This window comes from Colletotrichum costaricense, assembly GCF_030867565.1.
Source record: "Colletotrichum costaricense strain IMI 309622 chromosome Unknown Scaffold_2.1, whole genome shotgun sequence".
NCBI lineage: Eukaryota > Fungi > Ascomycota > Sordariomycetes > Glomerellales > Glomerellaceae > Colletotrichum > Colletotrichum costaricense.
In genome coordinates, this window is record NW_026848231.1 from 662,259 (window position 1) to 773,753 (window position 111,495).

General features: G+C 54.2%; 41 protein-coding genes across 41 annotated transcripts, besides 1 other annotated feature; 25 read left to right on the plus strand and 16 right to left on the minus strand.

The window, feature by feature from the left end:
* Positions 1-478: 478 nt before the first annotated feature.
* Positions 479-1,261, minus strand: CCOS01_01824 (uncharacterized protein; the record flags this gene model as incomplete). Its single annotated transcript, XM_060450017.1, has 1 exon — positions 479-1,261. The coding sequence occupies one exon, from the start codon at positions 1,259-1,261 to the stop codon at positions 479-481; it is 783 nt and encodes a 260-aa protein (XP_060318667.1).
* Positions 1,262-5,174: 3,913 nt separating this feature from the next.
* On the plus strand, positions 5,175-7,741 carry CCOS01_01825 (microtubule associated protein; the record flags this gene model as incomplete). Its single annotated transcript, XM_060450018.1, has 3 exons — positions 5,175-5,285; positions 5,342-5,600; positions 5,661-7,741. 3 exons carry the CDS (start codon positions 5,175-5,177, stop codon positions 7,739-7,741), a joined length of 2,451 nt encoding a protein of 816 aa, XP_060318668.1.
* A 2,085-nt stretch (positions 7,742-9,826) lies between these two features.
* CCOS01_01826 (increased rDNA silencing protein 4) lies at positions 9,827-12,094 on the plus strand (the record flags this gene model as incomplete). The annotated part of the gene is made up of 1 exon (XM_060450019.1): positions 9,827-12,094. One exon carries the CDS (start codon positions 9,827-9,829, stop codon positions 12,092-12,094), a length of 2,268 nt encoding a protein of 755 aa, XP_060318669.1.
* Positions 12,095-13,399: 1,305 nt separating this feature from the next.
* Positions 13,400-13,981, plus strand: CCOS01_01827 (acetyltransferase; the record flags this gene model as incomplete). Its single annotated transcript, XM_060450020.1, has 1 exon — positions 13,400-13,981. One exon carries the CDS (start codon positions 13,400-13,402, stop codon positions 13,979-13,981), a length of 582 nt encoding a protein of 193 aa, XP_060318670.1.
* A 233-nt stretch (positions 13,982-14,214) lies between these two features.
* On the minus strand, positions 14,215-17,120 carry CCOS01_01828 (uncharacterized protein; the record flags this gene model as incomplete). Its single annotated transcript, XM_060450021.1, has 3 exons — positions 14,215-14,869; positions 14,973-15,095; positions 15,193-17,120. 3 exons carry the CDS (start codon positions 17,118-17,120, stop codon positions 14,215-14,217), a joined length of 2,706 nt encoding a protein of 901 aa, XP_060318671.1.
* Positions 17,121-18,447: 1,327 nt separating this feature from the next.
* Positions 18,448-19,998, plus strand: CCOS01_01829 (glycosyl hydrolase family 43 protein; the record flags this gene model as incomplete). Its single annotated transcript, XM_060450022.1, has 1 exon — positions 18,448-19,998. One exon carries the CDS (start codon positions 18,448-18,450, stop codon positions 19,996-19,998), a length of 1,551 nt encoding a protein of 516 aa, XP_060318672.1.
* A 2,586-nt stretch (positions 19,999-22,584) lies between these two features.
* On the plus strand, positions 22,585-25,151 carry CCOS01_01830 (FAD binding domain-containing protein; the record flags this gene model as incomplete). The annotated part of the gene is made up of 4 exons (XM_060450023.1): positions 22,585-22,886; positions 22,942-23,213; positions 23,266-23,636; positions 23,712-25,151. The coding sequence occupies 4 exons, from the start codon at positions 22,585-22,587 to the stop codon at positions 25,149-25,151; spliced, it is 2,385 nt and encodes a 794-aa protein (XP_060318673.1).
* Positions 25,152-25,663: 512 nt separating this feature from the next.
* CCOS01_01831 (metalloprotease) lies at positions 25,664-26,640 on the plus strand (the record flags this gene model as incomplete). Its single annotated transcript, XM_060450024.1, has 2 exons — positions 25,664-26,514; positions 26,571-26,640. 2 exons carry the CDS (start codon positions 25,664-25,666, stop codon positions 26,638-26,640), a joined length of 921 nt encoding a protein of 306 aa, XP_060318674.1.
* A 947-nt stretch (positions 26,641-27,587) lies between these two features.
* On the minus strand, positions 27,588-29,321 carry CCOS01_01832 (FAD binding domain-containing protein; the record flags this gene model as incomplete). Its single annotated transcript, XM_060450025.1, has 4 exons — positions 27,588-28,086; positions 28,145-28,761; positions 28,816-29,124; positions 29,220-29,321. The coding sequence occupies 4 exons, from the start codon at positions 29,319-29,321 to the stop codon at positions 27,588-27,590; spliced, it is 1,527 nt and encodes a 508-aa protein (XP_060318675.1).
* Positions 29,322-30,645: 1,324 nt separating this feature from the next.
* On the plus strand, positions 30,646-31,949 carry CCOS01_01833 (uncharacterized protein; the record flags this gene model as incomplete). Its single annotated transcript, XM_060450026.1, has 4 exons — positions 30,646-31,201; positions 31,260-31,377; positions 31,453-31,520; positions 31,576-31,949. The coding sequence occupies 4 exons, from the start codon at positions 30,646-30,648 to the stop codon at positions 31,947-31,949; spliced, it is 1,116 nt and encodes a 371-aa protein (XP_060318676.1).
* Positions 31,950-34,040: 2,091 nt separating this feature from the next.
* On the plus strand, positions 34,041-35,868 carry CCOS01_01834 (C-x8-C-x5-C-x3-H type zinc finger protein; the record flags this gene model as incomplete). The annotated part of the gene is made up of 4 exons (XM_060450027.1): positions 34,041-34,127; positions 34,258-34,401; positions 34,522-35,598; positions 35,680-35,868. 4 exons carry the CDS (start codon positions 34,041-34,043, stop codon positions 35,866-35,868), a joined length of 1,497 nt encoding a protein of 498 aa, XP_060318677.1.
* A 2,240-nt stretch (positions 35,869-38,108) lies between these two features.
* Positions 38,109-39,176, plus strand: CCOS01_01835 (2,3-dihydroxybenzoic acid decarboxylase; the record flags this gene model as incomplete). The annotated part of the gene is made up of 1 exon (XM_060450028.1): positions 38,109-39,176. The coding sequence occupies one exon, from the start codon at positions 38,109-38,111 to the stop codon at positions 39,174-39,176; it is 1,068 nt and encodes a 355-aa protein (XP_060318678.1).
* Positions 39,177-39,943: 767 nt separating this feature from the next.
* Positions 39,944-40,645, minus strand: CCOS01_01836 (uncharacterized protein; the record flags this gene model as incomplete). Its single annotated transcript, XM_060450029.1, has 1 exon — positions 39,944-40,645. One exon carries the CDS (start codon positions 40,643-40,645, stop codon positions 39,944-39,946), a length of 702 nt encoding a protein of 233 aa, XP_060318679.1.
* Positions 40,646-40,864: 219 nt separating this feature from the next.
* On the minus strand, positions 40,865-42,552 carry CCOS01_01837 (uncharacterized protein; the record flags this gene model as incomplete). Its single annotated transcript, XM_060450030.1, has 3 exons — positions 40,865-41,836; positions 41,889-41,956; positions 42,108-42,552. The coding sequence occupies 3 exons, from the start codon at positions 42,550-42,552 to the stop codon at positions 40,865-40,867; spliced, it is 1,485 nt and encodes a 494-aa protein (XP_060318680.1).
* A 1,154-nt stretch (positions 42,553-43,706) lies between these two features.
* CCOS01_01838 (uncharacterized protein) lies at positions 43,707-46,348 on the plus strand (the record flags this gene model as incomplete). The annotated part of the gene is made up of 6 exons (XM_060450031.1): positions 43,707-43,717; positions 43,919-44,896; positions 44,999-45,382; positions 45,459-45,685; positions 45,805-46,041; positions 46,161-46,348. The coding sequence occupies 6 exons, from the start codon at positions 43,707-43,709 to the stop codon at positions 46,346-46,348; spliced, it is 2,025 nt and encodes a 674-aa protein (XP_060318681.1).
* A 388-nt stretch (positions 46,349-46,736) lies between these two features.
* Positions 46,737-48,353, minus strand: CCOS01_01839 (NCS1 nucleoside transporter; the record flags this gene model as incomplete). Its single annotated transcript, XM_060450032.1, has 5 exons — positions 46,737-47,056; positions 47,165-47,697; positions 47,758-47,782; positions 47,860-48,113; positions 48,193-48,353. The coding sequence occupies 5 exons, from the start codon at positions 48,351-48,353 to the stop codon at positions 46,737-46,739; spliced, it is 1,293 nt and encodes a 430-aa protein (XP_060318682.1).
* A 914-nt stretch (positions 48,354-49,267) lies between these two features.
* On the plus strand, positions 49,268-52,689 carry CCOS01_01840 (uncharacterized protein; the record flags this gene model as incomplete). The annotated part of the gene is made up of 6 exons (XM_060450033.1): positions 49,268-49,308; positions 49,425-50,958; positions 51,019-51,476; positions 51,550-51,805; positions 51,921-52,361; positions 52,441-52,689. 6 exons carry the CDS (start codon positions 49,268-49,270, stop codon positions 52,687-52,689), a joined length of 2,979 nt encoding a protein of 992 aa, XP_060318683.1.
* A 1,268-nt stretch (positions 52,690-53,957) lies between these two features.
* On the plus strand, positions 53,958-55,265 carry CCOS01_01841 (TfdA family Taurine catabolism dioxygenase TauD; the record flags this gene model as incomplete). Its single annotated transcript, XM_060450034.1, has 2 exons — positions 53,958-54,275; positions 54,375-55,265. 2 exons carry the CDS (start codon positions 53,958-53,960, stop codon positions 55,263-55,265), a joined length of 1,209 nt encoding a protein of 402 aa, XP_060318684.1.
* A 1,137-nt stretch (positions 55,266-56,402) lies between these two features.
* CCOS01_01842 (1-aminocyclopropane-1-carboxylate deaminase) lies at positions 56,403-57,530 on the plus strand (the record flags this gene model as incomplete). Its single annotated transcript, XM_060450035.1, has 2 exons — positions 56,403-56,587; positions 56,678-57,530. 2 exons carry the CDS (start codon positions 56,403-56,405, stop codon positions 57,528-57,530), a joined length of 1,038 nt encoding a protein of 345 aa, XP_060318685.1.
* A 606-nt stretch (positions 57,531-58,136) lies between these two features.
* CCOS01_01843 (uncharacterized protein) lies at positions 58,137-58,808 on the plus strand (the record flags this gene model as incomplete). The annotated part of the gene is made up of 1 exon (XM_060450036.1): positions 58,137-58,808. The coding sequence occupies one exon, from the start codon at positions 58,137-58,139 to the stop codon at positions 58,806-58,808; it is 672 nt and encodes a 223-aa protein (XP_060318686.1).
* Positions 58,809-59,598: 790 nt separating this feature from the next.
* On the plus strand, positions 59,599-60,349 carry CCOS01_01844 (uncharacterized protein; the record flags this gene model as incomplete). The annotated part of the gene is made up of 2 exons (XM_060450037.1): positions 59,599-59,818; positions 59,955-60,349. 2 exons carry the CDS (start codon positions 59,599-59,601, stop codon positions 60,347-60,349), a joined length of 615 nt encoding a protein of 204 aa, XP_060318687.1.
* A 1,416-nt stretch (positions 60,350-61,765) lies between these two features.
* CCOS01_01845 (uncharacterized protein) lies at positions 61,766-62,536 on the plus strand (the record flags this gene model as incomplete). The annotated part of the gene is made up of 1 exon (XM_060450038.1): positions 61,766-62,536. The coding sequence occupies one exon, from the start codon at positions 61,766-61,768 to the stop codon at positions 62,534-62,536; it is 771 nt and encodes a 256-aa protein (XP_060318688.1).
* Positions 62,537-64,376: 1,840 nt separating this feature from the next.
* On the minus strand, positions 64,377-66,943 carry CCOS01_01846 (uncharacterized protein; the record flags this gene model as incomplete). The annotated part of the gene is made up of 3 exons (XM_060450039.1): positions 64,377-66,381; positions 66,637-66,819; positions 66,894-66,943. 3 exons carry the CDS (start codon positions 66,941-66,943, stop codon positions 64,377-64,379), a joined length of 2,238 nt encoding a protein of 745 aa, XP_060318689.1.
* A 980-nt stretch (positions 66,944-67,923) lies between these two features.
* CCOS01_01847 (uncharacterized protein) lies at positions 67,924-68,202 on the plus strand (the record flags this gene model as incomplete). Its single annotated transcript, XM_060450040.1, has 2 exons — positions 67,924-68,023; positions 68,078-68,202. 2 exons carry the CDS (start codon positions 67,924-67,926, stop codon positions 68,200-68,202), a joined length of 225 nt encoding a protein of 74 aa, XP_060318690.1.
* Positions 68,203-71,384: 3,182 nt separating this feature from the next.
* Positions 71,385-71,781, plus strand: CCOS01_01848 (uncharacterized protein; the record flags this gene model as incomplete). The annotated part of the gene is made up of 2 exons (XM_060450041.1): positions 71,385-71,440; positions 71,490-71,781. The coding sequence occupies 2 exons, from the start codon at positions 71,385-71,387 to the stop codon at positions 71,779-71,781; spliced, it is 348 nt and encodes a 115-aa protein (XP_060318691.1).
* Positions 71,782-71,932: 151 nt separating this feature from the next.
* CCOS01_01849 (uncharacterized protein) lies at positions 71,933-73,506 on the minus strand (the record flags this gene model as incomplete). The annotated part of the gene is made up of 5 exons (XM_060450042.1): positions 71,933-72,050; positions 72,254-72,802; positions 72,870-73,051; positions 73,117-73,187; positions 73,269-73,506. The coding sequence occupies 5 exons, from the start codon at positions 73,504-73,506 to the stop codon at positions 71,933-71,935; spliced, it is 1,158 nt and encodes a 385-aa protein (XP_060318692.1).
* A 2,605-nt stretch (positions 73,507-76,111) lies between these two features.
* Positions 76,112-76,839, plus strand: CCOS01_01850 (GDSL-like Lipase/Acylhydrolase; the record flags this gene model as incomplete). Its single annotated transcript, XM_060450043.1, has 2 exons — positions 76,112-76,231; positions 76,294-76,839. 2 exons carry the CDS (start codon positions 76,112-76,114, stop codon positions 76,837-76,839), a joined length of 666 nt encoding a protein of 221 aa, XP_060318693.1.
* Positions 76,840-77,035: 196 nt separating this feature from the next.
* Positions 77,036-78,713, minus strand: CCOS01_01851 (major facilitator superfamily transporter; the record flags this gene model as incomplete). Its single annotated transcript, XM_060450044.1, has 3 exons — positions 77,036-77,059; positions 77,115-77,543; positions 77,595-78,713. The coding sequence occupies 3 exons, from the start codon at positions 78,711-78,713 to the stop codon at positions 77,036-77,038; spliced, it is 1,572 nt and encodes a 523-aa protein (XP_060318694.1).
* A 230-nt stretch (positions 78,714-78,943) lies between these two features.
* CCOS01_01852 (uncharacterized protein) lies at positions 78,944-79,504 on the minus strand (the record flags this gene model as incomplete). Its single annotated transcript, XM_060450045.1, has 1 exon — positions 78,944-79,504. One exon carries the CDS (start codon positions 79,502-79,504, stop codon positions 78,944-78,946), a length of 561 nt encoding a protein of 186 aa, XP_060318695.1.
* Positions 79,505-79,821: 317 nt separating this feature from the next.
* Positions 79,822-80,094, plus strand: CCOS01_01853 (uncharacterized protein; the record flags this gene model as incomplete). Its single annotated transcript, XM_060450046.1, has 1 exon — positions 79,822-80,094. One exon carries the CDS (start codon positions 79,822-79,824, stop codon positions 80,092-80,094), a length of 273 nt encoding a protein of 90 aa, XP_060318696.1.
* Positions 80,095-80,849: 755 nt separating this feature from the next.
* CCOS01_01854 (amidohydrolase) lies at positions 80,850-82,313 on the plus strand (the record flags this gene model as incomplete). The annotated part of the gene is made up of 2 exons (XM_060450047.1): positions 80,850-81,231; positions 81,292-82,313. The coding sequence occupies 2 exons, from the start codon at positions 80,850-80,852 to the stop codon at positions 82,311-82,313; spliced, it is 1,404 nt and encodes a 467-aa protein (XP_060318697.1).
* Positions 82,314-83,082: 769 nt separating this feature from the next.
* On the minus strand, positions 83,083-84,729 carry CCOS01_01855 (uncharacterized protein; the record flags this gene model as incomplete). Its single annotated transcript, XM_060450048.1, has 1 exon — positions 83,083-84,729. The coding sequence occupies one exon, from the start codon at positions 84,727-84,729 to the stop codon at positions 83,083-83,085; it is 1,647 nt and encodes a 548-aa protein (XP_060318698.1).
* A 907-nt stretch (positions 84,730-85,636) lies between these two features.
* On the minus strand, positions 85,637-86,817 carry CCOS01_01856 (universal stress protein family; the record flags this gene model as incomplete). The annotated part of the gene is made up of 2 exons (XM_060450049.1): positions 85,637-86,326; positions 86,401-86,817. The coding sequence occupies 2 exons, from the start codon at positions 86,815-86,817 to the stop codon at positions 85,637-85,639; spliced, it is 1,107 nt and encodes a 368-aa protein (XP_060318699.1).
* Positions 86,818-87,258: 441 nt separating this feature from the next.
* Positions 87,259-88,686, minus strand: CCOS01_01857 (uncharacterized protein; the record flags this gene model as incomplete). The annotated part of the gene is made up of 3 exons (XM_060450050.1): positions 87,259-87,457; positions 87,740-87,805; positions 88,091-88,686. The coding sequence occupies 3 exons, from the start codon at positions 88,684-88,686 to the stop codon at positions 87,259-87,261; spliced, it is 861 nt and encodes a 286-aa protein (XP_060318700.1).
* Positions 88,687-89,839: 1,153 nt separating this feature from the next.
* On the minus strand, positions 89,840-90,451 carry CCOS01_01858 (uncharacterized protein; the record flags this gene model as incomplete). Its single annotated transcript, XM_060450051.1, has 2 exons — positions 89,840-90,306; positions 90,343-90,451. Coding segments are annotated over 2 exons (576 nt in total), but the record flags the coding sequence as incomplete, so codon positions are not given.
* A 2,357-nt stretch (positions 90,452-92,808) lies between these two features.
* Positions 92,809-92,886: a sequence feature (Short protein (CCOS01_01859, KAK1536539.1) was converted to a misc_feature.).
* A 32-nt stretch (positions 92,887-92,918) lies between these two features.
* Positions 92,919-93,547, plus strand: CCOS01_01860 (uncharacterized protein; the record flags this gene model as incomplete). The annotated part of the gene is made up of 2 exons (XM_060450052.1): positions 92,919-93,283; positions 93,331-93,547. Coding segments are annotated over 2 exons (582 nt in total), but the record flags the coding sequence as incomplete, so codon positions are not given.
* A 791-nt stretch (positions 93,548-94,338) lies between these two features.
* Positions 94,339-94,968, plus strand: CCOS01_01861 (uncharacterized protein; the record flags this gene model as incomplete). Its single annotated transcript, XM_060450053.1, has 1 exon — positions 94,339-94,968. One exon carries the CDS (start codon positions 94,339-94,341, stop codon positions 94,966-94,968), a length of 630 nt encoding a protein of 209 aa, XP_060318703.1.
* A 746-nt stretch (positions 94,969-95,714) lies between these two features.
* CCOS01_01862 (eukaryotic translation initiation factor 3 subunit L) lies at positions 95,715-97,333 on the minus strand (the record flags this gene model as incomplete). The annotated part of the gene is made up of 3 exons (XM_060450054.1): positions 95,715-95,798; positions 95,878-96,918; positions 97,022-97,333. The coding sequence occupies 3 exons, from the start codon at positions 97,331-97,333 to the stop codon at positions 95,715-95,717; spliced, it is 1,437 nt and encodes a 478-aa protein (XP_060318704.1).
* Positions 97,334-98,462: 1,129 nt separating this feature from the next.
* On the plus strand, positions 98,463-101,773 carry CCOS01_01863 (elongation factor Tu GTP binding domain-containing protein; the record flags this gene model as incomplete). Its single annotated transcript, XM_060450055.1, has 2 exons — positions 98,463-98,525; positions 98,585-101,773. 2 exons carry the CDS (start codon positions 98,463-98,465, stop codon positions 101,771-101,773), a joined length of 3,252 nt encoding a protein of 1,083 aa, XP_060318705.1.
* A 1,430-nt stretch (positions 101,774-103,203) lies between these two features.
* Positions 103,204-105,299, minus strand: CCOS01_01864 (RNA recognition domain-containing protein; the record flags this gene model as incomplete). Its single annotated transcript, XM_060450056.1, has 6 exons — positions 103,204-104,369; positions 104,423-104,719; positions 104,771-104,869; positions 105,001-105,042; positions 105,162-105,218; positions 105,296-105,299. The coding sequence occupies 6 exons, from the start codon at positions 105,297-105,299 to the stop codon at positions 103,204-103,206; spliced, it is 1,665 nt and encodes a 554-aa protein (XP_060318706.1).
* A 1,101-nt stretch (positions 105,300-106,400) lies between these two features.
* On the plus strand, positions 106,401-109,496 carry CCOS01_01865 (uncharacterized protein; the record flags this gene model as incomplete). Its single annotated transcript, XM_060450057.1, has 5 exons — positions 106,401-106,524; positions 106,629-106,742; positions 106,800-106,916; positions 106,968-107,200; positions 107,574-109,496. 5 exons carry the CDS (start codon positions 106,401-106,403, stop codon positions 109,494-109,496), a joined length of 2,511 nt encoding a protein of 836 aa, XP_060318707.1.
* Positions 109,497-111,495: the final 1,999 nt, after the last annotated feature.

Below are 111,495 nucleotides of genomic sequence, written 5' to 3' on the forward strand. Positions count from 1 at the left end.
CCTTAGGAGAAGACCTTCGTCCACGGCTGCTTCGGGTGTTTCGACAGACTCTTGAACTGGAACAGAATCTACTCTCCACGTAAATCCTGCATCTGATCAGGATTAGCACTGAGACCTGTTTCTCTGGCTCGTTGGCCGGATTGATGTAATATTTGTCGTTGTCCAGCGCGGGCTGTATTGACGAGTAACATGACGCAAACTTCAACAATAGAGAGAAGTCTTTCAGAGCTACAATGTAAATGTTCTGGTCATGCCGAGAATGCGGCTCGTCATACGTTGCGGGCACAGTATGGGATAAGTAGAACTATTGATTTCAATATTGACATCCCATGTTTCTCAATACGAGGTTACTACTTTAGTACCTTACGTGAGCTGCGTAGGTATCTGAGGATAACGGAAAAGATTCCCGAGATTGTCTCGTGCACTAAGTCAAAGGTAAGCGCTTCTTCCCATCGCCCGACTGGCCCTCCAACTCAACTCACTGATCAGGGTCCACCGCCTTGTAAGTCGAATCAACAGCAATCTCGTCAAACCACACCTGGCGGAACCCCTGATCCCCATCCAACTTGCCCTGATCGTACCAACTATTCGCATACAACCCAACACGGAACTGAAAAGTACTATCATCATTCACCGTCGTCGCAACGTTGTACTTTTCCAACACCTTAACTCCATCATACCAAATCTTATAAAACCCAGTCGCATCACTCCGCCAACTAGCCTGAATCACAACCCGATGCCACACCCCGCGCTCAACCGTCGTCAAGTTCCCATACTTTACAATACTCCGCCCGCAATCCGGCTGGCGATACCGTCCGCTCACGATCCTCGACGTGAGCTGGTCGCCCTCGAGCCAGAGCATGCTCGACGGCATCCAATCATCCCCGCCGCAGCCCGCACCGGGGCGGTTGGCGATGAACTGGGCGATATTGTACGACTGCGGCTGAAATTGCCATGACTCCGAAAGGCGGAAGGCGAAGCCGTAGAAGCGGTCCTGACCGCGGGTGTAGCCGTCGTTGACGTCGACTTCGGAGTGGTAGCGCCCCGTGTAGGAAGGGTCGTAGGTCTGTGTCATTTTGAGGGCGGTGGTGCCTTTGTAGACTACGTTGCTGACGGTTTGGACCACGCCGTTGTGTTCTTGGCGGATGTAGTCGAATTTGTCGGCGGCGGCGAGGTCGCCTGGGTTGGAGAAGGGGTAGGTTGCCTGGACGGCTGTTGGGGCTAGGCCGAGGGCTGCGATGATGAGGGATTTGAGATACATCTTGTTGGTCTTCTGTGAGATTATCAAGATTGATTGGAGTCTTGAAGGGTATGACATGATATTCTGAACACTGATTTGGAGATTTCGAGGCTTAAGTATTCACTCAGCGGAGTTTGTGACGTGAAATTAAATTGGTTGCCTAGAAGACTAGACATCACCCTCCAATGCGATTGAACAATGGTAGTCTACTTTCGTGGATGAATGCGACTCTGACAGACATGAGCTGTGCACTCAACAGGCAAATGTCTTATTCACAGCGAATGATCACGCAGCGTGCCTGGAGCCATATAGTTTTGAAGAAGTTGATAGCCTTTCTCTTCGGCTATCCGCGATGCTAAGTGGCCAATCAGCTCTGACAGTACTTCTATATTGCATGATAGTCGGGAGGGATTACTCAGCCTGCCACATTAGTTTCGTCGTTTGTTCGTGTCGTTTGACGGCCACAGCGGGGCTGTCTTCGTATCCAGAGACAATTGAAGCCTTTCACTTGTGCACTTGTGGGAAAGATGTATAACATGGACTGAGTTTCTTGGATTTGATTAAAGCCGAAAGGCTTCCACGTGCGGACTTGGGTGAGTCAGTCGCTGCGGTACCATGAGATTCTGTACTTCGATTGAAATCCAATTCTATGAGTCGCTTTTGGGTAAGGACGGATGGATCCTAAGCGACTCGTCTTCATAGAGGATCGTAGGGCTTGGCGAAAAGAACGTCGCCCATGTCACATGCGGAAGGCAGTCTACGGAGCACTATCCGCCTTCCTTATTAGGCTTGGCGGACGAGACCCACGTCTTTACCCAGTCATCGTTGCACTTTGTCGTAGTGGTTGAACTAAAGGATGACATTCTCGACAGAATGACTACTGATCATTGTTGTACGATTGTAAGGCAATGTGACTTTTGAAATGCCTATGCGATGTTTAGCTATCCGGCAACCTTGGTAAAGTATAATAGTTCCGATGGTCAATCAGCTGTGCTCTATTTTCGCCTTGCCCAAGGTATCGAAAGATACCTCTCATGGTGACTACCTTATTTGGTCAGGGTGTCGCTTCGTACGCCTGAGTTGTTTTTAGGAAGGCGCATTTCCTCAAGAATGGAAGTTCAGACTCAACAACTTGAAGTCACGCTCTTACGTACAGAGAATTACACAACAAAAGTTGATTGTTCTCCGGTGGCTGGAGGCGTACACTTGGAGTGCGGGTCATAAGCTATACCAGAAAGCCATGCACATTATCCCATCTCTCGGCCATGGCGAAGTGCGATAATGCCACGGGTTGGTTTGAGCTGCAGGGTTGTCAAGCGGGATCACGATCGCATCAAGGTCCACCGGGCAACCGCGCCTTGAGTTGGGTTGAGAGAAGACGACGATGACGTCGCCGAGACAGAGGAAAAGACAAGGGCAAGGAACGCTAGCGGCTAGCCATTGGATTTACCAGCCACCAGCCACAGCAGAGCAAGGGTGAGAGGAGGGGCAGAAGGTCGAGAATGCGCGCGTAACAAATGCCCCGAACCAGGTCAGGTCCCAGAAGCTTACTAGTGGACGGCCTGTGCCGTGTGTGTGTGTGTGTATTGGGTTCAACTTGGATTGGGATTGGATCAGAGCAGGTTTGGGCAGTACGGATACTTGGTGCAGTTCCGGGGAGTGCGACGGCGAGAAGCGAACCCAATGGTTGCGGAGATCAAACTTGGCTCTGAACGGGTCGGTCACAAAGATTTTCGTCCGAATCTGGGGAGGCTGGGAAAGGGAGAGGGAGCATGGGCCTGATATTATGGGACTGTCGTCCCAAGACTCATGGTTTCCCGGGCAGTCGATTACGACTTTACAACAAGGAGGGGAAAGCTGATGGGAGCTTGGGTACAGTATTTCCCAGCTATCCATGTATTCGTAGTCGACTCCGTAGGAAGTTGGAAGCCATTCGGGCTGAGAGTAGGTCTGGACTTGGCTGGAAGAGAAGATGATCACCTGAATAAGAGGGGAAGATCAAATTAAAGAAGAAAGCATAAAGTCCGTACCGCCGCGATTGCGATTTGATGCGCACTTCGTGCGAATACAACCAGGAAAAGCAAGGTTGGATTGGCCGTCACCATGGTGAAGCGATGGGCGGACCGGGGGTGGGAGAGGATGCGTTTGCATCTCACCGCTGGAGCACGCGCCTGAAGATGCCCACAGCAGAAATGGGGCAAAGCAGCGTGGCAGGGGGGAGGGGCGAGCAAGGGATGGGAAAGAGCCGAGATGAGCCAGATCGATTTTCCTGATTTTCGTTCGGCCTGCTACGGAGTTTTTTGTTGGAGACTTTGGACTTGGATACGTCTATTCGTAGCGAGAGGCCAGTCGGAGTTGAGGTGCATGAAGGAATCGGGTGTGGATAATGTGATGGAGCTGTTGGTGTAAGAGAGTTGTCGTGTGCATGACTTTAGCGTGATGCGAGGCAGACGTACGACGTACGAAAGAGCAGGAGTCTAAGATGTTAGTTTAAAAAGAGGGAAAAAAAAGGTTGTTGTTTTGTTGTGGGCAGCAACCAGCATCCATCTGGATGACTTGCAGAAAGGACGCGGACTTGGAGAATTCGTTGGGGGCGATGCGATGCGATGCGATGCAGCAAAGTAAACAAAGCGGGTTGCCGATGCGCGACTAGAGCTGCGGGTGATTTGTTTGCGCAGAGCGGCGTGTGTTTGATCGTCCGCTGCTTGCAGTTGCAGTAAGATAGACCAACCAACCAACATCATTATCACAACTCAACAGATACGCTTGAGATCTTGGGACATTCTAGTCTTGAGAGCAGGATATATATGTAACATCATCTTGTTCGCATATGAAGTGGCCGTTGAGGTGGCCAACGTTTCAATAGAAGACTTGAGGCAGCTGCCAGGACATCGGGACAAATGTTGGGTTGGCGAGGTGCAAGTGATTAAGCGTGCTTAGCTAAGATTGGCTAATGGGCTGAGCTGACAGCAAGCGAGAGACCCACCCGCGTAGCACTAGAGCAATTGGAACCCCGGCAACAGGTACGTATCTCTGCTCACCTACCCCTGTCTCGAAGCTGCAGGCAGCTGAAGTGCAGACAGAGCAAGAGCGCATCGTGATTCGTGAATGGACCGAAGGTAGCCAATGGCGGGGTAGCTCTTTCCTGAAACCCACCACGAAAAAAGGTACTCACGCACTGTAACCCTTGCCTGCTGAGAGTCGACCCCGTTGCCGTGGATACGTGCCCCACCACGCGAACCCAAACAGGAAAACTGAGGACCCGTTTCTCACGACATTCCCGGCCACCTCCTTCCCATGAGATCCCAGGTCTTTCCTTCCCTCCTGACCGTGAATTCAATTCATCAAGTGGCACCTTCCCGTCGCATCTTTGTCGACTTGCCCCTTCTTGTCTGGTTGTTTCCTCCCATCCTCTTTCTCCCACTTTCCACTTTCCCCAACCTCCGCCCTCCGCCATCCATCCCTCCGGAAAAAAAAGATCCCATCGGCCATCAACAACTTGGGAGAAACACAGATCGGGCAGTCTCAGACAAATCTCTTCGGCTTCACAGATCCAAGGAGACTGCAGATTTCAAACGCAGCTACATTCTATTGCTCCTCTCTCTTGGACGACTTTTTCCTGCTGGACGATGCACTATACGCCGCAATACTCTCGGTGACCATTCGCTTCCTACTTAGCTAGTCCACGTCGCAACCGCATCCCAGGCACCGCAGAGAAAGTAAACAAATCGACTGCCTTGCCGCACCCGCACTGGCCTCCCCGCCACCGTGAATAGCATCAACACTCAGCCTTTGCGCTGCGCCCACTCTTTTACCCCCACGACCTGCACGCCTTACCGCACTTACCTTAATCCCAATCAATTCCCCGAACCATACCGCCTTTTCTCTTATCCTCACCTTCTTTTGGCTTTCAGTTTGGCCTGTTTAATCCACCATGGACACGAGTTACCTGTCCCAACAGGTCAATACCATCATCGGCCAATTGCACGGTTTATTCGATGAGATCGGCGTTCCGAACCATGATCGCGAAAAGCGCGAGGAAGACGTACGCTTCTCTCAGCTCACTCCCCTTCTCCAGTTCGTGCTGACAATCGCCCATAGCTCTTCGAGGCGCTGTCCAAAGCTCTTACCGACCAGGTGAACCTTGTCACAAACGAAAAGGAGGAAATGATTGATGAAGCCGAACGCATAATTACCACGATACAGCAGATGGAGGCATCCCTCGACGACAACCGCGCACGCCGAGACCGCAGCGACGATATTCAAATTACCTACCCCCTGACCCGATGTTTGCAGGGCCTCAAGGAGAAGCATAAGCAAGTCAGTAGACTGCATAAGGAGCGTTTCGAACAAGTCAAGAGTGAGTTGGCCACAAAGCCGGAAGATGCCAAATAAGGTGGTGTACTAACAAGCCATCCAGAGCTTGTCGAAGCACTCGAATCATACTCGTCACATCTTGAACCCACCTTCGTTAAGATTCCCCTACCGCCCACGGGCCCGAACCAATCCGTCCCTCCCAACTTCGACCTATCACCGTCATACGTGGACAAGCTCGATCATGAGTTTACGAGAGTCTATGAAGAGTACACACGCCGCGTCGCGACGGTTAAGGCCCTTTGCGAGCACACGATACAACTTTGGGCCGAGCTGGGCACCCCTCAGGCTCAAACAGACGGTGCTATTGTCAAGTACTACCGCGAGTCACCCGAACAGTTGGGCCTGCACGAGGAAGATATCGAACGCCTCAAGGCGAAGCGCGACAAACTCTCGGACGAGAAGAAGAACCGTGAGAAGCGTCTCAAGGACCTGCGCACGGCAGTCGAGGCCCTCTGGGAAAAGTTGGAGGTTGATATGGCAGAGAGGAAGGCGTTTCTCAATAGCAACCGAGGCTGTGGCGTGCGACAAATCAACGAGTTCGAGGATGAGCTTGTGCGCCTCAACGAGCTGAAGAGGCAGAACTTGCATCTGTTCGTCGAGGATGCGCGGTTCAAGCTACAGGAACTCTGGGACTCGCTCTACCTTTCCGAAGACGAGATGCTTGAGTTCACACCCGCCTTTTCCGATGTATACAGCGATGCTCTCCTCGAGGCTCACGAGCGAGAGATTGCAAGACTGGAAGTTCTCAAAGAACAACGTCTCCCGACGCTTGAGCTCGTTGAAAGACACCGAAGCCTCACCAGTGAGCGCGACGAGCTCGCCGCCTCAAGTCAGGACGCTTCTCGCCTGATGATGCGGGGCCAGAAGGGTGAGAAGCGCGATCCCGGCAAGCTTCTCAGAGAAGAGAAGATGCGCAAGCGCATCGCCAAGGAGCTACCCAAGATTGCCGTCGAGTTGCGTAGAATCCTCGAACAATTCGAGGACGAGTACGGGCGGCCCTTCACGGTACACGGTGAGCGCTACTTGGATGTGCTCGAGGCGGAGGACCGGCCTGCACCTGGCCCGCGATCCAAGACACCGGGCGTAGGAGCCGCTCCTCAATCAGCAGCTAGGCCGAGAGGGCACAGTAGAGCGCAGAGCACCACGTCCATCGCAAGACCGCCCACTCGTAATGGTGTGAGAACACCAGCACCCGCGCCTACGACCAAACGTAGCGCGAACAACATGAACAGCGCGGCTCCATCAACGAGACCTGTATCTGCTCACGCAAAAGCCCAGGAGATTGCCAGACCGGCATCTTCCATGGGCAGCTTGAGAGAGCGAGCGCAAACTCTCAACCGGCCACCTGGTAGTCCCTCAAGGATCCCGGCTCGGCCCCCATTGACCAACCTCAAGTATGGCAACTTTGGCAACACCTCGCCAGTACAACCGGAGCGACCGGCGTCGCGAATTGACGCCTATGCGACGATCCGAGGTGGTAATCACCAAATGCGTGCCCCTCCGCCCAAGATGCGCGACCTCAGCACGATCGAGCTGGAGACTCCCGTCAATCCTTACAAGTCAGTAGGGTTGGGCGCGAGCATCGTCCGCCAGGTTGAACTTGAGGATCCCTACGACGAGGATTGCCAGCAGCCTCGGCTGATGCGAGCCAACTCCACCCTCTCGCACACTTCTCACGCTTCCCACAACTCGCACGCGTCGTACGCTTCCCAGAGCTCTCATCACTCCCAGGGATCCTCCCAACACGACTACCCGTCTTCGCACTCCTCAACCATCCGCCAATATCCCCCTTCTGCCTATCCCCAAGCACCGCCACCCCGCCAGATTTCCAACTCATCTAACGGATCGAGTAACGTGACGGGCTCAGAAAACTGGGAGACGTATGACGACGCCAGCGAACCCGAGCAGGATGCTAGCGACACATACTACGCCAAGGTACGAGCTGCCCGCAACGGCACCAAACGCTTTGAACCCGAAGCTGGATATCGGCCACCGGCCAGCGATCCTAAGAGGCAGCGCCCGTTCCCGATGACGGCACCTGGTGGACATGCTGGACATGCCTACGGTGACGGCGAGGGCCGCATCATCTCAGGCAGCGAGTGGACAGACGAGGATGGATACTGAGCGTGGGAATTCGCTGCCTAATCCATTGCTCGTTCTGTTACTTCATCTTGGTGCGCCGGCTGCGGACTTTTTGCAGCCTGATGATAACGTCGGATGATTATGCCTCATGTCTGAACGATGCACTTGGTACTCGCTCATGACGAACATGCCTTTTTTTCTTCTTTGGCAAAGAAAATAATTGGTTGAGGATCTTGGTGTCCGTGGATGCCCTTCGCTTCTTTCCCCGTGTCGTTTATATCTCGGTCGGTTTTGCTTGGTGGAATGTTGAGGGAAGGAATTGGAAGGGTGGCCATTGTGATTTTCTTCCTTCTCTGTGCATACTGGCAGCCGAGCCGCGAGGCATTTGGGATCCTTGTGGTTCATGTTATGACATGGCCACCTGGACCCATCGACAGCTCTGACGACAACTATTGTTTTGTTTCTCTTTGTCGGAACACGTTCCAGCTACCCTCGAATCTGGGTATACCACGTCTTGTTTTCCTTGGTCATTGCAAGCAAGTGGAAAGAATTGGAGTTTTGGTTTCTCGAGGCGGTCGGTACTTCTGGATGGGGTGATACCCTTTCCCAACGCCAACCCCCTTGCGAGGATTATGAGCGTACATCTTTGTCTTCGTTTGCTTGGTCAAACTTTTTTGCGTCTTGGTCTTTCTTCCACGCGCTTTTCAGCCTCAAGGGATACATAGGAATATTTTCGTAGTGTAGTAAAAACAAAAAGCAGTGATGCGTACATTATCATCATTATCGTGTCCGGTCTAGACGTGAAATGTGCCCCTTGTGAAGTCGAAATTGAAACCGGGTAGGAATATGATGCCACCCTGATCAGCAAAAGCCGCGAGTTCCGGCGTTTGTATCGATTGGTGCTGTGAGTTGTGGGTGAGCTGAGGTGGTGTAAGACTGAGATGGCCGGTGGGCGGCGGCACGCCCGGGACGCGGGAGCTAAGGAAAGTAAAGTGAGCGAGGAGTAAGGTATCAACCAGCAAAAGCAGTGAGAGGCCAGAACTAAATGACTCCCGTCCGCCCCCGTCCATCCGGTGCCAGCGGACTACTTTATTAAATGGTTCACTGGGAAGGATGAGTATCTAGCCAGGGCCATGGTGTGTGTAGATCCGCTATGACGGTGGTGATGTCGAGATCTACGTCCGTTTTCCTTGGTGGTGCTTAGTGGTTGCGTCTTGTTAATTAAGGTACTGAGAGGATGTTCCCCCAGATGCGTCATTTCCCCAATACCTTGTAACAACGTGCTAGTAAGTCTAAATCATTGACTCGCGGATCTAGTCAGGCCACTCAGGTATGGAGTTTCTGTCCATATACTGCGTACAGACAGCAAGTGAAGCTTTCTTGGGGAGGAAACCCCACGGGCGGACGTGAACAGACCCGACGGCCCCGGAGAAGGTGGATACCTACGATGCAAGGTACCTTGCTTGAGAAGTTGAGATGGACGGATTTCCGGGGATGAGAAGCCTGAAGGAGAGGTCGCCGGGCCGCCCGTTCGTTCCATCTTTTTTTCTGCGTCTTGTGTTTTCTGTTTTCTGTTGCTGACTGGACTCCCTGTAACTCCCCCCAAAGAACTGAACCATTGGGCGCAGTGCGCATCTCCGCAGGAAGCTGGAGCTCAGCCGCAACGCCGCGGTACCTACCATGCTGGTGCAGGTGGCAGGTGTCGTTTCCACTTTCTGCGCCGCGCAGCCGAGTAAATTAGTACCTCGTGCCATTGGTATCCGTAATATTACCACCTTGTCTTTATTCGTCTTCATCTCTGTACAGCTTTCCTTTTTCCTCTTTCTTCAACTCGACTCCTATCTGCCTCGCTTCCTAGGGATCTTACTTTACCTCAATCTCAGCCTCACGCCTTTATCCAATCCTGACGACGATCACCCGACCCCTCCTGTACTTTCTTTGCTCGAATCTACCCATCTTCCGTACGCCCATCAACCAACCACCTCGACTATCCGCGACCAAGGCGAAGCTCCCAGGATGACAGAAACATCCTTGCTCTGTTGATCGACCAACACCCCGACGGCATCTCAATAGGCCTCCGATGCTGCCGTCCTCCACTACAACACCATCCCGCGGTCGTCCATCGCCATGATGATGAACACCCACCACAACCACAACCACCACCATCACCCACCCTCGGGCGGTGCCTCCGACGCAGCCGCGGCTCTAAAGGGCGCGAACCTCGCCTTCAACAAGACGAAACCGAAGCCCATCCCGCCCCCGAAACCCACACCAAATGCCAGCAACATCACCCGTCGCCGCGGCGCGAGCCTCATCGCCGCCTCCACCGCGTCAAACTACGATCGAAGCACGAGCACAAGCCCAATACAGCGCCAACACACGGGCGCGAGCCTGGCAACGACCCCAGGCGACAGCCGCTTCGGTCGCGATGGCACGTCTGACATGCGAGACCGTCTCTCCAATTTCCTCGCCTCGAGTCCCGCAGCCTCGTCGACGACATCCCACCTCACGCCGCACACGACGCGGCTCGACCCAAAGAGCCCGAGCTACATCGCCGCCACGCTAGCCGCCTCGCGAAGCGCATCGCCCAGTCCGCAGCCGCACGCGAGTCCCGCCGCATCCGCGTTGACGCCCGCACAGATGAATCAGTTACAGCAGATGCAGCTGGCGAGGAGGAACAGGCGCGGCAGCGGCGGCGGGGAGACGGAGAGCGTGGTGAGCAGCCTGGATTTGCCGGATACGACGTCCATCCCCGCCACGGGTCATTTGATAAGCATGTTTGAGCGAGGGGGCGGGGAGGATGTTGATCCTGTGAAGAAGAGCGGCGGGGATGTTGCGGCCAGGCCCAAGGTTCGGCCGTTGACGCCCGAGAGGGAGTTGAGTCCTGCCCGTGCCAAGGCGGCGAGGATGGGTATCGTTGAGGAGGAGGTCGGTGAAGGAGAGCGGAGGCCGGCAGTGCCGAGGACGAAACCCAAGGTCAAGCCAAGGCCTGTTACGCTGAATATGGTTGTCGAAAAGGAGGAGGCCAGGGGGGATGTCACGCCGCAGGCGAGGAAACCCACGCTCAAGTCGTCACCTGCGAAACCAGTTTTGTCGCCGGCCAAGGCTGTGCACAGGCAGACTGTGTTGGAGCATTTGCCGCGTGGCAGGGAGCCAGAGACCACTGTCAACATGTCATCCAAAGCTTCAGAAGCCCCGGAAGTGCGGTCAAGGTCGGAGCTCACGAGGGTGCCTATTACCCAAACGCTCATGCCGGAGCCCAAGGCCGCGCAGCCCCCTACGACGCCGGAACCAAGGAGGTCGCGGGCCAAGGCCAAGCCGATTGAACCTGTCTCGCCGCCCTTTGTCGGGAGAGACGACGGGATCGCTTCCCCTGAGCTGAAGAGACCGGTGTCAAAGAGCAAGTTGCAGCCGCCCACACCACCTCAGCCGCGTGGTACGAAATCAAAGGAGCGGGAGCCTCCTCCATTGAAGAAGCCTCGGAGTATGGCATCGGTTTATGGACATGGTCACCTCCACGAGCCGTTCCGTCGGCCAGAATCTGGGCCAAGGCCATCGACTGCTGATACAAGCTCTTCTAACGACACGTTTGTTTCGGCAGAGTCAAATCAGACCGCCGTTCCCGAATACGTGCCATCTCGCTCGACGGCTCATCAAACACACTCTACGCACAGCACCCCCGGCCGCTCATCAGCAAACAGCTCACCAAGCCGAACAACTCCGCGTCGCACACCCGCCTCGTCGACTACAAGTCTACCGCTGAATTCTCTGTCCAACGCGATCATGGCCGGATCCCTCGCCGCGGCCCGCTTGACACCCTCAAATACGGGCAACTCTACGCTATCTCCGCCCCAGTTACCTAACCGCACAAAATCACCACGCATGCGACAGACCCTCCGCCAGCCGCCGTCGAAGTCGGACGACGAGGACGAGATCCGCAAGAAGAAGCACCAGCGCGCCAGCAACAAGCACTCCCACAAGGAGGGCGCGCGACGGCGATGGCGAGACGAGATTACGGTCCGCGAACGCAGGCGGTACGAGGCGGTGTGGGCGAGCAACCGCGGCGTGCTGCTCGTTGACTCTGCTTCAACCACGAGCTTGACGATTCAAAGCCTCGGCGGCAGCCCGCTGCCTCATGACGCAGCTGACTGCGTGGTGGACGTGGTGGCGCGCGAGGTCTGGCGGCGTTCGCGGCTGCCGCAGGAGGAGCTGGCTGAGGTGTGGGACGCCGTGGACCGGAGCCATCGGGGGATGCTGGGCAAGGCTGAGTTCGTGGTTGGGTTGTGGTTGATTGATCAGAGGTTGAGGGGGCGCAAGATCCCTGCGAGGGTGAGTGCCAGTGTGTGGGATAGCGCGCAGGGCGTCAAGGTGCTTTCGCCCAAGGTGAAAAAGTGAAGGCAGATTTGGGGGTCTCTGAAAGGCAAAACGGAAAGAAGTCTGAGAGAAGAGTTGGGAATGATGGCGAGGAAGAGAGCGCATTTTACGCGGTATGACGCAGCATGGCATAGCATAGCATTGCATCTTTTTTTTGTTTCCTCTGTTTTTGCTTTCCGCGTGCTTGTATTGATACCCTTGATGTAAGGTAGATGTCTCTGACGATAATATCACGCCTCGAACAGCTGACCCCGCATGGCGCGCATTACCGTTTACTCTCCATTTCTGCCCGGGCACTTTGTGAGTTTCTGAGACGTTTGTCGAGCTTTGATCCTTGTAGTGGTTTTTGCAGGTCTGTGAGTCTGAGTAAGTTCGTCTGATGACTTTGGACTTGCAGATCAGACTACAGCGATGTTCCTGGGTTGCGATACGGTTAGGTGGTGGTTGGAGGATTGAAAGATCACTTGGCTTGTGTGGATGGGTTAACGGCTTTCTTCATTCATGTGAGTTGGGAGCGTTCGGCCTACATGAGACTGTTGACTTTGAAGGCTCCAGTTGGAGTCGATTGAGGAAGGCGATTTAGGCACGTCTGATAGTCCGGATCTCAAGGGCGACGGGAAATGCAATCTTGCCGGCGCGGATTCGTACGTGGCAGCCGGTTCGGTGGGGCCGATCCGAGGACAATGACCATGTCGAACATGTCAAAAATATGTCAAGTTAACGGCGCCCTTGCATGACTCGATGCTCCACCTCTGTTTTACACTTGCCTGGTCTCCAACTTGAACAGGGCTACTGACTGGATGTTGAGTTTGGACCAATCAGCGTCTATATGCTCGTCCATTTTGGAGATTATCTCTGTCCTAAGCCTGTGGATTTGGGGGTGGTCAAAGACAGCGGATGACATGACCCTGTGGGGATTCGGTACATGGAAAGGCGTGGGTCAACGACACTGGACACTGGACTGAGGGAAATTTTCTTGACGATGCCCCGGTGTGGCGGTTCGGTGGGCTCTGGGGTGACAAGCCGGCGAGTGGTTGTTGTATTTAGATTCTGTGATGTTCACGATCTTAGATGACATTTTTTGACAGATTTGACTCATCATATTGGAACCCATTCAATTTTTCAATCTCCCTGTAAGATCAAGACAAATCAACTCTCAGACCTCATCCCCAAGACATCCGAGCATCTCACGATACGGACTCTACTCAGGGGTAAATCACGCATCACCACCCACCACAACTCCCCAATTCTAACAACCAGCCATCGCAACATAAGAACAACGACAATCTTATACACCAATACCGCCCGTCATATCCACCTCCAGCAATGACAGTCTCAACCCCCCAAACACCCCTCTCCTTCCGCCCCGCCACACCCTCCGACGTCCCCACCCTCCTCCCCTTAATCCGCTCCGCCTACCGCGGCGAATTCTCCCGCAAAGGCTGGACGACGGAAGCGGATCTAGTCGCAGACCAACGCATCGACGAGCGCGGCCTGCTCGCCAAGATCACCGAGCCCGAGGGCGCGGTTCTCATCGTCACCGATAACTCCGCCGACGACGCCGTCACCGAGAAGCCGCCCACCCCGCTAGCATGCTGCGAAGTCGTACGCAGTAAACAGGATCCCCGAGTAGCGTATTTCGGCCTTTTCGCCGTCTCGCCTGAGCGGCAGGCTGGCGGGGTGGGGAGGCGGGTGTTGGAGTTTGCGGAGGGGCATGCGAAGCGGGAATGGGGAGTGGCGAGGATGGAGATGTGTGTGCTTTGGATGAGGGGGGAACTGATTGCGTGGTATGAGAGGAGGGGGTATGTGAAGACTGGGGAGAGGAGGGAGTTTCCGTACAAGGAGATGGTTGGGGGTGTTGCGTTGAGGGATGATTTGTGGTTTGAGGTTTTGGAGAAGGGGTTGTGAGGGTTGTGGTGGTACGTGAGATGCGAGAGGGATTATGATGGGAGGGAGGGGGATGAGTCGAATTGTGTCGGAATAGAGGCACCGAGCTTGGTTTAGAAGACTTTATAGATGGTTAGAACGAGATGGGACTATTGTCGAAAGTCGTCAGCTCTCACTGGCGTCCTAGAAAGAAGAGAAAATATAAACAAATCAAACACGTCTCATTCCCAAACACGACAACCTTATAGACAAGCCTACGCAGGCCCAATCTGAACCGCTACGCTGCTCCCCGAGAGAGGAACAGACCACCCGCCCCTCGCCTGCGCGATCCCCGATGTCGTAACCCTGAACGCGCCACTCCCAGTCGTACTCTCCAACCAAACGACCGCGCTCGCAGCCTTCGGGACACCATCCAACTGCGCCAACGTGACAGAAATACTCTTCGAAGAAGCCGTAAACGTGAAGTCCTGGATAATCCCAGCATCAACACTCACAAGCACACCCAAAGGCCCGATAAACACCTTCCTCCTAACCGCGTCCTTGGTCGTAACGCTCACCGCCCCTGAACCACTTCCGCCAGCCGTGACAACACCTCCAAACGCCAACACGCCGAGCTCGGAATCCTGCACCACGTACGTGCCCGATCCCAACGCAAGACCTAAAAAGTTGGGACCGTAATCGCCGCTGATGCCGTCCCATTTCAGCGTGTCGGGCCAGCTGTGGAACGAGGCAGCGGCGAAGCCGTCTTGGTTGATGTTGGAGAGGGGGCCTGTGGTGCCGCCGTAGCCTGTGCGGAGGAGGTAGGTGTCTGTCGGGCTGGAGCGGAAGGCGGAGAGGAGGACGAGGGCGTTCAGACCGGAGCCGTAGTGGTGGATTTGACGTTCGATGCGACGGAGTTTGCCTCCGTAGCTGGTGGGTTGGTTGTCAGATGTCGAAGTCCATTGTTGAGAGAGAGGCTCGTGGTGAATGGAAGGGATGGAGTTGAAGAATTTGGGGATGAATAACGACTTACATGTTGTCCCAGTAGCGGCGAGCGTTGCCGTTCCAGCCCCAGTGAGGGACGGTTGGCATGAAGCCGAGGACGCTGTTGACGGACTTTGTCGCCGTGTTGGTGTAGCCAAAGTACCTTTGATACCTGTAAGTCAATGTCTCCAAGCAAACTTCGTTCCGTCTCCGGCCTCAACGCCTCAGAAGGTCTCGCCGTGGAAAGATTCAAAGGACCAGAAACTCACTTTGCCCAGTAGTAAACACCCTCCTGCCCAGTCGAATCCCACGCCATCTCACTCCCAAACGGCACCTCCTCCGTATCCCACTGCGCCGCCCGCGACTTCATAGCAGCAGACAAAGCACTCGCTTTAGTCGTCTGCCCCTCGCGTCCCAAATCGGCCAGGATCTCGCCAAACACAGTCTCCCCCATAAGCCCGACGCGGTTATACCCGACATCCCCCTTCATCGCCCGCATAACCGTCTCATATGCCTGGTTCAGATACCAGTCCCACGCGTGCGTCTTAAGAAGCGCCGGATAAGCCCGTCCGACGCGGTAGAGCGACCAGTAAGCGCCCGCGACGTGGACGTAGTTATAAGCGCGGTCAATGGAGTAGGCGGCGGCCTTGTTCCAGGACGTCCAGGAGGTCCAGTCGATGGAGGTGGAGTAGGCGTACCCCGGCACGGCGGCGGGCTCGTAGAAGAAGATTGCTTTGCGGACGGCGAAGTCGGCGGTTTGGATCGTCTTCCAGAGGACGCGGTCGACGAAGGCTTCGAGCTTGGTCACCTCGTCCGCGTTTGGTTGGACGGCTTGCTTCATGAAGGCGGAGAGGTACGAGCCTGCGCCGGCTTCGTCGCTGAGGCCGGCGACCCATGCGCGGGAGTCTTGTGTTACGATGGATTTGGTCTCGTAGTCGTATGTCATCACCGACGGCGCGCGGCCAAAGGGGTCTGATGTGTCGGTGAAGTATTGCGCCGTGGTGAGAAACTTGCCAAGGCTGGCGACGGCCTCGGTGGATGGTTTGGTCACGTAGTAGTGGATTGTTTGGAGCTTGCCGTCGGCGTAGGTCACGGTGAGGCGGACGCGGCCCCAGGCTGTCGTTGAGGGGGTGACTGTGTATCTTCCCGCCGAGACAAGGGTGACCGTTAAGGCGCCGGCTGGTTCCGAGGCGATGGATTGGACCGTGGATTGGGCGTATTGGAGGAAGAGCTGCGCTGGCTCGCCACGTGGGATGATGTAGCCCGGCACGCCGACGGCGGTGGGCGTACCTGTACCGCGGACGGTGGCATCAAGCTCCCGGACGCCGCCCTTTGCGACGGAGAAGCGGACTCCAAACTGGAGTGACTGGCCTGGTTGAAGGGTCCTGGACGAGGGAACGTTCCATGGTGTTTGAGAACGCCACTCATTCTCGGCCCAGGCCTTTGTGAGGACCTGCCACTCGTAGAAGCCTTCAAACGTCTGGCTGCCGTAGTAGGTTCCCTCGTAGCTGCGCTCGGCGAGGTTGCGGTAGGCCTCAAGTGGCGTGTCGCCCAGCGGGGTGACAACGAGAGCGGCGCCGGTGCCGCGGGTGGGCGCCACGCGGATCTGGCCGGCGTGCATGCCGACGTAGGGATCCGAGAGGGAGCAGACCCGCTGCATGTCGGCGGCGTAGCGGTTCGTGAAGATGCTGTTGAACTCGGCCGGGAAGCCAAGGCTACCAATCTCGATGGCCGAAGAGCCCGAGTTCTGGAGCGTGAAGCGCAGGCCGAGGTCGCCAGAGACGTCGAGCCATTCTCGGGTGATGTTGAGCGGGCTGCCGGAGGGGAGGGTAGGGCCGAGACGGGAGGAGGCAAGGATGCCGGTGGCCGGGGCGATGGTGGTAACGGGCTGGCGGGCCGCGGCGGAGTCGCCGTTTGTCCAGGCTGTTGTGCCGGATTGACGGTAGCGGTAGGTGATGTCGCCCCAGTGGTACTGGCCGTTGCGGGCGCGGAGGGAGAGGTAGTCCAGCGGGAGGAAGTCAAAGGTGTCGCCGGCGGGTTTGAGGGAGGCTAGGACTTGGGCGTTCTTGACGAGTTGGAGGTTGAAGTTCTTTGTTGCGAGGGTGATGTATCCGCTGCTGAGGCCTAGGTTGTCTTGGGAGAGGACACCCGTGACGAAGAGGCCGGCAGACACGAGTGTGCCGAGAAAGGAGACCATCGTGGCAGAAGTGGCAACTTGGGCGGTTGAGTGAGACCTATCGACTACAGATCTGAAGACCAACTTGCAAGTTCATTCGAACTTGCTCTTATATAATGTGTCCAACATGATGGCTTAAGGCAACTCGGTTACGTTATTGATGATGCTTTCGCCTGCCGTGAACTGAGGGGTTCATTGAGGCGAACGATTCAACTGCAACCCAAGGTGCATACTGTAGGTAGATGGCGATGCCACCTCGTGTCCGGCATCGTGCCCGATCACACCTGTACAGATGCGGAACGGAGCTTCACCAAAAACCTCTTTGTCTTGACAAAATCAGATGGGACAGACTCTCACACGTCGCTTTTGGCTCATGATCTGTGGATAACTCCTCCGGGACAAACGCCCGAGTGCGACACAGGATCGGGCGGCTGATCCGACTCTTCCCAGCGACTCTAAGTATTTAGGAATTGTGATGTGCGCTTACCTTGAAGTCACACACCTTTTCCTCTCTGGATAACCTCAACTTGGAAGGTCAAAGGATGCTAGACGTGATTAAGCATCGAACCAAGCCCGTATCCCTCCTTTTAGCGCAAGAAACTAGCTGGGTTTAACGCGGGGTACCAAGTTACCAACAGCCCATCGACCGTTGAATGCAACCCTCAAAGTCGCCTGGTCTCATCTTGATTGGGCCGCAAATAGAGAGTGACATTTGATGCCACTGAGGCTCCATCCCTCCAACGGGGGAATCAAAATCCACGCATGGTTCACGCCGGCTGCGCGGCACCAACGTAGATTATCAGAGATTGAATTCCAAGACTCTTTAAAGAAGTTGAGCCGGGTGGGATACAGACTGAAATGATGAAATCAAGTGGGATAATAGAGCAGGTAATTAACCCAGTACGTAAAGGATGCGAGAGCGAGGCGACGGTTACCTAATTGACTCTGTTAAAGTTCTTCGAGAAGGAGAATAATGAATTGACTCGGTCGTTCTCATGGACACCCCGGTTGTGCCATGTTAAGGGGGGCAGCAAAAGTACGAGGTCGCTTGGGGGTTTTAGCGGACGATCTGGCGCAAAGCCAATTTATTCGTGTCACTCACGAAATTCCAGGGGAAGCAGAAAGAGTGGATGCGCTCAACTAAGGTTATTCATGACAGAGACTCTCAAACTATGTCTTAATAACTTTTCTTAAGTATAAGCAGACCTACCCGATCCTGGGAACTCCCTCTAGTTTCACTCGAACTGTCAGTCAACTCTTCGAATCACTGTGTGATTCTTCCATTCTTTTGTCTCTCGCTGCTTACTTCCCTTCCATTCGTTACCCATTCGTGTGCCCCATCTCAACCATGTTCAACAACCTCGTGTGGGCGAGTCTCGCGACTTCGCTGCTGGTCCAGCCCCTGAGCGCGGGCCTCATCCCGGTCCGCCGGCAGTCCACCTCCACCACCTTCAAGTCCACCGGCAACCCGATCCTCGCCGATGGCTCCGTCTACTCCGCCGACCCGGCGCCGCTCGTCGTCAATGACACCCTCTACATCCTCTCCGGCCGCGACGAGGCCGGCCCCAACGAGAACGGCTTTGTCATGAACGAATGGCAAATCTTTGAGGCCAAGAATCCGGATCCGGCCGGCGCCGACTGGACCCTCCACCGCGACGTTGCCCAGCCCAACTCAATCTTTTCCTGGGCCGCCCAGGGCACCGCCTACGCCAGTCAGATTGTTCAGGGCCCGGATGGCAAGTTCTACTTGTACAGCCCCGTCACACAAAAGTCAACCTCCGCGTCGGACCCCTTCGCCATCGGCGTCGCCGTCTCTGACAGCCCTCTCGGCCCCTTCAAGGACGCCCACCCGAGCGGTCCCATCATCTCTCAGACGGTCCCCTCCCCCGGCAACAACATCCAGAACATTGACCCGACCGTCCTCGTCGACAATGGCAAGGTCTACATCTACTTCGGCACCTTCGGCTACCTCAAGGGCTACGAGCTGGACACCGACATGGTGACAATCAAGGGCTCCGTCGTCGACGTCGACTCCCTCACCGGCTTCTTCGAGGCCCCCTGGCTCATGAAGCGCAACAGCACCTACTACATGCTCTACGCCGCTAATAACGCCGGCGCGGACTCCCCCTGCACGCCCACGAGCTACCACGCCTGCCTCGCCTACGGCACCGCCGAGTCCCCCCTCGGCCCCTGGACCTTCCGCGGCGTCTTCGTCGACATCGTCTCCTCCACCACCTCCCACCCGGGCGCCTACCAGCTCTCCAACGGCGAATGGGGTCTGGCCTACCACACCCGCGACGCCGAGGGCGGCACGCACTTCCGCCGCTCCGTCGCCATCGACAAGATCACCTGGGATGACTCGGCCTCCCCGCCGGCCATTAACAAGATGGTCCAGACCAAGCGCGCCGCCGCCGCCGCCGAGCCGACGCGCAACATCGCGCCCAAGGCCGTCGCTTCGTCGGCGGGCGAGACCCCCATCCAGTACTGGATAAAGTCCATCAACGACGGCCGCGTCGAGGAGGCGCCCCTGCCGCCCGACTACTGGTCCTCGTACAACGCCGAGCAGTCCCCCGAGACGAGTACCCTTACCTTGACCTGGAACAGCACCGTCGAGCTCAACGGCGTCGCGCTGGCGCTGTTTGCTGATCAAGATGCCGGTGCCAACGTTGGTGTCGCGCCGCCCAAGTCGTGGACGGTCGAGTACCAGGATGGCACCTCATGGAAGGCTGTCTCTGCCACGTCGTTCCCGACAGATGTCTCGGATACGCCCAAGGAGGTCAGCTTCACGACTGTTTCGACCAAGGCTTTGAGGGCTGTTTTGACCGCCTCTGGAAGCGGTGGGCAGTTTGCCGGTGTCGCTGTTAAGGAGTTCTTTGCGTATGCGCCTACCGCTGCGTGAAGATTCTTGTTGTCCATACTTTTAAAGATGTATACAGTCTTGTGTAAGATATGTAAATGAGTCAAATATCAAGTGCCATCTTGGACACATTTTCATCAAAGTGAATCTTCGTTGCTACGTCTTTGTGAGATGGGTCAACATTTATCATCAAGCCATATACGTGCCCCCTGCTTCCAGTGTTAGTATGACTATCCAGAAAGGAGCACTATGCGGATTCTTACATGCTGGTAATCTTTGCAACTGCTTCAGAGATAGCCATGAGCGCGGCTATCAACGGCTAAGATCAGTTTGATGATTAAGGAAATGCGATAGCAGAGTTGAGGGCCAGGTGCGAGCATGACCAGACCGATGAAGGCAGCTTCTCCTCTCAGTCAGATAGGTTAGACTAGCGATTTGTGAACAAACAACACAGCCGCGGCATGTCCAAGCTGCAAGCAAATGAATGTGATCTGAAATGACGAAGGAATTATTCCACGTACAATGGTTGATCGGGGTCCTTGCGAGGTGCGCAAATGTGGAACTAACACAAAAAGTTGCGGGGATGCACATCGCTGGCTGCAATGAGGCTCTATCTCCGCACTGCCGCAAGAGTCTGACCATGGCTACGACTTTTCCACAAAGAAAGAACGCTAATGGCTCATTATTGAAGACTCAGGCGTTTGACACATTGCTTTTGGCTGAAAATTTCTGACACTCTATACAGTCTCAATGACCACCCGCACCGAATGATCAAGGCATGCTAGAATTCTCGACTCACGATAACGAGGTTTAGCATTCAGATTGTCCGACCTCTTCTCCTCATTGCCTTATTTCGAATCTCTCTGGCGTGGCATTGTACAAGCGCACAGTGGGTCGTTGAATACGTAGTTCTAAGTTTACATGTATGCGGGAGAAGCTAGACTATCGATATGAACGCGGGGAAACCCACCGGAGTCTTGGGAGTAGAAGTGCCGGCACCTGTACGCAGGAGCATATCTAGACTATTATTTGATTAGTCACTCCACTCTATAAAAAAGGCTCTACTATTTCAGTTTGCCTTTGCAGGTATGTGTAGTAGTGCCAAGTCTCGCCGCACCCCGACTGTCCGAGACTGGATATGCTCATACGGATACACCCGCAGATCTGCGGCTGGATATCTATTTCGATTTTCGAAGTAACTGACAAATACATCTCTGAGTCAAGTTCTATCCGCTAAAGAGCCACGAACAGTCTTGTCATATCGCCTCAAGTTCTGAGGACTAGAATGAGTTCCTGTAAATAATCATGCTTTCTTGTGGTACTAGGAGCAAATCCATTCTTCCATAGCTAGTATCAAGACGCCTTATCATCAAATGAGAGCATTTGCAGGTAGCTTAACACGTGTGACATACGGCCGGTACAGGCTACTGGCAGTGGTTCTGTAGCAACCTCAACTATTGCGGGGCTTCCCCGAGAATCCGTCAACATACGACCCGGCCCGCAATTACCTACCGGGGGGCGGCCCGGCCACTGGTGATGGGCAGTTCTTCGTGCCCAGGGTGCAAGGGATACCCGCTGCGGCGGACGTATCAGCAGCCATCACACGCGGCCACCGCTCTGCAATGGTACGAACATAATGTTACCATCGCTGACAGCTTGGGTCCCTACTCCTTCTTCCCTCGAATGGCCGGACAATATTCCAGGGTCTTGGTGCGTCTAGAGCGACTCTAGAATCAAGCAACCCTTGCCAATGCGTACGACGTAAGCAGAAAATGGAGGTCAAGACCGTTAGAGTACCCACTCGTTTGAGGCTCACTGGTCCGTTGGTGTAATTCATTTGCCGTTCGATCCATTTTCGGAACAAGGTCGGCGGCCGCCGCGGTGGAAATCCTGCTTGCCAAAGTCCCGATCCGAGAATCCTGGTGGAGATGAGGAGCCTTATCGGACTTCGTTTTTTCTGTCATTGGGACATTGGTAACACCCACTTGTGACACTTGAGGGATCGCTCACAAGGTGGGTTTTGCTTGCATTTCTCTCAGAAGTCGGCTACATAAGGCCCCAAGCACGCCCGACGTTGTCAGCGCTAGCTGACTTGCGAGATGGTGAAGACGCTTGAGTTGCGTTGCTGGTGATAAGTTCAAATCTGTACCCCCAAAACTTCCTCAATTCCAACAACCCGATTGGGGCGCGACATCAGAAACAAATTGTGAGTAAATAACTTTCCCGTTACTAGAAAGGGTGCCATTCCACTATTCCATTCCCACGTGGGGCCGATCTGGATGGGTTTTGTCCGATGGTATTTAAGCTTCACCTCGGTTCCGAGCTGCCTGCCCTGGATCATTGAGGCTGTAATCAAGAATTCCCTCGACTTCTCAACTCCACTATCGTCGTCAAAGTCGTTGAAAAATACGTCAAGAGTCGTTATTGCCAATCCGGGTTGAATGCGCTTTGATGACGTCCGCAATGTAGCTGTTAAAAATTCATTGTATATAACGAGCTGCCGGGAGCCCGCCGATTTCACCAATTTGGAAGAAAGGCTTTACACTCTACTCAGCGAATAACTTGATTCAACACAATTCACTGGTCGAATTTGAAGTTAGAAAAAACTGACACCATTTTCTAGTCGTCATGCCTTCCAAGGACTTTACGGTTCTGATCGCCGGCGGCGGGATAGCTGGCTTGACGCTGGCGAACCTGCTCGAGCGCGTGGGGATCAACTATCTCATTCTCGAGGGGTATCGAGAGATGGCCCCCCAGGTGGGCGCAAGTATCGGCATTTTGCCCAATGGTTCTCGTGTTCTCGACCAGATTGGACTCTACGATGAGATCAGGAAACTCATCGATGAGCCTCTTTACAAGATGTCTCTTCGCGACTCCAAGGGCAACCCGACGAGTGAGTACTGTGGCGTAGGCCAGCAGATCAAGCAGCGGTGAGTAAAAGCATGTTTAAGGAGTCTCAAGAAGCTTTCTCATATCAGAATACAGACACGGCTACGAAGTTGTCTTCGTGGATCGTCAAATGATTCTGGAAGTGTTGTGGAAGAATCTGAAGAACAAGGACAGGATCCTTGTCAGTAAGAAGGTTATGCAAGTCTCCATCGAGCCGTCCAAGGTGAGAGTCGAGACAAGCGACGGCCAGTCCTACTCGGGCGACATCTTGATCGGCGCCGATGGCATCCACAGCAAAGTCAGAAGCGAGATGTGGCGGCTCGCGGATAGCCTGGAGCCCGGGTATATACCTGCTTCCGAAAAGAAGGGTAAGACAGCTAATCGTTTTCTACTCTCTATTGTCGACTGACAGAAGGGTAGAATGCCTGCCGACGGTTTACAAGTGCATCTTTGGCATTTCCATCATCAAGAACTGGGAGAACGGCACGGTGCAAACCAACTTCAACAAGCACTTCTCATACCTCGTAATTGCCGGCCCTTCCAACAGGGTCTACTGGTTCCTTTTCGTCAACATGGGCTACACTCACTACGGCCCCGATCTCCCCCACTACACCAAGGAAGACGAGGCCAAGTTGGTCAAGGAGCACCAAGAGGACAAAATCAATGAGAACTTCACCTTCAGAGATCTGTACGCTGCCAAGATCTCTTCAGTTTTGACCCCACTGCCGGAGTACGTCTTCAAGAAGTGGCACTTCAACCGCATCATGACCATTGGCGACGCCGCACACAAGGTAAGAGAACCTCTACTGCTAAAGAGGCCATACAGACCTCAGTGAGCATAGTATCGAAGATCTGACCTGTCTCAGTTGGAACCAATTGCCGGACAAGGAGGCAACAGCGCCATCGAAACGGCCGCAGTGCTGGTAAACAACCTTACAGAAGCCCTCAAGCAAAACCCATCAGGCGTCACGACGGAGCAAATCCACAATGTCTTCCTAGAGACCCAGAAGAAGCGAGAACCACGCGTCTGGCCCCTTGTTCACAATTCGCACAAGGAACAGCGTTTCGCCGCCATGGAAAGCCCTTTCTTGGAGTTCGCCGGTCGCTACCTCGTCCCAAGCCTGTCTATCGATGAGAAGGAAGGGCCCTGGAGCACAAACTTCGAGCCGGGTCACAAGCTCGACTTCTTGGACGTCCCGAAGAGGCCACGTGCGCTACCGTACCTTGACGAGCTTCCGAGCCAGAGACTCGACTCCTCTTTGCTACCTAAGCTTGTGGTGGGAGCTGTTCTTGCAGGCCTCTTGTTCCTCGCGCAGCAAGTTCTCGTCATCGCTCCCGAGGCGGCGAGTGGTGCCAGCTTTGTGGGCAAGCCTTTGAAGACGGAGTACACCGGTAATACCGCGATCGATTCTGTTCTCTCACTCCTCTCCTGGGCCTTCTCCGAGGCGACCTCGGGCCCTGACCCGAACACGAAGCTTCAATGCCTCTACTTCTTGATCAATCTCGCGCCCGTCATTTACATCTGGACGATCGAAGGTTATCGCAATGGCAACCAGCTCTCTCTCGTGTCTTGGCCATCTCTCTTCACAGTATACCAGCTAGTTGGTATCGGCAATATTGCACCGCTCTACTTCCTCATCAGTCTGCATACGACCAGTAGCGAAGTCTACACTCGTCCCACAGGCCGACCAATCCCATCAACTGTGGCGAAGGCGCTGGTTCCAGCTCTCTGTCTCGGATACATCATTCCTACCGCCCTCATGTTCATCCAGTATGGTGACTCCGTGGCCCAGCAAAACGCTATCGCCTTTTGGCAGCCCTCTCCTGTCTACGTCTCGATTCTGACCTGGCTCTTCTCCGGCATTCTTTCGGTCGCCTCGCCTATCAAGTCACTGGACTGGGAAATCTTTGAAAAGAAGGACCAGAGCGCGCTTCAGACCGGATACACACTTACGTTCGCCGCCACCGCTATCACACATGTCTGCGCTCTCGTGTACGCTGGCTTCAACCCCTCCGTGTCCCTCTTTGAGACCTTTTTCGACCTGCCGAGCATTGCGTCCATGGGCCTGGGGCTCAACATCGGTGGATTCTGGAAGTACGACATGCTCCTCTGTTTCGGTGCGGTTGCGGTCTGGTGCCTGTACACTGTCTTTGAACTCCGTAGGTTAGGATACGTGACGACAAAGGCCGCGATTGGGGCTGCGGCGGCCACTTTGATGGGTCAGGCATTAGTCGGTCCGGGAGCTACCTATGCAGGACTTTGGGCATGGAGAGAAAACGTCATTGCAGGTTTGATGATTGAGTAAGCTCGACTGAGTTGTTCAATGAACAATTAGGTTGACATCTGATTCTTTGAGCATCGCAATCGTCGCGTACTCTGTGTCAAGATCCGAGACCGACCTACTCAGTCTCGATTCGGTATCAACTCGTAATGCCGCTTCTATCAAGGATCAGTTATGCTTATTGTGGAAGGTGGTCTTCTAGTTGTACGGATCAACAACTGATTTGCCGGAAGTGTGGCAGATGATGGGGTAGCCAGCCGTTGAGGACAGGGATCCCAGCATTGGCACTGTAAATAGATGCATGAACCGACCTAATTAGCCAATTGCATTCAGAGCTAAGTGGGCATGAGAGCAATACGAGGAAAGTGGGTACAAGTTGATTTCCTAAATTGCCGTGCCCAGTCAAGAAAATCAACAGGCGGAATTTTGAAGTTAAAAGCCGGAAGCGCCGTATCATGTCGTGCTTATGAGACATTGAGTTGTTCTCGACATCGCAGACAATATCACCGACAAGACTAATTGCTAATTCCGTTACGATGAAGGGACTTGTTCTTGGACTTGCCTCGTTGGGCCTTGCCAGCGCCGTTCCTCGCGTCGAGCAGGCCCCCGTATCGTTCCGCCGGGGCTGTCAGGTCTCGGACGATGGCGCCATTCAGGCCCGGGATGCTGCCGCCGTCCACCTCACTGGCAAGTCGGCAACAGCCCGCCGTCAGACCTATCCCGGCAACTTCACCGTCGACGTGAACTTCCACATCGCCAGCACCGAAGCCCAGGCAGACCTCATCACCGACGCCATCGTCGACGCGCAGTGGAAAATTCTGCACGACAGCTTCGCAAAGTACAGCATCAACCTCGTGTTCAACTCCACCGAGCGCGTTGTCGACAATCTCACTGGTTCGGCGTTTCTCATCAATGAGGGCGGCTCCGCCGGCTGGGTCTACCACGAAGCCGAGTACAACGCCTACCTCAAGGCCTCCCGCAAGGGCGGCTACGACGCCCTCAATCTCTACTTCTTCAGCAGCTACTCTCCCGGCGCTACGGGGTACTGCCAGTTCCCTACCGTTCTTCCCGCAGAGGGTACGGACAGCTTGACCTTCGCCAAGGACTCGTGTCAGCTCAGCGCTATGACGATGCCAGGCTTCACTGTCGAGCAGGGCGGCTTTGAAAACTGGAACCTCGGCCACCTTGCTGTTCACGAGGCTGGCCACTGGTTTGGTCTGAACCATACCTTTGCTGGTGGATGTTCTGACACGGCGGGCGACTTTGTTGCGGATACGCCAGCACAGAGAACTGAGGTGTACGGGTGCCCTACTAACTCAGATACGTGCCCGGATCTACCGGGTCTAGATCCCGTTCACAACTTCATGGGCTACGCTGATGACTCTTGGTAAGTTTGCTTTTTGTGTCCAGCCTTTGGTGCTTTATTGCTGACTGAGTCTTTAGTACCAATGAGTTCACTCCTGGACAGAAAGAGCGCATGTTCTCAACATTTTTTGGATGGCGCAGAAAATAGATAAAGGCTGCGAATATGCTTCGATTCAAATATCTAGGTCGTATCATACTGAAAAACTGTTCAAAAGTATTGTAATACAAGCATTACGCCCAAAACCTGTCGTGCATACCCATCCTGAGCTGTTTGCAGATATTGCAGAACGTGAAATTATATTATAGACTATCTTGATGATAAGCGATAGCCTCCAATGCCGATTTGAAACTGGCACCTATACGGCGAACTTGCCCTTCTGCCTTTCAAAAGTTTCCAATTTTTCCAAGACGTGATTGATTAGGCTTATACCGCCTCTTGGGCTCTTTCTTGCGGTGTCCGAGCGAAACGAAGCACATTTCGTCTGCAGGATGAGTTGTGCGGTGTAAGTTCTGAGTCAAGCTTTGAAGGCAGATGAGCATAGACTTCTGGTAGCTTAGGAGAGCTGTTGTGATTGCATTATGCAGTGTGGCCTTCTCGGAGGGCGTTGAACTTTTGTTCAAGTTTCTATATTCCTCGGCAGCGCGTTCCGATCGTACTTTTATAGGAGCATGACCTCAACATGTAGTGAATCATTGGGCGGTAGCATAGGTGACTAAAGCTGGGAGCTCAGAGTCCAGAATGTGAATAATGTTAGCAATATTATCGCCATCTTTCATAGTTGCTGATTCAGTATCAGGGGCGGTCTTTTGAGATAACACAAGCAGTGAAGGCAACATTTGAGACTCATGTAACATGGACTGACGGAACGCATTAGTCTTCTTGTCTTTCACTATCAATGCACATGTAATCCTCTATCAGGTGCATTGGTCTTATGACACATGCAATGAGCACGCATGCTTTTTCTGCCTTACTCACGGAAATCCCGTGGTAGTCACTGATAAACATTACTTCATCTTGATCAACCTCAGCTATTACTAATTGAGCAGTGGTTTGCGTCTATTGGCACATACAGCCTCCAGACTTCGAGCGGGGTTTCATAGCACCACCTTAGAAATCTTAAAACCTCCTGGGATCCTAGTCTGGAAAACCCCGGTTGGATCGTACTTGGCAGCAACCTCCTTCAGAAACCTGACATTATCCTCACCATACGTGCTGATTGGATCTTGGGCAGGGTTCACGTAGTTGAGGTACCGCCATGCCGTCGCCTTCCCATTGGCTTCGGCGTAAGCCTCGAGCTTCGCGGTCATAGCGGCCAGCTTGGCATGAGCCAGCGCCTCTTGTTCTCCAGTGCGAGTCTGGGCTTGTACGAGCCAAACAATCGAGTTATGTGTCAAAGATGTATCGAGACCCAGGACGTTGTTGCCGCTGCCCTTTGTCGCAAAGTGCCTGGGTAGGGGCTGACTGACGACAGAAAGACCGAGATCAGGCGAGGGGATTAGGGCCTGAAGTTGTATAAGTAGCTCATCATATAGCTCTGACATCTTTGTCATCATGTCAATGTCGTTGTGGAAACAAAGAGAGAACCATACGTTCCTGGGTAATGTCAGCAGGGAAACACGAGATGAATCATAAGTGTGGATTAGTCTCATACCTCTTGCCTCCAGCCGTGGCATAGTCCGTGATGAGGGTGCCGTACGTTTTCCGCTTTCTGTCATCGATAATGGCAGGAATACTTGCAAGAGGAGCGAATGAGGTTGAGTTGGCGATGCCAGCCGTGTTGATGGCATTAATCGCAATCATGGGCGGCCCCTCCCCAGAATACGTAAAGGTGACGACCTCGGTGTCTTCTGGATGATCCTCGTTGATGTCAATGAGCCTCACAAACTGCTCCATCACAGCCTGCTTCTGGTCATAACTCATGAACAACAAGCCCCCATAGAGACCTCCGTGCGCCGCCGGGAACGTCTGCATGTCGAAACGAGTCACGATACCAAAATTGCTGCTGCCACCCTTCAGAGCCTTGAACAGATCTGGGTTCTCTCCCGCGTTGGCGTTCGCGATTGACCCGTTGGCCAAGACCACCTCGTAGTTTTTGACATCGTCGCAGGCAAAGCCTCTGGTACCGGTATGGAACGAGGCGCCGCCGCCGAGAGTCAGACCTCCGACGCCAACATTACCCTCGCGTCCTCCGGTCACTGATTGGCCGTATTTCTCAATCTCCTTGTAGACCGATCCCCACCTGGCACCTGGTTGGATCGATGCCGTGCCCTTTTCAACAGTTAGAAACGATCCATTACGTTGTCACACGATGGAAACACATACACTGCAGTTTTTGTAGATTGTTGCATTCATGCGGCTGAGGTCAATTGTCACGCCTTGAGCCACATTATTGGAAGGGTAGTGAGAGTGACCGCCAGCCCGAACAGCAATATCCCAGTTGCCAGCTGAGCTCGTCTTCACGAGAGCTGAAAGGGCGGACGAGACTTCCTCTGTTGTCTCGGGCTTGACGACGCACCATGGGTGAAGCTGCTGGACGGTTCCGGACCAGTATGATGCGATGCTGGAGTTATACTCCGAATCAGGCGGAAAGAACACCCGATTAACTAGTCCAGCTGCAATAAGAGCATCGCACTGCGTTGAAACAGTGTCAGCATCTTTTGGGTTGAACCCTCCAGGAGGCCAAATTGCAGGGAAAGGAGCGCACTTACACCTGAGTAACCACTTACGTCCGGAACTTGACGGATGCTTGGTTGGAAGCCTGCAATGATTTGAGCAGTCGAAGAATCGAGAAGCAGAAGCGCGGCGGAAAAGATGGAAAGAAGAGCCATGGTTCCGAACGTTGGCTGCGTCGCGGTGGACACAAGAGGTCTTCTTCAGACTTCAACGTCAGGCCTCGTGGGAGATCACATATCAACGAACGACTCAGCTCTGGAAGAAAATGCGTGCAGCTTCATCTTAAGCAAAGCCCGCGTCGCTCGAGGTGAGAGATAGGATACAAAGAAAGGTACACTCTGAAAGCGAATCCGAGATGGAGTCGCAACCGAGCAATTGAGAAAGAGACTATTATGGCAAGCGATGGTGGCAAAGTAAAGGGGCCCCTGGCAAAAAGCAACGATAACATGCTGAATTGAGCAAATAACGCCGTCACAGATTGCGGTTCCAAATTGCGGATATTTAGCTGCATCGCGCGTAATGTAATAATGCAGAACCGATACGCTGTGCCACCAACCTGCAGATGGTTCCAACAGGTGGCGAGGTCCGGAAGGCTCCCGAAGTGGCCTTGGCAATAGAGTATTATTGCAACCAACAGTTTAAGACACTTGGTACACGGTTAGCGAAGAACAAGACAACCCACTTGAGATTAAATAAGTTCCTCAATACGCAAAGTACTCCGGACTTCTCTATCCTAACAATAAGTAGAGTGATTCAACATCCCTTCGTACTGAACGAGCTTTGAAAGTTCGTTTGTCATCTGAAGCGGTAGAATCCAAATGTGAAATCCTCCTTGCAAATTTCGAATCCTTGTCTCTGCACGTTGGTTGCAGATTTCTTACGCTTGCATGCGTCCAACAAACATTGGCGCGCCAACGGGGCACGTATTTCCATACCAGGGAATATCTGTAACTCCGCTTTCAGTCAGCAAGTCACAGGCTCTTTCACAGAGCATGGCTTCGAAATCATGCTAAGATTGATCTCCGGGTTCCATCAGGGATTTACTGCCGGATGGGTCCCCTGCTCGACTGACAGACTTGACCTCATACATTGGAGGCAAGCATGGGTATACCGAAGGACCAACAAGCCGTTATGCACATTGGGAAACCTTGGGAAGATTTCGTTCTGTTACAGCAACAGGAAATTTCGTCCTTAATATCAAAAGTTCTCGGGGGTTATCTCACCCTGGGTATTCTCAAGACGCCACCAGACCGGGAGTTCACAAGTTCCAATCGGTTCGCTGACCCATTCAAACCACCGATTTTCTGAACACGGTTGGTGTCTCCGTGTGGACTTTGTCATGAAGCAGCACTTGTCTGTAGGCTTTTCTTCTACTTTCTGCTGAATTCCACAACCTAGGTTCTCTTAAGTCTGCGGCTGCAGAAATAAACGGTGATTTCAAACTTCAGTTCAAACCGTCAATGTCAACAACCCTTCTCGATGATCCCATTGGAAATTACCCCACGGTTTGAGAGTCTGCCTACCCCAGTCAATCCAGGTGATCCAGCAGCGCTGATCAATGGCTCAATATGGCCCATGGTAGCAATCTCGACAGTCTTTCTAGCCCTCCGGATCTACTGCAAAGGCTTCAGAGTCAGGTGGATGATGTGGCTGGACGACTGGCTTTTGATCGCCGGATGGGTCTTTCTGATCGCCTCGCAGTCCTTCTTGAGCGAGATGATGAGGCTGGGGTTCGCGAGAACCTACGGCGTCACGCCGGCCATGAGCACGATGTTGTATTGCGCCGACAACTGCCACAAGATCTCCTTGGCTCTGACCAAAACTTCGTTTGCCGTTACGTTGCTTCGAATTGCCTCTGGGTGGCAGAGATACATTATCTGGTTCTTGGTCATTACCATGAACATCCAGTTCATCGTCCACATCATTCTCACCTGGAGAGCTGTTTGTCCTAGAAGACCTGGAGATACAACTCCTCACCTTCCAGGCTCATGCTGGTCAGCACAAGACGCAATCACCTTGGGAATATTTGGAGGATGTATGTCCTCTTTCCCGCGAAGTTATTCTATGCACTCCGGCTTTCTTACTATTGATAGTGTACTCCGCCGTCTCAGATTTTGTTCTCGCGTTATTACCTTGGAAGATCGTTTTGAGCCTACAAATGAAGAAGCACGAAAAAATCGGCGTTGGAATGGCCATGAGCATGGGGATCTTGTAAGCATGGCGCCACTTTCCACCTTCTTTCTCCTTTTCTGGAGAGTTTCAGCTAACCCGAAGCTGCCTGGCCAGAGCGGGTGTGATGGGTATAATGAAAGCTGTCCAGAGTATCGCGATCATGGACTTCCTTGGCCCTGATTGTGAGTAACTGGCCCCATAAGTTCTCCTCACGTTCACTGATGACCATTGTTCAAGACTTTTGGAAGGTCTGCATCTTTTGGGTCTGGGCGATGGCAGAACCCAACGCGACCATCATTGCAGCCTCTATTCCCGTTCTTCGAGTGCTCTTCCGAAACGCTCTGAGTAGCCGACCTTCAGAATACCCCTCTGGCGCATACATTCGATCGGATAACCTCAGCAAGTTTCAGAATCGCGGCATGTCTGCTATTTGCTCCTCAAGAAATATGGACCGCGACAAGAGAGACAATGACAGTGATCAGGAAATTTTAGGTGGGATTATGAAAACAACGGAGGTATCTGTGGACTCCATCAACTATGATGGCCAAGGCCGTCGGTTCGGGAAGAAGGCACCACGGGAGGAGCACGGCATCGAGCTTGCCAATCGATGATCACTGGTGTCCAAAGTTACGGCCGATTATGAGGCGTCCACGTAAGAGAGACATCAAATGTTATTTCGTGGATTTGAGGAGTCGGTTATGGTGAACTGAGATGATTTACTGCGGTGCCCAATGGGTCTATGACATGACCCTGGCAAAATATTGAGAGCCCTTGTTGAATGAGAACGGAATTAGGCCCAGCAGTGACGCTTTGTTGAAGGTCAGAGCTCATCGGTACTATACTATCCATTCCTCAACCTCCTCGCCTCATTCATTATCCATGCTCTTGCTAGCCATGAATTTCTAATGCTTTGTATCTTCGGAGCAGTTCCTCCCCTAAAACCAGGTTTGAATGTCTATCGTGGCTCCCGGTGTCGTCGAGTCGCCCGCCTAGAGTTGCCACGGGATCCACCGCCGCCAGAGAATCCGAAACACATCTTAATTGGCTATGTCTGCTTTCTTGGTCTTTGTGATTTTGTATCTTGTAGTCGGGTGTCCTGCTGTGGAGTACCTTAGGTAATGTGGTTTGAGGAGGAGTCGATTGTCGGTTACTTCGGTGTTGTTTACACTTAGGTAGGTAAGCTAGTATGAGGTGCCTTGTCTTTGGGCGTACTTAGCGTTCAATTTATTGCTAAGTGGTTCTCTCTCTCCAGAACAGTGAATTCCTCCAGGCGTAGTGAATTTAACACACCTGCTGAGATGACGATGATGACAAACTCGGCCATTCGCCCTAACAATAGTCCACATGCTGCGTTGCGATCTGCCTAAATTGCATTCCTGATTCATAGTTTTCGCTTGTTTCAATCTGGATTGCGCCCTTGAACCGCTTCTGAATTTCCATCCACCCAAAGAAGCCTAAAGCTCCATGGAAGTAGGCACGGTTCATGGAGTCATTTGTGGTGGTATATATGCGTTCTCAATGCGTGCAGTTGAAGTGCCGGCATAGCTTGTTAGAACAGGCTTGTTTGACAAGACATCAAGTCATGCGCACGGGAGACTAGCTTAAAACATACATAGGAAAACTCGTATTAAACCCTCAATCTACCTGTTCTAACTGCTTAGAACCTACTGATATCGTGCGCTAGGGAATGTCAGTAATTCATCTGCAATTGATAAGGAAACCTGAGGAAGCTTTAGCCCGCAGTGTCGTCAACTCCTCAATTATTGTCACCTTTGAACGGCCATTCTCATTTGCCGCTCCGATTCGTTGGTTCGTCCAATCTAGGCCTAGTCAAGCAGTTGATGAGTTGGATTGAGATCCGATCAGTGTCTACTGGTTGGTGGTTGAGTCTCAATTACTCAAGTACGTAGCTGTCATGCTAGCAGACGGCTTGATTAGTTTCAGAAAAAGCCCGAAACATGATTTGGAAAATCCTAGAATCTTAGTCCTGCGCAAAGTTAAGCGCCAAATGTCAGAAGCCAACTCGTTCTTTACATGTGAGTTTGCCCAGACTTTGGGGATACTTGTCACAAAGCTCGGACGACTCGACAAAGTGAGAGACGCAAGATAGCAGGGACAAAACAGGGCATGCCACGTTTAGACAACAAACACAAGCAGCCGCCTCCATACCAAGCGCTCCGCTTACGCACAAACAAATTCTCGGTCAACAGTTCGCACACTTGATCTTTTTACCTTGATTTTTTTTCCGCCACCATTTCAGCAGATTTTATGAAGGTTGGCGTTGTTGGACTCTTATTCTCTTATTCAATCATGACGAGAACATGCTCAACATATGATCTGAATATGTTCAGGGCAGTACAAGAGGGGACCCCTAGCGCGGGATCCTTTTACAGGGGGCTTTTCTTAGCCCCAAAACAATCGCCGCCCGGCAATCTGAATGGCCTGGAGGGAAGGAACCTGGAAGCAACCTAGAACGCTCCAACGACAACCCTGGATTGACCCCACCTGAGACGCTTAAGTAAGGGCATGTTTCCCCGGGTCTGGTCACAAAAACTTCATCAACTTCACCTCACCCCCTCCAATCTCACCACCAACTCATAGACGTCGCCGCATCACTCTTTCATCAATACAACAGTCAATAATAGGTATTACGGAGAGCGGGGTCGTTTGAGAAAATTTTGTCGCTACCGCTTTAGCACACCATGGACGAAATGGAGGATTTATCGGCATACGTGCAACAACTGGAGCTTTTCCGCCGCAATGATTACACTCGTGATCAGATGATCCAGGTGAGATTTTGAGATTTCTGGAGCCCCGACGATGGTAACGCCCGCGACTGCCTGATTATGGCATACGCCATGGCTATTGCCATCTTGCTTCGTTCATTTCACGAGCGGTTTACTGACAGGCATTGTCTAGGATCTACTTGCTCGCCACGGCCAGCTTCAGCAAGCTTACCGGGAAAAGTGCGATGACTACAATAATGAGCGCGAATCGCGCCGGATGTGGCAGACCAAGGCCAATAATCTGGGAAAGGACGTAGTGGCTCTTAACAAGGCAAATGTACGTCTGGTTCTCCCCTCGTTCGTGGCCCATTCAACCAACTCATCGACCAGCCCTCGGCGCTGAGCTCAAGCTGTCACGCCCGAGCCAAGCATGGGAAGGTGCTGACTTGTGAGACAGGAATCTAATCCATTCGTCTTTGTTATAATTGATGGCGATGGCGCCATCTTTCAGGAATCTTTATTGAAGAGGGGCGCAGAAGGAGGTGCCGAAGCCGGGTATCTTTTGTCGACAGAGATAAAGAATTACGTTACCGAGGCCTACCCCGAGGCTGCCAGCGAAGACTGGAACATAATCGTACAGGTGGTACTTAACATGGATGGCCTTGCAAAGAAGCTGCACGCATCCGGTATCATTCCCTTCACCACCTCAGAACGAACTCTCATCGATTTCGGACGCGGCTTTGGCCGCGCTCAGCCTCTATTCAGCTTCATCGACGTCGGCTCAGGCAAGGAGTCGGCCGACCACAAGATCCGCGAGATGCTCCGCGTCATGGTCCGCATCGGCCAGTGCAAGCATATCTTCTTCGGCCCCTGCCACGATAACGGATACCTCCCGGTCTTGGAGCCGTATAAGCTAGACGATAAGGTGGCTTCAAAGTTCACCCTCATCGAGACGACCCCCGCCGAGGAGGGCTTTAAACAGCTCAAGTTCCACAGAATTATCTTTAACTCTGTCTTTATGTCGGAAAAGCTTCCCGAAAGAGTCCAGCGACAGACTATGGGCATGCCGAGTATGCTTCCTCCTCCCGTCTCCTCCGCACCGACCGCCACCATCTCCGCCGCCGCTAAACCGCCCACCGGCCCGTACCACTCCAACTCCAACTCCGCAAACAACGGCGCCGCCGTCGAGCCGCCTCGCGTTACCAGTCCGCTGTCCAGCGGCTCCCAGACGCCCGCGTCTAGTTGGTCTACACTGACGCGGGTCTCGACGGCGCCCAAGCCCATTGACATCTTTTCTACAAAAAAGGCGCCGCAGCCGAAATACTACCTCATGAACGCCGACAGCCAGCGCATCGACGAGCCGCTGCCGAAGGTCGACCCTATGGTAGAGAAGAGATTCAACGCGCGCATGACGGAGACGGGCAAGAAGTTCTGCAACAATTACCACCTACACGGCGAGTGTAAGAATCCAGTCTGTTCCTACATCCACGGCGATAAGCTTAGCGCCAGCGAAATGGTACTATTGAAGCAAAAGGTGAGTTTCATTCGTTGGCTTCGTGATTTCATGGGGTAGTCTTTCTTCATTTTCGGGCATTAGGCTAATTTGTGACAAAAGTCTCGCGGTATCCCCTGTAGCTTGGGTTCCGAATGCGACGACGTAAACTGCACACTCGGCCATCACTGCAGATGGCTCAAGGACTGCAACCACAGCTACTGCCGCTTCCAGGGCTACCACGACATCAGCCCCAAACCGAGAGTCAAGTGCTTCGAGGATGGCAGTATGAAGATTATCGATAAGCTCTAAGATTATTTACCGCTCATCCATCATTCAACTAAAGAAGAAAAGAGAAAAGAAAAATGGCCAAGACTGGCATAATAACCACTGCGGGTTGAAGCTCAAGAACCGGGAGGTCGGATCTTGGTGCTTTGGGGCATAAAAGATTGATGTCAGACGCAGGGAAGATTGTGCCCGTCAATTGAGGATATCACGATCTGGCACGATGAAAATCATATAAAGGCAGTGGGGATGTGAGGATGGCCTCGCTCTTTGTTCACGTCAAGCAGCACCCACCGGTGTAGAAAACCATTAAAGGTTCAGAGAACTAACATTTGAAGACGCAGGACTGTGGACAAGCATCGTCCTCGTGGCCTTTTACTTCTTCACTGCAGTGCCCCATAATCATTTCTCTCCCACGCGCAATAGAAAACCAGGAAAGGGAAGGAGAAACTGGATGGGTAACAACTGACCCTGCAACCAACGCCCCTGTGCGCCGACTAAAAGCGCGTCGACCTCTGATTTCAATGAGGTCCGAAGCCCACTGCAGAGAACCATTACACACACACACACACACGGCGCCCGATCTTGAAAGAAACTGCAGGCAGCAAGAGACTCGTCCGAATTGTTGCCTAATATGCAACGCCCGTGTTTAAATCGAATGCTCATGCCCAATGTGCGGCCTTGTACCACAAAAAGCCCCTCTTTCCAAGTTCGAGGCTGATTCGTTGAGAGCGGTGTCTTGGAGGAGAACATTGCGTATACATGGTAGGTGGGCTTCTGCAGCTTACACCTTAGCCCTTGACGCGCGCGCGTCAGCAAACATCATGCATGACAAGTACCTGCGCTACCCTAGAGGGGTACTTTGTTAATGGATGTAACCGTATCCCATTGTTCTTCGATTGTTGTCGCCTACGAAGCACAAGAGCGCGGTTTAATGACTGCTGGCAGAAATCATCCAAGAAGCCAAATCTTTGCGTAAATCCACGCATCAATAGTGATTATATCGGAAATTCAAAAGTGAGTAGCAAGCGTCAGTTGTCAATTTGGATTTGATCCCCTTGAAACACTTCAATGGCAAAGCCATACTTTCCCACATCGAGCCGAATTCTTTTGTTGATTGGGATGATGGCTTTCGCTCAGCCCATTTTCTGTTAGATAAATTGATTCTCTCAAAAATGTCGCCATCGGCGTTTCAAGGCCATCTCCGGGCGCCTGCTGATGCTTCACGTTGGCATGGACTTTTGCACAATTTTCCCGGCGTTTTTGGAAACTCGAAGACAATCAGACGACTAAATAAGGCTTCGAAATAGTTGATACATTTTTATACCGAGTCTGTGTGATGATTGAATCACTTGGTTGTGATGCGCTATGAAGACGCGTGCTAGATTCTGTTCCAACAGCTTCAGCCTTTGTGCTTCCTGCGCGACTATTTGGAAGGGACAAAATCGGATCAGGTTCATGTTTGGCTCAGAAATAGAAACCCGTTCCATGTGAGATTTAGTCTAGCAACTGACAGATTCTGCTCTCATTTTCAAGCATTTGATTAGTGAGATTAGTCTGACGTAGCAAGCTAGAGTCATGCACAGAAGCTCGGTGTAGGCTCATTATTTTCGCCCGGGCAAGGTGACTAAGTCCATATTGTGGAGCGAGCACACTTGCCGTCACCCGATGAATGGGACAGACTTAGTCTCTCCCGTGTCCTGAGACCTAGGTAGACATTCAAATTCTTCCGGGCCGGTAAGAACCCATATCGGAGCCTCCGCTATGACGCTAGACGTCGGAAGCGCACCATCTATCCGGTGGGGTCATCGCGGAGATAACGCGCACTTCCCATTGGATATCGGAACAGCACCTGGGGAACGGCAGTAGATCTCTTGGCGGACATTGGATGCCGCTGCAAAACTGGAGATGCTGCCATCAGACCATGAACATGATTCAGCGACTCCATTATCTCCTCCAGAGTCTAGAAGTTGCAATCAGAATGTGAGATGGGGTGTCTCAGACGTCATGTTGGCCGGAGTTCTCGGGATGAGCGGGTGTCGCCTCGCAGTGAGTTACCATTGTGATTAGTGAGTCTTCGAGAGGTGAGGAATGAGAGACTCGATTCCGTATAAGAACCGGTCGACGATGCTCCTATCCAAGAGCTTCTGTTCCTGGCTCATCAGAACACAAGAATCAACTCCAGACATCTCTTACAGGAGCTCGATTACCCTCACCCTCTAAATCTCACCACACTTCATCCAAAACCACCACCACCAACCATCAAAATGCTCGGCAAGATCGCCCTCGAAGAAGCCTACGAAATGACAGGCATGGAAGCCAAGTCAGAGTACGAAGCTTCCCTCTACATCAACCCCTCCGACCGCGCCCGCTATATGCGCCAAATCAGCGACCTCAACTCGGAGCGCGTCAAGCTCGCCGACGCCCACGGCATCGGCTACACCATCGTCTCCCTCACCGTCCCCGGCATCCAAGGCATCGCCGATCAAGCCACCGCCGAACGCCGCGCCACCGAAGTAAACAACTGGGCCCACGGCCAAATCAAGCATAACCCCTCCAAGCTCGGCGCCTTCGCCTGCCTCTCGATGCACGACCCCATACAAGCAGGCCGCGAACTCCGCCGCTGCGTGACGGACCTCGGCTTCCACGGCGCCCTGCTCTGCGACTTCCAGCACGCCGGCCCCAACGGCGAGACGTACAAGTTTTACGACCAGCCCGAGTACGACGCCTTCTGGGAGGTCGTCTGCGCGCTGGACGTGCCCGTGTACATCCACCCGGCCGCCCCCGCCGACGTCGTCCTCGAGAAGCTCTACGCGCAGCGAAAGTACCTCATCGGCCCGCCCCTGTCCTTCGCCAACGGCGTGAACCTCCACCTCATGGGACTCATCTCCAACGGCGTCTTTGACCGCTTCCCGAAGCTGCAGATTATCGTCGGCCACCTGGGCGAGCACCTCCCCATCGACCTGTGGCGCATCAACCACTGGTTCGAGGACGTGAAGAAGCCGATCGCCGCGGCGGAGGGCAACGCGGACCGCATGTGCAAGAGGACCGTGTACGACTACTTTAGGGAGAATATCTACGTCACCACGTCGGGCAACTTTTCCACGCGCGCGCTGAAGTATGTGGTGGACGAGGTTGGGGCCGACCGCGTGCTGTTCTCGGTGGATTACCCGTACGAGACAATTGAGATGTGCTCTGCTTGGTGGGACGGCCAGGCCGAGGAGGTGAAGGAGGCGGTGGGCGGCGTTGAGAATTATCGCAAGATTGGGCGTGATAATGCGAAGAAGCTGCTCAAGCTGGGCGAGTTCCATGACTCTGAGGCGCCTGTGTCTTGAGAGGGGATTCTGTTTGTATCATATTAGTAGCTTGAATAGCCCACACTGAATATTTGGTTTATTCCACTCTGAGAACTCAGCTTTCCCGTTGGCTTCCATGTCTGCCCTACCAAGATGAGCGCTGAGGCGAGGAATCTCAATCGCTCTCCAGCGGTTTCCGGTCGAATATGTCCATCAATTTGGAACTGGAACTCTTCCATGCTTGGTAGGGACACATGACCTGAGTGGACTCGTCTTGGGGAGTACGATGAGGTCGATGTGTATAGCACGTTTACGGCGAGTGAGGTGGCTAAGTTGGGGGTTACCCCTTGCGAAGAGGAGGCTGCTCTGTTAGGATTCGGTAAGGAAGAGGGTATCGTGACTTTGGCGGGAGAGACTTCGGAGGATGCTCGTGGCGAAAAAAGACGATGGTGGAATCTGAGACGCCACTGAGCAGACAATGGATCTGTAATTCATCGACGCGGTCTCTCGACTTTGTACGCGGAGGCATCATCTCAAAGTTAGCTACTTGATGGCTGAATAAATATTTCCTGGCAATTTGCAATCTTCAAGGCCACGAAGCAAGACTATTGTCGAAAGAGGTCCGGATTGGCCGTTAGCAATAGCCAGAGAGTCACGAAGGTCAGAGGAGAGGGTGATGAAGTAATGACAACAATTAACTCGAAAATCCCCTCCGTCCCTCCAAGCAGCATATAAATACATCAATTAGTCTACCCCTCAATCATCGCACTTCGTTCAGTTCCGTTGACCAATCCCAAGCGTCCCTTTCAGACCTTTCGAGGACGCAGAGCCACCGAGAATCGGTTTCCTAAATCGATTGGTGCGTTCTCGGGACCTTCAGACAGGAGCTCAGCGAGATTGCCCACGGACCGGCGCTTCTCAATCTGATCGGCAGAAGAGCGCTTCGTAAATTCGGCCTCAGACCGACGCTTGATGAGATGGCTCGCGGAAAAACGCTTTTTGGTCTTGTCCAAGGCCTGACCTGAACCGCCACTCTTGGAACGTTCATGACCTTGCGACTTCTGGGCTGTAGCACTTGGTACACGCTCCTGCACTTCGGACAGAGGGTTGTGTGTTCTCTGGTAAGATTGCTGGCGCGAGCGCTCGTCGATGCCCGTGGCGACGTTCTCTTTGTCGCTGAAAGGGGTTTCACGGCCCGTCGCCGGTTCGTTGGGATAGACTCTGGTGGGATTTCGGGTGCCCGACGTTGGCTCGGGAGTCTGGCGCTGCCGCTTTCCTTCCTTTTTGCCGCGCAAAGCCAAACTTGGATTGCGTACAAGGTTCTTGGTCTGGTTCTTGGCATTGCTCAATGAACGAGTAACATTCCGGCCCGCGGTCTTCACACCGGACATGATCGACGCACTCCTCTGAAGACTCGGAGGCGACGCAACGTTGGATTCTTCTTCGGCGTCGGGGGTCTGTTGTTCAGATACCAATGAAAGACCAAAGGCGCGGCCCACGGTTTTCATACCTGAGATGATCGAGTGTCTTCTCAGAGGAGGCGCCTTAACGTCGGGTCCTCCTACGATGCTGGGGAGCTGTTGACGAGATGCCGCTGTAGATGAATAGGAGCCTTGAAATTGAGGTGAAGAAACAACGGCAGATGACTCGAAGTCTTGAGGACGAGATGAAGAAGCGACGGTAGGGAGATCGAAGCCTTGAGGGTCAGAAGAAGGAATGCTGACTTTCTAAGCCTGCATAGCCTCCCGAGCCTCCTGAATTTCCCGCGCCTCCCTCGCCTCATGTTCCCGGACAGCCTCTTCTTTTCCTGGCACGGGATCTGAAACAAGTTCCCCATCGTCATCGTAGTACCAATCGGGGGCGTAGATAATGGGGTCAGCTCTGCCCGATAACGCTTGAATACGAAAAACGTCAAACTGCAATTGCAGGATATCGAAATCGGGGGCTTTGGCGTCTGCTGTGTCAAAAATGTCGATGATCTGGCCGTCGTCGACTGGCCGGGCATCCTTGTCGTGAACAACGTAGTCGTCGTCCCACGGGCTCAAAGTCCGCCATAGCTCAGCCAGGTTCGTTGGAAGATTGTCCGGCGTCAAGCCCATCGTTCTTCGTAGCCAGTGGAGTCGAATTCGAATACCGATCGCCTTCCTTGCGCGCTCGCCGTCTTCCTTGGTAGGCTTGGTTTCCTGCGGCAGCTCCACATCCCTCTCCTTGCCCTTGCCCTTGGTCTTGCCCTCGCTGGTTGTCTTGGACTTCTTGGAAGGCGTGATCTGGGAACTATCGCCGCCTCTTTTGGTACCAGATCTCGCAGACCTCGAGGAACCCGGCGCTCCGCTCTCCTCGTCGGGTCTCTCGCTAGCGACCTTTGAGGGAGTTGAGGGGCCCGCAATGGCGAGTTCTTCCCTTTTGTCCTCTTCGTACAAGAGAGTGACGGGCTCTAAACCAAAAAGTCCATGGTCCCAAAACTTGTGCAGCATAGGGTGTAACGTGATCATGTTCCGGGACGTATCCACAATGTTGGTCTGAGGATTGACGAGCTTCTTGCGAAGTATTTTGCTACGTTCCTGACCGAACACTGCGCGCGCAGCGTTGAGTGCCTTTGAGCAGCGAGGCCGATTTAGGGTCCAGAACGGCAGGATATGACACTTTTCACCGCGTAGGTGGCCCGTAAATGCGCAAACACCGAGATCTCTCCGGGCCGTCTAGCACAAATGAGTTAGTCGAGTGCAGGTTCATTACAAACGGGTGACATACCGCAATTCGCTCAGCATTGCTTCGCGAGATCGTACCTGTCTTGACCCATTCTTCCGCCGGGCCCCGGACTAATGATGAAGATGTTAGCCTGTAAGTATAGATTGGAAAAAAAGAAGGTTGTTGGTATCCGCATTAAAGGAGCGTCTGCCAACTTGGACAATCAAGATGACAGAAATCTGACAATAGAAGAGAAAGACAATATAGAAGGATAATACTCACACAGCAAGACGAGGGAATTCATTTCGGGGAATGCATGATCGAGAGTGTCGATCAGGTCGTCGTTGGTCTGTACCTCCGCCAAGAAGGTTCGGAGACGCGGCAAGCTCAGGACCATGAGGTGCGCCCACACCTCTTTTGTCTGAAGTATCTCGATCATATCGTCCTCCTCTTTGATGTCCTCATGGTTGAGTATCGTGTCTCGAATTTTCTGCACAAGCTCGAATCGCTCGGTGAGGTCCCCTTCCCCATTGTCGCCGAGCCAGCCGTTGTTGTCGCGCGAGGCCATGTTACGTCTGACGTTCGATGTGAAAGATTTTGCCCAGCTTCTACAATCCCGGTAGGTGGGCTTGAGTTCTGGGTCCTCTCGGTCAAAGCATGCTCTCATGAGGGTCACGAGCTTCTGAAATTCCGCCTCGAAGTCCAGGTTGGGATCGCGGCCCGCCATGCTGGGATCTGGGTGGTGGCAGGTGGGATGATTATACCTGCTGGGATTAGTTTCGGAGAAAGATCAGGTGACAAGAGATGGACTCACCAGATGGAAATTGCCGATGCAAAAAGCAGGGTGACGACTCGGAAGTGAAGTTGAAAGTGAGAAGTGTTGGCGAGGGGAGAATAGGGAGGGCAATAAATACCTTGATAGTTGTGTTGATACAGTAAAACTTATCAGTCTCACTGTATATCCGGCACTGTGCAACAACATCGAGAATCGCCCGGAATCAGCAAAGGCAGCAAATAGAACAAATGAATACCTTAGCTGCCTCTTGCTCTCTTCCTTGTGGGGAGTTCCCTTTCTTTTCTTCTTTTCCACCGGGCTGTAATTGAAACTCAAACACATTCACATGCACAATTTACCTTGGTAACCTTGGGGGCGTTTGCTACTTTGCAAGCGCACTGTAACTCGTAGTGAAAGAAGTACTGTGCGAAAGTGCTATGCTTTTACCCGAAGGATTCATGCCAGGCAAGGCACCTTAATCTGGACCTTTGACGGACGATTGTCTAAGGTACTGACTTACCTTAAGTTTACTATGAGGTAGTGTCTAATCTCTTCTCTTTGTAAATCATCCAAGATCTTACCTGATCTGGAAAGACCTTCGGCAGATGAATTAGACTTCGTCGGATTTGTTCTTCAAAGACTACACAGAGAGTAGGTCATATCAACCACAGAAATAGCACCAAGAGAACCAACACCGAGAGTGGTGACACCAAGAGTGACAATGATAGTGAAAGCAGTAAGAGAACCTTCCATGGAATACCTTAGGTAAGTTGAATGTCGCCCGTTTGCCTAGGTAGGTACCTTAGATAGGTAGATACATAGGTACCTATGTACACATCAAACCTGCAGAGGCCCCGTCCTTCTCCCGCCTTCCATCTCCTCCAGCACAACAGGGTACCTACCTTAGGTACCTTGCGTAGGTACGTTCCCGACGTCCCAGCGCTACCCTACCCACTTTACCTCTAGGCACTAGTCTTTCTAGACTCACCTCGGTTTGACGCGCATTAAGCATCCTGCCATCGACTCAACCACAACCTTACCATGCCCCCGACGTCGGTGCCGTTGCCGCCACGTAAACGGCGCAAAACGCAGCTTGCCTGCAACCCATGCCGCGCTCGTAAGTCTGGATGCGATGGAGCGCGTCCGGTGTGTTCTTCTTGTACATCCAAAGGTTGGCCGCAACGGTGCACATATCAAGAGTCCGTCTTGCATGCGTCATCAACACCGTACGTGCCGTGAATTTTCCGATCCTTCACCTCTAGCCAGAGAACAGAGATGGTCTTGCTATCAATTGAAATTGGCTGATCAATCTTGGCAGATCAATTTCCCAACTGTCCAAGAGGCTGGAGCGTCTGGAAGAGCTACCCGCGGCTCAATCTCGTAACGGACTGCCGCATCCGCCGCATCCCGATTCCGACCCAGAAAGAGACGTTTCTGGAGGAGCTCATAATGTCTTTCCCCTGACTGCCAACGGATCAACCACTCCTATTGCCACCATCACTCCCCGGCTGTCCGCTCAACTCTCAGCGACAAACGCCGTCCAATCTGCTTCACCATTGTCTCGCGACGAAGCCGATGGCGATGGCGATGCCATGTACGGTCCTTCATCCAACAGCTCATTTCTACGACTGGTGACCGAAGCTGCGGGCCCCAGAAGCTCAAACACAAAGAGTCCAGAGGAGCTGGCTGGCCAGGATGCAGGAGAAGTTACCCCTACAGTACTTGGGTTCGCGATAACAACGCAGCCAAAGAGTCCTGATATCCCACCGGACCCTGTAATGCTTCCCGAGAGGTGGCTCGCCGATAATCTCTTCCGCTGCTTTTGGGATTTTGTCCACCCAGTGTTTCCTATACTCCACAGGCCGTCGTTCACCGCGTCGTACGAAGCGGTTTGGCAGCCATCTCAAGACCGACCTCCCAATCGAGACTACAAGGACACTGTTTTCCATGCCACCTTGAGCATCGTGCTGGCTCTTGGGTGTCAGCGGACAGATCAGGTCTCGGTAACGGAGCAAGTTCGCCTAGCCAATAGGTTCTATAAGCAGTCTTTTAAGCTCGTGTCAGTCGATACGCTCGATCACTCCTCTCTGCAACTCGTCCAGCTATTGCTACTGAGGGGCGTTTACCTACACTACACGCAATACGCAGACCGATGTTGGAACACAACCGGAGTCGCACTGCGAGTTGCGCAGGGTCTCGGATTACACTCCCGCGGTGATGGACCAACGTCCTCAAAGAGTCAGCTCAAGAGGGAGATGAGGCGACGTGTCTGGCACTGTTGCTTAACTTTAGACAGGTAGGCAGAAGATTCTCCACCAGCACCCGTGGCACCCGTGTCGCTGCCTTCGCTTGCTCGGATCCAGATGATTGCCACCCAGCTAACGTCAAGGCTTCCAAGACTCACGGCAACCACCTTTGGGAGACCTGTCCTTGTGTCTCGGCAGTACTTCGTCCCTCCACCGGAACCTATCGACGATGAGTATTTGTCTGAGAGTTCCGAAGGCCTACAACCGTCGGATCGCCCTTCGTACCTGGCCTTCTTTGTACACTCCGTTGCGCTGTTTGATGTGCTGAATGAGATACTAGCCAAATTCTACACCGAAGGCGAATCTGTCTCGGACAAGACACCCGATTCACTCAGTCATGTCCTGCAGCTCTCGTCAAAGCTCGACGAATTGGGCCATTCAATCCCGCCCTACCTCAGAGAAGGCGCGGATTTGACACGGCTAGACGAAGAGTTGCGAGGGTGTCTGCAGATGCAGGCGAACATCCTCAAGTCGAGGTAAGGCGGCTTTCTCCCAAGCCTCTTCCTTCATTCTTCTCTTAGAGAAAGTCTGACTTATCGCTCTGTCACCCAGAGTCTTATGGATTCGGCTTCTCCTCCTTCGTCCGCTCCTCTTGGCCGAAGCTAAGCACGGTAGTCGGCCCCAGAAATCATTCGCAACGGCCGCCGCGCATACACTTCGAGACAGTCTAGGACACTCGGCGAACTTGCTCTGCGTTTCAACGGCTCACAGCGTACTACAGGAGCTTTACGAAAAGCTGGGCAGCGTTAGGCAGAACTCGGCCTGGCATGTTCTACTCTGTACGCAAACTTTTCCTTTTCCTCCCCTTCTGCCTGCTTGCCTCTTGCGTCTTGCCCTTCCAGTCTTCAGTTCAGGTTTGGCGATTCAAGCTAAATCTTTGTTTACTCTCTCATCACAGTTACCTTTGCCGCAGCTTCCACTCTGGTAGTCGCGACCCTGTGCCCCGATCTCCACGTCAGCTTCGAAACAGAGCCGACAAAATCCTCGTGGGACAGAGCTTTGCGCATCTTTGATTTTCACAAGCAGCATGTCGCGTCTGCCAGCCGAGGCATCGAAGTCTTGGAAAGATTTCGCGCATCTGTCATGGCTGCCGCTTCGCAGCGAGACGCTCCCAGCGGGGCCCCCGCCACCAATGGTAAGAGAAAAATACACGTGAAGAGCAAGAAAGGGGGTTTACTTTTCCTATTGATGAATGGAAATAGTAGACTCAACAGAAGAGAAGCTAACCATTCTTTTGGCGCTCTTACATAGCAGAAACATACGATGCGCGACTTGAGCAACCAAGCGAGCAGGACGTCTTGATCCCGTTTGGCTCTGTGCCTGGTTTGAACCAGACGACCCTGGCGCAGGACTTTGGGGATTTCACAGGCTCTGATTTGCTCAATGAAAGCTGGTTCAATATTCAGGGGATAGATCTGACCAACTGGGGGATCTTTCAATAAACGCAGCGATCATGAATGACAAGGGCACTAATCTATTCCAATAAGCCAACCCCGTCATCCACCTCCTGTATCTTATAGTGTACGACATTACTACATAAGATGACGGTCCTCTTTTGGCTGAAAAAATATAGATCCAAGATAACTGAGCTACCTTCAACAGAAAACAAGCCATTCACTCCCCAAAACAGAACAAACGAAATCACAAACCCAATGAAAAACGCAATATAGTACAGCTCGTACACCGCGTCCGGCGCACCGCCCACGCCCCCCGCACTCACAATCAATCCGCCCACCGTCGGCGCCCAACCCGCAACCCAGCACGGGATCACCCTCCAGTTGATGCCGTGCTGGTACCAATAATCGGACCCCTCCGGGTTGAACAGGTGCGTCAGCCGGACACGCCGATGGCGCAGGACGAAATAGTCGCAGACCATGACGCCCATGATGGGCGCGAGGAAGACGGCAAACGAGTTGAGGACGGCGACGAAGGTGGCGGCCTGGTTGATGAGCTGCCAGGTTGGATGATCCAGGCGGCGGCGAAAGTGAGGAGGGCACCGCGGCGGATGTCGAGGTAGCGCGGGAAGAGGCCGGCGAGGTCGATGCCGCCCGCCACGGCGTTGGAGCAGACGTTTTCGAACATGGAGGTGAAGGCGAAGGCGAGGGCGAGGAAGAAGACTGCGGCGCGGGAGCCGGGGGAGCCTTGGCCGTCTGTGGGCAATCATGTCATTGGATATTCTTCAAGGTGGTTCACGAGATACAAGAAGAGGAAGAAAAAGGAAAGGGGCGACAAGTAATTGGTAAGAGAGAAACACTCACGGTCCATCATAACCATCAACAAATCAGGCGGGTTCCAATAAATCTGCCCGTAGATCTTCTGACACGCCGCGGTAGTTACCAGCCCGCCCAGGCACACAAGCACACCAGTAACCCAGTACACCGACACCGTACCAACGATATAATCCCTCTTATTCTTCGCGTACCGCGAAAAGTCACTACTATTCCTCATGCCTGCCGCTTTCCCACCGATAGCCTGGTTAATCCCCGCCATCATCAGCCATGAAGCGTTCCACCGGGACGAGGTGAGTACTTTCTCGCCCTGGTAGAAGACGGGGCCAACGCCGCGAGCGACAACTACGGACCAGGCGAGTAAGGCGACCATGGCGGCGCCGCAGGCGACGGAGGAGATGAAGAACGGCTTTTTGAAGCGCTCGGGGCGGATGAAGAGGAAGGGAAGGGAAACTATCCAGAAGACTGTGAAGCCTAGGAGTTCGTAGGTTGTTGTTGGGGTGGTTTTGCTGAGGGTGTTGGGAATCTTTGCAAAGGAGGGCCAGATTGCGGTTATGCAGACGCTGCGAGAGGTGTACTGTCAGTGTTTGAGACTTCGTTCGAGGAGGGGATGCTTCTCATACGTTACTAGTTTACCTCCATTCCAACCTGTTCAAACCCGGATCAGTCATCTTGTCGTATGTAGAAGGGGGATGGCGTCTTGGAAAGACTAGAGACACGCTTACACTGGAGAGCGGTCCAGATAAAGTTGAGGAAAATGCGCTGCAGCAGCGGTATGAAACTCGCTCGGAAGCCCCATGTATATCTATTCTGGACGGTGAAGCCGATGTGCCAGGTCAGACCGCACCAAGCCACGAGAATGGCGAAGAAGCAGCAGAGGGCGCGCGAGACGACGATGACGGCCATAGCCTGGCCGACTGAGAGCCCCTGAGTAAGGAAGGTGTTGGGAGTCTGCCATGTTGCGACATTGAGAGACGATCTGTTGGAATGGGCAGAGGTTCAGTATTTGGACATAGGATGATTTTTTTTTCTCAGAGTACAAGAGGAGTCAAGCTTACAACGACCAGGAGCCGAAAAAGTTGAACCAGCCCCAGGTACGGCGGGAGGGCGGCAAGGGGATAAGGTCGCGGTTCGACCAGGCGCTGACTTCTTCGTGGCGGGACTTGTCCGACTTGAGGGCCAGGGCTTCTTTAAATCTGCGCGCCGTCTTGTTTGCCATTGTTGCCGTGACAGATTAGGCGCTGCAAACTCTTACGTTTGTATTTCCGTCTGCACCGTTCGAGAACGCTTCGTTTCGAGCCCGTGGAAGGGCGTGTACTAACGGATATATAGGACCATCTTATCTCGAGATCCTTGCATCACTCACGTTCTCTCTCATGGTTCTGGATTTTTGTAGGAGAGCGAAGCATAGGTTGTCGGGAGATATGCGCTGCTAATCGCGACCTTGTATGACCTGCATGCCGGGCAATGTTCGGAGGCAGTTTTCCGGGGCAAGTCTGCATTTGCCCCCATTTCCGTGCCCTCTTTATTTCTGAAAAGAGGACATACGTCGGCAACTTTCCGAGCGTCGGACGACGTGCCCGCGAGCTTGTCAGCTGTCAAAGCGGCCTTGATGTAACCCCCCCCCCCCCCTCCCGGCCGACCTGGTCCTCGATGCCGATGATAAGGATGCGGAGCAGTGGGGTGTTGCCCGCTGGTGACATGCTGGGTGATAAGAAATGGTGGTCGATCGTCTCGGACTCACTCGTCTGCCAGTATTCCAATCCAATGACAGTGTTGAACTCAAGGGTGGAAATATTCAATTGTGTAAGTAGCTTCCCTTACCTAGTAGTCCTTCACATTGGTACCTGATAGGATTGACGCCGTAAGGTGAGGTTGGTGAAGTGGGGTCCACTATCTCGGAATCCGGGGTTGAAACATCGGCCTCTACCCCGATGCCGGCACCGCGTCGGAGAAGGTGCGATACTTCAGTTGTATGTCTTGCACCTCACCTGCTATCATTATCGCAAATGCCCTCACTGCAGGACCTCGTACCACCATCCCTATAGAGAGTTCTCTTTGCATGCAATGCAAATTATCTGAACCTCCAAGCATTAGGGAAGCAAGTGCAACATCACCAGCTCATCCGCAAAAATGACAGTCCCTACCTTGAGGATAGGCGTCGACGTCGGCGGGTGAGTAATGCCCCTCTCACTTCGCCTCACCTCACCTCTGCGTTGACAAACTTCACATCACCAACCCCAAACTCCCACCTCCAAACCATCAACTCACTTCTGACAAAAACAAACAGAACAAACACAGATGGCGTCATCCTCGATCCATCCTCCTCCTCCCCTTGCCTCGGCATCCTCGCCACCCAAAAGACCCCAACAACACCCAACCCAAGCACCGGCATCACAACCGCAATCTCGCACATGTTCTCAACCTCCAATATCCCCCCCTCCCGCATCGCAAGCGTCACAATCGGCACAACGCACTTTATCAACGCCGTAGTAGAACAAGACGCCTCCCGCCTCGCCCCCGTCGCCGTCATCCGCCTCTGCGGTCCCTTCTCCGCATCCATCCCCGCCGGCGTCGACTGGCCTCCTGCCTTGCGCAACATCATCTGTGCCCACCGCTCTCTGGTGGACGGCGGGCTGGAGATTGACGGTGACTTGATTGCGGAGCTCGATGAAGATGCCGTGCGGCGCGAGGTGAAGGTTATCCGCGCCAAGGGAATTAGGAGTGTTGTCGTTGTGGGGGTTTTCAGTCTCATTGACGTCGTGTACAGACAAGAAGAGAGGGCGGCGGAGATTATTCGTGATGTTTATCCCGGAGCTGATGTGGTGATGTCAAAGGATGTGGCGAATATCGGGTTCCTTGAGCGTGAGAACGCGGCTATTCTCAATGCTTCCATCCTTCCATTTGCTAGACGAACCATCCGCTCCTTCCAGGATGCCGTTACGCAGCTAGGCCTCACCTGCCCCGTCTTCGTGACGCAGAACGACGGGACCATCCTGCCGGCGGCGGCGGCGGCGCGGTTGCCCATCAGGACATTCTCCAGCGGACCGACGAATAGCATGCGAGGTGCGGCGTTCCTCACTAGGAATTTGGAGGGAGAAAAGGAGGGTGCGGGCCCGATGATGGTTGTCGATATCGGAGGGACAACGACGGACGTGGGTTTGTTACTGGCCAACGGGTTCCCCAGGCAAGCGGCAGCCTACAGCGAGATCGCGGGGGTGCGGACGAACTTCTCGTACCCGGACGTCAAGAGCATCGGTCTCGGCGGCGGATCTATCGTCAAGAAAGACGAGCGCACCGGCGAGATGATGATCGGGCCACAGAGTGTGGGATATGAGATCCAAACAAAGGCTCTCGTTTTCGGCGGCGATGTTGCGACGGCTACGGATTATACTGTACTCGCAGATCCAGACACCGTTGATATCGGAGACCGGTCTCTCGTTGAAGGTGTGAACGGCCTCGCTGATGACTTATCGGCGTTCGAGGCCAAGGTGAAGACGATGCTGGAGCGGATCGTGGACACGATGAAGACCTCGCCCGAGGACATTCCCGTCGTTCTCGTCGGCGGGGGTGCGGTTATTGCGCCGGATGAGTTGAAGGGAGCGAGTAGGGTTATAAAACCTGCATGGTCTGAGGTTGCGAATGCAATTGGGGCTGCGACGGCAAGGGTTAGTGGTGTCGTGGACGCAATTGAGAGTACTAATCTGAAGACTGTGTCTGAAGTTGTGGAGGCGTTGTCGCGGAGGGCTGTTGATCGGGCTGTTGAGAATGGTGCTTTGAGGGAGAGTGTGACTATTGCTGAGGTGGAAAGTTTTCCGTTGCAGGTATGTTTCTGTGACATGACGAGTATGACCATGAAAGCTGACAGGATGTTCGATTGGCAGTATATTGCAAACAAGTCGCGAATCAACATCAAAGCCGTAGGAGATTTCGACTTTTCCAGAACAGCGTCACTGGACACAACCACGATCCCAGACGACACCGAGAACTACGACGAAGAAATACCTAGACCACCGGCACCGCCTCGAAGCGAGGGAATCCCATCACCGCAACCCTTGGTCTACACAAAAGACTACATTGAGGGCTACAAGCCAAAGGTCCTCGACCGCCAATGGCATCTCTCCGAAACAGACCTCGACTGGATCACGACAGGCTGCTACATCCTCGGCACTGGAGGCGGCGGCTCCCCCTACCAGCACATGCTCCGCCTCCGCGAAATGATGCGCGCAGGCGCCACCGTCAAGATCATCTCCCCCTATGACCTCAAGGACGACGATATTGTGGCCTGTGGCGGCGGAAAGGGGTCGCCGCAGGTATCCATTGAGAAGCCGTATGGGGATGAGTGGGTCTCCCTCATCTGCACGATTTTCCTTTGAAGATGGAATACTTCGAATTCTAATGCTCATGTTTTGTAGAATCATGGAGTCGCAGAGAGAACTCTACTCATACCTCAAAACGAAGCCTACGGCCGTGATATCCCTCGAGATTGGAGGTGGCAACGGCCTGCAGGGCCGCATCCTCGGCGCCAGTACAAACCTCGATATCCCGACAGTGGACGGCGACTGGATGGGTCGCGCGTATCCCATCTCCCACCAAACTACGCCAGTAGTCTTCGAAAAGAAAGCGACGATGATTCCGTCGTGTATATCAGACGGGAACGGCAGAATCATGGTACAGTCTCTTCTTCTCTCGTCCCCCATTCTGCCGACCATCCTTCGCGATTTCTCACAAGTCCACGTGTGATGAAGATAACACCCTTTACTGACCTGTGGATGACAAACAATAGCTCATGACAAAAGCCCGCACAGAACTCGACGCAGAACGCGCCTTCCGCGCCGCCCTCTCGCAAATGGGCTCTCACGTAGGCTGCGCAAAGGGCCCTGTCAGCGGCCGCGATACCAAGTCCTGGGTCGTCGAGAACACCGTCTCGCTCTCCTGGCGGATTGGTCGCGCCGTAGCGATGGCGCGGTGTACCAATGCCATCGACACAGTCGCCGAGGCCGTTGTGGACGTGGTTGGCGGGCAGGAGTCAGCGAGGGTGCTGTTTAGGGGCAAGATTGTAGGCGTCGAGAGGATTACAAGGATGGGGCACGCCTATGGGGAGGTTATCATTGAGGGGCATACTGACGGCAGGAACGATGGTGATGGGGCGGTTGAGAGGTTTGTTATACCGTTTAAGAATGAGAATGTTCTTGCGAAGAAAGTCGATGCCAGTGGGAAGGAAGATGTGAGTCCCGACAACTCCCCATTCCTATCACGAGAGGAAAGTGAAGAGTACGAGACTGACACATCTCGCACTCAAACAGATCCTCGCAATCGTCCCAGATCTAGTCTGCGTCCTCGACGCGCAGAACGGCGAGGCCCTCGGCACGCAAGAGTACCGCTACGGTCTCCTTGTGGTGGTGCTCGGCATCACGGCGTCGGACAAGTGGACTTCCACGGCGCGGGGCATCGAGATTGGCGGACCCAAGGGGTTCGGAATGGACGGGCTGGAATATGTGCCTCTTGGGACGTTTACGAAGCCTCGGAGCGTCATTGATGAGTTTGAGGGCTAGTCATGATTGGTCAAGAACTCAGGGGGTCTTGATGTTGCGAGTGATCGAGTATCCTGCTTGTACGATGCGGCTTGTGAAGATGGGTTCATTATGGGTCGAGCTATGTCCTCCTCATCTCCGGTTTCGGGTGGATGTGAGGTTGATTCTTGGATAAACGTAAATCGAGAGGTTGTGGCATGTACACTGCCGGAAGCTATGTTTATAATAGTGCTCCTTGGCATTTAGATATAACCGCTTAGCAGTAGGATGAATAGACTTCTAGACAAAGCCTCAATGATCATCAATGCTTACATGGCTTGCCGTCCTTAAGAGCGAATTGGACTCATTAACCGCGCTTCCAACCTGTAAATCTCCCAGAATATGCGCGAACCCGCACGTGTGTCATCATGATGGGCAAAAGAATCGACAGGGATACGATCATCAAACCGTTGCATTTCGCGCCGGGGTGTGATAACGCAACTCGAACTAGGGGCCAGAGGAAGATGGTGTGTTGGGGTCGTCTCCAAGTCGTCGGAACTTTCAGCGCCGCACCGTCAAAGTCACCGAAACTCTACCAGGTTGGCGGAGGAGAGGAAGAGGGGTTAACTGAGAGCCAGTGAACCACGCCGCCGCTGTCGGTTCCTGCGGGAGCAGCCGGAAACCGAGGGTGTTGAGTCCTGACTCCTGATTGTCTAGGAAGTACTCGAGAGAAGAGACAATCACGCAATCGAGAGAGAAAATGTCGGTTAAAGAGGAGAGCAAGGGTATGACAGCGGAGAAGGAAAAGTTTGTTTTGGAGAACAGCTACACTGGAAAGACACAATGCGTCCCGGTTCCAAGCGGTCGGCAGTCAAAGGCCCGGAGGTTTTGGGGCGCGGGGTCCCACGTTGTCGTCCATGTTGATGGAAGTTGAACCCCGATCGACGGGCCCCACAGCAGGAGTGTCTCGCGTCATCGGACGGCCATTGCGATATGGGGGGGCCCAAGCACGCAATCTGTTGATGAGAGCTCGACACCATCAACCCGGCCAGATGGTTTTACGATTGTAGTAATTATTGATACTGAGTAAGGTAAAGTAGCAGTGAGTGAGTACTGTATGTAATGAGGGGCAGATCAGATAAAACCTTTCTCTCCCCGTTGCAGAACCTTTTGCCCCTTCTCCAATTTCAGTCTTTGTGATATAAGTCCGTCTCATCTGCCACTTCCCCTCATTTTGAGACCTCATTTCGATACCTCGCCTCAACACATTTTCATTTCTCTCAATTGATACCCCCTAAATCTTCATCACAATGGCCCCAGGTGCTCTCATTGACGAGCCCGTCCAGCCCTCTCAGGGCCCCTGGAAGGGCAAGAACGACGATGCTCCCAGAAACATCTTCCCCGACGGCATCCGCACTTCAGGACAGCACAACCCCCTCTACGACGCTCTCAAGCCCTACGCCGAGTTCCCCAAGGAAATCTCAGGCCCCACGGTCTGGCACAAGGAGGAGTTTGAGCAGCAGCCTGAGAAGTGGACGCACCGCTTCACCCCAGAGGAGGTTGAGGAGCTCGGCCGCACCTCTGACGCCTTTATCGCCAGCAACACCCCTCTGACGGGTATCTCCAAGGTACGTCTGACTTTATTCCTCGAAGGAGAGATGAAGAGATTCACTCGAACGACTTCAGCCCGTACCCAGATGACAGTGCACTAACACTACCACCAACAGTCCAACTTCCCCCTCCCAACACTAGGCAAGCGCCTCACCGACCTCCGCAAAGACCTCATCGACGGCAAAGGCTTCGTCCTCTTCAAGGGCTTCCCCGCCAACGAATGGGGCCCGCACAAGACCGCCGTCGGCTACATGGGCCTCGGCACCTACCTCGGCTACTTTGTCTCCCAAAACGGCCGCGGCCACGTCCTGGGCCACGTCAAGGACGTCGGCGACGACCCGACCCAGATCGATAAGGTCCGCATCTACCGCACTACCGCTCGCCAGTTCTTCCACGCCGACGACGGCGACCTGGTCGGCCTCCTCTGCGTCCAGCGCTCCGCCGAGGGCGGCGAGAGCGACCTCGTCAGCATCCACGCCGTCTGGAACGAGCTCCAGCGGTCCCACCCGGACGTCGCGGAGACCCTGACCAAGCCGATCTGGTATTTTGACCGCAAGGGCGAAGTCTCCGAGGGTCAGGAGGAGTGGACGCGCCAGCCCGTCTTCTACATCGAGAACGGAGGGCAGCGCCGCGTATACTGCAAATGGGACCCCTACTACGTGCGCTCGCTGACGCGCTTCTCCGACAAGGGCGTGATCCCGCCGCTGAGCGAGGAGCAGCTGCACGCGCTCAAGACGCTCGAGGATACGTGCCAGAAGCTGGCGCTGCACATGATCCTCGAGGTGGGCGATATCCAGTTCCTGAGCAACGCGCACCTGCTCCACGCGCGGACGGCGTATACGGACCACCCCCACCCGGCGCCGCGCCGGCACTTGTTGCGGTTGTGGCTCTCGACGCCCGAGAGCGAGGGCGGGTGGGTGCTGCCGTTCCCTGATAGTAAGGAGTTGAAGAGGGGTGGTATCCAGGTGAACAATGTGCCTCCGCGCGCGCCGTTGGATGCGGAGTAGAGCTTGTCTGGTGAGGTTGGTTAGCATTTTTTGTGAAAATTGTATTTAGAGCGCTTGTGAGGATGAGAGAAAATATTTGGTGTAGCATCTGTGACGAGACAGACGGTCATGGACTGCTTCATGAGAGATTCGCGGAAAGCCTGGATAGAGATTCTCGGGAGACAGGACTCTGCCAACATGAATGAAAAAAAGTAAAATATTAGAAACAAAATGAAATCACCATCATAAAGTGAGTTGTCTCCCGCTGCAGTGATTGGAGTTGTGACCGCGCATACACACTCACTATGACTAGTGAGATTGAATATGCCGCATGTGAGAGACTGAGATGAGCAGTTTCCCGGAACGCCCAACCTATCCAGCGGGAAATGGTGTGATTGCTATGCTGTAAGAGAGATTGTAGGTGAAGAAATGAGAGATGAGCGACTGCGGTGCGTCCGGCGAAGTTTGGCGAAGTTTTCCGCGGAATGTGCGTTGCCCGAGTTTCCCGGCAGTTTTCCGCTCACTGATGGCGGGGTTCTTTCATGTCCTGTCACTCACTGCGACCTAAGAATGACCCCGCCGCGGGGCAATCGTCTTCATTGCAGGGGAGAGAGGTCCCCTAATCGCCACGGATGGAGGGGCAGCTTCCGTCTCACGCCTTTCTCACTGCTCATGCATAGCTTCCCGCGATGTGAGAAACTCATCGTGAGAGTGAGCCCGGCTTCAACTGAGCAAGTCATCAAAGCTTACACTCATTCATTTGCCTCAAACAAGAATGATTGGATAACATTTGTCTCAATCGACCCAAGTAGGTACACCCAAATCAAGCGTAATCATCATCTCTTATCGCCAAATTGCCCCGCGATCCCGTTGCAGATAGCAGGTGGACCACTGCACCGTCCCCCTTATCCACCCGCCCGCGTTGCGCCCACCCGAGTCAAGCCCACCTCTTGGCCTCATCCCAGCCGACGTCGCTCCTCGACACACTACACATACAACGACTCTGTTATTAAAGACGAGCACTGTCCTCGCGTTCCTTCACAATGTCTCTCTTGTATCGAATTCCTCTTTCAGTATTGCTTCTTTTCGCCACTTGATACCCCATCCTTTCCAAGTAGACTTATTTACATCACTCAACACCTCATCAAAGAACCCAAGATGGCGGCAGTCCTCCCCGAGCCCTTTGCGAGCATTCCTCGCGAGAACTTCCTCTTTGGCCCCTCGCCTATTGAGCCCCTCCCCCGCATCTCCGCCGCCCTCGGCGGAAAGGTCAAGGTCTACGCCAAGCGCGAGGACTGCAACTCTGGTCTGGCCTACGGCGGTAACAAGACCCGCAAGCTTGAGTGAGTCCTCCTCTCCCGCCTCCAGTTCACCATGGCACCCTGATGAAGGCATGATGAATCATATCAGAGGACCAAACTAACACACCCCAGATACCTCGCCTCAGACGCCCTCGCCCAAGGCTGCGACACCCTCGTCTCCATCGGCGGCGTACAATCAAACCACACCCGCCAAGTCACCGCCGTCGCCGCAAAGCTCGGTCTCAAGGCCGCCCTCGTTCAGGAGAAGTGGGTAGACTGGACCGACCCCGTCTACGACAAGGTCGGCAACCTCCAGCTCTCGCGCCTCATGGGCGCCGACGTCCGCCTCGACCCCTCCACCTTTGGCATCGAGCACAAGAACACCCTCGCCAACCTGAAAGAAGAACTCCTCGCCGCCGGACGCAAGCCGTACTACATCCCCGCCGGCGCATCAGACCACCCCCTCGGCGGCCTGGGCTTCGCGCGCTGGGCTTTCGAGGTGCAGGCGCAGGAGAAGGAGTTGGGCGTGTTCTTCGATACGGTTATCGTGTGTGCGGTGACGGGCTCGACCATGGCGGGTATGGTTGCGGGATTCAAGCTTGCGGAGAAGTTGGGCGGCAAGAAGCGCAAGGTTATCGGTATTGATGCCTCTGCGACAGTGAAGCAGACGTTTGACCAGGTGCTGCGTATCGCCAAGAACACGGGGGCCAAGATTGGTCTCGAGGAGGGCGATATCACCGAGGCGGATATCATTCTGGATGACCGGTTCCACGGCGGTGTCTACGGTATTCCCGACCAGGTCACCATTGACGCCATCAAGTTTGGCGCCAGCACGGAGGGTTTCATCACGGACCCTGTGTACGAGGGTAAGAGTTTGGCGGGTATGATGCAGCTCATCAAGAATGAGGAGATTGCTGCGGGTAGCAATGTATTGTACGCGCACTTGGGTGGCCAGTTGGCGCTCAACGCGTACTCAGGCATGTAAACGGTTCTTGATGTCTAATGATGAAGTTTTTAGAGTTTTACAGAAAATCATAATACCCTTTCATGTTCAACCTTGGCATCCATCGTGACTTTTGTTTTTGGTGTTTGATCGGAGATGGCAGCAAGGTTCTGAGAGGCCAAGGTTCGTACAAGTCAGCTACCATGCCTTGATGGTCTAGCATCGACCTATTTCCGAATAGAGGGCTAGACGGGTATAAAATGCCGGATGCCGCAACTGTCTCCTAGAGTAGAGCAGCGTAAATCGATCGGCAAAAAGAATTGTATGTGATCACCTGTTCCTCGCTTTCTCGGGTTGAAGAGACTGGGGAGGGAGAGAATGTATTGTGAATGACAACTAACATTTCATTCTCCAGAAAACGACGTCCATTCATCATCGACTCTAGCTGTTCGAATATTCATTACAGAATAAAGAAAACTTCCGCAACAGCGAAGACCACCTGCCATCGAATACTTGTTCATCCTCATCCGCCGCTAATGTCCGTCGTCTGGGATATCGCCTTCCTCTGCAGCCTCGTCATCACCATCGAGATACTGCTCAACTCGCTCATAACGATCAAAACACTCTCTACAAAGAAGAGTGTCCACTATGTCGACGAGTAGTAGCCCTCTCGCTCTCGGTACCTCTGCTGATACTCCTGCGAATTCCGCCACAAACGCGGACGCTCCTCCAGATCGAGAGCCTTCGCCCCTGTTCCTCAAGATACTCGGGATCTACATCATGGCATCTAACCTCTGGATGGCCATCAAGGATTTCCTCTCAGATAGGAACATATGGAAGCGGCAACCCGTGGTAGAGAGACACCCCAATTACGAGAAACTTATGGATCTCGCTCAGCGACACGAGTATCTGCAGTGTCATAGACAGCGGAAGATTGCCAAGGAAAATCACCACGGCGATTACTTCCAGCATCGGGTGTTCACCCCTGAGGATGACAGGAAGATGTGGAAGACTCTCTTACTACCTACCATCGAGAGTAAAGAGGAGAAGGAGAAGAGGGAGAGGGAGGAGGAGTCAAAGTATCTTGTTGACTTGATTGTTCAGATGCCTGTCCTGGATAGACCTTGCACTGGGGATGAACGAGCCAAGGCTGATGAGCAAGTCGAGGCTGATGGACGGCCCGAGGTAAACGAGCAAGTCGAGGAACACGAACAGGACAAGGAAGACGAGCAGGCCAAGCCCGATGAACTTGACCCACACGACTGGACAGTGGAGGGTGTACTTGCAACCGTCGATTATGAGGCATTGGGCTTGCAGTGAGAGGCGGTGGAGGGTTTCGGAGGCTCACATGCAACGCCATTATCCAAGACAGAAGAATAAGGTGGCCACATAATCTGTCTTCCTTAGTATCCAATACAACCCTTCCTCCTTCCAATTTACTACCACAGAGACGAATTGAAAGAGAAATTTGTATCTCCAGGGAAATATTTTGGATACAATGACTCCCAAACATCGTGATGAGAAAAAACATGCCAGGACTCAGGATGGTCAGAACGTCAACCTTAGCATCGAGAAGATATATACCAAGGCTGCTCAAAGCAATAATCAAGTGCATTGAGGATTCACAATCACACCAAATACAGAGTTTATCCCAAGTCCCCATCGCACCTGCCTTTGTCTTACACCAGGTGAGAGAGAGGAGGGCAACTTCCGTCGACCATGCAATTGCCAACAAAGAGGGAAGACAGAGACAGGAAATTTCTCAACTTCACCTTCCCAAAATAATTCACCACCCGACGACTCTTCAGCCTCACCTTTTGGGCCCACCTTCTTTCACATTCTCCATCCCTCTCCCAAAAATTCCAACTTGCCGTCGCAACTTCTCCCGCTGCACCTTACCATTCACTTTCCCACCCAATACAACACCTTTTCCGCAAGCTTTGCTACCTTGATCGCCAAACACGGCAAACAGCGAGTTGATCATTTTTTCTCTACCAGCATCGTACAGCTATTGGGCCTGCCGACATTTTTGCTTTTTGCTTTTTGGGATCACTGAACCCTTCCTGCAGCTTCTGCTCCTCCACAGAGGTGAAAGGAAGGTAACTGGAAGATGAACATGAATCCCGTCATCATCGAAGTAACGACAGCGCCCCCATTGGAGCTCGCAACGGATCCCACGATGGAGCTGGTCGAGTTCAAATGGGGCAGCGGCGGCGGCGGCAGCGTATCATCGTCGTCTTCCGCACCTAAGCCGAAGCGGTCTTGCCTCAAGAACAAGTCAACCGACCCGAATCACAAGTACCTTGGCAGTGATTCCCCTGGCTACTTCTGTTTGTTGCTTCCTATTCCTGAGTCGTCTTTCCCTGCTTTTGCTCTTCTGCACGCCTCATTCACTTTGTCCATCCTCCACTTGTTTCGCTGCATGAATCAAAAGGCTGTTGACTAATTGCGCTTTCCCTTTCACAGATAAAGGCTCCTGGCACGAAGAAATCGGCTTTGTGAAAAAGTTTTTTCGCAAATATCACCACAGGGGACAGATGACAGCATACAGAGACCGAGTTCATGCAGAGATCGTCGAGGCAGGGCTTGCCAGGAGCAACAGCAAAGACGCGGACGTCCCCGTGAGCAACTACGCCATTACCAAGCCCACCGTTCGTTTCTCAGAGCCCTTGGAGATCACGTACTACTGCTACGAACCCGAAGAGGCCATGGTCGAGTATCCTGGCTACATGACGTCCAACAGGCGCGCGTGGGCAGAGGTCTCGTTTCAGCCGGGCCACCAGATCAAGCTGGATGGGGTCCGAATGTGGTATCACTTTCGTAAGCGGAAGAATGAAATGTTCTACTTCGGGGAGGGATAGCTTTGGAATAATTGCTCGGATTTGTTTCTCTGGTCAGCTTTTGGAGTGGAAGGCGTTTGGGCTACGACGGGATGTTGTTTTTGGGCCAGGTGGTGTCTGTCTCCTCAGCGAGGAAACAGTCTTTGGGTTTTGGCGTGATACATACGCGGTGATACCCCTTGCGGATATGAAATGGCTGGCTAGAGAAGAAATTTTCAAGTCGCTTGCTTTGTGTGAAAAGTTCCATCTACCCTAGTGTTCGAGGACTCAAGTCCTGCTGCTATGCTACATCGACCTCGCGTGAACCGAGCCGTCGTGACTGTGGAATGAGGTAGGCATGGAACTAAGGTACATCCCGATGATTCATGGAGATGCCAACGCCGAGAACCTAGAAGGAGAAGGCGCGTCCTGGTCCCGCATCTTTCACACCTGCCTCGAGACTGATGCCAGGCCTTCATATACCCCGTCAGGTCCATTCCTGTCACCAACGGCAGCAGGCGCCTCACAGGCCTGTGAGGTCAGGTCAAACTGCCGTTTGGCGGGATGGTTACGGGCGAGCCTGTTCAACTGGCTTAGCCTACGCTAGGATCTAGGTTCGAGTCCCAGCTTGAGCACCAGAGATGTAGCCCCCATTCGCCACCGGGGGGGTGAACTCTTTTGCTTTTTGGTTTTTTGGCAATTTGATTACTTATATGAGGCGGACGGCTAGCTATTCCGCGTGGAAATTAGACTTGTCTCCAGCCACGGAGCGGTCAGTGGTGTTGAGGACAACTTGGTGATCATTGCCAAGGCTGTGTGGCGTGTGGCTCTGAGGCTGTGCCGGTTCAGACCGATCGTGAACTTGTATGGTGTGGTGAGACAAGGTTCGTCATGTCTTCCATGCATCCGAGGTGGCGCACCCATTACGATTCTGGGGGAAATAGGCTCATGTATGACAGATTACCCCATTCGGGGATACAGCCGCATTCCACGTATCACAAACGAGGCTTTCTCACGATGGTGGTCACGAGGCAGGACCTCAGCCTTTCTCATGTTTCATTCCCCAGGCGATCTCCTCTTCTCGGCACAAGGGGGCTCAGTGGCTCAAGAATCACGACATGTGATGATATGTTACACATCGTGATTCCGACTGTCATTGGGTCGTGCTGATGTTGCCTCGTTTGTAGCGCTCGCCCTGTTGCGCGGGTAAGGAGGCTCATGATGCGGGGTTTAGCCATCTCCGAATGGTCCAGTCGGATGCATATGAGGTGGTGAGAGGTGACAGCCTGCTTGCAATCTCTGGGCTAAGCAGCGACGGAATTCCTCTATAACACACTTACCCGAACTCACATGCTTGGTTATTGCGAGACGTTTCATTTAGTAGACCTCAGTACACGAAGCAAACACATCTTTGAAAAGAAAAGAAAACGGAAGCTCAAGGAAGCTCGAGACCTCACGATGGACATGAACGACAAGATGGAACTCCTCAAAGTTCGTCCACTCATCTCATTATCACGCTCATATCCGATGCTCCAACGCCTCACTCGCTCTGCTCGTCCAACACAAAACAGGCATCTTTCTCTCACGACTCGCAAATCTCGCGTTTGCTTGCAACACCAACAAGTAACAAGTCCACTCCGTTCGCCAGCAGAACTGAATTTCAGAAAGCAATTCACCCGACGTGTAGAAGAAGCTCAGCAAACGCTCACAATCACTGACTTACCACCTGAACTCCACCACAGCATCATCGACTTTCTCGACCCCATCGATAGTACGTGTCTCGGGTTGGCAAGCCGCTACTTCTATACCCTTCATCGACGACGACATGGCACTGTCCAGCTCGCCACGAGACGTCCGAGGCCGGACCACCGAGAATGGGCACGGAGATCATCATCCGCTTTGTCGGCCTTCAGGTCCATCGACGCAACAACGGCGATGACTGTGACTGACCCTACGGACGATGCCACGCTGGCAAACGAGCAACCGATATCCCATCCGCAGCCGCGACCACCCTCCTGCTGCGCAAAGTGTGGGCTCGAGCGCTGTGAACTACAGAGACATATCCGAGACTGGTTTCCTCCAGACCACGAATACTGCACCATCTCTGAGAAGTACGTGAGATTAGGCCTTCACAGAGAGAAAGAAGAGTTCTGTCACAGGCGCTCGCCTAGAAATTCCACCTGGTGTGGGAAACATCATCCACGATCCGTGGCCAAGAAAGTGGCCTGAGAAGCCATGGGACCGGGTGATATGACCACTGCTCAACGAGCGAAAAGGATGGGATAAAAGATGATCTGGGTGGTATAGGAGAGGAGCACCCCTGGTTTACGCAACTTTGTGTCGTAAGAAAGAGTAATAAAGTTCAGACTCGAAAAGCTTATCTCAACTCACGTATGAATGAGACGGGACTCATCCGAGCTTCACCCACTCTCAATTCACCCCTCAATACAGTTGAATATGAATTAACTGACTCGTTGTATTCCCCCTTTGGGGCAGCATCTCCCTGCCGCATACCCGTTGATCGCATGAACTCTCGGTTCGGTTCGTGATGAGTTACAATCCGTCTTCGCGATTCCCCGATTTCTGCTGAACTTGACCAAAAAAACACTGTCCTTTGTTCCAAGGTGGTGATGGCTGATGATGAGCAGTCTCTTTGAATCTACACCATGAAGTCATAATCAGCAACTGAGAAGCAGCCGTGTCAAAATGAACTTGATTCAACATGGCTTAAAAAAAAAAGCAATCTCGAGTACAGAGTCTTAGGCAATCGCGGCCGAATCGCCAGGAGCCTGGAGTGAGTGCGGGTTAGGAGTCGCCAAGAAGCCGTATCTCTTAGTCAACTTGCCTCCCAGTTGCTGCTCACGAGCAAACCCTCAAAAGTAGGTTGAAGTGTTGCACGGTAAACGAGCATCTCATCAACGTCATGTCACGTAGGGATGCCAAGACTTTGGAAAAGTTCGAGAAGCAAGCAACGCCGCAGGCCAGCAGAGGCCAGGAACCCACAGCTTCCCGCGCCCCCCGGAGTTGGAGAAGTGGCAACTCCGGCTCCCCGGATTTATCCCCTCCCTCTATTACCTGGGATTCCAAGTACTCGCCGAGTCATTGTGTCTTTACATCAATTACCCGATTCGATGGGAAGGCGGTAAAGAACCCGGGGTCGAGCCAATCATGTCGAGTCGGACGGCTGGATCTGGAGTGATGGGCTATGCTTCGCAAGGATACTACGATGTCGCTCGAGACGAGGGGGGAGGCGGGAGGGAGAGCGGGACTGGGAAGTCTATTACAAATGGTGCGTTTACAGACGCTGTACGAGATGTAATGGTCCAAGACTTCTATTGAGAGAGAATCTCAGGATAGACTTGTCGGTTGAGAGCCCAGAGCACACTTCTCTCCAGCGCATCGAGTCGCGGAGGCGCGACCGAGGCCGACAATAAGTCCCTGTTTCCACTTGTTTCTCCCCACTGGGCAAGTGATCTTCGTTTTGAAGTGGATGTGCTCATTGTATAGAGTGTGGCAATGTAGATCAACTCGAGTCATGGAACCTGTACCGTCAACCTTGTTGATTGACATACTGCTATTTGTTCTTATTGACGTGAACAAACGCATCGGTTCTCTGCCCTCTTTGACCTTGAAGCGCGCGGACAAAGAAACTGGTCATGGCTGGAAACAAAGAATTACGAGATGATGAGTTTGAAAATGACCGGTTTGTGGCTTGTGATTTTGTTGAATAAAGTAGAGTAAGGTAAGGTCAATATCTGTTGATGCCAACAGTGATGGCGCCAATTTAACACTTTGACCCAGAACGGTCGTTTTTTCTCGAGCATGTTTCCGCGCCAGCGAGCAGATACGATACAAATGCCTATAGTCTTGGGCCAAGTAGGGTCTTCTAAAATCTTAATCCTCGTCGCTATGATCGAAGCAGGGCAGTCCACGCTCATGGTAATAATATGCAAAAAAGAAGAGAAGAAGAATAAGGTGGGAAAGGGAGGGATGCCATTGCGCTTTGCCCTCTCGGACCGGCGGGAAACACGAACATGAACTCTTTTCAAACCCATGACTCGTCCCTCTTTCACTGCTCCCTCCCTGAAAACTCGTAGCCCTCCATCCAGCCGGCAAGCTGATCCAATTCACAGCTGCCGCAGCGCAGCAGCAGACGTTGGGTGTACGGGACCTGTACCGCGGCTGCCGACGATGATGTATCCTTTTTGCCGTCCGTCTGGACCAAATCCGCGAACCGGGCATCGCTAAGGTAGTCCTTGACACGCATCTCCTCGGCCGGCAACGAAAACAGGCTGGCGTTCTGCCTCGTCACCTCCTCGATGCTGACGTTGTGTTCCCGCTCAATCATCCGCTTCCCGATGTAGTGCAGCTCATGTCCCTCGCCCAGCGTCACGGGCTCCCGCCTTCCCATGGCGAGTTCCCACGCAATGAGCCACGCCTGGTACCGTATATCGAGCCAGCGGCATTTAACAATTACAAACTCGACAAGGGAGAGGAAACTCGGTTTAAAATCGAATTGGAAATCGTCCGGCGTCTCGGGTGGCACGTCCGGGCAGCTGTCAAGGATCAACCGCGCGAGAACGACGATGCGCGCGAAATTCTCCTTGAAGCAGTCGTACACAGACTCGTCGTGGGACCGGCAGACGCTGATGCAGATCTTGGCCGCCTGGTACTTCATCTCCGTCTCGGCGCAGATGAGACCCTGATGCTTCGGCAGGGGACGGTCGCCGTCGGCGTCTTTGCGGGGGTTCTCGACAAAGGCGAGGAAGGCGGCGTGCCAGCGGTCGAGCGAGACGCAGATGTGTTTTTGCTCCTCGGACATGACGGGGCCCTTTGAGGCGAGGCGGGAGTCGGTCTGCGATCCGGGGTCGGCGGAGCGGATGTAGCGGATGGCGTCGAGGAGGATCGGGTCGACGGCGCGTTTGGGGAGGTAGATGCTACTGCTCTTGTCAAAGGGGCCAAGGTTGTACCTGGATCCCAGCCCGCCGAGGCTTCCTACGCCGCCGCCGCCGGTGCCGCCGCCGTGTTGGAGGTTGAGTGAGGGGAAGCCCGGTTTGTCGTAGTAGCAGAGCTGGATGATGCTGAGGCGGTGGAATTTCGGGACGATTTCGTCGAGGGTGTCTTGTTCCAGCTCGTCGTAGTCTACGTTGTTGAGGATGTTGATGCCGCTGGCGAGGTGCTGCATGGCGGCGTCGAAGCTCTTGCGGAGGAATTCCGTGGCGATGAAGAGGATGCAGCAGGAGAGGACGACGTCCACATCGTTTGGTTGCGTCATGTCGTCGTCGGGGTCGTCGCCGCCGGCTTGGCTTTGGGGTGATGTGAAGGGGTTCGTCGGCGTGAGGGTGTCTTGCCGGTCTGGTTCTGCGAGCTCTGGTATGCTCGAGATGCCTGGCGTCATAGCTGCCGGGGATTGGATTGCTGATGACGGTCCGGCGGAGGACAGGCTCGGGGATGAACGGTTGCTGGGTGATCCGAAGGACCTGCTACTGTCGTTTCGTATCGTCGTCGTCGTCGTCGAAGTCGTCCTAGTGGTGGTAGTTGTTCCTAACGTCGTCTGGACATCCTCAAACCCCCTCTCCGGCGCGACCTTGTTGGCCATCAACCGCAACGCCTTGCCATAATGCTCGTCGGCCTGCGGATTCCCTCTCCCTCCATCGGCAGTCGTTGCCGTCGCCGCTGTCGTCGTCGCCGACTTTATCGTCGCTCCTTGGATCGAGTTACTCGGGGGTCCTCGCTGCGGGAAAAGACTGCCAATGGCAGCCATGGCATGCCTCACGGCGGGCTCCGACTTACTCAGGCGCGGCACGAGGTCGGACCAGAACTTGTTTTCAAAGTTCTGCGGCAGGTTGGGGGCGACGTCCCGGGCAAAGTACTCCACGGTGGCCTGGTCCGATTCGAATTCCCAGCCCGCCCTGGCCTGCGCGAGCGCGTCTCTCAGCCTCGTGGTGCGCGAGCGGGCGCGGGCGATGGCCCGGTTGCTGGGGACGACGACGGCGTAGCCCTCGCATTTGCGGCCGGTGCTGGTGCAGCGCGCGCACGCCGGTTTTGCTTCATCGCACTTTACCTTGCGTGACCTATTTGAATGGGAGAAGAGAGAGAAGTAAGAATGGCGAAAATGACTGAATGACGGAGGGAGGGAGGTGTTCCTTTTTCTTCTTGAGGACGGGATTGTGAATGTGGGAACGGAGACGGAGACGGAGGGTGAGGCCCGGTGGCCGCTTGGTCACACACGCACATCACACACTCTCACATACAACACATTCTACAACGCGCGCACACGGTACGGCACACCTTACACACACCATATACATGTATACCACCGTACATACGCAGCCGGAGACGGGGGCGCTCGTCCAGTCTCGTCTCGGCAGCCGACCCCGGTTGAAAACTCCAGCCCCGGAGACAGTCCGGAGACCGGCCGGAAGTCATCCGACTTTTTGAGGGATATAACACGTTCCGCCCGAGGCTGGGATTTCGGGCTGAAGCCAAGGCAGCGCCGCGCAGCAGCCACCCTTCAGATCGCCGATCAAGAAAGAAAAAGTCAAAGTGAAAAAAGAGGAAATATAGTACGAGAAAAGAAACTCACTTGCAAGTTAAACAGCCTGTGCGAACCTTTGGCTGGCCCTTCCGTGTCATTATGCCTGTTCCGCTTTGCTCTGCTCTGGTCTGGACTCTACCGTCCCGCGTGTGCTTGCTCCAGCTGACAGGCGGGAAGGTTGAGAAGGTAAAAAAAAAAAACCCGGACCCAGGTCCGAGTACCCGCACAAAGCACGTTCGACAGCGCGCGGCAAATGCGTGCGGGATTTGGGTGTGTGTGTGTGTGTGCGTGTGGTACAGGAAGTTTCCGAAGACCCGGAGGCTGCGGCTGCGGCTGGGGGCCTGGCGGGAAAAAAAGAGGAGGAGGAGAACGACGGTGACGGGAGGCAAGGCTACTCTCTTCTGAAGATCTAGAAGGAAAAAAGGATAAGGGACAGAGAAAAAAACCAAGAGAGCAGCAAGTTGTTGCGTTTCAAGTTTCGGAGGGGCAGAAAATCAGCCGCGCCGATGAGGCCAGGCAGACTAGACGCAAGATGCAGGTCGCAAGGACGCAACTGGCCGAGGCTGAAGGATGGGTGAGATTGGTTCGTGTCTGTCTTGTCTGCCTCTCTCTGTCTATAGGCTACCTGCTTAGTTTTTCCTCTCCTCTGCCTCTTTCTTGTTCTCCTCCTCGTTCTTCTTCTTCTCTTTTTGTCTGCCCGCCCCCTTCCCCTCCGCCCTCCGGCCCCTCTCCCCCTCGACTAAAAGGTGACTGAGCAGCAAATTCCTGCCTGCGGCACTGCCTGGTCTGGCATGGTCTGGTTTCTTACCTACCTAGGTAATTCTGGTTCTGGTTCTGCTTCACCGTTCTGCTTCCTACGCGCAAGGCACAGGCACAGGCGCAGGCGCAGTGCGCGGCGTGGGTGGGCGGCGCGGGTTGCGGTGTCACTCTTGTTCCCCTGTCTCTCCCTGCGTCCAGTCGACTACCTACAAAGTATTCTTTTTGGCTCTTCTCTGCTTGTGACTTGTCCTCAATTTGGGTCAAATTTGGGTGCAAATTTGGGGGCCGCCGCGGCCACCACCGCCGCACCACCAACAAGATGCGTTTCTTTACCAAATTGAACTCTTCGGGCTTCTCCCCTCCCCTGCACAGCTGCAGTTGTCACCTGAGGAGGACCTGGTACGCCTGTGCTTCCTATGGCCGATCCAACACGGCGCTAATTTTTTTGGTCACTTGGACTTGGCGTCGAGAAGACCGGGGGGAGGGAGGGGGGCGTGTAGTGTACCGTCGGGTGTTGATGAGATTGATGGCCCAAGAAGGGAATGCGAGCGCGGCTGTGCCATGTTCAAGTTGTGTCTGTTGGACGGGGGTGGGATGATGACGATTATGCAAAAAGGACTTTTGTTCATAATTATCTCTTGTGCCCCTTACTGTGCCGTATTTCTACGGATAACTCTTCTTCATCATCATCTCACTCTTTCTACTCATCTAAGTTATAGAGAGAGTCAAGTACAGATACTCGAATCTTGACATCGACACTTTGGGGGGAACCGAATACCTCCGCCCGTTGCCGTCCGCCTAACAAATCAGACGATTTGATTGTCACGAGCTAAATTGTTAGGGCTCGGATAATGACATGAGCAACTAGCGTCTCTGGATTCGTCTGGATTCTAGGCCCTGTCAATGGCTCATGCTTCATGGTGTCGGGCTTCAGCTACGTCTGACAGCTGACCAATGAGACGTTTCTAAACCGAGACAATGGAAAAAGGAGATGAATGCAGAAACAATGCTCGCATTCTGCGCAACCAACCCTGGCCCCCCCGTCCACCCGTCCACCGGTGCGTTGCGGCGTTGGGCGGCGTTGCCTGTGCCGGCGAGCTATTTCGCGAAGACACCACGTTTCCGAACACCAAACATGCCTAAACTCATGGATGATGGGAGGGGGCTTCAGGCTTGTCAGGGAAGAGGGGAGACTAGGTAGGAGGGGCCGTCAAATGCGACGGATCATCGGCAGATGACTTCCCAAGCGCCTCCCTTTTGAAACATTTGTCGAAATATCGTTTCTTCTCTGACAGAGAAACTGCCGTAAACCTGGCATGTCTTGTCTAGTCTCGGGTGACACCGTGACTAGTTACAGATGATCCGCCATACTCGGTACACAGTAGGAAAAAAACGGCCTTTGGAACTTGATAGAATGGGATCAGCATTGGGGAATGTTTCACTCCAATCAAAAGAATTGACCCAATAAGCTCAGCCATAGACATTCGCACCAGCTGTGAAAACAACAGACAAGGGTCGGTTTTTGTGCCTGTAGCCCATAGATATAGCGTATCTCGCAAGCTGCGCGCCTCTCCCCTCCAAAATAGGAGTGCTCGGTAAGAAACCACATGAAAAAAGACCTAAGCTAAACCCGCCGATCTGAGCTTCAATCGCCGACTCACACACCCCCCAAAATAGTCCAATCCTCGCGAATCCCATCTTCTCAAAATACTTGACACACCGGGGACCATTGGTCTGTGTTTCTCGGTTGACCCGAGTGGTGTCGGTGTCGGAAATTGGTAAATGAAATGGCTGGTGAGCCGAGGCAACTTCGCACTTTGATGAATAAGATCCCAGCAGCCGGTTTAGTCTGCCCAGGCAGGCGAATTACGTGAGAGAGAAACTCGAGCAAAGGCCACCTTTGCATCCCGATTAATTTCCAAAGAATCAAAACAAAGGAGAAACCATTTCCCACGGTCGAATCCTGCGTCCTTTCGCAAGAATCCGTCAGCTCGTAACTGCGTAAGCACACTGATGGATTGTGCTGCAAGTGTACAAGTCATCAAAGAGGGAGTTGGAAGGAATGCAATTTGTCAACATGCCGAAGCCACAAGCGTCACTATGTTTGAGACAATTCCAGATATCATTTACCGACCGGTCTAACGCCAAAAATGGCTTGGCATGGGTATTGGGAAAACCCAAAAGTACATATAGAAACAAGCCCCTTGCTGTCTCTGGATAGCCGGCGGGATATCTCGACTTTTGTCACCAGACGTTGGAGCCTAGACGTCGCGAGTCGTAACCGCGATATTCGCTGCCCACTACCCTCTACAGCCTTTTCAAACATAGCCCACAATTTCGAGACGGTCCTCAACAATCAAAAATCCAAGACCCGCCTTGCTAGCTCAATCGGTAGAGCGTGAGACTCTTAATCTCAAGGTTGCGGGTTCGACCCCCGCGTGAGGCTCAAATCCTCACCGCGATTGACCAAGTCATTCTTCGGGCATTTCTTTTGGTGGTTTTGATCATTTTTATCAGCTTCGGGCACCTTTGTTTGACTTTTTGACCTTACGCTTTTGGCTCTTCTGCGTTGACGGCTTTTGACTTATGCACACGCCACTCGTCTGAACTAAAGTTGGAGAAACTCTAAGTTGGCCTTGAACTTAGAACCAAACGGGTATCGAACTATCGATGCAATGATTGGTCTCTGCACGATGCTCATCCATCTCATCTGGATAGCCCGAAAACGGCTGACAGACCAGGAGATTTAGAAGCTTGCTGTGGAATGGCCAAGTCGAGGCCTGCAAGAATAATGTAGTCAAAGCGCTCGCTGGAAACTTCTCTCCATGGTCTGCGAAAGAAGTGTCTCATTAAAACAGTGTTTTCTTCAACGTGTCTAGACTCATCTCTTTCAGCGACACATTCTCCTCCCCGCGTCACATTTGCAGTAAGGGACTCGCAATCTTTCGTCTTCCACCTTCTCCGTCATGGTCGTCCAGAGCGATGGCTGGTGGGTTAAAGAAGCCCAGGCATCTCTCTGCCTTCAATATGGACGAAGATGGGTAGACATGGAAGCTCAAGGCTTCCTATTTCGTCGAGAGATATAGAAGAGACTCCATCGGGATGGTACCTAAACTCCTTGCTCAAAACTTGAACACTTCACTTCACTCCATACTAACATGCATCAAGCTCTTCCTTGCTGATTTCCCTTCTAACACAACGACGTGAACCACGAACCACCAAAGCCATGCCGAAAATCGAGATCCTCAATCTGCCGTCAGAAGTGCTCCTAGAGATATGTCAACACCTAGCAGCACCGACGCAAGACGCGTCCTCAGAACACTTGCGCTGGTATTATTTCTCCATCTACAGCAGCGGCGTCATGCAAAGACCAAAGCTGGCCGAAGTCCTCGCGTGTGGTGCACCCCTTGCTTGACTGATGCGGACGTGCAGAGCCATGCACTCGATGGCGGGCCACGAACTCTGCTCGTGCTACTACGACATGTTACCTGCAGCAGTCTTCCCAGACCTGTGTCTTTTGTTGGACATTCGAGTCCCTGAACGACTCTTTCGTCATCACCCGCTACCTGGGTAGAGCTTGAAAGATATAGAGAAGGACATCGCTGCCACTCTGAAAGGTTTGGATATTGCGAACAGGTTATGCATGCGTGTAGACGTTCACAACGACGTAACTACAGACATGAACTGGTCGGATGAATAGCCTTGACGAAGAATGGACTACCAACGCCGCAAACCGCCTCGTTGTCTTTCTCAACTAGAACAATTATCGTTTACCTTAGAATGCGGACCGCAAGACCGCATTTCTACATTCACTGCCCACCTCCTCCTCGACTAAGGTACCTCCCCATTTTGACCAGCCTCAACGTCAGTCTAATCCATCCATAGAAATCCGCCCTTCCAGCGTTCAAGACCAACGAAACTGAACATAGCTTTTATACCGAAACCAAACACCCAATCACCCGTCTCGGGTCGATCGAGAACCGGAGCTCGCCAATTCACAACCATAATCAACATCGTGCCCCTTCTTGCCCGTTCACGAAACGTTTTCCTTCCGAATTCCAAGGGATGTTCGTCTCGAACACCTCCGTCACCTCTTCATCCTGCTCTACGGACCGCTGTCAGTCACACCTTCGATCTCAGGGTGGGGAAATTACTGCGGGGGAATTACTATCAATAACCTTGACGAATTAAACCCCGAGAACTTGGAGAGTTTGACGGTCTCGCGCGTAGAAGACTGTCTCGACGAGCTAATAAGAACGAGTCTGCCAGAGTTGTGCCGCGCTGATGGCTGGGCGGTTCAAGAACTTGGACGACGTTGAGATCTTACACTACGCCATCGATGGAGATACACGGTCCAATACAGCGCGCAGCCTCTTGAAGTTGTTCAGGTGGAAGATCCTCAAAGAAGTGTGTAGTTGGTGGTTCAAGGGAAGCTCTCCAGGGTTGCTGATACTCAGATTGTTCAGTCATGCGCAGCCCCGTACTTAGTCATAGGCGATCTATGGTCTTCATGAATTCGTTGAGAACTTTTTGCAATTAAGAAATAATAGACCTTGAACCTGGACTAGGTCAAGCCTAGGGTGGTAATGCCATCATGCTCTGCTCCTCATGAATGACTTGAATGCGTATGCTCATGAATCTCCACCGACTTATTCCCCGAAGCCGTCCCCCTCGACTCAAACATCGTCAATCCATGCTCCTCAATGTCATCCTCCCGCCCCACCCCCGTACCTAACGACCGATGCTTCTTCCTCTTCATCCCCGAGCTCCCAATCGTCTGAATCGAACTATGCACCTTTGGCGTCTGATCCTTACCTCCACCCGTGAACAGCCTCCTCAGCGTCGGCGCGCACCCGCACACAATCGCCAGATTCGCCTCGAGCGCGGTCCACACCCAGATGTTGAAGCCGTCCCATGTCAGGTCGTAAGAAGGGTCCTCCACATACAAAACTTCGACGCGGATGACCCAGTACGTTCGCATGATGCCCGCGAGCACGACGACGGTGCCGAGGCCAAAGAGGATGATGAGGCTGATGCGCTGATTGAGGGGCATCTGGAGGCGGAAGAGGGTCGGCATCGGGAGGAGGTACACGGCGACATCGGTGAGGACGTTTGTGATGCCTTGACCTGCTAGTGGCGGCCATTCGGGGATGCAGTTTCCCCAGTCGGCGAAGAGGGTCCAGTAGTGCCATATCGGCCTGTAGTCGGAGTGTCTGTCAGTCTTTTTGCTATCTGGTTGGGTCCAGGGTGAGAGTGTTTGCTTACATGCACTGCGTCCAGAGCACAATGAGAAAGACCCAGACGAGGGTGAAGACAAGACCGCCAGTCACCCAAGTAAGCCGTTGGAACCATGTCCCCGGTGCCGCGAGCCTCAGATAGCTGGCAAGAATCGAGAGCTTGGACAAGCCGGAGGCGAACAGGAAAAGGGTCTGCGCAGCCATGGAGATCTACCATAAATCAACCGTTAGAGTTACGCCTCTAAAGTCAAGATCACGCCGAAAAGAAAATGTACCTGTCGGCTTTGCTTGATCAGTGACAGCGGAACATCCCATACATGCAGGTTCCAGCCGTATAATTCAGTGGCTGCTCGCAGATTGTTAGCCTAAAGGTTCCTTATTGCCTTTGACATTCCCTTGAACAGCTTCATATGAGGGCGAGCCGTACCGAGAATGACGCAAATCGTGACGCCAATGCAGAATACCATGCCAGCAACCATAAGCCAGTCATCCCACCAGGTCTGTCGAATCTTGACAATCCTGATGTACATCCGCAGGCAGAGGCATATCATGGCGATGCCCAAAAAGACCATCTCGATGATGAGCAGCCCCGGCCCCCGATTCTCCGGGTTGATGTAGTTTGGCCGCGGCCAATGGATGAGCACATCGATGGGTGGGATCCTCATCGTGATAGAATCTCCGTTCCTGTCTCGGGCGTTTCCTAGCGATTTTGGATATTGTCGTCGAGAGACATAGGCAAAAGGCCTCAAAACCTTCCCCTCGGCCGTAAGTCTTGAGAGCGCCCTTGAAGATCAGTCGACGATTGGTAGTTCAAAGGTTATTCCATGGGAAGTGGCCATGGCTGATACTATTAAACCTCCCCTCGCCAAGCAAACACGCAGCGCTATCCTTCATTGTCACATAGCTTGGAGAAATGTTTTTTTTTTCTCTTCTCAGGGGCACACCATTCACCTTGTCAGCGTAATAACGCTACGGGGCGGCTCCGCGAAAAAGGTGTCAAAGAAACAGTGTGTCTCAGACAGCCGGATGCATCTTCGACAAGGCGCGACGGGATCAGCACTAGGCAGTCCGAACCATGTGTTTTGGGTCGACGCCACACATGGGGCGTCACGCAATCCTCCAGAAAACCCGAAGATCATGCAATCATAAGGGGGGCTAGCTCTCGATGTGACGCCCAGTCTTGCCAGCCTAGGCTGTGCTTAGACCACATCTAGAAATCTAGAATTTCGCGGCCGCATTCGACTCTCCCACATTGCAAAAGAATGACTACAAGGCGGCCGCTGGGCGTCGACCCGGACAAATGGCACGCTTCAATCTTTCTTTCTACCGGGCGGGGCTAGCCTCGAAGGCTTCTTGAACTTGCTCCTCTTGACTTGGTTCCAAAAACATTGGGATAAAGCAGCCCGTCCTTTGCTCGTTGTGTACGTAATGGGGTTGGCTTTCTCAATCAACTTGTTGATGTCCAGGTGCTCCCATATCCTCCAGGAATCGGATCACCTTCTACGCCGCGTGGCAGCCCTACCGACAACACCAGTCTAATGACAAACACTCCATGTCCCGGCTCCTGACTCCTGTGTGCCCCAAGCTCGATGAAGATCCCCGCGCGCGTGTGGAGAAAAAGAGAGGCACAGACAAAGATCATCATGTAATGACTTGCAGCTCGGACGCTTAGGTCCAGACTATTGGAAGCTAGCGCACTGGTTTTATTGGCAGCCCTAAAGCCTTGTGCCTGCCCGAAGTTTTGGGTTGAAGATCATTCTCTAGTACCTTTTTCTTGTTGATTTTTATGGCAGTCATAGAAAAAGCCGCAGACGAATTCCATTCCCCGTTAGTGGCTAGAGGGATTTGAATCTCACATACGCTTCTTTGGAGTATTCGAGAGTCGAGGCCGATGAGTCGAGTGGTGCCACGTACCGCAGCATAAGATGCGGTCTCAACAGAGTCTTCCCCCATCTCGAGCAGGAGCAGAATTCAGGATTTGGAGAAATTCTTCTCCTTTTCCAAGACACCGATTGCGCTCCCGGTTCCCCGGCCTACTTCAGGGTCTGGTCGAGCCTGGCAAGCTTGGGAACGGCTTTAATTCCGACGTGCTGGGTCCACCGTCTAGCTTACTCCTGTCTAAGAAAATGTGAAATGAATCAACTGTCCTATTTGGACCTTCGCGGCGACGCCACATTCCCAGAGGTCCGGCAGGCAGAAGGATGGATCAAGTCCAACTGACTAATTACCCCAGCCTAACCCATTAGGCCCAAGAAAGCTCACCCTGGAACTTGCGCGATTCCAGACATGAGTGAAGAGTGGTACTCACATTGTCTGCTTTCGCGTGGTCGGTTGAATAATAAGGGAACTAGGCAAGTCCAAGCGCGGATGGTCGCAATCAGTGGCGACGGGGATATATGGCATCCATACGGAGTACGGCTCACAAAAAGCTTGGCTTGAGAGGGCGGATCAAGACTGGGCTTGGTCTCGGCTTCGGCCCCGAAATGTCGGCCCCATGCTTCGGAGCCTCCTCCGAACGTCAGGGAGAAATTGCTCGGCTACCCAGGTGCTCAAAGTAATGCAGGCCATGCATTGCACGTCACCTGGTGGCGTTTTCCCGGACTGGGGGATACTTTTTCCATCTCAAACTACTGATTGTTCAACCGATTAAACGTGCTTGTGATCATTTTCTTGTCCTACAGAATCTCACATTCAGTGTGATACATCCCCCTCAATACTGGAGCGAAGAGCAATGAGGAATCCAAAACCATGTGTGGTGTTTGCCATGAGTACAGAAATCTGTGCACTGGAAGAAACAAACAAAAAAGCAAACGCAACTAGGCCAATCATAATGGACGGATATGAGTTTCTACCCCACAAACCTTGAGCGACTTAATCGGGCACCTTTTGGCATCCCATCAGCTTCACCTCCTCATCCAAGGTCAGCGTCTGCTTCAAGTGACGATAGCCTCACAAAGGCTGATATCTGTGATTGTTCACTCCCTCTCAACAGCTGATTCCGTCTACCGGCTCTGAGCACCCCAATATGCCGGCGAGTCCTCACTACAATGCTCATCTTTCACGACCAGCCCCCGCAATGCTAACATAGCCTCACTCACACAGCTTTACAATCAAGTCGTCCTTTTTGGAGATTCACTCTTCCAATTGTCCTGCACGCCTCAAGATGGCTTCTCCTTTCAGGCTGCCCTTCAAGACCGTAAGATGGCCTTTCATCATCCATTTTCAAGCTGGCGGGCAGTCCAATGCTGAAATAAACAACGAGCAGTCTGTATGAGGCGTCTCGATGTCATCAATAGAGGCTTCTCAGGCTACAACACGGCCAACGCTCTAGAAATTCTCCCATACCTCTTCCCACCACCTTCGACAACAACGCCTAAGATAGACTACATCGTGCGTCAAAACAGTCCTTGAGCCTCCCAGACATCTCCATCAGCGATATTAATTTTTTTCAGCTAATCCTCCTCGGCGCCAACGACGCCTGCCTCCCAATCCCCACAAACAGCCAGCAAATAGCCCTAGACCAATACAAACAAAACCTCAAAGCCATCCTCACCCACCCCACCATCCAAGCTCACAGCCCCAACATCCTGCTCGTGAACCCCCCTCCCCTCGACGAGATCCGCATGCTCGAACGCGATCTCGAAAAGGGCCACGGCCAGGCGTCGCGCAACGCGGCCGTGAGCAAGACGTACTCGGACGCGGCGCTCGCCGTGGCATCCGAGGTGCCCGGCGTCGTGCCGATCGACCTCTACGGCGCCGTCATGCGGCGGGCTGAGCAGATGACGATCGGGTTTAGTCGGAGTAGTCTCCCACTTGGGAGCCCCGGAGGTGAGCGGGGTGGGCTGGAGGTTTTGGTGCCGGATGGGCTGCATTTGGGGGGTGAAGGATATAGAGTGCTGTTTGAGTTGGTGAAGCCTCACATTGGGCCGTTTGACGAGTCGAGAGAGGATTACCGGCATCCGGACTGGAAGATTCTTAACCCTGGTAGTTTGGGTTGAAGTGGTAGAGGGGCGCAGTAGTACCAGAGAAGTCTCTCCGTATGGAATTCGTTCAGAAGATTTAAACAAGAAGACTTTGACATTAGACTACGACAAACTCAGCTTCAATACTCATGAATCACACCGAGCAGTCTCCTTGTGCGTCACTTCAACATGGGATCCCCTCAATCACTAATGCCTAGTTGTTCGTCCCTATTCAAAGAACATATCGGAACATGGGCTACGCTTAGTTAGCAAGTCACTCAGCAATCGATCCAATCACCAGGCATACTCACATTAGCTTTATCCGTCACGTCTTCGAACCCAAGCACCTCGCCCTCTCTCTGCATCTCCTTGACCTCCTCCTCAGACTTACCCTCCAGCATCCGATCACGCTTCTTATTCTCCAACACATAGATGAAGCGCAGAATCTGGTTCAGGACTAGGTTGAGAATAAACCCGCACAGCATGGCCACGATGCCGCTGTGGTACGCGGGTGCCTCGGTGCTCTTGAAGAACTGCGGGCCGGCAATCTGCCCGACGCAGTAGCACACAAAGACCCAGCCCGAGGCAACAGATCTCTTCGTGCTGCCGGCGATATTGGTCGAGAGCAGGCCGAGGATGACCATGAAGCCGACGGGGTAGGAGCCAAGTAGCCAGACGCCGACGAGGCGGCCCCATTTGTTGTCTGCGTGGAGCTGGTTGATGAGGCAGGTTCCGATGATCTGGTTCAAAAGTCAGCGAAATATCAACCAGTGGGACCGGCCACAGCATACCGGAGGGATCATGGCAACGGTGCCGACGTGCAGTCTCGAACTCTTAATCTTGCTGCTCAAAAACCCGGCTCCAAGCTGCGTGACAACCTGCACGGTAGAAAGCGGCAGGTTCATAAGCGTCGTGTTGAGGGGACTGAATCCAAGCCCCTGAATAATCAACGACCCAAACGCCAACCCTCCCGAAGCAATCGCATTCACAAACGAAATTAGCCCCAAAATAATCACCGCCGGGTCTTGCGCCGCTTCAATGACCTGCGCCTTGACAAACGTCCTGCTCCGTCCCGTACCAGTCTGATTCTCCGCCACGCGCTGCACAGCAACGACCTTCTCCCTCTCCGTCAGCCACGTCACCTTCGCGGGCCCGTCCGGCACGAAAATCGTAAACACGACGCCCCAGACGACGGTCATGGCGCCCAGGATCAGGAAGATGTACTTCCACGGCGACAGCGAGCCCGTGATGTGCCCGATGCCGTACGCGAGCAACGTGCCCACAAAGCTTCCGACGCCCAGGAACGAAACCCACAGCGCCGAGCGGCCGGCCTGCTCCTGTCTCGTCCACCACATTCCCGTGACGGCCACGAAGCCAGGCGATATGGTCGCCTCCGTGACACCCAGCAGGAACCGAACCGACGCCAGCCCCGCAAAGGAACTACACGCCGCAGTGGTCATGAGAATCATACCCCAGAGGACGATATTCACGCCCAGGAACTTGGCGACGGGGAACCGTTGGAGGATGGCGACGCCGGGGTACTCCGCGACAAGATACCCAAAGTAAAAGATGGAGCTGGCCCAGCTGTACTGCTGCCCGACGAGCTTGTTGTCCTTGATGATGCCGTAGACGGAGCTGTACCCCAAAGAAGTCTTGTCGATGAACTGCAGGGCGTAGGTGATGCAGAGGAAGGGGAGGATGCGCCTGTCGAGCTTGGCGAGGATGGAGCGGGACTCGGCGGCGTCGAGGGGCGCGGAGTCGAGGGCTGAGGCGGCGAGGGCGCCGGTTTCGTCGGTGATGTGGTGCTTTGAGGGGATGGCGTCTTCATCTAGGGGGCCGGTGGTGGCGGGGACGATATCCGCGAGGACCCGCTTCTCCGGGTCGGAGCCCGGGGTTTCGGTGGGTGCCATTGCGGAGTGCCTTACACTGTAAGGAGGAGGGGGAGTTTGTCAGGGACTAGAGAGAACTTGTGGGTTTACCGAGTCCCAGGTTCCTGGGTCGTATAGTGTATTGGCACGAGGATCCGGAAAAAAGAGCTTTCTCCTCCTTTTTGAGGTTCTTGGGAGCCCACGACTTCTTTTATCAATGGAACGTTGAACGAAGGCCGCGGGCTGGAGTCATTGGAGCGTGTGGGTCCTGTTCATCGGGGTAGATCCGACAATCGGCAATTCCATGTTATTTTTTCCAATGGTCTTATCTCGCTTGGGTGATTTCTTCCACTCGCCAGCCCCTCACCTTCACGTAGTGTGATGCCAGCGGCAGAATGGTTGCAGAATGGTTCATGTATCTGCTGACATGGATAAGGTCTCGTCGGACTTTGATCGCCCCTTTGCAGCTTGAGCCCCAATGTGAACTCAACTCTTTCGAGTGGAACACTGGTTCGCCACCTTGCTGGAAAAGACTCACTTAATAACGTATGCCCTACGAAATACACCTTAAGATGCGAGATGCTCGTCTTTTCCCAACGGCCTTTCGTCCGTGTCTGATTTGTGGTCGTAATGCTTTCTTCCCTCGGAAAACTTGAACCTCTCCATACGGAGTATCCAAAGCGCAACCGGCGCACACTACGGGACCAAGACAGCCGATAACACCGGGTCGATAAGAACATGGGTCCGGCCAACGGGTAGCTATCTCCTGCGGGGAACAGCCGGTCCTCCACTTCCAGACTCCAAGCAGTCGCCGCCTTTACCCGGCGCACCATGCCAGTTTGCACAACGATGCATAATCCCTCCCAACAGACCAAATGAGGAAGCTCCCAAAAGACCATCACTGGTGAGCCATGAGGCGTTAGACGGCCAAGCGCCTTGGCAAGACGGTTGGTCTTGTCAGCCTCATCTCAAGAGGACCGCGTGTCTTTATCGTCGTCTTCATCCAAATTCATTCACGTTTGCGGATCAGCGAGCGCATCACCCATTCATCCAATCTCACGAAGAAAGGTGAGTGTACCCTAGCATCGCTCAAGCAGGTCGATCTTCGAGTCTATCTAACCACCTCTCTCAGACCCCAACCACAACCAAAATGGCCAAGCAAAAGTCAACGCCAGTCGCCTCGCCCGCCGCAGGAGCGCAAGTAGATGAGGCATCGCAAACCTCGCAGACCTCGCAGCAGGCGCAGGTCGCGGAAACATCGCCGGCGGAGAGGATACTAGCGCTTCTCATGCCCCCTCCTTGGGCGCGCCGCCTCATATTTGTCGCCCTAATCTTCTACATCACCCCGTTCCTGCTCACGCACTGGATCGAGACGTCGGCGAAATTGATTAGGATGATACGGACGTTGACTGGCCAGAGATGATTCTTGATTCAGGGGATGAAGAGATGCCGGGTTAGGTTGCTGGGTTTCATGGAAGTGGGTTGAAGAACTCTGCGGTCAGCAGGAAACTGCGCACTCATTCCGGTTGAAAAGAGGTTTGAGAATTTCGGGGCTTTAAGATGGAGGCATCGGAACTGCCAATACTTAATGGAAGCAAACTCGTCTTATTATGAGCTTCTCTGAAGCAAAGTCATAACAAAGAACCAAGCGACCGTGGCGTCGCGCGACCGTCTGAGACATGCAATCAAGCAGAGTTCACCAAGTACATTAGAAACACCAAGACACCTATATTTGAGCGAGATTTCATGTACCTCGCAATAGCTTCGATACATGAGCGTATTCGTTCTCCTCTTGTCCCTTACCTGTTCTGAAGTACTGTGAAATGCGTTGATTTATGAACGACCAGCTTCCAGACAAGCATAACACAGCGAATACGCTAGCTGGAATAGGCAACTTGCATCGCATGGCATCCGCGGCCTCGGTACAGATAACATCAATCGAAACCCGGCCGGTGGTCGGAGACACGCCGCCGTTCGGAACCGTCTCTTCAGACGGCCCTCACTACGCAACCTCCTCTCGCCGGAACTCACTCACTCACCTACCTCACTCCCATCAGGAACAGTGCAGGCTCAACCCAACTACGACGCCTCTCACCCCAATCAAGGGGCACTTCAATCACCGGCTTGATCGACCTCATACTCATCAGCTACAGTGAAACTCACATCAACTCTTTCAAAATGGATTCATCAGAAGACGACTTCGTTCTCGTCTCCCACGCAGACACCCACCCCACATGCACCTCAACCTCACCTTGCTCATTAGCCCCAGCCTCATCCTCCCCATCCTCCTCGTCATCACCACCACCACCGCCTTTCCTCGATGAAATCTCCTCCATCGTAACAGACCTCGCCGACGCACTATGGCCCGTCAACAAAACCATCCACGATAACCCGGAACTCGGCTACCGCGAGTTCATTGCCCACGACACCCTAGTGGCCTTTATGCGCACCCAGCCAGGATGGAAAGTCACCCCCTCAGCCTACGGCATGAAAACCGCCTGGGTTGCCGTCTGGGAAAGCGGAAAGAAGGGACCAGTTGTGTCGTTTAATGTCGAGATGGGTAAGACCTCTCCCCCTCTCCTCCTCCTTCTCCTGCTCCCTAACTAACACCTCCCAACAGACTGCCTCCCAGGAATAGGCCACGCCTGCGGCCACAACCTAATAGCAACAGCCTCCCTAACAGGAGCCCTCGCAACCTCAACCCTCCTCGCCCGCCACGCCCTCCCCGGCAAACTCATCCTCTACGGCACCCCCGCAGAGGAAGGCGGCGGCGGCAAAATCGCCCTCCTCAAAGCCGGCGCCTACAACCCCTCCACCTGTCCCGGCACCGGCTCCCCCTCCCGCGCACCAGACATCAACCTCATCTCCCACCCTGGCATCGTCACCTCCACGGCCCTGATGCGCACCTCGGCCTACACCTCCCTCCGCCTCGAATATTTCGGCCGCGAGGCCCACGCCGCAGCGAACCCGTGGCTCGGCATCAACGCGCTCGACGCGCTGGTTGTGGCGTATACCTCGATTTCTGTGCTGAGACAGCAGACGAGGCCGGGGGACGTGATCCAGTGTAACATCTCCGACGGCGGCGCGCGGCCAAACATCATCCACGCGTACGCGGCGGCGAATTTCGTGGTGAGGTCGGATACGCAGCCGCGGCTCTCCGAGCTTTTGAAAAAGGTGCAGAAATGCTTCGCTGCGGGGGCGGAGGCCACGGGGGCGACGTTCAAAGTTACGTTTACGGGGGCGTATAAAGACCATGTGCCGAATCGTGTGCTGGGGCGTTCGTATACGCGATACTTCAACGCGTTACTGGGCTCTGGCGGCGACGGAGACGGTGACAACGACGCTCCGATCCCGACGGACGAAGACGTGGATGAGATTCGCGGGCGGACGATGGCGAGTACGGATCAGGGGGATATCAGCTACGCCATGCCCTCCCTCAGCGTCGGCTTCGCGATTCCGCCTGGGAAGGGAGGTCAGGGCCCGCATAACCCAGAGTTTGCGGAGGCGGCGGGGACGAAGGTTGCGTTTGAGAGGAGTTTGCGCGTTGGAAAGGGGCTGGCTGGTGTTGCGGTTGAGGTTTTGACCAAGGAGGGTATGGTGGACGAGGTGAAGGCTGCTTGGAGGAGGGATATGGGGGTATGATGGGGGGAGTCTTTGAGATGGAAGGAGAATAGCGAAAAGGAGTAGCTAAGGTATACAGCTGAGGTTTTGTGGTATATACCGAGGTCGTTTGAAAATATATTCGTGTGCGTACTTCTGAGCACTCACCTTACATACCTAACCCAATATCAGATCGAATCATCCTCTAGCCTTTATTCATGACCTCATGTCCTCATGATTCAACAACAAACACCGGACCACTTGGTCGAGGGGTAGGGCTGTAGAGGCCCCGGTTACATGGTGAAGACTCCCATCTATTTCGGGGTCCATGTTCGAACCCTCGATCGGTCCATTCTTTTTCTCATATTTTGCTTTCTTACTTTCTGAGATGATGTCTGATCCTCTTTCCACGATCACACAAGCGAGATTTGTGAGCAAGTTTCTGGAGACTTGTCCTCGTATCATAGCGTACACACCCAAAGGTGTATATCCATCTACTCGCCTGTTTCATATCTTTCAGCCTCTCCTTTACCCCCACATCATCACAAGTTTAAAGCCCCCCCGCAAAGCATCAGCGCATCTTCTTGTGTATGGTAAATGATCAAGGTGAAGAAATCATGATTGTACAAGGTCCTAGTACATCCCAACCCGTAGGTATAATAATACACGCCCAAAACTCCTCATCGTAGTCAAGACACCCCAATATCAAAACATATCTCATAGTCATACCAACTGCTTCTCTTCCTCCATCCCTCCCATTCCTGGGTATACCTAGAGCGGCAGACAACCTCAGACCTTCAGACCGTCGTCCCTACATCCTCTTGGCACCCATCTCCTCCGCCCCAAACTCATCCCACTCCTCCCTCCCGATCCTCCTCGAAATCCACACCCCCAGCCCAGTAACACCACAACTCGCCAAAAACCACCCCTCAAACCACCAATCCACAAACCGCGGCTCCAGCGCGCCCGCCAACGCATCCCCCACCGCGCTGCCCATCTCCCGCGGCAAATTGCTCCTCAACAACAGCGCCGCCGAAATCACATACACGGCCGTGATCTGCCCAATCATGAGCGCCAAGTTCGCCTGCGCCTGGTACAGCAACCCCGGCATCCACTTGGAGAACAGGTGGAACGTCTGCAGCACGCTGTTGGCGCTCGCCGCGAGCATGACACCCGACAACAGGAAACTAATCTGCCGCGCCCATGCAATCTGGTCCAGCGAAGGGTCCCAGTGCCGCGCCAGCAGGCCGAGGAACCGGTTGATCGGGTCCGAGGAGCTGAAGCTCGAAGAAGGGTAATACGCCCTCCGCAGCGTCGCCAGCGTCGTCGCCAGGATGCGGTAGAGGCAGTACAGCGAAAAGACGTAGTGCGGGACGGCGAGCACTTTCCCAATCGTCGTCGCCGCGCGCGCGTCCGCTGCCCGGCGCGAGCGCATCACCCCCAGCGAGGAATGCAAGTTCGCCTCCATCGTCTCGAGGCCCGTAATCTCCAGCCGCAGGGCGCGCATCTCGGCCTCGTCGCCGCCGCCCATGCCCCTCACGGCGCCGAGCATCTTGCCCATGAACCCGCCGCCGCCGGCCCCCGAACTCGAAGACCCGCCCGACTGCGCCTCGGCCGCCTTCCGCTCCAGCGCCTGAAGCCGGTGTCGTTTCGTGAGGAGCATCTCATTGGTGGCATCCAGCCCGGCCTCCTTTCTCGAAACATCCGCCTCCGTAACGGGCCTCTTTCTCCGTTCCGACACCGCGCCGAGGGTATGCCACGGGCTCGACACCGCCGCGAACCCGCTCAGCATCGCCATCAGCGAGATCCCGATAACGCCGATCCTCTCCAGACAAGCGCGCAGCACCCCGCCGCCCGCCGTCGCCGTCTTATCAAGCCCAACCAACCCGCCCAAGCTCCAAAACGCAAACACCCACCCCCCGAAAACGAGCATCTGCACAGCCCACGCGAACCTCGGTATCCTCCCCTTATTATTCCGCTGAAACTTCCACCCGGCGCCCGAGACCACGCTCTGGATCTCGAGAAACGGAATAACACCCACAAGCAGCACAAGCAACGTCGGCACCGTAACCCTCAACCCGACCTCCCTCGCGCGCCTGCTCACCAAATCCGAAATCTCGCTCAGTATCAACTCGCCCAGCACCGTCGCCAGCGCAATCGTAACACTAAACACAGCGGCCGCGACGCGCCGCCGCGCGCTCTTTTGTCCGTGTTCGGCGTGGGCCTGACGCAGGCTCGGCGGGGCGTGGGAGGGGAGGTAGTGGTCTTCCCCATCGTGGGCGTCGTGGACCCTGGCGAGTTTGGGGAAGATGGTCTGGCTCGCGAAGACGGCGACGGCGGCGAAGGTGAGGAGGAAGGGCAGCAGCGAGAAGAGCAGGCCGACGGTCGACGGTGCATTGGGGTCTACGGCGGCGCAAGCGGACTCGTCGCAGGAGGCGGTGGACCAGAACCAGGGCATCTTGTTGGTGGTGATGGTGGTGGTATCGTCGGTAGTGGGGCGTCGTCTGCGTTTGCGCGCGAGCAAAGGGACATGTGCGATATGTATCCGTAGCCGAGCAGAGCAAGATTCATCCTATGTCTGCTTCTCGATTGTTGAGTAGGATGAAAGCAGGTGTGGCAGAGAAGAAAACAGACTGGTGTCCTTAGCGAGGAATTAGCATGGCTGTCTTCGACATTGTTTGGTATGCGTTGGCTGGCTTCGGACAACCGTTACAGTGCGACGGCTGTGATGAGAAAATAAGGGCGACGTTGGATTCGTAACCTTTGTGTCGGACTTGGGGGGGGGGGGGGGGCCTCAGCCACACGACAACCTGGCCTCAGCTCTCCACTCTGAAGCTCCGGCGACTTTTTTTTATTTGAGCTTCAGCCACATATCCTTGCGCCACACTTTGTACCTCCTGGTTAACTTTGGAACCTCAGAAGTCTGGAACATTGGAACTCGCCCACCTTCGTCAAGAGCAGCCCCGCAAGATGCGACGGAGCGGCCAATGGACACCAGGCAAAGACTCACTCAAGACTCAACAGCCCCATGAACAACAGACGCTGTCACAAAAAGATGTACGTCACGCCACCAGAAGCTGTACGGATAACGCAATAGAATTTCGGCCAGTTTTCATCATTTCAGTCTCTTATGGGTATCAATCCACGGGCTCCATGCAGAGCAGGAGGTTTTAACAACTACGCCGACTACCTAGACAATCCTCCCTTGACACTTCCCTTCGTCTCCGCACACACACCACAACTACGGGATATGTCGTCCCAGCAAACTGAAAATGCCCACGCTATCGACCAAACGCCGTCTAATCCCACACATGCTAGTTCGTGACCCTACCTGCCTCTCCATTCGAAGCCATGGGGCTGCTGTATCAGCTGTTGCTGCTGTGTCGCGAGGCTTTGGACTCCTCGTCTTCGTCATCATCTACTCCACTGGCGCTAGAGTCCAAACTCGACTTTCGTTGCTTGAGGGCTGCCGCCTCGTTGGCCTCCATCTTGTGGAGCTTGTCCATCTGCGACGAGTTGATAAGCTGGTCGCCAGAGAACGTCTCGAACTCGTCCTCATCATCGTCATCTTCCTCATCGCTGTCGCCCGCTGCACTAGGCGGGGCGGATGATCTACCCGTGCCCGCGCTACTCGTTTGTGCGAGATTGGATGGCGCTGATTGGTGTCTCGGATGCAGAAGAGCATTGAGGTCGACTGGCTTGATAGTTGGGTCAAATGCCGCAGGCAATCCTAGCGCTTTGGCGACTTGATGTGCCTCTTCGTCCGCCGTGTTGTGAACTTCCACTTCATACATGCTGCTTCTCTCGCTGTCGGCCTCGTGTTTTCCGCCTGTCGCTGACAGCATCCTGACATATGTCTGCCGTTCCGTATCGTTCTTTCTCTTATTCTTCTTCTTCTCCCGCTTCTCCGTCGGGCGGACGACGACAACAGGAACAGGCGAGTACTGCAAACAGTACTTCGAAAAGGAATTGCGCGTATTGACCAGGCCTTGGAGGCCACCGAGCGACCGGCCCCTCGTGCCAACGATGAGCATTGCAGGCTGGTGAATTTGGATCTGGGACATGATAATAATTAGCGCCTACTCCACTGCCGTGCGCCAAGACTGCCGCGTCACATCTTTCTACTCACCAGTCGCTGGAATGTCGCATGGAGTTTTCCACTCGCGTACTCCAGTACAATACTGATGGCTCGGTTCAGGCCGTTGCGCTTCAGGATGCCATCCATGACCTTCTTCGCCTCTTCCTGGTATATTTTGTTCGTTTCGGCGGCTCGTAGCTCCTTCTCAATAACGCGCACACAGACAACCTCATCTCCGTCGTCGACTAGCTCGTCGAGTAGCCACTGCAACGCATAGTCGGAGTAAGCATGCTCATCGACGCCGACCATGAAGGTGCGCGATCGTCGTTGCGCTTGGTACCCCCGGTGACGGACATTCAACGTCAGCGAAAGCGTGTTGTTCTTAGTCGCCTCGCCCAAAGGAAGGTTGTCGAATGCGACATGTGACTGGAACCTGTCAGGCAAAGAGGGTTGAGTTAGTGTCGCCATTAGGTAACGTTGTTCCGAGCAATTGGCAAACGAAAAGACGCAAAAAGGCGGATGAGATGAAGTGTGCTAAGAAAACGTTGAGATCTGGGGATGATGAAGTGTGGAAAAGCGACGAGACCACTGGCCAGAGTCAAGAGGGGTGGAAATGAAAAAGGGTCGAGAGGTCGCGATTTGGTAAGAGGCAGCCGGGATCCAGGACAAGGACTGGGCGGAAATGCGACAATGACAGCTGCTTTCCCTCCTGTCAGGTCCTCCTGCGGGGGACGTCACGGTTGCGCCAGGCTAAGGGTGGCTGTGGAGGATGAGTCGATGAGCGCCCACCTCCGCCATTTCCCCTTCTCTTTGTGAACCCAAGAACACCGTAAAGAAACAGCTACAGGCGCTACAGCGGGGTAGTGGGGCAAAGACGAGTGACTCTAGCGAATAACAGTAACCAATGCGTCATCCAGAACCGGCAAGGTCGCTTTCAATGAGGTGTCGTGTGATCCTCCTGATGGCATATTGCAGCCCGATGAGTGAGGCAAGATATGGACCGCAACGCGACATGGACTCAGAGTAAAAAACAGATGCGTTTGCTGGAGTTGCCGCGAGACGCTTGAAAAGTTCGTCTGACCTCAAGGTTGAAATGCTCAGGGGATGCCTGTTGGTGACAGTACTTGCTCATTGTAGTGATGCCGGCGGGATTACTCGAAAACTGGAAAATATGGGGTGCCATAACAGGCACGAGGCCGCCGCTGGCCGACTGGTCCGACCCCGCCATCCCGATCCTGGAGTCGGCGCCCGGAGGAGGCTTCCTCAGTAGCGACGGCAATGCCCATGCCTTCTAGGCGCAGGGAGTATCTGGGACGGAAGCTGAGAAACGGAGTGGAGACCAAGACGGCTGCGGCCGACGAATCGTTCATCCACGGGCGAGCGAAGCGACCGGAACTGCGGCATGGCTGCGGAGAAGGTGGCCGTCGTATTGAACTCTTGATCCGAGGCTTCCGGCCTAGTGGAGGACTGCAGAATCCACGCATGTAAGGCGAAACCAACGGCAGCATATAAGGTGGCCCCGAAGCCACACTGCATCTGGCCCAACTGCATCTGCCACCGACGTACTTACGTCGAGTTGACCCAGATGTTATCTGTCCAGCTCCACGACATCGGATACAGACACCGAACCAAAAAGCGTCACGACCAAAGCTGCCACTTGCAAACACTTGGTTGTAAAGGGGTCACGAATATGGCGGCAAAGAAATGGCTAAACGATAGGAACGGGAAGTGATACGCTTACCTCTCAGGTGGAGGCGATGAGGCCCTGATACGCTCCTTGTTCGTCTTCTTCTGGTTGCCCTGCGGCAGCGACGGGTTCCGCAATGGTGCAAAGCTCAGCGACGCTATTGATGATCCTCTCGGCCTTCCTCCATACGATTCGGTCCGTGACGACTCGGCAGAGAAGCTTCCTGTTGCGCTTTCGAGGGGGGAAGGGCTTGCGAAGCTAGAAAGTGTGGTCGCACGGCTCAATGGCTCTGCATCGTTGGCCCTGGTTTCCTCGTCTTTCTTTTGCGACTGCGCCTGCGACGAAGACTCAATGGAGAAGTAGTCCGTCTTTGTTTGGTCAGAGGGTTGTATCGGAGTTTTGGGCGAGACATCGGAATCGGGGCTTTGGACGTTGAGCATCGAACGGGGGGTTGGCCCAGACATGGTGTGCCGCCGTTCTGCCGGCGTCGTCGGTGCCGGCGTCGTCGTCGTTGTCTTGGGCTCCCACTGGAGTTCTGGAAAGTGAAGTCTCGGTGAAGATGGTGAGGAGTTGCCTTTGCTATTCTTCTTTTTCTTTTTGGTGCTTTGCGGAAGCAAGAATACGCTACGCCAATTTTCTGATGGTTTCATTGAAGACTGTACAGCTGCTGTGTAATCAATGTCAGCATGAGCGCAGCGGCAAAGCAGTCGTCCCGGTGGGGAGGAATCGGGCAGATGCGCTGGGTTGAACAGAGTCGCTCAAAGCCTCGGAGGGATATGTGCAACGAGCCTGTCTTGGAAGGGACAAAAGGGCAACGTGTAGAAGATCAGAAGGTAATTTGCGCCGAGGTGAGTGGCTGATGGTGGACTGACCACAGCGTTTGAAAATGGAAAGGAGCGTCTGTCGACTGATAGTTGGAACGTGGAGGTCGAACGGTGACAGTCAGGTCAGAGCGTCTCGTCGTCGAATATGCGTGGAGAGGTAGGTAGGTATGCGTAAGTGGTGAGGGTGACCTTATCGATGGAAATTGGATGAGCTCTTGTTCACGACAGGACTCGGCTCTGGGTACGTATGATGCTTAGTTGAGTTGTTTGAGGTTTGTATGTTTCTTCATCGGTTGTTCCTGAAAGTAAAAAGGGGATTGACGAAAAAGCTGTTCCGATAAGACGATATGTGTGTCCAACAATGCCAAGGAAGTTATGTTTGCAGCCGCACGCCGCGGTCTTTGAAGAGACGGAGCCCTCTCTTATGGCGAGGAAGCACAGCGTAGGAGGCAGTTCCGCCAAGACCTGCGGGGCCTCACAAGGCACAGGGAAGCGCGAGGATGGTGTTGTTGTTGGATGGGAAGCCGAAGAACGGGGTGTGGCGTAGACGGTAGCGCGACCGGTACGAGTCGAGGGTCGAGGGTCTAGAGTCTAAGTGAGGACAGACCGGGTCGGTGAGCAGGTGATGTTGTTAGTTGACCAGGATGACAGCTGTTCCTGGTGCCGCTCAGGTGTGTGGGAAACGGGGCGGGAAAGCGGCCGGGGCAACAGAGCTGAGAGCTTGGCTAGCGGGTGGTAGCAGTAGAGGGAAAGCCGAGGAAGGACTTTATCTCGGTCTCTGACTCTTTGGACACGACGATGGGCTTGAGGTGACTCGAGTAGGTAGGTAGAGAGCTACCTAACGGTAAGGCATCCGTGAGAAGTTGGTAGACCCGTTGCAGTCCAGGCGGCTGGATGCGGGGGTGGACAAAGTATATCCTTGAGACCGAGACTGGCGTGGAATGGGCAGAGGATGAGACAATGCAGCTCGAAAAGAAGCTCAGGAATGGGGTTGGAAAAGTCTGGGCATGCGTGGGTTGTGGTGGAACAAACAGACTGTATCGGTACGGAGTACTCTGTCGATATTCGTAGCAGCAATTCGGAGAGTAGAGCAAGGTAGAAGAAGGAGGCTCGAGGTTGTGGAGGACTGGAGTGGTCTAAGTACGGTCTGGGCCTGGATGCGAGACGCTCCGCTTGTCGTGTTTGCTCTGTTCTTCCGTGTTCCTCTCTTCGTCCTGGCAAGGTCGCTCTCGAGCTTGTGCAAATTCTCGAGAGGGTGACGGCGTGACGCACAGCTCCAGTGAGAGTTTTGGAGGGAGAAGAGCAGCAACGGGCACCAAAAACAGGGGTTGGCGATGGTTGATACCCTGGTCGGCCAGGGTCGTCTCGGCTGGGGGTTCTCTTTCGCGGTTGAGATGGTGGACGGTGGGCCAGGTAAATGCGCACACCTCAGGCGGAGAGGAGAGGCACTCGAGTCGAATCTGAGTCTTTCTGCTTTCACACCCACAGCTACGAGCCTACGGAGTACAGCTGGACGGAAAGGTGGAGGAGGGGAGGAGAGGGGCTCGGGAAGCTGGTGCAATGCGGTGCAAGTGCGCAGGGATGAGATGGCTGGAGATTTCGAGTTTGTTTGATGCCGTTGGCCAGGCCCAGAGAGAGTCGCGACTTGTGTGTACACCGAGATTTGCCGGTGGGTTATGTACCCCTCTCCTCCCACTCTCACAATTACGGTCAACGTCTTCCTTCCTTTGACGTTTACTACCTCAGTATCCGTAAGGTGCCTACCTTCCAGGTTGCTCCTACCTATCTGACCCGAGAAGATCTATACATAAGGTATTGAGGTACTTGAGTTACAATGGAAGGTTGATTTGATCCGATTGACAGAATGGACGCCGCTGATGGACGTAGGTACCTACCTTTAGACATGTAAGGCAGGAAGAAAGGTACTTTGGATGAATGGGAAAGATGGAAGGCAGAGACGTGACTTCCTCGGCATGCCTATCTCACTCAGCTGAACCTTCCTCGGAAAAGGAGAGTGCAGGAGCTAGGGTCACCCACAGGCACCAGCTGCATCAGCGCTGCACCAGCTGCACTTGCTGCACCTGATGTCAACTCGATGGGTTGCAGCTTCCATCCATCTTGGAAAGAGCCCCCGGTGCATCTTGTTCCTTCCCAGTTGCCAGGTTCCCCAGGCTGAGTCTTGAATAGTAGGAAAGTGCCAAAGTGACAAAGTGTATGCCTTTTTCCTTATTCGCATCATCGCAAGCCTTAATACCTTGCCTTAGTAATGCATATTGAACTTGCTCTTCTTCTTCAACCATCAGGCCTGTGACGATTTCTTCGCTTCGTAATCAGACGGCGAAGTTCACATCCCCACGACAGGCTACAGATGCCTTGGACGGAATACGACAGCCTCAAGACCGCGGCCTCCGAAATTTCCTATCACGCCGTCTTCCAGCACCTACACAAGCACCAGCACCAGCACCACCGGACCCAAAATAACACTGGGAACACCACCCCAAACTCGCCAAGACTACCCCAAGTACCGAACCCAATCATCCTCTCCGCTTCACGGCGCCTCTAATGCCTGAGCTGGCTCTAATTACACATCAAGACTTCCAGCTTCGCTTTCAAGCTTCTCGGCTCCCCTTTCCAAGCACCCGCCGTAACGCCCACCCCTGCTGGCTGTCTTGACTCTTACACAGTAGGCTCCCTGGCTCCCAAGGCAAGTCACTACGGCTTACTCTGTACAGTAGTCCCTATCCACCAGAGACTCTCCCTCCAATACCGTCCAGCACAAACACAACGAGACAGACTCTGGATGACTCGCCTTTACGGGTATCCCATCTTGAACAGACGAACTGGCCGCCGCCGCTGTTTGCGCTCTCTTGCCACATTACTGCTCGCTGGCTCGCTCGCCGTCTGCCCGTCCGTCGCTGTAATGACCTGCAGTAACACGACATGGCCTTTCCCCTCGCACGCAGCCGGTGGGTGTGCATCATCTCCGTCTAGACTTTCCAAGCACCATGATAGTCCTACCCAAACATTTTGACGTGCTGTAGTCGGATAGAAAGTCCAATTTACCTTTAGACTTCTTTCCTGGGTACTTGGAGACTTCTTATTCGACCAGCACCACCTACCTACGTCTCGATCCCCTGCGGTGCCTGGCCTAGGGATCAGGGAGCAATTTTCGGAGACGAAGTCTACGACTGTACTCACTACTCCATACGCAAAGCTCATCGTTGCCTCCGTCATGTTCATATCATACCACGCCTCCGTGTCACAACCCTCTAAAAGTCCAGAAATCCCACCAACGTGGATGGCGCCAGGCGATAGCTGAAGGTACTGCGCCAAGCTATCTAACGCATCTGGCGGTAGTTCCCAAGGGTGCTCATCAATCCTCTATCAGCTCCGGCGGCAACATCCTCCAAGCTCAGTCTGCAGATACCCCGTCGCATACGGGTTGGGTTCACACCAAGCAACGGAACCAAGAATCATACGCTTCCTTCATCGTTGTCGATGCACTCTCACGTCTGCCCAGCCGGCCCTCCGTGTGCTAAGACTGTAGCCTTCGCCGCCTTCACTCGACTCTTTGCAACTTCACCCCTCTCTCCCGCCCTCTCGGCCACTCGTCCACCTCCAACAAGCTCTTGGCAAACCACTAAGGCACGTCGGCCAATCTTGATTATTCCCCCGATTCCTGGCAAAAGCGAAAGAAGAGAATCAGAACAAGCATTCGAGTCGGTGTGCGCGCGCCGCTCAAAGCTGCTAACTCGCCTGCGAACCTTGCTTCTTCTCATTTCTTCTCGTTAATGAGATGGCATGCTTCGTCTCTGGGCCCCGGTCCGCGACTTTACAATGATTCGACCCATCCAATTCAATCCACACTTCGTGCCCAACCAGACGCCAAGCGAGAGCCAAGCCAAGCGTATCTCTTTGCCTTTCTTCCGCAACCCTTTCGTTTCTCTTTCACGTTTGTAAGACAGCCCAAATTATTAGTCCGACGCCTGGCTCGATCCCGTATTGGAAATGGGGACAGCGGCTCATTCCCGTAACCTCTCTTTCGGCGCTCAAATCTCTTGGCCAGTACCCATCAATGTCGCAGGAAGCCGTCTAGGTCGCAGGGATACAATTTGAGGGGTCAGCTAGACCACACTGCGGATACACGCTGCAGACGAGACAACGACGAAGGACATAGAGAACAAAAGGGGATGCACTCCCAAGACACCAAGCCGGCAGGCACAAGCGGTCGGGAAAAGAGGGAGCCCATGCCAAGGCGAAACGAAGACAACGTCCACTATTTTGCCTTTCCACGCCATTCGGCACCCATTGCAGGCTGCAATGATGCCATTCGCAGCCCATTCTCCCGCCCAGAATTCCGTCCCGATCTTCCGGTGTTGCTTTTGCGGTTTGGCCTTGAGATCGATAGCCTCTCCGCTCTTGTTCATGTATCCATACCACTTCTCACCGACATGGTCCCCGCTAAAACAGGAATCGCCATATGCAACCTGCAGTCTCACCGAAGCAGACGGGCAAGGTGCCCTATCTGGCGCGAGCTGATGGACCAGCCAAATCACTATGTCAAGCCACGGGGCAGGCAGGGGAAAGTGTACGCTCGCTATCTATCAAATATCAACTCGTCAATGTTGCACGGCACGGAGACCATGGACCATCTAGTAAGGTCGAAAACATGGCATGCTCCCGCTGACATCGCCGTCAGTCAACGGAGGAATCAGCCGGAAATTCCGAGAGATAACAGGTTTCCAACAGCTCGCCAGAGGCAGCTCAATGTACTGAATTTATCGATGCGTCTCGATATCCCGCATTGTCGCATGTCGATATTGACCTACATTGGATGGATTGTAAGGTCTGACAGGATCGCTTGCCTGCGGCAAATGCCAATGACTTGCGACGGCACGCATGCCGCAATGAAACATGTCGTCCAGCACGGCGTCCTGCTTGCGTTGTGCAGCATCCCTATCTGACGTTCAACCGACACCAACCAGGCAGAGCGCCTCATGCCGGCCAAGCCCATCGAGCGTACACTTTGGCAACCTCATCGCAGAAACCCACGCAGAATTCCACGATTGCTTGCGTAAGTTCAAACGTAATGCTGCGTACTGACTGACATGCATGCCGATCGGCCTGCAATAACCGAGCTCCAAACACTCATCTTCCATGTTCTCGTGCCCGTTTGTCCCAGTATCCCAGTCACTGGTTCGGAGGGTGCTACAGGACGGTCCAAAAAAGACGACGTCAAGCGCGACTCGTGATCCCAACTACTCGCTGCTCCGGACTCACATCCGTACGACCCCAACAATCTTGGCAACCCTAGGACAGCCAGCATCACGCACCCACACCCGCACAAGCACGCACACAAGGCGAAATCTGACTCGCAGAGGACACAGCCAAGACACAAGAGCACAAGTTTAGGGCAGCTAGGGAGAAATAACGTGAGACACCGTCCAAGATTAAACGTATAGCTCTAGTAGGTGGCACATGCTTGACTACCAGCCACTAGGGAAACGGGAATCAAGCTCCAGTTTCCTTGCGGACCATCCCGTCCCCGTCCCGACCGATAATTTCCCCGGTCTACCGACGCGGCTTCGGTACGGAGGCACTACCTATATTGGACTATACTCCCCGGCAGGCTCGCAGAGTGCTTTTTATCATATCTGGGCATCATCGTTGAGGTATCCTTTCCTCGGAAGTGGAGGGGTATCCATCGGTCGCTCCAGTTTGATTGAACGACCATATCGCGTTTTCGATGCATGCTATGAACTACGAGACTTTCTCATCGCCTCATGCTTTTCACTTTCCGTCAGCACCGTGTTATCAACTACTGCCCTCAACAGCTCGTCGGGGAGTGTTTCATGCCTCCGAGGCAAGTGCTATAGTGAGAGATGCGATGCTGCCCCATTCGCGTTTCGAAGAATTTACTCCACTTCGGCAAAGAGATTCCTCTCGATAGTGGTTTCCGCCGACCAGTTTTGTGCGGGCAACGTTGCAACCTTCCCCGGACAACCTGCCCTTGGCATACACCTTGTCCAGCTTCCTATCAGGTTCGACTCCCGCAAGCCTAGCGGGGAAGCGGGCAGGTCGCTGCAGGCGTATCGCGGGAAACATTGAAAATGACGATCATCAACTTTGCATGTCCGCAGCGTCTCGATACTTGTCAAGAGAATCGGCGCATACTGAAGAGCTCTTTTTGTTGTCATTGCTATTTGCTGGGGAACCCTGCCTTTGACCACCGGGCGATGATCTGGGCGGCTCGGATCTCAACGACACTGGCTGACCTGGCTCCCTTCAACGGGGAGAAGTCCTAGTAATTTGACTATGTTATTGAGATCATCTGCTACCGACTTTGGATCCGTTAGCACACGGGCTGCTGTCGCGAGTACACTGGCCTCGAAGAGCTTCGGATGGACGTTTGTACTTTGAATTCTAATTATTCCCCTTGGTTCACTTCATCCCGCCCAGCCAACCAGGTCCAGGTGTTCCAGGAAGCAAAGACGCCTGAACGCCATAACAATGCGAGCATCCCTCTATCGGGCCCTCCCATTTCTTCCCAAGTGCTTTTTTTGGCCACTTCTCTCTGCCCTTTGGTCTTTTTTCCATCCTCGTCACACCCTCCGACCTCGAATCCACAGGTAACGTCAAGTGGATGAGGGTGGGAGTTTCCACCACCTCTCGTTGGCAGATTCCTGGGAACTACACGCATTCGCATATTGCCATTTTACCAACATGCACACAAACACCCCCCCCCCCTGGTAGTTTGCTACCAGCCCGTTTCCTTTTGTCTTCCTCTCGGCCAGCTGGTCGTCCATCTTGCCTTGCTGGTTTTATAGGGCCCGAAGCATATCCTTTACGATCGCTCAAGCGTACGTGCGGGACAGGTTGCGGAGGTACCAGTCGACCAGCTTGCGGCCAACCTTGGCTTCCGAGATGTGGATCAGATCCTAGAATGTGTGTGATTAGCATGTTATTATGGTAACAAGCAGCTCGTGTTGGAAGCTGCAGTTTCTCGGAATTACTTACACCCTGCATAGCGTAGTCCAGGTCGCTGACGTTGATGAGGTCGCCGTCCAGCAGGCTGGGGTGGTCAGTCCAGCGCAACTGCTTGGTGCGCTGCTTGTTGACGAGGAGCCAGGAGCGGAGCTCATCGGGCTTGACCTCGAGGAAACCGGCCAGCTTGTTGAGGTCCATGGTGGTGTAGAGGCGGAGGTAGGACTTGACGGTGGGGCTCATCATGTTGATCTTGACCTCCTCCATGAAGACGGCGAGGTGGTGCTCGACGGGGTCGATGTTGGACTCGGGGTTCTCAAAGTCTGGGGGCACGGGGGAGATGAACTTGGGGCAGGCGGAACGGAAGAGCTCCTCAAAGATGGGGAGGGACTCGGGGCCGCCGCGCTGGAGCTTGAGGAGCTGGTCGCCGTACTTCTCGCGGAGGGCGGAGTGGATGGTGTCGTCGAGGCGGGTGGGGTGGAAGGCGACGCAGATGGCGATGAGGGCGTACATCTGGTCGTTCTTCTTGGTGATGGAGTCGTACTGGGCGTTCTTTTGGAAGTTCTTTGTGCGGGAGACGTAGACGAGGATGTGGGAGAACATCTTGATGGCGTCGGCGTAGCGGTGCATCATCATGTAGGAGAAGCCGACGTAGTAGTAGGTGGTGAAGTGGGCGGCCATGACGCGGGCGAACATGGCCTTCTTGTTGAGCTCAATGTCGTCGAGGGTCTTGAGGGCGAGGCTGAAGTCGCCGAGGAGGCAGTGGACGCGGAGGAGACCGATGATGGAGAAGTAGCCCAGCATGCGGTAGAGGTTCTTGGAGCCGTACTCGCCCGCGACGGCCATGGGGTCCTCGTTGCGGCGCATGGCGGCCAGCTGCTCGGTGATTTGGGAGCGCTGGATGAGGGAGTAGAGGACGTTGAGGACCGAGTAGCAGCCCCAGGTGTTTGGGTTCTCCTTGAGGACCTGCATCTCCTCCTCGTTGTTGCCCTGGCGGGCGATGCGCATGCGGTAGGACGAGAAGGAGTTGAACTGGTAGATGAACTCGTCGATGACGTCCCAGGCCCAGTAGTACTATTTGAAGACATGTTAGCTTCCCTAGTCCACGTGTGGTGATGCTATCGCGACGGCATAGCTTCGGGTGGAGACAGAAGCAAGGAGTCTATAGGAAGCTTACCGAAGGGGGCTCGAGGTCGACGGGACCCTCGCTGTTGAGGATGAAGTGGAACAGGCTGCAGTAGGAGTCGTAGCTCTGGAACTTGACCTCGAGGGGCGCGGAGAAGTCGAGGGGCTGGGCGGCGGCGGCGAGGCGCGACTGGATGTCGTCGGTCTGCTGGGCCATGGTCAGGGAGTTGACCTGCTCGAGGTCCTCGCCAATGTTGTCCTCATACTGGACCTGCTCCTTGTAGTCGTTGACGAGGGCCTCCTCCTCGACGTCGCTGTCGTCGTCGACGCGGACGGGCCGCTCTCCGTTTTGATAGCCGCTCATGGTGGGTGGATTTTTCGGTGAAGACTATTCCCACACGAAGATGTGTTAGGAATAGAAATTGAAAAATAGAAAAAAAAATTGACGAAGGTTCCGAAAGAGGAAGGGCGCGCGAAAAGTTGGCGATGTCTTCAACCTTCGAAGGGGAGTTGGGAGGACAGATGGGCGGTCGGGTCGGAGGGGGTTCGCTCGAGAGGTGTGGGGTTTTCGGGCGGACGAGTCGAAAATTTCCTTTTCGCTGGCTAATCCCGCGGGGGCTTTTGCTGAGGTTATCACAGGCACCGTTTGGGTTTGGGAGAGAGGGGCCAGTGAATTTTTGGCGAGTTAGGGTTTGTTGCACCCTCGGTAGAGCGATGTGTGGGGATGAAGCCGATGGCTAGCCTTGGGTTGTAGGTAACGGAGCTAATGCAACTATACGGTTGTAGAGGGGTTCTGGTGGCCTTTTTTTTTTTGGTCGATGCGTCGTTGGAGGGGTTGAATGTATCTTTTGGCGGGGTTAGTCCGCTGAGGTAACTCCAAGGTTGCCTGTGCCTGCCCTGGAGGACATTCCCCCCTCCTTCCCCAAGAGACGAAGGAAGAAAAAGAGTTGCATAGACACACACGCTATACAACATTACTCATCACTGCACCAGTCTGCTCGGTGCATCCACCTCATATTCTGTGGGATAATATCAACCTCCCAATACACACTCAAACTCAGGCAATACCAAGGACAAGAGTCAGAGTTACCCTCGTCCGTGCAAAACTTCTTACAGCAGAGTGGCGAATCAGAGCCGTCTTTACGTCCTGCTTCTGACCTGAACTTCCAGTTTGGGTCGGCCTATTAGTCACAGACCAGGGCCAGTTTAGTCGCCGAATCATCATTATCAACTCACTCAGGTACTCGCTACTTCTGCCAAAGTCCCCCCCAGTCAATAACGACATCATCTGCCTCGGGCAAACAACGATACTCAGCAGTGCAGCACTGGCTTTCATATACCAGCCAAGGGAGGGAGGCATCACACAGACCCTCAGACCTGCTTTCTCATTCACTCTGCTTCTTTCATCTGGCATTGCTTTCTGTCCATAGATCTTTTGATACCCCCTTGAACCCCTCATCTGCCACTCTTCCTTCATCACATATCCGCCCATCATGCCTGTTGTAACTCCCGACAAGCTGGCTAGCCTGCAAAGGCATGCCGTGGATGTGCGCAACGTAAGTTCTCACCTCATCATCATCATCACACAATTCTCTCAGTGACTGACCGCAACCAGATCTGCATCCTGGCCCACGTTGATCATGGCAAAACATCACTGACAGACGCCCTTTTGGCAACAAACGGCATCATCTCACCCAAACTCGCCGGCAAGATCCGGTACCTCGACTCTAGACCTGATGAGCAGCTCCGAGGCATCACCATGGAATCTTCCGCCATCTCCCTCTACTTCTCCATGCTGAGGAGATCCGCACCCGACGCCGAGCCCGAAGCCAAGGAGTACCTCATCAACCTCATCGACTCGCCCGGCCACATTGACTTTAGCAGTGAGGTCTCCACCGCCTCACGCCTGTGCGACGGCGCCGTCGTGCTCGTCGACGCCGTCGAGGGCGTGTGCAGTCAGACCGTGACCGTCCTGCGCCAGACATGGACCGAGAAGCTCAAGCCCTTGCTCGTCATCAACAAGATTGATCGACTCATTACCGAGCTCAAGATGACGCCTGCCGAGGCCTACACTCATCTCAGCAAGATTCTCGAGCAGGTCAACGCCGTGCTGGGAAGTTTTTTCCAGGGCGAGCGTATGGAGGAGGATCTCAACTGGCGCGAGCGGATGGAGGAGCGCGTCCAGGCGGCGGCTGCCAAGGAGGCTGGCCTGGATTCTATGACCGAGTCTGGAGAGCTCCAGTTTGAGGAGCGCGATGACGAGGATCTCTACTTTGCGCCGGAGAAGAACAACGTCATCTTTAGTAGCGCCATTGACGGTTGGGCGTTTACCGTGCGCCAATTTGCCGGCTTATATCAAAAGAAGCTCGGCATCAAGAGAGATGTCATGGAAAAGGTGCTATGGGGTAGCTTCTACCTCGACCCCAAGACCAAGAAGATTTTGGGCCAGAAGCATCTCAAGGGGAGAAACCTAAAGCCCATGTTTGTGCAGCTGGTGCTAGAGCCTATCTGGACCGTCTACCAAGCCACCGTTGGCGGCGACAACAATAGGGGTGACCCAGCGTTGCTGGAGAAGATTACAAAGTCCCTCGGACTGACTATCCCGCCACACATCATGCGCTCCCGAGACTCCCGCCTGCTTCTGACCACAGTCTTTGCGTCCTGGCTTCCGCTGTCAACGGCCATGCTCGTCTCCGTCATTGAGTCCCTGCCATCACCCCCAGTCGCGCAGGCCGAGAGACTACCCGAGATGCTGGAAGACGTCCCCGGCTCAGATGCTATTAACGAAGAGATCAAGAACGCCATGATCTCCTTCAAGACCGGCCCGTCGGACCCCGTCGTGGCCTACGTTAGTAAAATGGTTTCTGTCCCCGAAAGCGAACTCCCCCACAACAAGCGCAAGCCAGGCCAGTTGACCGCCGACGAGGCGAGAGAACTCGCCCGTAAGAAGAGAGCGGAAGCGGCTCGCGCCCAAGCCGCGGCACCTACCAGCGGAAACGGAATCAACGACCTTACGACGGCGCTCGAGGAGGTCAACCTGGACGGCTACGCTCCTGAGCACGAAGAGAAGGAAGTCGACCCCGAGCACCTCATCGGCTTCGCCCGCATGTACTCGGGCACTCTCTCCGTCGGCGACAGCCTCTGGGTCATCCCTCCCAAATGGTCTCCCGCCAACCCTAACGCCCAGCCCTCGCCGAAGCAAGTCACCGTCACGGCGCTCTACATGCTCATGGGCCGCAACCTCGAGTCCCTAGACTCCGTCCCGGCAGGCGTCGTCTTCGGCATCGGTGGCCTAGAGGGCCACCTCCTCAAGAACGGCACCCTCTGCAGCCGCCTCGACGGCGCCGTCAACCTCGCCGGCGTGGCAGGTACATTGGGCAAACCCATCGTCCGCGTCGCCCTCGAGCCCGTCAACCCGGCCGATCTCGACAAGATGATCCACGGCCTCCGCCTCCTCGTCCAGTCCGACCCCTGCGCAGAGTACGAGCAGTTCAGCAGCGGCGAGCACGTCCTTCTCACCGCCGGCGAGCTGCACCTCGAGCGCTGCCTCACGGATCTCAAGGAGCGCTTCGCCCGCTGCGACATCCAGGCCGGCGCCCCCATCGTGCCCTACCGCGAAACCATTGTCCGCGCCGAGGAGATGCGGCCCCCCGCGAATAAGGACCTCGGCCGCGGCGTCGTCGTCGGCACCACCTCGTCCAAGCAAGTCTCCATCCGCCTCCAGGTCCGTCCTCTGCCGTCCGACGCCACGGACTTCCTCCTCAAGAACGGCGACGTCATCAAACGCATGTACTCTGATCGCACACCCGCCACCAACAACACCACGGCCGAAGAAACCCAGGGTACTGAAGGCACAGGCGCCACCGCCCCCGGCGAAGAAAAGATCGACGTCGACACAGACCTGACAGCCGCAAAGACAATGTCCCTCGACGACTTCAAAACCGGCCTCCAATCCGCCCTCGAATCCTCCCGCGGCGGCCGCGAACACTTCAAATCCGCCATCGACCGCATCGCCGCCTTTGGCCCCCGCCGCACCGGCCCCAACATCCTCATCGACGCCACAAAAGAAGGCCTCCTCGCAAAGCTCTTCTCCCAGACAGCCTCCTCGGAACGCGAGGGCTCAGCAGCACCCCAAGCAGACGAAGCCCTCCACCCGGCCCACGTAGCCGACAAAATCCCCTACGCCTTCCAGCTCGCCACGGCCCAGGGCCCCCTCTGCCACGAACCCGTCCGCGGCATCGCCGTCTTCCTCGAAGACGTCGTCATCAACCCCACCGAAGACGAATCCTCCGCCCGCGACCGCCTCCCCCGCCTGACGGGCGAAATCATAAAGACCTTCACGTCCTCCCTCCGCTCCGGCATGCTCGACTGGTCCCCGCGCCTGATGCTCGCAATGTACACCGTCGAGATCCAAGCCTCGACGGAGGTCCTGGGCCGCGTCTACGACGTGCTCACCCGCCGCCGCGGGCGCGTCCTCTCCGAGGCGATGAAGGAAGGCACGCCCTTCTTCAGCATCAACTCTGTGCTACCGGTGGCCGAGTCGTTTGGCTTCGCGGACGAGATGCGGAAGCGTACGTCGGGCGCGGCGCAGCCGCAGCTTATTTTCGCGGGGTACGAGGTGCTTGACCAAGATCCCTTTTGGGTGCCGTTTACGGAAGACGATTTGGAGGATTTGGGCGAGTTGGCGGATAAGGAGAATGTGGCCAAGAGGTATATGGACGGTGTGAGGAGGAAGAAGGGGTTGTTGGTTGAGGGTAGGAACGTTGCTAGGGATGCGGAGAAGCAGAAGACTCTCAAGAGGTAGTGTGTTGTCGTGGGTTCGGGGAATGTGGTTGGTGGTTTAGCATGGATGTTGGTTTTGGTAGAGGCAGCGTGTGGATAATTGGGGAAACAAGAGGATATGAAATACTTGTCACTCACTTCTTTTAACCATGCCTATTCTTGTGAATCTCCTCACTCTCCGTTGCTCCCCTCAGAGTGGGTGCCTTGTAATGAGGCATCACCTCACCCATCAAGACAGCAGCAAACGTCGTGAGAACATCACCTACCACTGACACCTACAGCCACGACTAGAGAAACAATCACATATTGTATACTTTTGTATTTCAGTTCCCTTGCCTATCATCTATTTTGCCCGCCTCACACGCTTCATCAGGGGGAGGTCCAATGTCAACATCTCCCATCACCCACTCCACGACAGCAGTCAAAACCATGTCAATCGTCAGACCCATCATACGTTCATTTTAAACCACCACACACCCTTGGTAGCAAAGAAGAAAAGAATATGAGCCAGCTCGCCATCATTTTTTGGTATCGAATGGGGGTCGTGGGTGATGAGTTGAGAGGGAGAGCACGACCAAGGGGAGAAGAGGAAGGAAGCGGACTTGCGGAAGAACAGTTTACGAGCGTGAATAATCATAAAGGAAACGTGAACAAGCCATCCGTCTGGAGGAGGAATTTCATAACTCGGGGCGAATCATCTATCGTTGCACGCAAAACAAGGAGGGAAGAAAGAGGAGGAAAATCAGAAAGTAGAACTTTGGTTGAGAATTTTTGTGTTTGGATTCCTTTGAAGCTCCTTGTTGTGACTAAGAGCTGAGTTGAATCCTGGCGGATCGGTATGGTAGGTAGGACTGTTACTTCGCTGGATCCCCAAGAACCCCTTGGGCAATGAAGGGTCTCGGGGATACAGCAGAGGAGAGAGGAAACAAAGGAAAAGTGAGCGAGAATAAAAAAACAACATGGTCATGAGCCCCCTTTTTCTTCCAACTTCCATGAGCCCTTTTTTTAGTAACCACTTCGCAAACTCCGATGAATGCGTGCGAAAGTGCGCGCCTTCTCCAGTCGTTGAGCCGAGGAGACCTATCTTGCCCTGGGATGATGGCAAGCCACCTGAGCCAAAGACCGCAGAGGGTGCTGAGTAAAATAGGAAAGCTTTTGTTTCCTTCAGCAGATCCATAGTGAGCCAGTTATTGTCGTGTCGAAAAGCAAAGTATCGAAATAGAGAATCCATGCCCTTCAAGCCCCAAGTAAGCGGTTCGTGGCGTAAAGTCGTTCGTCAGAATCGTATTCGGAGTCGTCTGGGTATATGTGATGACGAGAAATATCGTCTAGGCCCCGCAAGCAAACACGTGGGAGCATCTTCTCGGCGATAATTGCCGACTCAACTGCGGCCTTGACCGCACTGGGTCCAACCGGATGCTGAAGGATGAACGGACTGTGCACGCCCACCTCCTAGGCAGTGCCACGGGGTCCAACATTGCGACGGCCCTTGTTGGGGACCGTGGTCCAACCATCGTCCTCCACGGGGGCAGCATCGCCAGACTCACTGCCAGCGGCAGCCGGAGCCTGCTTCTCGGCAGGGCCGTTGGAACGAGGAGGGCGGCCTCCCTCGAATCGGCCACCACCACGGGGTCCACCACGTCCACCTCTGGGTCCGGTAGGGGCACCACGGGAGGCACCAGATGATCTCCAGCTGTTGGCCTCAGCAGCGCGAGACTTGGGGGCTTCCTTGGGCTCTCTTGGCTCCTTGGCTCTGACAGGAATCTTCTGCTCCTCAGATGTGCCATTCTCCTTGTCGGCAGCAGTCTCCTGGGCGACCTCCTCCTTAGGAGCCTCAGCGGCCTCCTTCTCAGCCTTCTCCTTGGCAGCGGCCTCTTGCTCGGCCTTCTCCTCGGCTTCCTTAGCAGCGGCCTCCTTGGCAAGGCGACGCTCCTCCTTGGCCTTCTCCTCGGCCTCGCGCTTCTCCTTGGCCTGTTGCTGCTTCTTCTCCTCAATCAGGCGCTCCTTTGCGGCAGTGTCGATGGGACGGGCAGCACCGAAGGGGCTGGCCTTGGAGTCAGATCCGGAGGGAGACGTGACGTCGGGAGCCTCGGAAACGGTGCGCTTCGCCAAGTTCAACTTGGGACGGCCGACGGGAGCGGCGGGGGCGGCTGAAGGGGAAGAAGGCGCCTCGCTGCCGTCGCGGGACTGGGCAGCATCGGGACGCATCTTGGTTCTCCACTGGCTGTCGGTTTCGGCGGCAGTGGGGACTCTCTCGGGGCGGGGAGGACGGGAGTCTTGGCGGGGTCCCTGGCCCTCACCCCAGGCGGCGGGGGACTGGCGGCGGTCGCGGAACTCGCGGGGTCCATCGTTGGTACGGGGACGGCTGCCATCGCGGGAGCCAGAGCCCTCCTTGGGAGCAACGGGGGAAAGGGGGCCTCTGCGCTCCCAGTTGCCAAAGTCGCGGACCTTTCCGTCGTCCTCACGGGGCTCGCGAGGCTCACGGGGGCCACGGCGCTCGCCAAAGTCGGAGGGGCGACGATCGTTTCCACCACGTCCAGGCAAGTCGGGCAGGGGACCCTTGCGAGACCAGTCGCTGAAGTCGCGGTTGGATTCGCCGTCACGGTTACCACCACGGGCTGTAAAAAGTGTCAGCAGTCAACTTGAGGATGGCCTCTGGATATGTACTCACGAGGATCGGCAACCTTGATTCTGATAGCACGTCCCTGGAAAGTCTGGCCATCCAGAGTCAGAGCCTGCTTCAGTCCCTCGAGATCCTTGAACTCGGCGTAGGCGAAGCCCTTGGGGCGCTGCTGCTCGCGGTCCTCGATGATGCGGACGCTAATGATGTCGCAGCCCTCGAAGAACTCGTTGACGGTCTCCTCGGTGGCATCGTAGGACAGGTTGCCAAGGTGGGCGGTGTAGGGGGGTCTCTCAGGGAGCTGCTGGGGAAGGTTCTCGCGGATGGAAGAGTAACCACCGTAGTCTCCTATACACTGATTAGAGTTATTTCATTTCCAACTATTCGAGATAGACTTACTGCGCTCGGAACGGTCACTACGGTCACCGCCGCCGCTACCCCAGCCACCTTGGCTAGGACGGTAGCCAGCGCGCTCGGGAGCGGGGAGTGCCTGAGTGCCTGTGAAGGTGTCAGTAGGCAAAAAACGAAATACATGCGGCGCCAGGCTGGCTCGTGGAAGTGTGGCATACCGGCTACAAGATGTTAGCATCCTCTTCCAATAAGATGTTTCTGAGGCAGCATTAACTTACTGTACGTATCCTCGACCTCATCAGCCCATGATCCGCCGTAGCCTATATAAAGTGTCAGTCGATGATGTACTAATCCGGTAGTCGAGCAACAGATGAAGTGGGCAGTGGCAGTTGTCGAGGGAGCGTTTGTATAAGGAGGTATCGGAGGGGGTGCGACTGACTGGAGTCCTGCAGGAAGTCGCCAAGGGCCATCTTGACCTGCTCCTTCTTCTTGGGCGCTATGATGACACAGTTAGTCTTGGTGCGGGCGAGAGACGTCGCAGCAGCTTGCGACAGCGAGCAGGGTAGGACGAACCCATGATTGCGGTGTTGAGGCGGCTTCGCGCGTCGACTATGTTCGATGCGCGATGCGGGGAGTATGTAGTAAGAGCCGAACGGTACGGCTGTTGGTTGAAGATGCGGGTTTGGTGGGAGTGTTGGTGCGGAGAGGATTGGAAATGTCCGAGGGATATTTCACAGTGTCGTGGGGTAGGGAGACGTCGCCTAAGGAAAGGGATATCTCTTGACACCGGAGATGGAAGAAGTCTTTTTCAGACGATACGTCAGAGGGTATCGGAGACGTAGTAGGCTTTTGTGAAAAACGGCCCAGCTTGCGGTGATTTGCTGGGGCTGGTGGTCTTTTGGGGGGGAAGGAAAGGGTCGAAGTTTTACCCGCGCAGCAGAGAGGCAGAGGGTGATTGAAAGTTTGTGAGGGTTGGACAATTTTCTCGAGGTGGCCAGGAGTGGGAGGCACTAGCCCCGCCGCGGCTTAGCTTACTTTTTCAACCTAGCGCCCCGCCAAAGACGCACGGGCCAGGACCACCGGGAAACCCCGTGATTGAACAATTCCCATTATGAAAGAGGGGCTCACAGCTGTTTTTTCCCTCTTTCTGAGCCCAGTGCTTCCAGTGACTTCAGCGGGGTGAGCCTTGAGGCCTCAGCGTTTTTCCCGCCTGTGTTTCCCCCTCTATCCCTCCCGTGCAGCACCTTCCATTCATCATTTCCCCTGCCCACCGCCCTGTGCTTAGCTGTGCTGTGATGTGCCACAGGTGGCCCCTTCACTGCTGTTGGTACCTCAGCACCTTAGGTAAGTTAGCTACCAGAGTACGTATATAAGGTACAAGCTTGAGATCATCAACCTGGAAGGAGAAAAAAAAGTGAATGATGTGCGCCTGCAGTTGACAATCACCCCCGCCTTTCTTGCATCTATCGGGTCTGCACGGTCCATTCTCGTTTTGAGCCGCACGAAACATTTGAACAACGTCGCCAACTCGCTTGATCAGTACTCCCCCGTTTAATGCATGTATTGCACCCTTGCCCAAAGCTTCCAGAACAACCGACATATCTGATCGGGCCCATCGACTATAAGCCACCTCATTATCATCTTGTTCCGCTGCAGAACGATCTTTTAGTCCTTCATCATGTCAGATGAGGCGAGGAGGGATGACTCAGAGGAGCCCAGACCAAGGCGGCAGCCTCGAGGTTTGCTGCCACCAGGGTTGGTCGACCTCTTGGGTCCGCCCCTGAAAGTTGGTGCCATGACTGGTAAGTAAGGACATCGGAGATGGGAACCCATCAGATTGATCATCTGAGGGCTGTCTGTCTCGTCTCGATTCAGGTTGCACTTCTATGGCTAACATCTCCGACAGGTACCATCGGTGTGTTCAGCGGCATTGCCGCCGGCATTATCCGGGACTCCACACCAGCTCTGTTCGCGGTAGCATCTGGTATCCAGTGGTTCGCCCTCGGTTCAAGTTACTGGCGTATGTTGCCGTAATTCTCATCTTCCTCATGAAGTCGTGTTGACAAATTTGCGACAGTCTCGAGATCTGTGGTGATGGCCGCGTGGGGTGGCGAAGAGAAGCTCTCCAACTCATCCAAGATTCGAGCAAGTGCCCTTGCGGGAGGCACGGCAGGAATGGTCGGAGGACTGATTCGTGAGCATTTCTTTTTGCTGAGATATTGAAAGTCTCTAACGCGCTCATTAGGTGGCCCGAAAAACATTATCCCCGGAGTCATCGTGTTCTCCCTCATCGGCGGAACGGGCCAGGCCTTTGTGAACGCATCGCAAGGAAGACCCGAGGTCACGGAAACGAGGAAGAGCATCTTCGAATCAAGTTGGAGCCCCCTGAAGAAGCTTTCAGACGACGACTACCGCGAAATGATTGATGAAAAGATGCTCAGGATAGACGCCGAGATTGCTCTCATTGACGAAAAGATTGTAGAGCTTCGCGCGGCAAAAGCAGCAGCTCCTCAGCCGCCCCCAAATGACGCACCGCAACCACCAGATGCTCGATAGTCGAGCATTGCGTCTGTTTAATCACCATGTATAACTCTGTCAGCATTACAACTGTAAATTGTACCAACAAGCAAGACCGCATTTATTCATTTTTCACAGACGAGCGTTTCCAGACTTGTATTGAGGAGCCAATCCTTCCCAAATGTACCAACATCCGTGCTGCATCCATTTCGTTCATCGCGTAACACCAGATGAAGATCTTGAGGAGTGTCAGATGGAGTTGCACCCAATTCAAGAGTACCCCTGGCATCATGATCATGCTGACGTTGATTGGCCAGACATGCATGCAACCTAGCCTCACGCTATTGGATACGTCTTCCAGAGTGAGCAGCCGCGGCTCAAACGCTTCTCTCACATCAGCAACGGAGCCACTACGCAACAAGCATTTCCAGATGTCAGGAACTTTGTCGTCAATCGATGTATACATAAACGGCACGCTATGAGGCTAATTAACACCTCAACACTGCAACTTGAAGACTTCTTCGACTCGGATCTCCCCAAATACGCCATCCTCTCACACACCTGGGGCCCCGAAGAGGTCACCTTTCAAGAGTGGCTGCTATGGCAAGAAGACGATCTCGGCTCCCGCAAGCGCACAAACTCCAAGCGCGGGTTCCAAAAGATTGCAAACACGTGCCGCATCGCCCGTCAGGAGGGCATCAGCCACGTCTGGGTCGATACCAACTGCATCGACAAGAAGAGCAGCGCCGAGCTCTCCGAGGCCATCAACTCCATGTTCGCCTGGTACCGCGGCGCATCCATCTGCTACGTCTACCTGGAAGACCTCGAGCCTGGCGGGGCAGCGAGGGCCGATCTGCGTCAGTGCCGGTGGTTCACGAGGGGCTGGACGCTACAGGAGCTGCTGGCGCCCGCGGACATGACCTTTTACGATGGCACGTGGGAGCCCATCGGGACCAAGGAGACACTGGCGTACCCCATCGCTTCCATCACGGGCATCGACGTCGACGTCCTCATCTACCCGCAGACCCTCTCCTCCGCCTGCGTCGCCAAGAGGATGTCGTGGGCGTCCAGCCGGCAGACGACACGGACCGAGGACACGGCGTACTGCCTTCTCGGCATTTTCCAGATTCATATGCCTCTTCTCTACGGCGAGAGCCACGAGGCCTTTCGCAGACTACAGGAAGAAATTATGAAGGTCTCGACGGACCAGAGCCTCTTTGCGTGGGACTGGACCGAGAAGACGATGGACCCCCGCCGCGACCTCTGGGTCACTCTACTGGCGCCGCATCCCTCTGCGTTCTCCGGGTGTGGGCAGGTCGTCAAGTGCAGGACCGCCGCGGACGACAACTGGTCCGTCGGAAAGGAATTCACAATGACGAACTTGGGTTTGAGCATGACGCTGCCACTCATCAAGACGGCATCCTCGACAACGGTGTACGCGGCCATCAACTGCAGGCACGATATCAAGGACCACGACGACACGGTCATCTGTATCCCGCTCTGGACCACGTCCTTCACGTCGACGTTTGGACGGCACAGGTCGAGACCGCAGGCAAACCTGCCGATCCCGCTGGCTAACGTATCGATGCCCACCCGGTATGCTGCCCGCCGCCAACAGCAGCAGCAATCCGGTCGCGGTTCTTCAGCCTCGGTGTCATACTTCCCTCGCTTCTCGGAGCTGCCGGGCTTCAAGATGTCAAGATCCTTTCACAAACAGGTTCTACCAGTGTACGATGCTAAGCCCGACAAGCCACCAGAATTACTCTTCCAACTGTTTTCCTCTAACGACGCGCTGGAGTCGTGGCAGGTGGGCGACGACGCGGAGGCTGATCCGCAGGAGTACTTAAAGACGGCGGCGCACGCGAGCAAGACGTTTGCGAATAAGGAGGTTCACGCGTTCTGTGTGAATCTCATCAACCACGGCGGCGGCAGCAGCAGCACTAGTAGCAGTAGTAATGGCGGCCGTAACGGCAACGGCGCCGGGCTCAGCAGGCCGCGGCGATGGTGTCTCATCATCATGTGGTGCGAGGCGTCCGGGTGGAAGAGGGTATTCTTCCGGGAGGACAAGGGTAAGAATCTTTCGCCGCCGCACGTGAGGAAGCGGTTCATGGACTTTCTGCTCGAGACGTCGTGGTTTGCGTTGCATGGGGATACTGCGACGTGTGATGGGTTAAAGGTTGAGGTCGGGATGAAGCATGATCCTCCGCGGGATGGGTATTGTCCGGTCGTGCCATTGTATTTTGATAAAGACCGTTAATTAGATCGATTCAACCGCGTTGATGTGAAGACGGGGAAAAGAAGACTGGACGTTCAGCTAGCTAATATGAGTAGGTAGCTACGACGACGGATAGAGATGTCATGCCGCTGGAGCTAGAATACCGTCGGGCATGACTCGTTTTTGGGTTCGCCATGGACTTGTCATGTAGCTTCGACGTTGGCTAGCTTAGTCCCTTGGTAGCTCCCGATGTTCCAACGGTCGGGTTTGCTTGACGGGCTGGATATTTGGTAATTAGGAGGAAAACATATGTTTCGAGATTCTACATGTAAATGATGTACCGGGAGACAGTCACAGACCCTGGGGTCAGACTTTGATCCATAATCCTGGTCCCTTGAATGCGGCCCAGAGATTGTCCCAAGGCACGTTCGAGCTTGGCTAGATCTGGGTGAGGGGAGGCTGAAATTCACAATGCGGGTAGGAAAGGGTCCTGGTCCTTGCACGTATCTATGCGCCCTGTCGTGCTCACCAGATCTCACTCATCGAGGCCATATCTCGGTCTGCGATACAAGTCTCTGCATATGAGTTCCTCGTAAGTCCGATGGCTTACATCATAATAGCACGTTCAGGGAGGAACGATACTGGGGAGGCGCGCTTGCTGCACGTGCTAGAACCATGGAGCAGCCCTTAGCTTCGGCGATATCAAGGGCAAGGGGCGGACAATCAGGTACAGGCACAGGCACACAATAGTTTGAGGCGTAAGGCGATGGTACCGTCCGATGCAGCGGCGCATTGATGGTTGAACTTTGAGCTCGGCCCCTCATTGATGCAAGTGTTTAGTGTAAGTGATGCAAGTAATTGTTGAATTCAAGGTTGATGGAAGAGGATCTCCGATGAGCTGCATTTGCACCTGGGCGGCTGGTACCACGAGGTGGCTGGCAGGTAAGGTGGATACCAGGCGAGCGGGAGTTCCCACTTTAAGAGATGGATGAGCCAATGGAGATTGGGCAAGGCCGGAAGTGGCCGAGGGTGGGATCTGCATCGATTGGACGGGGACTCGGGAGTGAAGGAGCCACGACTCCGGGCCTCTGTACTTACCACAGTATACGTCTACGTACCCTTCCTTAGCTAAGCAAGGTATTTTGTTTGACAATCGGACGCATTCCCACTCCACCACGTCTCTTCCCTCGATATGCACCATGACATGTTTCCTGTCATAAAATAACTAACTTAGAGAGAGACTACATGACTACCTACCAGCATGTTTCAATGGCCATCAATGAGAGTGGATGAAATGCTGACCATGACTTCATTTCCACCCGCCAGATTCCCCAACAGCCCTGTTCCTGGATTCCGCCGCCCCCGTCCGTCCCTGTGCAATCCCAAGCCAAGCTCAGACCGAACCGTGCTTGTCCCCATTCTGTCTAGACCCGAGTCTTACCAATCGTTCCTGTCTCTGGTCATCGCACTAATTACCAGTAATAATTGTGGCTAACGGAATTCATTTGTGTGTATCCGTACTCTTTCCAAATGGGTAGGTAGGTATTGCTCTGAGCTTGACTAGGTATCTCAGCAAGCTTAAGGTACCTATGTACATTTACCTACCTTAGCTGAGGTACGCCATCGCGCTGTTTATCGCCCACAAGCCCCATTGCATCTCATCATTATTTGAGCTATCCGATCATCCGGGCCACTCCTCACACCCACCCACACACGGACGAGACAGGTACGAATACTGCACCGCTGCTCCGGTGCCCAGGAGTCGGAAGTACCCCATTATCTGGAGGGAAGAAGACTGGAGACTGGAAACTGGAGCACCTCGGGAATAGGAGCAATCTACTATTACTCTTGTCATCCAGAACCGGCAGCAGGGTTCCGTGTGGACAGCCGCCGCCGCCTCGTGCCGAGCAATAAGAAAACGACAAGGGCTTAGACGAACGACGTCTTCTCGCATTTCGCCAACCGCAAATCCCAACCGCGAGTCCCAATTCCTCCGCCAATTCCTGGCTCATACCTAGGCACTCCGTAGCGACGACCTGGA